At 35.7% G+C, this 144,179-nt stretch overlaps 1 protein-coding gene and 1 long non-coding RNA gene across 8 annotated transcripts; both read right to left on the reverse strand.

Moving 5' to 3' along the window:
- Positions 1–323: 323 nt before the first annotated feature.
- On the reverse strand, positions 324–101,774 carry SNX7 (sorting nexin 7). Of its 7 annotated transcripts, none has more exons than XM_082477673.1 (10): positions 98,184–98,267; positions 85,746–85,822; positions 73,825–74,007; positions 60,613–60,723; positions 60,105–60,269; positions 57,848–58,046; positions 53,127–53,326; positions 50,095–50,181; positions 20,880–21,032; positions 324–1,122 (listed from the first exon to the last, which is right to left on the reverse strand). In XM_082477673.1, exons 3-10 carry the CDS (start codon positions 73,993–73,995, stop codon positions 1,045–1,047), a joined length of 1,164 nt encoding a protein of 387 aa, XP_082333799.1. In that variant the 5' UTR covers positions 73,996–74,007; positions 85,746–85,822; positions 98,184–98,267; the 3' UTR covers positions 324–1,044. The 7 variants fall into 7 exon arrangements, with proteins under 7 accessions (XP_082333799.1, XP_082333794.1, XP_082333798.1 ...); XM_082477670.1 differs by lacking the exons at positions 324–1,122; positions 85,746–85,822 and adding exons at positions 1,129–6,762; positions 10,212–10,314 and having other exon boundaries at positions 98,184–101,774; XM_082477668.1 differs by lacking the exon at positions 85,746–85,822 and having other exon boundaries at positions 98,184–98,553.
- On the reverse strand, positions 89,578–97,693 carry LOC309636593. The gene is made up of 2 exons (XR_014250093.1): positions 93,117–97,693; positions 89,578–91,374 (listed from the first exon to the last, which is right to left on the reverse strand). It is a non-coding gene; the product is annotated as an uncharacterized lncRNA (long non-coding RNA).
- Positions 101,775–144,179: the final 42,405 nt, after the last annotated feature.

Consider the following 144,179-nt stretch of genomic DNA (forward strand, 5'->3'; position numbering starts at 1 on the left):
AACCAAATGGTAAAGTCATACATGTAAGGTAACAGGCATGACTAAATACCTCAAACTTTACTCAAAGTCTTGAGAAATATATGTCCAAAAATTGCCAAATATTAGGATAACCATAATATTCAATTCTTAAATATAGCCATGAAATGAATATAAAATTACTCTGTATGATAAATATCACTAGAATGTAAGCCTGGAGAAGGAAATGAGTGTAATGTGTCTTTATCATTATCATCATAAGCACCTGCAATTGTGCCTTATAAAGAGTAGACCCTTAACAAATAAATGGGAGAACAAATTTGATAAACACTGTGTACATTAAAAAATAAAGCTAGATGTGAATTGTGAAGAGTATGTAAAAAAAAATACCAAAAATAAAAGAATAAATTTACTAGTGGGAAAATGACTGTATAAGGAATTCTAAATAGTAACTCAAAAAATAATTTAAATTTATCTTGGTAATCTTTAAACAGTTACTTAACTTTTAATAAACCAACTTTTGAAGTTATCATTAATGTTTAATAATATTTAATCATTTTTTGCATATTTACTTTGAATTCCTAATATCAAAGTAAATAGCATTTCAGAGAAAATTATGATGAAATAAAGGTGAATACATAGTATACTTGTTAACATACACTGGATTCATATTAGAATCTGCTTCAGAGGCTTGAGCTACTAGTAGAAAAAGAACACACACAAGTCATTTCATATTAAACTTTTTATTAAAACTGAGTCTTTACAATATATTTAAAATGACATGTTCCACAGACAAATATTTAAGAAAAAAATTTTTAATGTATAATTATTGGCATACAAATTTAAGAACATAGTTAAAACTAAGCTAAATATTTATATGTATATATATGTATATATATATCCAAATTCATATGAATGCTCTGGAACACCTGAGTTTTAAGTTGTTGGTTTTCCAGATAGTGTGAAACACTTTTCGTCCACTTTAGAAAGGACCCAGCCCATCCAGAAAGAATAACTTTGGTTAACCTTGGTTATCTCCCAAAGATCACAGAGAAGTCTTCAATGCGATTACGATTTATCTTCAGAGGCTTCTTCCAAGTGGAGATCTGTCTGTGATGTAAGGAAGGATTCCCATGTAGCAAGGCACTAAATGATGGAAACACACCATGAGGAGGTCAACAGTAGTTCACTTTTACTGTTAGAAGGATTAATAAATCCTTACGTATCTGTTCCTATAGCAATCTGCCCTACTCCTCTCTCCCATAGGCTTGCCAGGATCCCTGTCATTTTCTACATATTTTAATTCTTAATGAGGGAAACTGTTGCTAAATAAGAGGAAAACATAAAAGGTTAAAAAATTAGCAAGGATTAGTTTGCTGAAATAATCCACTATTCCCCCATTGTCAGGATAGAAAACAGATCTATAATAAATTGTAGAGGGAAAGATGGACCATTTGGATCTGAGGGGGCAGGCATTAAGCATCTAGACAGAGGAGTAGTGATACAAGCATGGCTTAATCAGATTTGAATCCTACTATATCAAGTGTGAGTTTGTGCAAGTTGATTAATCTCTATTATAGTTTCTTCAGCTATAAATTAGGTTAATGGCAATACTTACCACTAAAGCAATCGTGAAAATTAAATTTACAAAACCTGTATAAATCTCTATGCAGAATGTCTGGCTCAAAGTAAGTATTCAAAAAATTAGCAATGATTATATTATGATGGTCTGCTGGGACTAGGTGGTGAGATAGTCATTAATGTGCCCAGGAAACAAATCAAGGTGACCTAATTGATATCTACAGAACAAAAGAGAATATGTATTTTTTTCCATGTGCATATAAAACATTTACCAAAACACACCATATTCCAGGTTATACAAGACATCTCAATAAATTTAAAAAGAATCAAGTCATATGAGGTTTGTTCTCTGAACATAATGAAATTAACTTAGAAATCAGCAACTGAAAGATATCTGAAAAATCCCCAAATATTTGAGATCTAAACAGGACACTTATAAATAAGCCCTGTGTCAAAGAAGAAATCAAAAGGTAATCTAGAAAGTATTTTATTTTAAACTGAATGAAAATGAAAATACAATGTATAAAAAATTTTGGAATGCCACTGAAGTAGTACATAAAGAGAAATCTATACCACTAAACACCTTCATTAGAAAAGAAGAAAGGGTTTTAAATGACTTCAGTTTCCATCTTAAAATCTAAAAAAGAACAAATTATAACCAAAGTAAGCAGCAGAAGAAAAAAAAACAGAAAAGATAGAAGTGTGAATCAATGAAAGAGAAAAACAATGAAACCAAACATTGAATCTTTGAGAAGATTAATAAAATTGATCAACTTTTAGCTGGACTGTTCATAAAAGAAGAAAGATGACACAAATTACCAACTGTTAGGAATGAGAGAGGTGGCATCCCTTTAAATTCTACTGCAGGAAAAAAAGAAAATATTATTGAAAACTTTATACCTATACATTTGAGAACTTAAATGAAACCAATGAAAAGATACAAACTACCAAAACTCACTCTAGAAAAAATAGATAATTCAAATGAATTTGAATTTGTTGTTAAATATCTTTCCACAAAGAACACTTCAGGCCCAAATGGCTTCACCAGTGAATTCTACCAAAAACTTAAGGAAGAATCATACTAATTCTACACAAACTCTTCCAGAGAACTGAAGAGAAAGGAATGCTTTCCAACTTACCAAAGACATTACAAAAGAACAAAACTACAGACCACTATCCCTCATAAACATAGATGCAAAAATTATAAGCAAAATTTTAGCAAATCAAATCCAGCAATCTATAGAAAGAATTACATTTCATGACCAAATGGAGTTTATCCCAGGAGTGTAAGATTGGATTAATGTTTAACTATCAATCAATGTAACTGACTGTATTAAAAGTAATTTATTATCATCTCAATAGACATGGAAAGACATTTGTCAAATTACAACGTCCATTTCTTACTTTAAAAAAAAAAATCTCAACAAATTAGGAACAGATGGGAATTTCCACAACTTGAGGAAGAACATCTACAAAATACCTACAATTAACATCATATGGAGAAATGCATTAAATATTAGCAGTTATTAGTATTTTATTTCTTTTCAATGCCAAGAAAAAAATTTTAATTCAGCTTTATAGATACTCAAAATCTCCTTCACCAACTTTTGAGTATAAAAAAGAAGGAAATACAAAAATACCTAAATACAGATAATGTTTAAAAATCTATCCACAACATTTACAAAACAATGAAAACTATGAACTGGGATTGAAGGGCTGATAGAGAACCATGGTTCACCTTTGGAAAGAGCCCTGTTTCCCTTGTGAACCTGATTTCTGGCCTCTTCTGCAAATCCATACGTTATCTACTATCTGGTAACCCTGCAGGGCAGCCCAAAGCAATTACTGCTTTCAGGAGATATCATATCTTTTTGATAACTCTGCCAAACTATCATTTAAAGAATCTTTGAACATATTCAAGGTAAAATTCAAAATAAAAATCTGAGCAGTCTGCTCTATTTAGAATTCCTGTCAAATAAGGGATCCAAATTGCACCAAAGATGGTATTAATCCTAATGTGATGAAACTTCTATCATTGTCATATTCTTCAACTCTCCTAGTTTAATGTCTAAGGAAGATCAGCCCTCCATGCTGATTAGTGTTGTGAAGTAACATTTTCATTTCTAAAGCAAATCCTAAAAATGACAGTGAGACACGGTAAAAGAAACAAATTAGCTACTTAACTATCTCCTTACCATCCACCATACGAAAGGTAGAAAAACAATTTATGTATTCTGAAATACAGATTATAGAACACTAGCACAGAAAATCAAGAGAAGTATCATGACAACGGCTGAATATCTATATGAATACTTGGTCAGGCATTATAATGGTTGTTTTATCACATATTACCTTCTTTAAACCTCACAATGACTACTATGAATCTTATTTTATAGATGAGAAAGCTGAGGATCAAATGGTTAAGTATGTCTGTGATATTACAAACCTGATAAGAGGTATAGCCATTCATCAGCAAATGGAAAATAACCAATCTCTTGAATGACCACCAGGATACATTTAATAAGTCACTGGCCCATCAAGATGAGACCCCTTTCTTTTACATAGTGGAAGAAGGACCATTTTGGAGGGCAGGTGAGTAAAAAAAATGCATAATTGCAGGGGGATCAACTTTTTTTTTTAAAATAAATTTACTTATTTATTTTGGTTGCATTGGGTCTTTGTTGCTGCGTGCGGGCTTTCTCTAGTTGCGGCGAGTGGGGGCTACTCTTCGTTGAGGTTCGCGGGCTTCTCATTGTGGTGGCTTCTCTTGTTGCGAAGCACGGGCTCTAGGTGCATGGGCTTCAGTAGTTGTGGTGTGTGGGGTCAGTGGCTGTAGCGCACGGGCTTAGTTGCTCTGCGGCATGTGGGATCTTCCTGGACCAGGGCTCGAACCCGTGTCCCCTGCACTGGCAGGCAGATTCTTAACCACTGCGCCACCAGGGAAGTCCCAGGGGAATCAACTTTTAGGAAGGAGTATATATGCAGGTTGAGTGTGTAGAAATTGATTCCTTACATACCTCTTGGAAATTTTTATGTATTTCCCGGAGTATGTATACCCTTTGAAGATGACTGAATTAATACACGCCAAGCATATAGTAAGTGCTCAGTAAATGCAGAGACCATAGAGAAGAAATGTACTTTACTACTGATGCAAATATGCTGCTCATCATAAACACTGCATTTTTCAAACTGAATATTAATCAATTGACATCCTGGCTTCTATTGACCTCTAAATTTGTTAATGTTAAGTTTTGCAATGAAAGCCTGATCCCCACTCAGGTTGCTGACCATCAGATTTCTGCTACAAAACTGAGGACATGCTCTGAACTGTGTAGCTCCTGAAACTACCAATCCTCTTTTGGAATTTTGATAGCAGATTTTCTTACTAACTAAATATGTTAACTGCCTCCTCCTGCCAATGTTTAATATTAACCTATTACCTGATATGTTGCTCATTTACCCAGTTAATGTACATAAATCTATTTTAAAATAATGAATGATAATCTCTACAACTCCTTAAATCTTTTTACTCTTTCTTGCTTTTCTTGGATTTTTGAGTATGAAAAACTAAATAAAAACTCAAGAAATGGATTGTTTATACCACATAAATAGTTTAGTTCAGTATTCACTGCATCCAGGACTGTGATAATTGGAGGATATAAAGAATCATCAAAACGACAACAAAAAGAAATCTCAAAATCTAGTGTGAAACTTCCTTATAATTGTAAATTATATTTTTAAAAAATGTATTTCTGCAGACTTCCTTGGTGGTGCAGTGGTTAAGAATCCGCCTGCCAATGCAGGTGACATGGGTTCAATCCTTGGTCTGGGAAGATCCTTCGTGCCATGGAGCAACTGAATCCAGGTGCCACAACTACTGAGCCTGTGCTCTAGAGCCTGCGAGACACAACTACTGAGCCCACTTGCCACAACTACTGAAGCCCGTGTGCCTAGAGCCCGCGCTCTGCAACAAGAGAAGCCACCCAATGAGAAGCCCACACACCGCAACGAAGAGTAGCCCTTGCTCACTGCAACTAGAGAAAGCCCGCGTGCAGCAATGAAGACCCAACGCAGCCAAAAATAAATAAATAAAATAAATAAATTTATTTAAAAAAAGAAGAAGAAAAAGATGTTAAAACAATTATTTGAAAAAAATGTATTTCTGTTATTTGGTTTCTCACTGTTTTCTATCAAGGAATTGACTTTTTCCCCACTTTTAAATCATTATAATTAGTAAAGCAAACTAATATCAAAATTAGAGTAACCATCAAAAATACCCAGTGTCACGGGTGGCCTGACCTTTAATCATACCCATCAGCTCATTCTAGTTTTAGATTTTCATATTGTCATAAGAAAATCAGCAACAATTCCACTTTTAGTTGAATAATGTGTCATAATTTTCCATACACATTATTTTATTTGATACAACAGTACTTTGACAAACTCAAGTAATTGCATCTTATAGTTAAGGGAACTGTGATCCATTGAGTCCAGCACTCTTTTCTAGTGCCCCACGCTTCCACTGCAGTAAAAGTTAAGTCCATAAGTATGTTGAACATATTTATTGGCAGGATGTTGGGCGACCAGAAAGCAAGTTGATCATGAATCCTCATAAACTGAGAATGCAGTGCACACTTTTTTCCAGGTGGCTCCAGTTTGTAGACAAAGACCAAAAACTGTAGCTTCTCTATGAAGGGCAGGACTGGGAAAGAGGCTGTACAGTTAGAAAAGTGAGCCAGAACTAGGGCAAACAGGGCTGACAGGTAAACAAAAGCCCTTTTGTCCCAAAACACATTCTTAAAAATTTCTCAAATACATGGACAGAATATTTAGAAAATAAGTTTTAATTCCAAAACTCTTCTTGAAAGTAAATCTCTTGCTACCCCAGTAAAGTAGTGATGACATTTTGCCATTAGAAAAGGTAAATGTCTCTTTAGTTCTCATAAGTAGGTAGTGATCCCACAAGCAGATGTGATCAAGTTTTCTAAAGAATGAATGATAACAAAAATGGTGTTTCTGTAGATATAGCTTCCAATGAAAACTTCCACATTTAAGAATCAATATTTTCTCAAGATGGTGGGATATGAGGAGGTTCTGTTCCACAGTCTGACTTCAGGCAAATCTTTTCATTTCTCTGGGCCTATTCGCCCATTCATAGAATAGGGGGGTTGGACCATGTGTGTCCATTAACTTTCATCCTAGAACCTAAAGTGGCCAACACAAAAATAAACAAATGCAACCTAATTATTAACTTAAAAGCTTTTGCACAGCAAAGGAAACCATAAACAAAACGAAAAGACAACCTACAGAATGGGAGAAAATATTTGCAAATGATGCAACCGACAAGGGAATAATCTCCAAAATATACAAACAGCTCATACAGCTCGGTATCAAAAAAACAAACAACCCAATCAAAAAAGGGGCAGACCGGAGATCTAAATAGACATTTCCCTAAAGAAGACATACAGATGGCCAAAAGGCACATGAAAAGATGCTCATTATCACTAATTATAATTAGAGAAACGCAAATCAAAACTACAGTGAGGTATCACCTCACACCAGTCAGAATGGCCATCATCAAAAAGTCTACAAATAATAAATGCTGGAGAGGGTGTGGAAAAAAGGGAACCCTCCTACCCTGTTGGTGGGAATGTAAATTGGTATAGCCACTATGAAGAACAGTATGGAGGTTCCTTAAAAAACTAAAAATAGAGCTACCATATGATCCTGCAATCCCACTCCTGGGCATATATTTGGAGAAAGCCATAATTCAAAAAGATACATGCACCCTAATGTTCACTGCAGCACTATTTACAAGAGCTAAGACATGGAAGCAACCTAAATGTCCACTGACAGACGAACAGATAAAGAAGATGTGGTATATATACACAATGGAATATTACTCAGCCATAAAAAAGAATGAAATAATGCCATGTGCAGTAACATGGATGGACCTAGAGACTATCATACTAAGTAAAATAAGCCAGACAGAGAAAGACAAATATCATATGATATTGCTTATATATGGAATCTTAAAAAAAAAAAAGATACAAATAAACTTATATACAAAACAGAAATAGACCCACAGACATAGAAGACCAACTTATGGTTACCAAAGGGGAAAGCGGTGGGGAGGTTGGATAAATTAGGAGTTTGGGAATAACATACACACATTACCATATATAAAATAGATAACCACCAAGGACCTACTGCATAGCACAGGGAACTATACTCAATATTTTGTAACAGCCTATAACGGAAGATAATCTGAAAAAAAATAGATATATACGTATGTATAACTGAATCACTTTGCTGTACACCTGAAACTAACACAACATTGTAAATCAACTATACTTAAATAAAAATTTAAAAAATGAAAAGAAAGTGTTGGCAAATGAGATCACATACAGTTTGTAAATATGCCTTGCTCTATTTGGCTTGACACAGTGTGGAAAGGCATCAAATATAACATTTTACCTCTCCCCTCTGTATTTGATATTTATAAGGTAATTGTCACTATAAATAATTTCCAAAGGTAAGATTCAGAAATACATGAGAAATATTTTCAATTAGTACTACTGCTATTATTACTACTAATAGTTTACATTTATCAAAACCTTATTATGTGCTAGGCACTGCATTCAGAACTTAACATATATTTTACTTATTTATTTACTTATCTATCCAGCAGCTTTCAAACATATTTTCTATATTGGCTATTTCGGGCTCAAGTAAAATAAGTAGTGGCTTAAGGGATAAACTAGTTGAGATTCCTGGAAAGGTATTTATGAGTATAAAAGCTTCAAAATGATTTACTTTTAGTGACTTACTGGGAATATTAAATTTTGCTTCTAAGACTTTCCTTTCATCTTTCTTTATTCCATTATATACACACATACATATGTGTACATATATATTTTAATACCAAATAAAACTGATGTATATACTATTATTTTTAGCACTTTATAGATAAGGATGCTGAGGTCCACTGAAATAACGAAAAGTCTTCAAGGTCTCTGAGCTTAAAGTCACAAGTTATGCCTGTCCAAAGCTCTTAGCCACCAGGTGGTAATGCCAACATAAAGTTTGATATCTCCATAGGTAATGCTACCACCCTGTTCATGGAACAGCTAATAGAAAACCTAGTCTCATCCAAATTATCACATAAGTCAAATTAATAAAATATTATCTATATATCTCTGCTAATAAAGTAAAATAACCATATATTTGCCTAAAACAATAACAATGATATCTATTATTGTAAAATGTAATAAAAGCCAAACCTTACCATGTACCCCTTTTTAAACCAGAAATTTCCATATTAAGTCAAAGTTGTTGTGCTTCTAGTTTTCCTACTAATCTAAAAGTATCTTTTAGACAGTGCCATAATAATTGCATCTCTCTTAATAAACTAAAACTGAGAAATATGACTGAGTGTCCTTTACGTACTTTAATGCTATCTCAAATGGTCTTGGGCACAGACGACATCATCTACATTTGAGGAAACACTGAAGCTCAAATACGTAAACATCTCCATACTAGGCCAATATCACTGCAAAATAAATTACATTATAAAAATTGTAGGCCATGCCTAAAATGAGGGCAACGGAGTGTGTAACATTTTAGTAGTTGTTTTTTTTTATCATCTAAACCTAAGATCCAAACAGTAATGAAAACTTTCAGGAGCTGCATATTTAAACATTTTTCTGAAATGTAATCAATCCAGAAAGAAATTAGAGATTATGTTACAAATGGAAAGCAACTTCTATTATTTTGCAATGGCTCAAAATTATTCATTAAATTTCATTTTTGAAAAAGTCTAAATTCAGAATAACCTGCCAACTTATAATTTGAGAAATGTCAATAACTTCAAAATAACAAGATTTGCATATTTTTTCTAAAATTACTTTTACATATCTCTCAAGAATATAAGTAATAAGTTTGGATTTGTAAATACTGCAAATACTTCAATGGCTGCAACAGAGTGAACGCAAAAAACTCATTAGCTACAAACGCCATCTTGTGGTCCATTTAAAAAATAATTTTGTAGTATTAATCTGTAGATCTCTAACTCAAGATCTGCTAAAGATAGAAAAAGCCTTAGATACGAATAACTCCATTCCTGTCATTTTTACATGTGGAAAAATTGGGGCTCCAAAAGATCTAATACATTGGAAATCTTTATAGAAAGAATTAATACGAGAGCCAAATTTTCATATATTTTCAACTCATACTTTTCTATACCATATCACCATTGTTTTTTAGCAATAACAAACCAATTACATGAAGTTTGTCCAGTTTAGTACCCCAGACACTTCAAACACCAAGCTTATCTGTGTTTGTTTATCATACATGGAAAGACAACAAGCTAAAAAGAAGAGCACATTTACTTTCGGATTACTGGAAAATTATCAAGGCACAGCTATGATGTTTAACTACATTATTTTAAAGCATTTCACACATGTTTTCTAATCTTATTCTTCTAAGGACCTGTGAGGGATGTGTGTAGATAGGGGGTGGAGGAAGATGAGGACCATCAGTACCACTTTTTGACAGATTAGAAAACTGGGTATAGAGAAGATATGATGAAGATTTTACAATTAGTGGCAGGCACTCTGATATCCAACTTTAATTTTTTTCATTAGTAAACCCACCTTCTTTTTTCAAGATGTTACATCATGCAGTGTGTGCATGTGTGTTTTAAATCATTTCTTCCTTTTCTTTACAGGAACTATATATTGGTCCATAGTATATAGTCTGTCATTTATGAAGAACAATAAGATGAAAATTCTTAACTCAGAATCTAGATAATTTTAGAAATTATTTCATTATCATATGTAATCACCTATTCAAGTATTTGATAAACTTAACTACAGAAAAAGTTATCTAATCCAAAGGGTGGGAAGAGGCACAGACTGTCTATGCTATGGCATAACTGTCTCTTTTACAATTAAGCTCAACTTCGCTTGTACAGATAATTGAGAAATAACTATCTCACAGAATATGAGAGACTGGTGAAAATGTTTTTAATAGAAGTTTTTAAGAAAGCAGAAACCTGCAAAACAACAAAAGCTTTAAAATTACATAAACTATAATAAAAGATGTACACAGTTATGTGGAAACATGACCTATAGCTATGGCTTTGGAATATGCAATTCAGAATAGAAATCATCACTTAATAAAACAACAAAATAGTTAATTACATAATACTTTAGAATTCTAAAAATGATAAACACTCGATTTTTAAGATTTCCTTAGAAGTAAATAAAAGTCAGACCTTGGTGCATTTAAACTGAATTCTATAATTAACTGTGCTTTATATACATTATAATACTTGAATATTAATCAGATTATAAATGTTTAAATGAGAAAAGACACTACCTACGTTAAGTGTAAGAGATGAACAGACTCTTAGAAAACAGAAGGAACTTTAGAGCAGCGCTTCTCAGACTATCTGCGATGATGAATAAGTCTTTTTCTTTCAATCTGCTGAGGACCATTAAGTGATCCTACTGAGCTGACTAGTTTGTACTTCATGCCACAAGAAATCACCACAAAAGCTGGATAATACTCTAATTGGCCTATACCTTATTCAACAAGAGTCTAATAATCACCTACTTGGATGCCATGACAATGTCTAATTGCTATAGAAGATTTCAGCTGATTACTTTTAGGTTCTGAATCTATCATGTTATAAATCTGTAATTAACAATTTATGAATTGGGCATTAGTCCATACTTTAAGTAGCATCACTTTAGAGATCAACATAATTACCCAAAATTTCCTAAACTGTGTTCCATGACAGGCTAATCCTATAAGAAGAAATGCTGATCTAGTCAAAGAAATTATGTCTTCAGATTCATAAACCATATAAGCACATAAAAGACTCTGAGAACTTTAGTAAAAACGCCTGTTTAACTTTAATTCAAACTTATTTGACTACAGAATCTATCTTTTCTTTCATGATTAACACCCATTAACATTACAAAAACTAATTTCCTATAAAATGCATTGAGAAATTCTAGTATAGACAGAATTGCTGATGTACATTATTCAACAATTGCTTAAAAACTCCCAGTGGCAGAGAACTTCTTTGCAATGCAATTTAATGTAATTTAGAGAATTTTAATACATAGGAAATAATTCCTTTTGTGAATTCAAATTATACAATTTCCAAAAGTTGGTGCTAGATATGTTTTCTGAAGCAACAATAAAACATGTACTCCTTCCACGACTGCCCTCCAAATACCTTTCTTCTTTTCCAATTCCTTCAATGAAGATGCATTTCTTAGACCACTATCACCATGATAACCTTATTCTGATTACATCTTAGTTTGCCAATATTACTATCAAAATGCATCATCAGGTCTGAATTCAGTATTTTGAATAGCTACTAAAGAATGGAGATCATTATTTTGTTCTAATGTTTTTTAAGTCAAAAGTATCTTCTAATATAAAAAGATCTCAATATGACTCTTATGAAACTTAAGTTTTGAAAAAAGCAAATTTCAATGTGGTCACCAAGATAAAGACCTAGTAAATTAAATGACTTAACCTCTGCAAAGTATACTATCATTCTACATGCTGAAGATAATCTTATTGCAAAGTAATTTTGGCTTGAGTATAAGGATTCCTTGGGGGGGGGGGTGGTAGAACTAATTAGAAGTAGATTTACTACTTGGAATATGAAAGCAGGACCTTATCATCAATGTAGAGGATAACAATTAACCTTATCTGCTATGAAAGAGGAGCATTCATTTGTATCACTGAAAAGCTGTATCAAATTATTGAGATGTAAGTTTAAAAGGCAGTTAGCTACAACAGAAGTTTTTTAAGCCAAGTGGAACTGAAATTTACTGTCAAGAGCTCATATTTACCTAAACTTCTTCAGATGGTTTTACAATAAAAGCTCTAATGAACATTTTTATCAGTTTCCTAAGTATTTTCTAGAGACTATTTCAGACATTAATTCCATAAATGACTTCGGTGAACAAATAAATCTGAGATCTTAAACAAAGGTGAACAGATGTTTTTCCTAGGGAGTTTCTTAGAAACTTAAATGTGCTAAGATGCATTGCCAAACTTCTCCATAAAGTGAAACAGTATAACCTAAAAGGAAGGCACTTGGCTATGAAGCTGTCATACCCAATGACAGCCAAAGTAAAATCAATGGAAGCAAATGATTGTGTGATCAAGTATGTCCTTAAATATACAACAATTAGAGACCCAAAAAACTATGCCCTGGGACTTCCTCTGCCACTTGTAATAGTTGATTTAAAAAATTTATAAAATGTCTTTAATGTAGAGTTCCCTCAGCTCAATTTATAATTCTCACCTCTTCACTCATCCAGGATTCCTGGTACAATCTATCAAACTGAGAAGGCAGCTCTGCAGCCTCTGTGATAGCTATTCTCCATAGATGCCTCCCTCGCAACCAATCAACCAATGATAGAGGACCATAATAGCCTCCCATGAGCAATCCAAGCAAGTGTTTTATTGATGATTTTGTTTCCATAATCGATGGTGAAGCTTCTTATCAGACAGTGAGAATAAAAAGTTTTAGCCTTAGGATGACACAAGGTTATTCCATCTCTGTTTCCCTTGTTCTAATCATTATGACTGTGTACCTTTAGATTCTATTTGAAATAGGAATTGACTGCTCACCAAAAAAATGATCTCCATAGGATAAATGGTAAAGAGGACAAGATTAATCATTAAATAATCAGTAGTGTTGGTCTCTTTACTTAAAATACACAGGGAAAATCTCCTAGGTATTCAATGGATTGTCATTTAACAGCATTAAGAAGATGAAAACTTGGTGTTTTTCTTTTGATGAAGATGACCATCCCTAAATGAATTGGATGGTGCATTGAGAAGAGTAGTGTAATGCAGCCTGAATTTGCTAATCCAGACATTCAGGCTTCTAATGAGTGCCTCCCATTGAGTAAAAAAGTAAATAATGTGGACACAAGAACGTAATGAATTGGAAAATTTAGCTGGCATAAAAATGGTCAGGTTGAGTAAATATCTAAGCATCTTAGCCTCTCAAGCTGGTGTTGTGTTTACTTTCCAGGAAATCTATCCTACCCATTAATGGAAACCTACTGAATCCCCTAGGGTATATAATGTAGTTCTGAAACATTCTTCAAATAGTTCCAAAGATAGACTGTTATTTTCTGAAGGGCTGTTTTAGCACCATCAGATCTGTCTTCCTGGGTCCTAGGGATTAGGTCAGGTACCAGCTTTAGTAAATGTTACGAGGCATGACTGTAAAAAGAAAAGTACCCTGATATGGATTCAAAAATCCCTGTCCTAGATAACTTTGAATTATTCCAGCTCTAGCTAAATTCTTTATTCTTATGATTTGGAAAGGGAATTGAGACACAATAACCTTAAAGAAAGTATCTATTTACTCTGTGTCATCCTAAGAGACTGTCAATATAAAAATATAATTTAAATGGTTCAACATAGACCAACTTTTATGCCTCTCTCCCAACATTTAAAAGGAAAACTCAAAAACTACAGGTCATTCCTTAGGACCAAAATTATACTAAGCAACTACAGCTGGTTAAATCCTTAATCACTTCCATCCTTCTCTTTACAAGAAAGGCTGTTACAAAGAGTTGAGCAGTAGGAGGTGATTCTGTATGGTTCGTAGAAATTACAGAGGTTAACTATTTTGGAAACAGGTGTCATTGTTTCAGTATTTCCCAAAACCTTCTCTGGAGCTAATCTGAGTATTCACCTAGGAAAGAAAAGTAGCCCGCATTTCTCCTGGGTGAGCAGAAGTCGGTCGATCTTTCTCTACGTAAATCAGTTTAGAATAAAAGGCTTCATCTAGGGCTTTGTAAGCACTGCTTTTGGGCTGATAAAGGAAAGGCTTTGCAAGGGTCATTGTAAAAAGAACATGACAGCCTTCTCTTTTTGTGGCAATGGATAGCTAATGTTTTATTATCTCTTCAAATATACTGAATTTTAGTTACCTTTTATTTGTATTTGCCTAAATCTTGCAACTTATATTTTCATTCTCCTTGATGGAGAAAACAGGAGTGAAATAGAAATGAAGTAGTTCTGTTTTCTCAGTTTCCATAACATGGTTTCCATTAGACATTCACTTTACTAATTTTATTAGAGTTTATTAATTCCTAATTTTCTTGCTTCCAAAAGAGGCTCCTCACACCCACTTCCATTTGACTTTGGTACTATTTGGAAGTCATTCCATTTTTTTCCAAAACCTCACTTCTTCCTGAAATGTGCCCTCCCTGACACTGTTTCTCTGTATTCATCTCTGACTGTATCTCTTTACATCTTTGTCTTTCATAGTCCATGGTCCACAGATGTAATCATATCTGATTCTTTAACTGCTTCACTCCTTTTATTACTTTTTAGAATTGTTCATTTCTCTTATGTCATATTCTCTTTTTGAGTCTGTGATGTTGAAATTATACTTTTCTGTATTTTTTTCAAATCACTTCACTAAATTCTAGGCAATATGACTGAGAATGGCCAGGGTTTCCTTCCTTTGCTTTCCTTTGACCTCCCAGATTTTGAAAATGGTACTTTCTCCCCAAGTTTCTGTCATGTTACATTACAGTTACTCTTTGTTGGATGGAATTAGATCTAGAGAAACTATTCCCTCTAACTGTTCCTTTTAATTCATGTAGATGAACAGAAAGTCCATAATTTATCTGAGTCCCTATTTTTTAAAAAAGAACGAAATTTCAGACAGAAATCTAAATGCCACTCATCAGAATCTTGCTTAGCTGGCAGTTTTATAATCATTACCAATATAGATTAACCTCTTAAAGTCACACTGCTTGGGAGGTATCTTTACTTGGACCAGGGTGTTTTAAATATTCACAAAAATTTTAACAATGTTCCAAAGTATGTAGTGCACCACTTAATTTAAAACAAGCAACTCTTTTGCTAGAGTTTCTTTTACCATTCCCCAACGTAATAAGGAATACATTTCTAAATAAGAACAACTATACTTGAAGAACTTCTAGGACATTCAATGCTTATCTATTACTTACTTTGTAGAAGAACTGCTATGATACCTATTTTTAAAAATTTCTCTACTTTTTAAATGGTCCATATATAGCTGGACTTGGAATTTAGGAAAGCATTAGTTGTACTATTGATTTGGCTTGATGGTGAATGCTTGTAATGATTTTTTTTCTTCATTTATCTTAGAGAAAATGTCCTATACTATAATTGCTTTTCTGCTTCCTAGATGTCCATGTAGATACATATATTTTTATTATTCAGTAATGATAGAACCCTTCTATTAAGTCAGTTCATTACCATTCACGTAAAAAAAAAACTAATTTAAACATTCTTCCATTAAAAAAAGTAATACATTGGAAAGCTGTATCAATCAAGTGAAAAATACATATACTTATTATTCTTCCCTAAGGACAAGATTTAATTTTGAATTTGAATGTTGCTTAGCATAAGGTTTTGATGTTAATTGAATCTTAAATGAATGATTCTACATGAGGTAATTGACATTCTTAAATAAGACTGATAGCATTTGAAATGAAGCGACCTCTAACCTGGTTATTTCTTGAAATTCTTATCAAAAAATATTTTAAGTCTAGTGTTCATAATTATTTTTAATGGTATTATTTATGAGAGCAAAAAATTTACATAAATGCTTAATTATTAGTAGTTCTCTTCACTAATAAAGGTATATTAACATGATGTACTAGAAGATTATGTCGTTACATAGAAAAGTGTTTAAACAAATAAAAAATACAGAACTCAAAATAATACATATCCACTGTAATCATCATGACACAACTAAGTAACCATATGTTTTTATGTTGACACATTCGAAAACAACCATCAGAAATTTTAAAATATTTTTATCTGCATATAGCAAATTATTTTTCTATAATTGCATTTAAGTGTAGCCTTCTCTAGGAGATAAGGTTATGGGCATTCTTTATTTCCTCTTTATACATTTGTGTACTTAGATCTTGTTGTGTTTTTGCTTTTCATGTGCATGTATTAATTTTAAAACCAGAAAATGAGGCTCTGAAACAACGACTTCCATACATTAACTAATAATTCTAAAATAAACTGTGCAAAGAAACAAATTTTATTACTTCAAGTATTATATTCACTTAACTACAAACAGTTTTACTTGGCAAAAACTAACATTATGTGATCTTTTCATGATTATGATATTAAAATTAAACTTTCAAAGGGTATATTCTTTTAGTTTATAATACCTACCAAGGATTACTTCCTTTCAAATCCCTTCACCATCATCATAATCATCAGCATCAGTATCATCAATAACAATAGAAACTTACACTCTTTTGTACCTACTAAAGAACAATTAGAAAATGTCCACGTACTTTATCCAGCATGTCATATTTTATGGTTTCAGCATCCCTTCACATTTTAGCAAGAAATAATTTTCTTTGGTTATTTGGATACCAAGATACTTTGAAATTATTCACCTATGTTCAATTGGATTTTTGTTTTATTGTTTCATTATTCTTGTTTTTATAAAAAGACTCAAATTTATTCTTAGTTATTGGTCATATAGAACAAAATTGGGAATAGCTTCATTTCACCTACTCAGAGTTTATTTGGAGATACCTGTTTTATATTTGGTGTCAACTGTCTCCAAGTAAATTCGCACATCTAAGTATAACACTTCAATATGACAATAATTGGTTTCTGATACAGACCTATACCTCATACTTACAAACTGATTTTCCTCTGTCATTTTAATATTTAAATTTTAAGTTGTAAACAAACTGTGACCATTTTACTTCATAAAAGTCCAAAGGCAAATGTTTATACCCCATTTCTTCTATCACACTAGGAACAAACCCCTTTGGTGATTTATTTTTACAACTGTTGATGAAAACAGAAGTATTTCCATAATAATATGATTAAATTAAAAAGGGACTGGAAAGATTCTGAAACATTTCACTTCCTTGTATATCTGAGATATTCTGAAGTTAACAGATAACAGCAGACTGTTGCTGTTTCAGGCCACACAGTTTGCGTGTTAGTTAGGAAACCTTGATTATATAAGGGCCCCAATTTCCTGATTATGCTTGGACTGATGTGACAAATCAGTTAAGAGTTATTCACTTAGGAAAAAAGCCAATAAATAACTGGAGCTGTAGGGGGTCTTGTGAAGTTATAATAAAGAAAACCAGCGATTCCTCCAAATATATACATCTAAGATGCAGTACACTTGATATAATTTTAGCAACATGTAGAAATATAATTCATTTGGAGGAAAGGGTGAAAAATATACTGATATAAACTGCTGTGAAGAACAAAATTTGCAATATGGCAATATGGCACAGTGATGTTAATTTAACTATTTCTAATAAAACTGTATTTTGTATAAACTGCGTGCAACCTATGAGCATGACAAAAATATGTATTTATGTGACAGGTATAGTCAAAACTCAAACATTTCACTTGGAGTTCAATGGAATTGCCGTGAACATTTTCTCTTAAAAAAATTAAAAAACAAACTTAGAAAAGTTTTGCAGATTTTATCATTGAAAGGAAAACATAGGAGGTGCATTTGTCACATGACTTTTATAACCTAATATACTTATGTTTTATAATCACAATCACTTATAGCATACTGTATATCCTAATTTTCAAGGCATTTTCTTAAAAATTATTTCAATTAATTGTCATAACACTCCTATAAGGTCAGTGTGGACCGGTTCCACTGTAAAGGAGAGAGAAAGTTATTCTTGTGGATTTAAAGAGTTAAGTGGTAAAAAAAAGCCTATGTTGATAAATGTGCTTTATCCAACAGAAATATTTTAAATCATTGCAAAATCTGAGATTTATGGGAAATTCCTTTTAGAGACTTGAATTTACTTAAGGTTGTTAGTAGAATAAAAAAATAGGAGAGGTAGAAAATGATCTTTCCAATCCCACCTGCTAAAAAGAAAATCACTTGAATCTGTCCACTAATCTCTAGCCCACTGCCATGAAACCTCTATGTCAGTTCACATCTCTGTCTTCGTTGCTACGTTTTCTAACTAGGCTCAACATGTTTAGTTTTGTTCCACTCTGACCCATATAGCCAGTATGATCTTTCTAAAAGGCAAGTGCAATAGATATTGTCTCTTCCCTGCTGAAAAGTCTTCAATGGCATTCCCCATTTCCCTTAGAATGAAAAATAAAAGACAAAGCTTATAAGGCCCTCTTCAGCCTAAGAGCGTTCAGGACATACTAATGCAAAATATGACATGTTGGCATATTAAGATGAATGAGTTTGAGAATATGGCAGAAGCAGAAAGGTCACTTTGACCTTCTTCCAACCCTTATCTCACGAAGCAGGTCATAAAACCCTCATACAAGAGGTGGCCTCCTTATGCCCAGAGGAAAAAAGAAGCATCTTTACTCCAAAGACAAAGGGACACCGAGAAGACTCCTAACAAAAAGGACTTGCTAAATTCCCTCCAGTTTATTTCCCTTAACTCATACTCCTTAACCTACCCTACTTCTACACGACAGCCCACTCTTTATCAAACCTAGCATAGAAATACTCAGATCTGTTTCTTCTGGTCTAGATTTGCTCATGAAGGCTCCTGTACCACAAAGAACTTACATTAAATCAACATATATACTTTTCTCCTGTTAATTTATCTTTGTCAGTTTCATTTTCAGACCCAGCCAGGGATCCTAAGAGGGTGGAGGAAAATTTTTCCTCCTCTACAAGCCTCCTTTCTCAACTCAACACTACCTCCACGCCACCATTCTTCAAAAAGAACCTCAGTAGTTTGAACATGTACTCTCTCACTTCTCGTCTTTTCTCTGCCTGGAACTCTCTTACTCACATCTTTATCTGGCTACCTCTCATTCATCATTCATTAAGGTCTCAGCTTGAACACATCGTCTGAGGAATCTGCCTTTTTCCCTGCAATGTCTTTCTATCCTGGAACTTATTATACTTTATTATTATAACGTTTTGTTTTAATTGACTGTTTCTCTCATTGACTGTAACTACATGAGAAAGGGACCGTGTTTGTCTTGCATACTGTGGTCTCTCCAGGGCCCAGAACAGTGTCTGGTGGTAGTAGGGGCTCAAGTAATTCTTGTTGAATGAAAATATCAGTATCAGTTAGATAATCTTGCAAAATATAAAATATTTTAGTTTAAAGTACCTTTAAACTAGCAAGCACTATAGACTACAAAGTATAAAATAATTCTCTTAATGTATCAATTTTATATAGTCATTAATTCAGTCAGAGATAAGGTTAAAGATGTATGTTTAAAATATACCTTCCAGGAAAAGTATGTTCAGAATACGCTAGATGAATGGGAACTTCCCTGGTGGTCCAGTGGGTAAGACTCCGCACTCTCAGTGCAGGGGGCCGGTGATCGACCCCTGGTCGGGGAACTAGATTCCGCATGTATGCTGCAACTGAGAGTCCGCATGCCGCAACCAAGACCCAGCGCAGCCAAAATAAATAAGTAAATATTAAAAAAAAGGAAAGAAAATAACAAGAATGAAGTTGTACCCCTACCTCATACTATATAAAAAAAAAATTAACTCAAAATGGGTCAAATATCTCAATGTACGAATTAAAACTATAAAACTCTCAGAATATGCTAGATGAAGAAAGTGATAGCATAAAATTCATTTAAAATAATAACTACTTTGCAGAATTATTAGTTGTTCAAAAAAGGTAATCATTTGAAAAGCAAAATGTTGATTAGGCTCTTTCCTGAACTAAAAAATAAACAAAAAAAACAACTGAACTATAAACTAAACTGAACTAATGCTCCTTTTTTGATTTTTTGAATAGCTACAGAAGGCATGGTAGGGATGGCAGGGACATAACGTATAAGCCCTGAACTAATTTTCTGCTCATTCAAACCTTTGGTCCTTTCCTCATTTTGCAAACCCTTTTTAATACAAGAAAAAGAGAGGAAAAGGAAATAAGATAGGAGAATCATTAGGAAGCATGATCAAGTGCTTTTGAATTCAAATCCTTCCAAAACAAGAGACTGAGGGGAAAACAGACACAACAAAATGGTAGCATAATTCTTTCTCACATCAAGCTCAGCTCAAATTAGGTACTTGGGTATGCTGTGTAGGAAGGAAAACTTATCACCCTTCCTCCACCTAAACACATTTGTGTCAGTGGGTGGGTTTAGCGTTACTATATTGACTTGGCAACTCCACTGGCACTGAGCCACCAAAGAGGCTTCTGAATGTGACACTTGGTTCCTGAACAGACTCTTTCAACACAAGACATAGAAAGTAAGAGAGAGGATAACTTTTTAAAAATGATGCAATACCACATATCACTAATTACCTGTTCATAATAGTGGATATTCTCCTCAGCCATATCTGTAAATGCTGACTTGATATCATTTTGCATGTTCTGTTTCCATCTTTCCCAATCTGCTTTCAAGGCATTATTAGCGCACTCCACTTTATCTTCCAGTTTTCCAATCTCTTCCGTAAGCTGAATTAGATCACAAAGAGAGATCAATTGATCTATGTATTCCCGCCACTAAGTGAATTCTTAAAATCTAAGCTGAATATTATAAAAAACAGTTTAAGAAGAATACTTTTTTTGAAAAGTCACCAGTATTTACCCTGTATACTAACTAGTTAAAGTAAAGAGAACACTGGATTCAGAGATGTCAAGTAGAGTTCTAACATCTGCCACCAATTAGCACTTGACTTTACCTAAATCTCTCTAATCTTGGGCTTCAGGTCCACTATATATAAAGCAAAGGAAATTGGACTACAAGTTATTTCAAAATTCGTATGCAATAACTCTCTCATTACCATTGTTTGTGGTGAAAATACTTATGTTAAAAGATATGGTTTCTCATCTTCAGCTTTCCCTTCCTACTCCTCATTCTTCAGCTGTTTTTAGCAGAATGCTCAATTAACTGACATGTTATAACATACGTATAGATTATGTAGTCCAACCTGGAGGCCCCGGGGATTAACTTGCCACATTCCACTCAGCTGGTAACAGAGGCAGGTTTATATCACAAGACACCTGACACCTAGCCCACGCTCCATTAGACAGGCTGAGTGTGACAGTCACACCTCCTCCCCAACTTACCCACCAACCTTTGGGAATGGAACCCATCCATTTATTGCTTTATATTTAGCACATTTATATTTATATAAATTTTTTTATATTTATGCATATTTTATACACACATATTTATTCATATAGTCAGCATACATTTATTTATTAAATTCCTTCTCCATACCAGGCATTATTCTAGGACTTGGAGATTCAACAGTGAAGACAATAGACAAAAATCCCTGTTTTTACCAGAGCTGATATTCAACTGGGGAGAGACAAACCATAAGCAAGATAAATGAAATATGAACTATCATTTGATAATAAGTGTCAAAAAGAAAAATGAAGCAGAAAGGTAGATAGGGAGTGTAAGAATGATGCAATTTTAGATAAGATGGCTGGGGAAAGCCTAAATAAGAAACTGTCATTTGAATAAATATCTGAAGTTGATGTGAGAGTGAACCATGGGGTTCTTAGTAAGAAAAGCATTCCTGGCAGAGGAAGAAACAGGACAATGGCCTACAGGTGGAAGCATGCCTGGATGGTCCAAGAAGAATAAGGAGACCAGCATGGCTGTAGCAGGTGGCAGAGTTAAAAAAGAGGGACGCTCTTAGGAGATGAGGTCAGAGAAGCAGTGGGTGACCAGATCTTACTGAGCCATGGAGTCCATGGTAAGGATCTTAGGTTTTATTGAGTGAGACCCAAAGCCAGGGAGATTCAAGCAGAAATGACACCACCTCTCCCATGTTTTAAAAGGGGCATTATACGTTACCACTATTCCTTGGCTCCGAGTATTTGAAGGAGGCTATCATTTAAGAAGGTCCCCATTATAGACATGCTAAAATGTGAAAATGTATGTCTTAGAATCAAAAAAATGTTATTTTACTTCCAATGCTTGTTTGAAATATTCTTTTTATTCATTTGTCAATATTTTGCTGTGAAATTTCACTGCTGACTTTATTTCATTGCAGCCATATCTGCTTTTGTTTCCCTAAGAATAGACATTTGGTATTATATAAATCTTTTATTACCTATGGGAGATCTATTTCAGTAGTAAGGTTGGTTTTCATGTTTTGTGTGTGGCGGGAAGATGTGCTTTCTTTTTTCACTTTCTTATTTTGTTTGTAAACGATCTCAGTGAGGCCATTTATTACTTTATGGGTATGTATGACTCTTTGGGGTAATTATTTTGCTTAATCACAGAGAATTTGTCTAAAAGGATGTTAATGGGATTTCTCATGGTGGGCTGTGGATGCTGGGGAATAAGCTAAGGTAAAATTTTACTGACAGGTCAAACTCAAACAGGATCCGGAGAAAGCTCAGGGGCCGGTTACAAAACCTCGCTCCTCTGGGTTGTTGGATGGAATCTTGCCATTTTCACAGCCAGATGGAGATGACTAGAAAAGTGTCTTTTTTTTATATCTAGGATCAAGAGGTACCTACACCAACTGTAACTGCACTGTTTTTCTCCTCTGCTTAGGTTTTGCAGTCTGAAACTGCCATGCACTGGAGTGGAGTGGGATTACTGGCAAAGTTCTTTACTGAAAGTGGCTTCAGGAAACACAGTATCTAAATCATATATTCTATCTTCCTTCCCCTCCTGATGGAGCTTAAAATGGTGTCACTGCCATAAGGGATTGAAACAAAGTCTTCCCCTTTTCAATCTGCAACTCCCTCTCCTAAAAGCCCTCGTTAGTGGTAGTCAGTCTGGTTGGTGCCTCTGCTCTGGCCCAGAGCTACTGCATTCCTAAAGAAGTCCTGCCCTGTTCTCTGACTTCACGCCCACCTACAGAAAGAAGCTTTGTAGCCTGATCAGCATGGCACTGGGATGAAGACGACTAATGATAGGTTAGACTGATCGCAGACCCCACGTCTGTCTTTCACAAGCTGTGTGACACTGGGTAAGAGTACTTTTTGAAGCCCTAGTTTCTTCATCTGTAAAATGAATATAAAAATGACAGTACCTATCTCAAAGGGATTTTTATTAAAAATTGCCTGAGATAATGAACACATTCACTGATGTGCACAGTGCCTGACAATTTTTCTACTAAACGATATCTATTACTATCATCATTAGCACCACCATTACCACCATTACCACCACCATTACCACCATCATCATCAGTTGGTGAAATGGAAACTGATTCCCTCTCCTCTTCCAGTATTTTGGTCTCTGGAAATATACCATTCCTTTGCCAGGGTCTAGGTCTTAATTTCTAGTGCTATTTCTTGATTTATTCTCACCCGTGTAGAAGAGGATACATATGTTCTAAATATACATGATCAATTCTTGTCATTTTTTTGGAGGCTATATATATATACATATATACATATATATATATATATATATGTATATATATACACACACACACACACACATATATGTATATACTGACCACTTTTTATTTCTTTGATGATTCCATCATTATTTTAGTTAGAAAAGGAAAAGAGAGACATTAGGTATTTCCTCACACTGAATCATCTTCCCCTAATTTTGACTTGAAGAAACTCTAATTGATAATAAGCACAAAACACTTAATTCAAATTAGGAATGACCTGGACTATATCTTTCCTACCAATTTACAAAGGCATATTATTAGATTTCCCTTCCCTTAGTTGACTGCACTTTTAGCAAGTTCTTTGGTACAAGGAGCTGTGCATTTAGATGGTGCAGTCCAGGCTCTGAACATAAACACTGAACAAAATTTCACCGAAGTGGGAGAGTAACGTGTTAGGCACCTGGCAGGCCAAAGAAGCCCCTCTAGTGCTTCCGCACCCCTCTAACCACAGAGCAGGTTTCAATTACTCTAAAAGTAGGGAATTATAGTTTCTACCGGAAAACAGCATACCAAAGACTGAGTTTAAAAGGATTAAATCTTGAATCATTCATTTCACAAATACTGGAAACGACTTGGCCCTCTGTTGGTGGAAAAACTGAAGAAGGAAGCAATCCTTTTTGCCAGGAAAATGTTGTAATATCAGAATAAGTAATAAAAGATTGTAATATAGTGAAAAATAAACATTTAGATTTAACTGCAAGGCTAATGGGTAATCTCTAGCTTCAGTTATATTCAGCTAGAAATGAGCCACACAATTAAATGAAAACCATTAATACTAAGAGCTCAGGCAAACAAAAAAAATATCCTTCTTCAATAGCGAGTACCTACTATAGCACCAGGAACAGCAGCAATAATAATGACCACTTATTGTATTTCTGCCATGGGCCACTGTATTAAGCTATATACTTTACATATATTATTTCATTTAATCTGCATAATAATATTGCAAATTTGGTAATATTATCTTCCTTTTACAAGCTGGGAAACTGGGAGAAAGGAAGAAAAGAGATCACACAGCTTTTTGTGGCATCATGGAGATTCAAGTGAAAACACATGCTCTTTCCATAGTGAGTGAATAGCCCCAAGCTAGCTTGCGTGTGGCTTTCAAGGTTAAACTGATTCAGCTCTTACCTTAAGGAGCTTGTTATCTATTAGAATGCAGATATGCAAAAATAAAACAAAAACCAAAGGCTATAATACAAAGCAGAATGTGATATATATCATAATGGAGGAAAAAAATTAAAGTAGTATATAGAAAGATACAGCATGGAGGATTAATTCCAACTTGGGCAGGGGACATTCCAAGTGTTAATTTGCTAGGCAGTGAGTGGGGAAGAAAACACCTGGATGAGGGTATGGCATAAATAAAACCACAGGGATGTTATGCTATAGAGTGTGACAAAAGAATGGATAAGAGATAGGTTTGGAGGCTGGAGGTGGGCAAGGAGAAACATGGGAAAGGCAGCTGGACAGGCTGATTGAAGATTGACCACTAGAGGGTGTAAATGATATTGAGCATGAAATGGATTCTGTAGGAAAAGGTAAGCTACGGAAAGTTTTTGACCAGGGCTGAAGTATACTTCAGATAGGTTCCTGAGTCAGAGATATGCAAGGATGCTTAAAAGAGAAAGGGAGGAGGCGGGGAAGAAAGGAAACCAATTAACCTGCACTGGGACTATGGAGACAGCAATAAAAATGCTGAGGATTTGGTTCATTCCCACTCACTCATCCTGCAGCATTCACTCAGCATCCATCTAGTCTCTGTTAGGAACTAAGATGAAGGGTAAAAAACAGACGTTGCCCTCAAGGACTCATGCCTAAGGGGAGAAATAAAAAAAAAAAAAACTGGATACAGAAAATGTGAAATGCAGTTCATGTGAAGCAAATAGGGTGTACAGTCCTAGAAGCATGTTTACTTTGAAGTTTCTAAAAATTGCAGGTGGTTTGTCAAGGTTGGTACCTAGAGTGTGAGTAGGGGAATAGCAAAAGAGGAAAGAGAGGCAGCTGCCAGGTACTAAAGGGATTTCCCTGGGGGGTGTTTGGATTTTCAATAAAAATCAAGTAGAATCACTGAGGGCGTTTAGGGAAGAGGACCAGGAAGGCAACAGTAACAATGAGATTCCTGATACAGGGGATACTGAGAGGAGGAGATCCTGAGACACAGAATCAGTAGAGGCTGGCAATTGACTAAGTGTGGGTGGGCACTGGAAGAAAAGATAAGATTATCTGATATTTTTAACTGGATAGCATTCACTGGAAGAACAGGTGGGGTAGGGTGAGATAGGAAATGAAGGCCTAAAGGCAACAGTAATAGTCTTGCAGGGTGAGGTATACATCAAACAACTTTTGGAGGTCAACCTTGTGACATGTTTCACTAAAAATTCTTACTATAATTCTTACAAAGTGAAAAAAAAAAGTACTCATCCCTGAGAAGGAACAGGGTCACGGAGAAAAAAAATAAAGGAAATAACAATGAAAAAAAAAGAAAAATATGATCATGCTAAAAACAGTCCACCACTAACAACAACATATTAAATGTTAAAGTAATATTTAATTACTATGCTTCATTATTTCTCATCCATGAAAAGTACAGTCTAGGAGGTGGGTGTCAGATCAAAGAATAAAAGATGCATGAGGTTCATGTCATATCCCATCAACTTGGATGTATCCTAGATTCAGCTGAAGGGTGCCCTTTCCTTTCCTTGTTAGATTGAGCTTGTTTTGTTTCTTTGATTCAGTTCAAGGTTATCTAGAGAATGGCCTGATGGCTAAAGGGCCAAGAACTGACATACTGGCTCCGTCCACGTCAGTTGTAGCTCTGAACCCTGGTTATATCATGTTATGAATGTTTGTCACAGGTCATGGGGGAAGGTGGGTAAAATAATTTGGATGAATCCACACAGATCATTCGTTACTGCTACGAAATAAAGCCTACATTCTAATGGAAGAGCCCTGTGGACCATTTCTACGATTATACACCATTACACTATTTTTAACAGTTACTCAATTTTTGAAGCACATGTCTGCTAAGACAACCACAGGTGCACTGAATCCCTCAAACCCATTTAATCACCTTGGAGGTTTTCCTCCTTATTCCCTCAAAGCTGACTTTAGAAAGCGAAACCAATCCAAAAACCCTATAACATTTTAATAATTTTTATTAAAACAGGCCTTTTATAGATTTTAATTTTCTATGACTTTTATACATTTAAATTTGTAAGAACATATCTTCCCATAAGTATAACCATCAGAAATAGATGGATTTGTATAGAAAAGTTAGATAAATCCATGCAAATACAGTTTATTTGCTACCTTTCTTTAAGCAAATGATTAACTAAAATATAAAATTTTTTCTCACAGAAAATTTGTATTTTATTAACAATAAAAAAGATATAAGTGATAGAACATTTTAGAATCCCATAATAAAGACAAGTTTTTTCCTTTGTGACAAAATGTTGTCCTGGAAATTATATCAGAAACATCTATTTATTTATAAATAAAATATTACAGATGTGAACTGTATAATCACAAAGTTAGGGTAGCAAACAAAATAGGGTAGCAAATAAAATATGAAAAATATTTTTAAAAAGAACATACTCCACAAATATACATCTCTAAAAATATTTTATAATAAATAAAGTTTGGAGACAAAAATGGGATTACCTGTATACTCATAAACTATGTAAGAGGTAAATACAATGTATCTAGAGTACGTATATTTGATCTAATACTAAACATTAAAAAATAATTGGGTTTTTCTTCTTAGAGATTAAAGAGTGCTTAAAGATGATTAGGTAGGCCTTTTGCTCTTAAGATTTAAGGTTGATCTTTTGATGCTATTTCTCTCAATATATTTTCAATAAAGAGGCAAGAACTTTTACATTTACTAATAGAGACAAGAATTATTCCACTGGATTTGCTTGGCTATACTATGTCCTTCTGCAAATGGACTCTGAGAGCTTATCTGGACTTTCTGGCAGAGAAGTGCAGGTATTTAGGAATTACTTTAGAATAGCTTTAGATTTGGCAAGGACCATGAAAGAGAGCAATTAACTGTTGGAGGGCTAGCACAAGATATGGGTAACTACCTAGCCAGTCAGATGAGTGAAATCACCTTTACTACTTAGGAGGAGATGACAAACAGCCCTGATGTCCTTCACATTCTTGCTGGATAGCCTTCTGATTATCTTTGTTTTCTTTGTCTCTAACGTTATCAAGAATGGTCTGATAGTAAGAAAAAGAGGTATTTACAAGAGGTGTCTTGAAGCTATGGTGAGGGATAGAGTTAGGAAAAGGAGCTGTGTCTGTGCATGTATGTTGCACATTCTTAACATCTGCCTGCTCACTTAACAATGCTGAGTCCCTACTATGATCAGGTCCTGAGCTGCATGTCACATGTGGCATCTCATTTAACTTTCTCTATAACTCTTAGAGGTAGCTTTCTTCCCCCCAGTCTAGCTGGTCCAAGTCTTACAAAGTAGACTTTGCACATGATGAATGTGGGTCCATGTAACAGTGCACTTTCAACATCCTTCCACCAGCTCTCAATTACGCTTTTCTTCTCCAGAATTATTTGGCAAACTCAATCTAAGTTGATTTTTTAAAAAAAATATTTCCTGCCCCCCCACTTTAATTTTATTTATTTGTGCTCCTTAAACCTCTATTCTCCTCCAAAATACAGTTCCTTATTACCTTCAAGAAGATGAAAGAATAAATTGAGAATAAAAGTAAACATTCATTCAACAAATCTTTAAGTGCTTACTATGTCCCAGGCATTGGCCCAGGAACATGACCAAGAGCACAGAGGTGAATACAAGAGGGAAGGTCCCTGTTGCTGGGAGCTTACAACCTAGTAGGGGTTTCAGATCCACACTGCATTGGGCATTCCCTTTATGTCACCTTACCAACTACCTTAGAGTCTATCAATGAGCTTGTTCTTTTTTCATAAAAAAAGGAAGTACCTCCCAAACTAAATTTTAAGAAATCCAGAACATCTAGATTCAAAAATTTCCCTAAAAAAGGAAATGTATCTTTATATCTAATAAATATCCTTACTGCATCTTCCTCAGTTGTCTTATGGTATTAATAAGTTGTATTTGTCTCCTCCTCTCTTTTTTCCCTGAATTTGAAAAATTTCATAATCACACACATTTATAGGTCAGTGATCTAGAGCCTGTGCTCTGAAGTCCACGGGTGAGAATCCTGACCGTGTGACCTTAGCTAACTAAATTCAGTTCCGTGATAGGTTGCAGTTTCCTCATCTGTAAAATGAGGAAAAAGAAAGTACCTACTTCATAGGATTGTTTTTGAATAACATGTTAGCAAAGTGCCTGGGACTTAAGCATTTAATACATGTTAGGGTTAGAGTGGCACTCTAAAGTGATTATGAAAGGACAATTGTTAGGGTCTCAGAAATGTCTTGACTGAATCTGCCAGCTCACTCACTTCTACTATGTTAGGGAATACTTACTGAGGACGTGCATATAAAAGGAACAGCCATAGGGGAAACAAAGAGACCTTAATAGCTCAGAAAGCTCCCCAAATGCTCCAATGTGCCTGAGAGTATTGGTGGCTGAATGGACAATGTGGCCATGCCAAAAGGTCTATGTAAGGCCATTCCATCAGGCCCTCCTCCAAATCAGATGAGCAAGGCCAAGAAGTCCAGAAATTACCTCCATTTTGAGGAACTAGGTTACCACATTATGTCAATAAATTATTCCACTCTAATACAAGAAATATTAGTATCTTGCTAATTTATGGAATGATAAAATCCTAAGACAAACAATGCAGATGGATCTTCCCCCACTGATTCTGAAAGTTCCTTAAAATATACTTCCTAGTAACTAAAAAAAACCTGTCCAGCAACTTAAGAAGACCCCCTATACTTCCAAACATTCTCTTACGCCTTTAGTTTTTCTTATTTACCAGAGATTAGTTTTAAGAAAACATATTAGTTCATTCAAGAACTATATGTTGAGCACCTACTATGTGCCAAGAGTACCACGCTAGACACAGTGCCCCTATGTGAAATATTTTCCTTCTTTTCTCACTCAATTTTTGGCATACTGATGTCACAGAGGTACATCTTTACTTAAATCAAAATGTCCTCCTAATTCTGATACAGTATCATGATGAGACCAGTACAGAATGACTTAATGTGTGTTTCTTAAATTGGGATTTCTATATCCACATCAATACTCAGTGATAACATAGAGGATTGCCAATGTCATAAATAAATGTGGCATAATCTTGTCATAGATATTTTATGGAGATCAGAGAAAAATATTTTAAAATTAACATAAACATAAATATATTATGGAGTAGTGATATTCATATGAAACTTTAAAACAGAAGACCTTAATGAAATTTTGATCTTGCACTGGCCACGAATGGGTCTCTCAGACTACTGAGGTATACATTCCAACTTTCTTATGCCAAAGAAAGTAAACTCTTTTCATAAAAATGTTTGAACTACACACTGCATTACAATGTGTTAGAAGGAAATCTGCTTGACTGCTGAACTACATATTTAATAAAGAATTAATACACTTTGGCATGATAATTCTAGGTGAGTTAATTGCCATGATTACCAGGTTTTATCAAAGTATCATTTATAAAAATTACAGATTGAGAAAGCAGCTTCCCCATAGTCTATTTCTCCAGGAATAGCTGCCAGGATGATAGAAGGAAAGTCAAACTTTTTTCAACCACTTTGATCTATCACTGCTAAACAGCAGTCTAGGGAAAATTTCACTTACCTCTCTAAGAAAGAACCACTGTCTCTGACTATTTAATCATCCCATCCTTCATCGCTTATCCCTGACATTATAATCTAGAACTAGTGGCAAGTAAGCACCCCTTTTCCTCACCCTATGACTGTCTCTATTTACAAGTACAGCAGTAAGTTCATGTGGGCAGCACGATTAAAATTTAGAGTCTCTCCGATATCATGACTGAGCTCCTAACATCTGAACAACTTACAAGGGTCTGCTCCTAAAGCATTATTGGAAGAGTTATTTTCCTAATGAATGATAGCAATCTCACACAAATTAGTCTAGCATGTAGAATTTATAAAGATAGCATGACCTGGATACAAAAACTGACATTTCTGGTACAAGCAATGGTAATTACAAATCATTCTCCCCCTGCCCCCAGCTTTATCGAGGTATAATTGACCAAAAAAAAAAAAAAATTGTATATGTTTGAAATATACAACACGATGACAAATCATTCTTATTCAGAAATATAAACACAAAAGTCCTAAAAGTTGAGGTAGCCAAATCCAGCAAGGGCCAAGTTGAATTTATCCCAGGGATCCAAGGATGGCTAAAATGAGAAAATCTCTTAGTGTAAATCACCACATTAAGTGAATGACGAAGAAAAATCATACACTTACATGAGTCGGTACAGGAAACCACACAATAAATTTCAACACCCACTTATGAATCAACTTCTCATCACATAGGAGTAAATAAAAACTGCCTTAACTTGATTAAAATATATATACTTTAAAACGTTTAGCAAACATCAATACTAATGGAAAAAATCCTGAAAGCATTTACTTTAGCGTCAGGGATAATACAAGGATGACCCATCACTAATAACTTTACAATGCATTTTTTTAGCCAGCTCAATAAGAAATGAAAAAATAAATACAAGGTATAAAGATTGAATAAATGAGACAAAACTATCAATATATACCCAAAAGGTTTTCTACATAGAAAATCCCAAAGAGTGTACAAAGAAATTATTAAAACTAAAAATAATTTAGAAGATTGCTGGATATAAGATAAATATGCAAAAGTGAATTACATTTCTATACTCTGGCCCAAAAAAAGTTATAAAATAAAAAATTTTAAATATATAATTTATGATAAATACAAACAAAACATAAGGTACTTAGGAATAAATTTATGAAAAGATATAGAAGACCGTTTTGGAAAAAAACATTTTAAAACTTATTGAGAGATATCAAAGAAGACAAATAAATGGTGAGGTTTCTAAAAATTATTCCGTTTTAAATCTTCTAGCTAGTTCTCTTTCTTTTAATTCCAGTTTAAGTACCAGTTCCTCAGTTAGTCCTTTTCAGAACAGCATTTATGTTCAAAGTAGGTACTTTTTCACTACTCTCTCCGTCTCAGTCCACTGTTCACCTCCTTAACATTCATTAGAACAATTTTTTTTTGTAAGTGTATGTACTTTCCTGTTAGAATATAAGTTCTAACATGGGCCATGTGTCTACCTTTTGGTCATTATATCCTCAGTACTTACTATGTAGAAATGTGATAAATATTTGTAGAATAAATGAATGATTTCAGAAAAGTAAAATATTAGTAATGAATCTAGGCTTGTTTTACTATTGCCTTTCCAAGGATTGTTTTACCACACTTTGAAATACCACAGAAACTTACAAGCTGCCTGTACCTAAACCTAAAGGTATATATCACCAAAATTTTTGAGCAAAACAATACAATTTGAGGATAACAGCTATTCTTACTTAAAAATATCTTCATTGTTTTCTTTTTAAAATGGCTTCTCTATTATTGCCTTTTATGGAAATAATTAACCATTCAATCTATTTATTCAAGTGCTAAAACTTTCTCTTCATAATCAGAAAAGCTGAGAAATTATCATTTTGAAAGTTCTTGAAAATAATATACCTAAATAAAAAGATTTAGATTGCCACTCCATCATAAGACAATAGAAAATTCAAAAATTCAGTTCTAATCTGACAGCTACTTCTTCTTAACAAGTATTAATTAAATTGCAGGGGAGAGAGAAGAGGGCTCTTAACAATAAAATTATATTATTTTCTGATTTGTGAGAGGGGTAAGATGTGTCTGAAAAATTAGATGCTTGATTATACAATGCTGCTCAGGCATCCATGTGATTACTACATGTGAGTGCCTTTTTTATATACTTTACAATACACACTTTTCTTAAAAAGTAGAAACCTCTCTTCCTGAAATTCACTGCCAATTTTGTTATCCAAATGTAGCTTGTTCAGTAAAGCACAATGTATTTTCTTAAAATGACAAATTAAGTCATAAAACACCCACAAATATAGCTGATGCATCACCTTTCAAGTCAGTACCTCCAACACCATTAACGTCCTTTGAATAAGGAATAATCATAATTTCCTGTGACACTGGAAGCAACAGAAAGCCAATTATTTAAACAGCCCCATTTTACGAAATGTAGTGATCTCTTTTGCATCCTCTGTACAACAGAGGCACAGTAAAAATATATAGGACAGAAGAGGATTCATTTTTTCCAGGTGCTTCCATGAGTCCAATTAATATAAACCTTTTAAAAAGGAATGATGTGGCTCCTAAGAAAAAAAATTTTTTAATCAAGGTCTTTTAACTCTTTTGATGTAATTTCCTATATTTGTTTCTGAAGAACATAATCCAAGCCTAGAAAAGCTATATGCTATACTATCATTAGGTTTTAATAAAGTTATAAAAATTATTTCAAAGCCAAATCTAAACATTTATTTTACAGACCTTCACAGGCCACACAATTTTCTGCCATTAAATATTTTTATTCACTATTTAACCAAACAATACCTCACGTATTATCTCATTTAATTCTCACTATACACCTATAACGTAAATATTGTTTTACTAACAAGAAAAAGGAATGCTTATTGAGGTTTAAGTTACTTTTTTGTAACTTTTTTCCAGAATCCAGGTTCTCTAATTTGTGATCCAACCCCACCATATTACACAATTCCATAATGTGGCCCATGAACCTCAAGACATATATAAGACAGCTCACAGGCTGCATGAAGGAACTCCCATTTATATTTAACTCTTTTTAATTGACATAAAACATTATACTAGTTTCAAGTGTACAACAAAGTTATTTGATATATGTATATATGGAGAAATGATCACCACAATATGTCTAGTTAACAGCCATCACCACACATAGTTACAAATTTTTTTTTCTTGTGATGAGAACTATCAAACTTTTCAGATCTACTCTCTTAGCAAGTCTCAAGTATACAATACAGTGTTATGAACTACAGTCACCACCCTATACATTACAATCCCGTCACTTATTTAATAACTGAAAGTTTGTACCCTTTGATCACCTTATATTTAACCCTCATGTAATGTTTTACATGCATAGTTTATAATACAGATAAAATATATGAGTAAAGTAGTACAAGTAGATAATTTGTAAATTTAAAATATACACATACTGGGAGGTGTGTTCAAAAATATTTAGGTGATAGAGTACGTTATCAAAAAGTCTGGTGACTGAAATGTTATCTTTGCTGAAGTACTGTGTACATTAGACTTTTAATCAAGTGATTTCTCTTGATGTTTTTTTCAGACATTCATCTCTTTTCTATCTGAATCCCTACCAAAGCTAAAACCTTCATTAGATATGGTCTTTCCTCTTTGACTCAATCAACCAAACTACCATACATAAAAAATACAGCTCTTAAAGTTGCAGCATATTCTAAAACAGAGCTAGCCAATAGAACTTTCTGGAATGAGAGAAATGTTCAACTTTGGAGTGCCCAAAATAGTAGCAATAGCCACATGTGCCTTTGAAATGTGCTAGTCCAACTGAAGAACTGAAGTTTTACTTGTATTTAATTTAAATTAATTCATATTTAAATGTAAATATCCCCATGTGGTTAGTGGGTACAATACTGCATAGCAAAGATCTAGAGAGCTGTGATCAATATAACTGGAATAGCATATGTACTCAAGTATATAAATTTTAGGGGCTCCCCCCCAAAAAAAATCCTTTAGTAAACCTGCTTTTACATGGTTTCCCAGAAATCCTCTAATATTAATGAATATTTTCTCAATTACTTCATTCTAAAGACATGACGGTATTTTAGAATATTAGCTTGAAACAAATTCAATTTTTGGTACTTTTGGATATATATAGTAGTTTACTAATAGAATTAGTTTAGTTTAGTATTTTTTTTAAGGGAGACAGCACACTAATTATTTTTAGGAAATAACTTCATAATTCAAGTGTTTATTATCATTACAAATAAGTATTTTAAAGTTTACTTTTAAAAGCACTGCAAATCGACAAATAAGAAGGACAAGTGGGGGTAGACAAGTTCCACCACATATAAAACATATTTTAAAACATCCATTACTGAAATAGTACAGTTCTGGTGCTTAATTAACAGGCCAATCAAGGGAACATATAGAAAGCCTTAAAACAGTTGCATGTGACAACAAAAACTGAGTATACTTCAAAGGTAGTGTTGCAAAGTACGGGGAAAACATGACTACTCAATAGATAGCTTTGGCACAGCAGGATAGTTACCTGAAAAAATATATAGTTGAATCCACACCTCACATTTATAAATAGAATTAATTCCAAATGGCTCAAAGATTCAAATGTGAAAAAGAAAACCCCAAAAGTTAATAAAAGAAGTGTGATACAATTCTTTTGTCATCTTAACTTGTACTTAAAAGTAAAATCCTTTAGAAAAAGATAGATTAATCTGACTTTATAAAAACTAAACTTTTCTGTACAGGAAAAATCACTATAAAGAAAATTAAAATACAGTACAAATGACAAAAAGGACTCATTTCTCTAACAAGAATTTCTTAAAAATCAGGAAAGATCAAGAATAGGTAAAATCTAATGAGCAAAAAACAGACAATTACAAAAAACGAAAGACAAATTTTACTTAAACATAAAAAATGCTTAACCTTGTTCATCATAAGAAAAATACAAATTAAAACTACGAAGGGATACTATCTTCACTTAACGGATGGCAACGATTCTACAGTTTGATAACACTGACAAGGCTGGGGTGGAGGGTACAGGAGTAAACAAGCAATCAAACATGTTGGTGAGGCTGTAAATAGCTCTCCCAGCGGAAAGTAATTTGGTGGTAGTTCTAATAACATCAGCAATAACATCAGCTAATTCTTTTAGCTTTTCCTTTGTACCAGGCACTATTCTAAGCACTTATGTGCGTTACACATTTAGCCCTATGAGCTAGGTACTGTATTTCTTCTATTCTACAAACTGTGAAACAAAGTTGACGAGAAGTTGGTAACTTGTCCAAGGCTGAACAATTAATAATGAGCTATCAAAACTGAATAGTCTCTGGTTCAGCAATTTCAATTCTAGGTATTTATTCTACAGATCTACTGGTACACTCACAAAATAATACATATACAAGGTTATCCACTGAAGCATTGTTTATAGTAGCAAAAGGTTAGAAATAACTGTTCACCAGTTGAAGTCAGATTAAATAAATTCTGGTACATCCATACATCAGAAGACCGTGTAGCTGTAAAAGACCAATAACTGGAAGGATAGCCAAGATATGTTATTATATTAATAAAGCAAACTATAGAAAACTTTATAGCATATTACTACATTCATAAAAAAGTAAAATCAGAATGTATATTTGAATTTGTGGTACATCCATAAAGAAACCTGGAAGGCTACAAAAGTAACTAACAACAGTACGTACTTGTAAAGTGGGTGGTGGGAATTGGGAAGATAGGATATGGGGATGGGAAGGAGTCTTTTCATTAAATGTGTGTTTTAAAATTTATGAATTTTGAATCATGTGAATATATTACATCTTTAAATAAATCATTTTGGTTGGTTTTTTTTTTAACCAACATGTTAATTGCTTACGTTAGAGATCAAGAAATATATTTTTGGGGACAAATGAAATGTTGACATTCCTAATGTTCTATACATGAGCACTGGTGGTTGGAGATAACATTTGAAGGGACATATCATATAGGGACTAAAAATGAGGCACAGACACAGAGACTCTGAACTCCTTTTTCCTGGTTGTTGAACTGTATGAGTATATAACCTCTTCCAATGAAAAGAGAATCAGATGACTCAAAAGAAATGCTGAAGATGCATGTGGGAGTGCAAAAGGTGATATTTCTACATTAATATATTATTTAATGTGTATATTAAAGAACCACACATTCATATATGTGTGTGATCTTAAATGTGCATGAGTAAGTTAATCTAAATATCATAACTAAAAATTTGACGCTGGACAAAAACCTTGTTTTTTGGTGTGGAATCTTCTTTGGGAAACTTGTGTCAGGGTGTCCTTACATTTGCATTTCTACATGTGACAGTGATGACCACATCTGGCATATGTGCATGCGCCATTCGTATCCTCGTTAATGGAATATGCAGAATGTGTCCAGCATTTTCCTGCTGTGAGGGTCTGTGATAGATCTTTTAATGCATTAAATATTTGTTCTGAATGCATTTCTTTGTCCTTTCTCTTATTCATTTTAGATTAAAAGCTTCTATATCAGAGGGTGCCAGCAGCAACAGAACCTGCCTCCTGGCAAGCACAGAACCTCTGCAAGTTTGTAGTTTATTTTGAAAATGCACCTGGTGATCACCAGGTTTTGGATCGCCAGGTGCATTTTCAAAAAATTCTTCCCCTCTTCCCCAGCCACACAGCTACTGAGAACTACCGACATACATCATGCCTCCTTAATTCATTTCACATTTTCTTTTTTACTGAGAGATAAGCAAGGCAGGTCAATTTACTCTAAAATTCATACTATTAAAACTGCCAGTTCACTGTCACAGAATATTTCAAATCACCAATAATGTTCTGTGGCAGGAATGGCAAAAAGATTTTATCATGCGTGCCAACTCTAACTGATCGGTATCAGTCATATGAAGCATGTTGATATGTATCTTTTCAGATGTTACCCTAGAATACAGTTTTTAAGTTACTGGCACAATTTCTGGAGTCCTGCTTCGAAAACCTCTACATGTGCAATATTGAGCCAGTAACTTTTATTTCTCTGTACCTAAGTTTTCACATTCGTAAAATGAAGAAAATTATAGTACCTACCTCATTGTATTGTGTGACACTTAAATGAGACAATACATGTAGAGCATTTAGTACGCTGCCTGGCACATGGTAAGTGGTTAAAGAATGTTAGCTGTTATTATTATCATCATCATCAGTTAGTTTTAGCATAACATACTGATCTGGTTAAAATAAAATTCTATATAGTAATTCCTTGAAAGAAGGCAAAAAGAATTTCAACTTTCCCAGATCACAACTCTACATGTTCTAAAGTGTTCCCAAATTGCTGTGAATTCTAAATATATATATTTTTGGAAGCGATTGAAAAAAAAAAGCACTAAATTCTAAAAATTCCTTTTTTGTTTTGATCTTAGTAGAATATAATTGTTATCTATCTTCGAAGTCTCACACCCTTCTAGACTTCAAACCCACCTATCAGGAAAAAACAAAAGGATAAGAGACCAGGGAGTATAGTGCCAGGTTAGAGTTCTGGTTCTACTATTTAACTAACTGTATAACTGTGGACAAATCACTTAACCTTTCTTATCAAAATCTCCACTACTACCACCTTACTGCACTGGACTCAACAGTCTTTTATTTCCCATGCAGGAAACAGAGTGAGCACTTGAAAGCAACTGTCAGTTCTTCCTTTTCCCTTTCTCTTCTTGAACAATTCAGTCCTAAAGCTTATTTGGTAATGCAGAGCAAGGCTGGTGTCCATTCTGGTGGAGGAAGGAAGGCAAAGTCATGGTGGCCCAGAGCAGGATATGAAGGCATTAGCAAGATGATGAGGTCTTCCCTGCAAAGAGTGGTCCAGAATGGGAAGTAACAGCACAAGCAGGGTGAGAAGGGTGTGTATTGCGTGTGGGCAGCATGGGGGGAGCTGAGACTAGCATGGAAAACAGACTCCTAGAGTGGTAAAGAGGGTGCTCTTGCATGGGTGTGGTCAAGCACAGGGTGTGGAAACTTGAGTGGGGTGAGGAGTACCTCCACTTAGGAAAGAAGATGACATGAGCTATGCAAGATTGTTTGCAAACAGGGAATCAATCAAATAAATAGATATGTAAAGGATAATGGGAGCCTGCTTCTCATTGGCAGAAAGAGAACCACAAATATTGAAAGAAAGAAAACTAGAAAGAACCCTGATGATATTGGATTTAAGTTGGAGGCGTTGGTATGAAATAGTTATTTTTAATATATATAAACAGACAAATCAATATAGATATAAAAATGTGTGGTTATACATTATATTCCTATCTATATATCCATAGATGTGTTTCCTATCTATGTCCACTCAGATCTTGGAATAATGATACCTAAATAGCAATGAACATCTCTAATGCCAAGATACTATATTCTAAACATAATTTTTTCCACTAAAACTAATGAGGGCTTGTTAGGAAAATGGCTGATTCCAGGGCTGGAGCAAGAGAAGTATAAGAAGAGCCTAGAAAGTCTTGTTGTACCAGAAAGAAGTAAAGAATGATGGGAACATGTTAAAAGGAGGGAAAAAAAGACAGCTTGAAGATGGTCCTACTAGCCAAATTGGAGGCAATTTATATATCAAAATACATAGTGATAGTAATGGACTAAAACGAACTGACTAAAATAGAAAAGCGCGCGCACACACACACACACACACACACACACACACACACACACACACAAATCAATTTAAAGTTTAAAGTAAGGTAAGGAATGATATAATTATACAGTCTCAAAGTAGCTCCCCACAAAATGCTTTTTAATTACAAAGGGAAAGGAGTGATTTTACAGTGGAGAAGCTTGGCAGACATCACCTCAATCGAGTGAGATCAAAGAGTATATCGTTAATGGGACAAATAAAAATCATGCGCTACCTAACAGGTAGATTGCAGCATCACTTGAGTAATATTCTTGTCAAAGATTGACAGTTTAAATCTAATCATAAGGAAGTATCAAACAAGTTAATATTGGAGGTATTCTACACAATACCTGGCCTGCAATCTTCAGTGTAATGGTCATAAAAGTAAAGGAAAGATGAAAAACTATTCTAGACTGAAGGAGACATCTAACTAACCATTGTCAAGAACATTACAGAACACTGGCAAAATCATTCAGGGGTCTGTGTGTTAGATAATAGTATTGTTTCAATGATAACTGATTGATACTGATAGTTGTATTATGGTTATATGGGAGAATGTCCTTGTTCGTAAGAAACATACACCTTTAAGGGGTCATGAGTATAAGGTTTGCAGTTTACTTTCCAATGATTCAAGGAAAAAAAAAAAAGATTTTTGAGCTGTACTTGCAATTTTTCTATAGCTTTGTCACTTCAAGATTAAAAAAAATTTTTTTAAGCCTATAATATACAAAATCAGAATTCTTCCCTGCTTGAACTCTTCAGTAGCTCCCCGCAGTAACTAGGATGGAACCCATCTATGGCCTACATGTTCTCATCTGCTTGCTCAGTCCTCGTGCCCCAGGTGCTAATGAAGGGGTACTTCATTCCCTATACTCTAGCTACACCAGATATAACTAAAGCTCCTGGAACACAGGAAGCTAATTCCCATTTCAGAGCTTTGCATGGATTCTTCTTAGAACACTTGTGCCAGATTTTGGAATCACTGCTCCTTATCAGCACTCAGCTCTCCTCTCAATGTCACCTCCTCAAAAAGGCCTTCTCTTCCCCTCCTGGTGTTCTCCATCACATTACCGTGTTTTACTTTCTTCATAGCACTAAGCACTATCTAAAATTATCAGAGTCATTTATTATTTTTTCCTTTATTTTCAGTATCACCCCCACACACACACACTAGACCATAATTTCCTTGGGGAGAGGGGCTATGTCAGTCTTGGTCACTGTAGTGTCCCCACCATGAAGTGCTTAGACGGGGAGGGAACTCATAACTCTTGGCTGACTGACAAGCTAGGCCTCAGTTTTCTCATCTACAAAAGTGGGAATAAAGTATGCTTACCGTGTTGTATTATTCATTGGATAGTATATGTAAATTATTAAAACAGTGTCTGGCATACAACAGGTACTATACAGATACTAACTATGCTTCAGAAAGGAAAGCACTAGTTTGGGTCTAGAACCTCTTTGAAAGTTGAACGGAGCTTTGATTGGGGCATTTTCCCTTAAGTCTGCTCCGCTATTGACTAAGCTTTAGTAGAGAGAAAAAGTTTACTCTCCAAAACCCAGAAATATAGTAAATCAAAATGCAGTTAATTTGGTGATATGGCACTATACTAGAAGAAAAACTACTGGTTCTGTTCTTTGTAGAAATATAATTTTTTATTTTTAGAAATACTATTTAAAAATGATTCATACTTTAAATAATGTTTTATGATACCATTACATGTTTTCTAATATATTAGTCTTTTACACTTTCTTCTTCTAACTTACCAAAATTTTTACTGGCACAAGCTCTAGATTTATAAACATTAATTCATCTTCAAAAAAAGTTTCTTCAAAGTAAGCATTATTTCTGCCTGTTCGTGGATAAAGAATACTTAATGTCTGATTAAGGCCACAAGTTAAGTAAAAGTGAATCAAAGCCCTCTCCAGGCTTCAGACTCCCAGCGTGTTCCTGCTCTAAGCATAATCATATATTTATTGAGTGCCCAGGCAGGGCCGGGAGTGAAAGAGATATGTAAGACAGACCCTGAGGACACATTTCTTATTAACGAAAAGTCTAAATTAAAAGGAAATTGAATCTATTTTGAGTTTCTATATGGGAAAGCTGTTTAAACTATTATATCTATGGTAGGCAGAACTCCACAAACCAAACCACAAATCCACAAGGACACTATAAGTAGAATTTCTTAAATCCTGAGAAGAAATGACTGGAAATTTAAACTACCCCTTTTACTTATCCATCTGTTACTTTTTCTGTTGCAGTCAAGACAGTGGGGAAAAAATGTTCCTCGAGAAAGACACAGAGCTTACAATCTTCCCTTAGAAAATCACCTACACCGATGTTACACTGCCTCTCTTCTTCAGTATTTCATTGTCTCCCCCCTGCCCCGTCCACCCTCAACCACCACAAACGTACACAGGCCTTATTCATCAAGACTGTAAGTTTATGTGTTCCTTTTTCAAATCAGTAAGCCTTAATATGCAGTAATTTCCCTAAGCAAATTTCATGGGTAAAAATTTTGGAAGTAGTACAATTTTTTTCACCTCACCCGCAAACATCTCCTGACTAATTTTCTGGGTAACAGTTAACACGAGTAATTTGGTGTTCAAGTTTGTGCTCACATCAGATATGCTGGCCTTGGAGGATTCCAAAAGAAATAACTAAAAACACATTTTTTGGGTCAAAAATAAATTATAAAAAAATGTGTTGATGTTTGAAATTATTTGGAATATTTTACCTCTAGTCCTTATTTATTAATTTGTTCCTTGTTTCATATTAGATTTAAGATGGCTTCCAAACTTATACTCTACAACTAGTTTAAAGGTATTAAATGGATAAAGACATTAGCACAAAGGAAAATAAGAATAGGGGAATAACAAGGTAAAGCCAGGGGTGAGTTTGACACATAAAAGACATTTGCCAGATAGAAGTGGATCAGAATTGGGGTTCTCAACAGTCGAGAAACTAATGTAAAGAGTGGTATAAACAGTGGGATAGGAACAGGTATAAAACCCAAGATGTGTGCACGGTGGAAACAAGCTAACGGCTCAGGAGAAATTAAATCCCATTGTTGGTGCTGAGACAAAAATGAAACTTTTCTCAGGGGTCCTCATAAAGGAAAACCAGAATGTAGTCTGTGCTATTGATGCTTATCATAAGGGGATTTATGGTTCTCTTCCTTAAAATGTCCCTTATTACAAATCAATGGTACAATACCAAGTGTTGTTTAGTTAAAATAATTGTTTAGAGTCCAAAAAATAAGTTTTTAATAGTCAGTATAAATTCATATACATTTTAAATTATCTATTCAATTGCCTAAAGTGACCAGGTGGGGCAAGTGGGAGTGGTCACTAGTCAACTCAAGATAATTGATGCCTCTTTTTTTTCTTTTAATGTGAAAGTCTAACAAGCAGGATTACAGTTACCATTTTCCAAACCTTAATCTAGAAAAATGAGACATCCAATATATACTTCAAATACAAAATATTTACAATCTAACACTGGTTAGGTACTGCACTAAGAGTTTTCATAGGCTGATTTAACAACACTCTAAGGAAGATATTACCCACAAATATTATAGTTGAGGAAACTAAAGCAAGGAGAATGTAAGTAACTTGTCCCAAACTACAAAGGCACACAATACTGTGGTTGAAATTACACGCAACTCTGCAATTGGGTTTAAGACCTTATATTAAATACTTTTCAGATACTGCTCTACTTGCAATGCCATGAGACAAATAACAAAGGGAAAAAGTAACCTGGTAAAATCCCAAATAAAGACCTCCCCCCCAAAAAATTAAATAAAAATAAACACCCCAGGCTCAACAGACTTATTCGTAAGGTAGACGTGATTTTTTGCTATTTAATCACAAATTATTATCCTTTACAAGTTTATATAAATAGCAGCACATGGATTTTTTTCCAACCACTTGAATGAATGATGGCCTGACTGACGGTACAGAGGGAGAGGAATTCTAGGCACTGCCTGGATCTTTGTTCTGGAACGAGAGGCTGCTGAGGGCTTTGTTGATTAAGCGTCACTCATTCACCCAGATCCTCACCCAGTGGTGCGTCTACAACTCCAATACACAGGTACACTGTGTATGTGAGGCACATATGTATTAGCTGTTTACCCAAAATCCATTCCCCACTCTCCTTCTTACTACATGAAAGAGCTCCAGTTTTTTTAGGTATTTGCATCAGAAGGCAGTTTGTAGCTGGTCCAAGTCAATTCTTATGGTCACATTCCCACTCCAAGCAACTGGCTTGATCATGGACTTTTCAGGACTCTGGCCAATGAGATGTGAGGAAAAGTCTGCTGATACCTTCTAAGATAAACTGATAAATGGAAACATACAAGAAGAAAGTCCTTTCTCCTTCCACTGGATAGCAGCATGTCCTTCACTGCTGTGTGAGTGTGTGTATATGTACATGTATGTATCTGTGTGTGTGAGAAACAAATATAGATGCAAACAGGCAAAAAAGAAGGAGAGAAATAAAAACAGATACTAGAAAATGAGGCACATAGAAAGGAATAAATTTGTTAAAAAGTCAGGGGAGAGGTGAGACAACAAATATCTGAGAAAAGGTAGAGCCAACCTCTGCTGCCACCACAAAAAAAAAAGCTATGTCAATATTATCATTTCTTTAAAGCTTAAAGAGAAGGCACTCTTGCTCTATACATCATTTAGTACACTATCAAGAACACTTGAAGATTAATAACGACAATTTGAGGATGGGAGTAAAAAACTGGTTCAAAAATAGCAACTCACACAGAGCAAGGACCAGATTAAATAAATTTGGTATCTGTTTGTATCTTCTGAATGTGGCTATATGCAAATCCAGACTATAATGATCTTATGAAAATGCATTTTTTATTTTTGTTCACATAAATATACTGTTAAACAGCTATGGCATTATATCCAGATCCAACTCTCAGATTCCATGCACATATTGCTAAATGTCAAATGTATTCATATTCATTTATATTTGAATGCTGCTTTGAGTGGCAAACTATAAATCATCCATTCAAAAATAAAAATACAAATAAAATGGATATGCAGCATTATTTAGCACCACAGATGAACTTTATTTATCTTACAGTTAAACAGTGAAGTGAATAAGCATTTTCAAACAGAAGCTCTGACTCTGAAAACTTATAACTAAACTGCAAAAACCACAAGTTCCTCCAAGTATCTGAGTTTTCCTCAAAATCTCAGTTATTGTTATACCTTCATCTCCACAGACAGAAATTTCCTTACTTTGATTGAATATCTACTTTATTGAATCTCTTCTTTATCAGAGCATCTAACACTCAATCTCTCTTAAAATGTTTTATTATCTACAGTTACCTTAATTATTCTGTATCAAGCTGTTTTTATAAATACCTCATAAATGGAGAAGTGGTTAAAAAAGTTGAATGACCCTAAATAAATCAGTTTAGTTCATCTTATTGGTCCAATTATTTACCACCAGCCGAAGCTATATAAATTCTCTTTCCTTCTCCTCACTAGCCATCCGTTCTTTGATTTCTATTGTTGGAATATGCCAAGGCTCAGTCCTATTAAGTCCTGGGACCTCTTTTTTTCATCCTTTAGTGACCTCAACAAATGTCATGGCTTTAAATACAACCTATCTGCTAACAACTCCCCCATATATATCTCCAGCTGGATCCCTCCCCTGACCTCTGGATTTTTATAGTCATTTTCATATGTGACTCCCTACTCAACACCTCACTTGGGTATCTGATAGGCACAGCAACTTTACACATTCAAATCTGATTTCTTCATCTTCTCCATGTTCTTCCCAAACCTGTTCTTCCCAAAGTCTTTGCCATCTCAATGCCAACACTTAACTTCCAGTTGCTCAGTTCAAAAACCTTGGTATAATCCTTGTTCACTCACAATTCATAGTCTACCAAATAGCAAACAGCTCTCTGTCTTCAAAATATCCTCAGAATCTGACCACTCCATACCACTTCCGCCCTGGTCCAAACTATGATGTCTCACTGGGATTGGAAGAGCTAGTCTCCAGCTCTGGCCTTCTCCCAGTCCATACTCACTCCACATAGACATTATCTTTTGTCCTTCCCAAGCAGAGTCATTGCTTTAGAACAATTCTGAACATGTCACTCCTCTGTTCAACTGTTATCTTCCTATCTCGCTGAGACCAAATCTTATAAGGCTCTACATGATCTGACCCCTGGCGACCCCTCCGACCTCATTTCCCACAACTCTTCTGCTTCCTCATTCCATTCCAGCAACACTGGTCTCCTTGCTTTTCATGAAACATGCAGGCATACTTCCACTTTGCAATTACTGTCCCCACTGCCTGAAATTTCTTCTGCCGGGTATTCATGTAGCTCAAGACCTCACCTCTTTTGGGTTTTACATAATCACCTTCTCGGTAAGACCTTTCCTAACCCCTAATTTTAAATTGCACTGCTCCCCAACACTACCTCTTCTCCACACTTATCACTATATGACAATACACTATAAATTTCAGTTGCTGCTTATTGTCTCTATCACTAGAATATAAGACTCATGAGGGCCTTTCTTGACCACTGTCTCCCTAGTGCTTAGAATAGCGTCTTTTATATGTTAGGTACCTAAAAACATTTGTTAAAAGGTTTTCGTTGAATACTTCTACCTTAAATGCCATCTTATCGTGACATAAAGTCACACATCTCCAATTTTCTTCTTCCTCTTATATGCTATAGTTCAATTTGTAAAGCCACAATCTGCTTTCCTTACAATCTAGAAATGTCAAGGGTCACTAAGAACTTGAAACAAAGGCCACCCTCATTCTTTAAGTGCTTTAGATTCTATCTTCCACCTACGTCTCTCTCAAATTTCTCTTCTCTGCAACTCCACTACCACCTCTTCAGTTCAGGCGCTCGCTGAATCCACACAGTCCAAAGGAAAAAGCCCATATTCCTCATCCTGACAAATAAGGCTCCTTTCCCATCTGACTGCGGCCCACCTTTAGAGCCACGTCCCTCAATTCTCCTGCACCCTGCTCTCTACACATCAACCAGGGCTCCTCAGTTTAGCACACTTTTTTTAGCCTTTACTACTTTTCATAATATCCACTCACTAGTCTTCAAGGAGCAATTCCTTACTCATTTTACAGGACTCATCTCAAGTATTACTTCTGTAAAGCCATCAAAATAACAACAGCTAACAACCACTGAATGCTTTCCATGATCCAAATAATTGACTTGCATTTATCATTTGATCCTTAAACAAGCCTATTAGAAAGGCACTAACAATGTCCCCCTTTATATATACATGATAAAATGAGGCTTAAAAATGTTAGGAAATGTGTCTTAAGACTTAATAAACAGATAAGCTAAGATTTGATCCTAGGTCTATCTAATTCCAAAGCCTAAATGACAAAACTCTAAATGAAAAGCTGAACTGACCTTCAAATGAGTATTCTACAAGTCTTTACTGAGTTTAGGTCACTTCGAAACAATTGATTTTATTGTTGTGAGATAAGAAGTACAAACCACAAACTCTAAGAAGCAGGCACTTTACAGCTACCCAGATAATAAATCAAGGAATTCACTATAAAACATTATTTTAGTTTGCAGGAAAACACATAATTTTTGTGGGCATATTTGTGTGATAAGAAAAAAGTAATAATAATGTCATAATTGCCAATTTACAGCATATACAAAGTTACAGGCACACAGGCACGGTAAAAGACAAGAGCCTTGTATTTGCATGCCATGTAGCCCACCTGATAAAGGTCACCTGATATGTCTAACATGACCTCTGGAATGTTACATCAGTGCTCTACTTCTACCCAATAATTATAACTACACTAGTGTTTGCCCTTCTTGGCAGAGCTTCATTTCACTGACCTTTGCATTATGAGTTGCTTTGCCCAGTTTGCATATAACTTCCCACCCAAAGGTGCCTTTGATGGAGCTTCTGAAGGCAGCCCCAGCAGGTCTCCATAGAAATGGCCCCAGGGTTGTCTCCAAAGTGCCCTGCTTGAGTTGCCATGGTAAACAACCAGGCCAGATTGCTCTATTCAGTTCTCTGCCAGGGTCTCCATGGTGACTGCAAAGGAGGGCTCCTTAGAAGGACCTCACAAGGGCATGTTTCCATGGTGACCCTAGCCTGCATATTTCTAAGCAACTTCCCTTCGGTTGTTCTGCAACCAATCAGAGCAGGTTCATTTTGAGAGTAACCCTGGAAGGTTGCTCCCAAAGATATCATTGTAACACACAGGTATTTGGAAGTGAGGTCTGTAAACAAACTGCTTGAAAATGTAAATGGTACCATTCACAAATCATTAAATTAGTTCCTATGCATTTTAGGATCTGTTTTTGATGGGTAACAAAAAAATACTTGTCTCTGTTTCAAACCTTAATAAAAATTATCTTGCAGAGTATAATGCAGATAATTAAAGTTTCAAATTTCTCCAATCTTACAACATAGCAGCTAACTAGGTAAAAAATACTTTATAGTGGACATGTCACACACACACACACACACACACACACACACACACAGAGACACAAAATGAAATCCAAAATACAGATGGATCATCAGGTTATAATGAGATATCAAGGAAATTTTTATAGAGCAAAAGACAAAATATTTGCAAGTCAAATGAAAAGAAAAAATGTGTTTTTTAGTTAAGTTGGGAAAGCCTAGCCATATTTGGGCCTAAGCTATTTTTTCCTGTGTTTTTGTGGTTGGAACAATCCCAACTACTCTTCCTTTCAATTTAAAATACGAATATAAGCCATTCTGAACAGATGCTTGGTTTTTAAGCCATTTTACTATTCTCCTAAAACTTTAAAATACTGTACTTTTCCTAGTATTTAGTCAAGGGCAATATTTTATCTAATCACAAATTTCAATATCCCACAAATTTAAATATCTTTAGAAATTATTTAACAAATAAAAATATGTTACAGTTCCAATGATACAATTATAATTGTTGTACATGTGCTCACCCATCTCCATTCATTCCAGTTGACTTTTTAAGTTAAAAATATATATATACGTACATATATGTGTGTGTATATATATTATATAAATATATAATATATAAATATAATATATATACATGTGTATATATATTTATCCCTTACTGTATTGAGAAGGTTAATCTTGGATTTCCTCTTTTTTCTCCTCATTTTGAGGTAAAAGCAAGAGCTCCCCCTCGACCACTAGTTCCATTTGTTCTACATTTTCTGTTAGTCTCTCTCACAGATTCCATTCTCCTACTCTGTCCACAGCAGCCCACCACTCCCCACTCACACTCCAAGCAGAATAAAGTTGAGTTTGAAAAATAAGCATAGTTAAGAAAGGTGAGGATAATTCATAATCACTTTTTAGTGAAATCTCAACATTTTACACAAAGTCTGATTTTGTAGAGACTTATTGCTTCAAACGTTCAATATGTTTTTACGAAGCCAAGCAATCACTTCAAGTTTCATTCATTCACAATATTTATTGAGTGACCACCATGTACCAGGTGCTGTTCTCTGGGCTGAGAACATTCAGGAAACAATTAAAAAATTCCTACCCTCAAGGTGTTTAGATTATGGACAGGGAGAGAAAGAGAAAGAAAGATAATACAAAGAAAACCAGTAAGAATATCATCTTTTGTGTTAGAAAATTATTAAAGCTAGAGAGAAAATTAAAGAAGGGAGGAGGGAGGTTAGCTCCCAAGCCAAGTTGGGATGGGCAGCAATAATACTATGGATTAACGGGGCGGGGCCCGGGAGGGGGCGTGTTTCAAGGACTCCCCCATTCACCTGACATAAGTGTACTCTAAACCCTTAAATTAAAAATAAAATTAGGAAAGTCTCTTTCATAGAAAATGTAATAAAAGTTAGCAAAGTAGTGAGTGATTTCTCCAACTTTTATACTTGCTCTCTGAGAGGCAGCATGGTCTGAGGAAGCCAAGTGATACTATTACCTCCAGTCCTACTTCTGTTTCAAGAACTATATAAATTTGGGCAAGTTACTCTACCTTTCAAGCCTCTTCCTCAGTTTTAAAATGATAACAATTCTGATCTGATAATATCATGTCAACATGCAAAGACAATAAAATGTAAATGCTAAACTATTGTGGGTGAAAATATAATGTCTTTAGAATACTTCAGAAAAAAAAAAGTGAGAAATAGCCAGGTGAAAAAAACTGGGCAAAATGCTGGGAATTAATGAAGCCCAGTGGTGGGTAAATGAGTTCATTATATTATTAGATCTTTTTTTATGTTTGAAAATTTCCATGAAAAAAGTATTTTAAGAAAAGGATTAAAGTTGAAAACAAAGATACTTCCTTTGTAAAGATTTTTCCAATAACTAGAAAAAAATGTATAGGAACACCAACTTACCTTGTACAAATTTCTTATAAAACTAGTAAAAAGTAGATTTATTTACTGAGTACTTACTAACCTTCTGGAACAATGTTAGGTACTTTTTTCCATACTTTCTGAATTCAAGCACTCTAATTAAAAAAAATTAACTTCATACTTTACTCATTGTAAGAAAAAATATAAGACAGAAAGGCAGAAAAGCATCGTAAGCTTACAGACTCACCTGGTACTCAATGTATAATCGATTTTTGGAAGAAATTCTAGTATCATTTATTGAATGCTTAAAAACAAGCATGTAATGGAGCTAATACAAATTTTAGACAATCAATTCTACGTGATTATAACAAGAAATTTAAAAACTTACCAGATCAGTATCTGCCTTTTTAGAGGTCAAAGCTTCAACTTTGGAATCCAGTTCTGCCTGTATTTGATCTCTTCTTTTCATGACACCCTTCATATTAAAACACAGGAATGAAATAGGTTGTACTTAGTTTTAATAATCTTTGCATAACAAAAATATACATTTGAGAATATAAATACCATCTCTTCCCCAAGCCATCAGTCATCTAGGGGTGTAATGACTTAAAAACATTTTTTAATCTCTAAAAGCTAAACTGATAGCAAGTAGTTAAAAGAAACTTTTTCATAATCTTTTATTAGTTTTCCCAATGTACATCTTACTGGTTTAAGTACTTTATGTACAAAATACATATGTTTTGATGGTGCACTCTAGGCATGTACAGTTCTTCAAAAAGAGCAAAGAACAAAACAAAGGAATAAAAAAGTCAATAGGAGCACTGAAAATACATGCTATGGTATAAACTGGCTGCAGTTGGGAGGGCACATGGGCTACACATCTGAAAGTATCTACAATCAGCCCTCTTATTGGACTCCAAAGGCATAGTTAATCAAAGTCAATTAGAGTGGGGAATCAATATTGAAGTGTGCATTCTCATCTCTGAGGAGAAAGCATGGCCTCTGCTCTGACTGAGAGGAGTTCCATCTTGTTTTCTTGAATAACCATGATTTCATGTTTCAATTAAAACACCCTGGTGAAGGAATTTGAGTGCAGAATTCATCTACATCTTTTGAAATGTTTTCTAGTCTTTTTCAATGTCTTTCCCTTGGTGACTCACTTTTCTTCCAAGACAGTCTTTGTAGACACCAAGATTCTTTTTATTTGTACTCATCTTTCACTGGTTTCCATAGTATTAATTAAATAATGAAATTGTAATAATGAACACAAGTGGCCTAAACAGTTCAAGGCAAAAATAAAACTAACTCTGGGTAAGCAAACAGTTCAACCAGGGAGAGCAGAGTTGCAGGACATACAAGAGAAGGGCCTTAGTGAGGTACAGGTCTTTTGGGTGTTTTCAGAGGAAGGGAAGAACCTTAACCACAAATCAGTTAAATGAAACCAGATAAGCTGGCTCTATAGTATTTGAGAGAGTATCGAGAGGAATTAAGGATAAAAATCATCCTGAAAATGACTCACCCTGGTTTTGTGCCTGGTGGAATCACTCTTAAAACGTTCAAAAGAGATGAACATTTCTTTTGTTTTCAAAGAAATGAATAGAAAATTGAACTAATTATCACAAATTCTTTTATATTTACTTCAATGTTTAATGGCCATTAATGTCAGGAACCCCTTCCTTTCTCTAACTCAAATGACACATACTATAATTTAGTCCCATTAATTTTAGGTATGTTTCCATAAATATGAAATATTGTGCTTCATATAGGTAGAAATATTTTAAGTAAGAGGTGGCTTCAGAAGACAACTAGTAAAAACTGCACAAATTTCATCATTTTGTCAAGGCATGTATTTTTCATTATTTTAGCTCACATTGAAGAAAATATTCCAATATAAAACAGAAGCACAACTTCAATACAAGTGCTATTGATTATACCCTAGAAACCTACAAAATAATACAATCAAATGAGGACCTATAAAATAATTCAATTCCGGTTGCTATTATAATTTTTCCACACCTTTAATAATACATGATTTAAATTGCATAATTTCCATCTTGACATAAAGAGCAAAACATCTAATTAAGGGAAAAAGAATATAATATTTTTAATGATAAAAATCAGATCTCTTTGAACAGCCACACAAGAGAGAGATCAATAATGAAGTAAACCAATGGAATGTAGCCAAGGAAATTGATGGAGGCAAGGAGGAAGCACCTCAGCAGTGAAACATTAGAGGACTCTTCCTCTAAGAGTGGGCCACTCTTCATCGCGATGCACGGGCCTCTCACTATCGCAGCCTCTCTTGTTGCAGAGCACAGGCTCCAGACGCGCAGGCTCAGTAATTGTGGCTCACGGGCCTAGTTGCTCCGCGGCATGTAGGATCTTCCCAGACCCTGGTCCCCTGCATTGGCAGGCAGATTCTCAACCACTGCGCCACCAGGGAAGCAGGGAGGGTGTGTTTATGGGAGGATCACAACAAAGTCAAGTAACAGCAGAAATTTGAAATACCTACAAAATATTTAATGATTCTGTGAAAGGAAAACCTAAACATGATAAACACGAAAGAGGCAGATATCATGCTGAAAGGCTAAGGGAGCTTTTCTTAACAAGACAAAGTAAAAAAAATTTTAAATCCTCCCAAATCAAGAGTACATGAAAACAGAAACCAGACATGGATTCAAGTCTAAATGGCAGAAAAAATGGACTATAATTGAATGCAAGCTGACTCCTTCCCCTACTGTCACCCTACAACACTGGAAAGCTGAGGGTATCAGTTCAACTGCGCAAGGTATTGTGAGCAGAGAATAATACTGGATGAAAAACATTAGCTTTGCAGATAGCATTGCTAAATCCCAAATATCTGGAAACCGTAACTTGAACTGAGGAGGTTAAATGCAAAATTCTGATATAAGAGGAATAAAAGCCTTTTCAAATAGTGAAAGAAACATGTTAATTTGAAGGATTTCTTTTCAGAAGCACCCAGAAGACAGAACAAACATCAAGATCCTACTCAAGTACTTTCTACATAATGATACTAAATATATTGCTAAGTCAAATGTACCTAGAAGCAAGAAAGCAACTCTTTCATGAAAAGAAATTTCTAAAGTGCTGAAAAATTTTAAAGTAAAATTTTAAAAGGCTGGAAAAGTAATCATACTCCCTATGTAAATCTTGACTGAGGATGCTTCAAATCTATCTTATAAACTGTTGTTGCTACTGTTGAAAATTCCTGCCTTTTATTAACATATTCTTCCACTCATCAATTCATTCAAGCAGTAAACAAATATTTATGAGCATCTACACGCAAAGCATCCCTCTAGGATGGGAAGATATTGGTGAACAAAAAGAAATAGAAACTGCCTTTATAAAGCGTATAATCAGGTCAGGAACTAAGGTAGAAGTAAAATTAGGTGTTCTTACCATTAACATTTCACTATAAAGCACATACTCATGTACGACAGGAAGCAGGGCCTCTGAGAGTCCAGACATCCGTTTTTCAGTGGCCTTACAGCATTTGTCAATGCAGCTGGCAACACCTTTTAGAGTATCAGCCAGATCTTCTTCTGATGCTGACCACAGAATATGAATTGGGCCATATTCTTTCATTTCATCAAAATATTCTAAAAAAATAATAAGTTCTTCAATTTACAGGAGTTTTCAAAATCCCTGTATTACAGACAATAAGAAAGGACCTTATTTTCTCATTGTGCACATGTTCTGTACATGAACATAAGAATATGGATATCATCTTTCATTAAATTGACCTGTCATCCCAAACTGCTTAACTGGTCCTTGAATGAAAACTTTCCAAGTGTAATCAATAATAACATGCTTTTTCATTCTCAAAAGTGCCCTGGCTTGGGAGATAAATTATATGATCACTGTATCTATCACAGACTTCTGCCTACCAAACAAACTATACCTGAATATCTCATAGGCAACATGACCTAAACAAAACATGTCTTCTTTTTCCTCTTATCCTGTTTACATATTCTCTTAATGGTAATTGCTTCCAGAGATCTAAGCCAAAAATGTGGGGTCATCCTAGACCCTAGACTCATACCTGCACAGAGCCAGTCAGCAATTCCAATATTTCTAAATCTCTATCTATCTATCTATCTATCTATCTATCTATCTATCTATCTATCTATCTAACCATCCATCCATTTACCTACCCACCAATCTACCCACCCACCCATCTTCCCACCTGCCTACCCACCCACCCACCTCTCCTCACTTCCACTGTCATCAGCATCTCTAACCTGCACTACTGCAAGGGACTTCTAACAATTCTCCCTCTTTCAATTTTTGTCACAGTATATGAACATTGAAGTTTCTTAGCTGAATTAGAAAGTCCTTTATGATCAGTCCCTACCTTGCCTCTCCAGGTCTAACTCCTCAGATTCTCCCCCAAAGATATTTTAATTCAAGCCAAAATAACTGCTCATTCATGAATATCTCATGATTTCTCCTAACTTAAACACTGCATGTATCTTTTAGTCTTGCCCTCTACCATTTCTATCATCTGACAAACTACTTCTAATCTTTTAAGTCCTAACACAAACAAATCTCTTCTGTTTCTGTTCCAAAGGCTTCTTAGATGCTTTGTCCTCAATGAGTCTATTATAATTTTATACTTCTATTAAAGCCTATCATAATTTAATACTTCTATTACCCCACTTTATTATAACTGCTTGCATAACTCACACACTCCTAGGCCATATGCTCCAAGACTCAACTGGGCAGTCTTATTATTTTTTTAATCTCAAAGCCTAATACATAATGTATTCAATAAATATTTTCATATCAATGAAAGAATGAATAACAAAAGACTATTCAATGCTTGATAAGCCAAAAATTTATCCAAAAATTTGGATTTCATTTTAAAATCTGAATATTTTTATATGTTTGCTTTCACACTATCAACTTTTAATGACAGATGGCTCTTTATGGTAGAGAATGCATGAGTAGTGAGTGTTTTTGGTCTAATATCCATATAAATACAATTAAATTCTCTATATTTAATCATCTTACTAGTCACTGGGGTTAGCTGAAATATGTCATATTGCTCTAAATTAAACTTTTTACTAAACTATTACAATTTCAAAAGTTTATATGATCAAGTAAACTAAAAAACACTTTAAAAATTTGAAAAAACAGAAATATTAGTTGTCACCTAAGGAAGATATTCCGTTTAATGACCACTAGAGCCCTTCCAAATTGCATCCTCCTGATCTAGGCCTATCTTTTATTTTAAATAATCGCCATACTAAACTAATATTTCTAGAAAATATTCTCCTTTATTTCTTTTCTCAATTTGTGTATATATCACAGTGTGTCATTAACCCTGCGTAGTATTTATTTTTATATAATAGAGCTTCCCTGAAATTCTAAAACTGTGCTTATACAGCACTCAAATCACATCTGTATGCAAACACTTAATGAGCTGCACTGTAATTTGTCCGTTAATATATCTGTTTCCCCAACTAAACTGTGAGCTCAAGGACAGGTACTATCTTAACCCTCCTTCAATCTTGAGCACAAAGCAGTAGCACAACATGTGGTCAATACAAATTTGCCTAATAAATTGGGGAACACAAATCAAAATCACAGAAAAAAACTGAATAAAAGTAAATCAAAAGAGAAATGACTCGTTATGATCATCAAATTCTTTATGATTTAAATATGAATGAAATGCCCGATATAGCCCTATATATTCACTCCTTGAAAATGAGAGCTCAAATTTATAAAGTCTACCACAAAACCCACTTTTCATTTTGAGCATTTCACAAATATTAGAGTATATCAAATATTTTAAAACTAGTCCCTTGCACTGGCAAATATAAAGCATATTGATATTCTACAGAAATCTTAAGTGTCAAGAGTTTCCAGGGGCCTCTATGAATTGCTATACCACTTAACTATGCATCAAGAATCTACTTAATAGACTTGGAATCACAGAACCTAGTTAGAACAACTGGCTTCTTGACATTAAAAGAAAAAATGACAAATGGTAAATACAAAGGCAGACCAAGAAGGCATAAAACAAATTACTAAACTATATTTAGTCACCACAATGACCTCACCAAGTCAATACATGGGAAAGGAAGTTAGAGAAAGGGCAATACACACTCAGATATAACAATTTTTTCTATATCTCTTTTAATAACCAATCAATTCTTGATAAAGCAGATTTTCCTACTACCAAATCTTATGTTATTCATTTATTTTTTTCAATCATTGAACAGATTTTAATTGAGCATCTACAATGTGTTAGGCACTATCTAGATACCAGAAATAAATCAATCCTTTTCCCTTTTTGTCCTGATGGAACTTACAGTTTAATGCGGGGCACAGACAATAAAGAAATAAACCATCAATGTAGGGACTTTAAGTAGTTCATCTCTAAAACCGATTTATATTAGGAAATATATTTTCTGAATTAGTCATCTATTTTTAATGTAGGTAAATGCAATCAGAAAACTAGCAAAAACTCATCATGGAATTAGAAAAAATCATCATGGAATAAATTCTTTTTTTTTAATATTTATTTATTTATTTGTTTGGCTGCATTGGGTCTTAGTTGCGGCATGCGGGATCTTTAGTTGCGGAATCTTGAGTTGCGGCATGTGGGATCTGATTCCTGACCAGGGATTGAACCCAGGACCCCTGCATTGGGAGCGTGGAGTCTTAGCCACTAGACCACCAGGGAAGTCCCATCATGGAATAAATTCTAACTTGAAAATAGGAAACAGGACCTATTTTCCCATTTATAAATCTCTGACATTGCTTGGACAGGCCTAATGAGTACTTGTCCCCCCATATAAAAATCACTAGAAACTGTGAAAACCCTATTTCCTGAAACATCACTTCTTTGATTAAAACTATAGTCCATGTTGAACATTTGAGACCAACTACATCCAAAATATTAAGCTCTTTATCACTATTATCTGTAAATGGGAACAAGACAGCTAGTGATCAATTAAAGCAAATGGAAACCGGCCATGACTACATTCAGAATCATTTACGAATCAGAAATTTTCACAATAGATCTGGGAAGAAACCACACTTTGAAGGTGAAATTCTAACTTAATGTTGTGTGATTCCTCTGTAAGGAGCTTGGAAGTTGCCACTTGGTCTTAACAAGAAAAATGCCAAGCAGATTGAAAAGCCAACTTTTTTTTGAATCTGTGAGAGAGGGGAGGACACAGGACAAACCATTGCCTGCAAGACTGGAAAGAAAGACACAAGGAATCTTGGCTTCCTGGAGCAGAGACACAAGAGGGGAAATCACTTCTGCAACCAGTGCCGGGCGGTAGGGAGACTGAAACTGTCAATGATGAATTGCTGGAGGCTCAGTATGGATAATTCAAAGAGTTGAAAACTCCAGAGGAACCCAGTCACCAGGGGACCCCCACAATATTGTGAGATTTACCCCCAAAAGCTTACACAGTAAATATCAGATAAAAACTACTTCTGCTTCCTGCAGGGGGTGGGAAAATGAACCATTTTGAAATAGTCTTCTTAACAAGGCCTGCCCTCGTGGGAAACTAGTTAACCAGAGCATAACCTGCTGGGGTATTGTCAGAGCCTAACTGACCTGGAAGGGAAAGACCCAACTTGAGCCCACTCTGGCCATCCTTACCCAACTAAGAGCGGGGAGGAAAAAAAACTGAACTTTTGTGAAGCTCACGGTCCAGAGGCACAGACTCACTAAAGGACTGAGCCCTAATCACAGGCCTCTAGAACACTTCCTCTCCCCAACACCTCACCACCACATTACTAAAGGCCTGTTTACTTTTATGAGTACATCATGTCCGGCTACCAAGAAAAAAATTACAAGACATACTAAAAGGCAAAAAAACACAATTTGAAGAGAGAGCAAGCATCAGAAACAGATGTGGTAGAGATGTTGGAATTATCAGACCTGGATTTTAAAACAACTCTGATTAATATGCTAAGGGCTCTAATAGATAAAGTAAACAGCATGCAATAACAGACAGACACGGTAAGCAGAGACAGAAATCCTAAGAATGACCAAAAAGAAATGCTAAGTTGATGTTGCCTTACCACACCAGCAAATGTAAAGATCCATCAGAAATCAAACAACTTCGAAATCACATTTCAGTGATTCTACATACCCCTTTCCTCCTTGTAAATTCTCTGAGATATTTTATCTATCAAATTTATTTTCTGGCTAAATATTTCAATAAAGTTATTCATTTCCATGAACTCCTCGGGGCGGCTTTTAACTCCTCTCATTGATAATGCAACCGCTCTGACCGTCTGCCCCATCCTGCTGAGTAATCCAGGCCCTTGCTTCTTGTGAGAAGAGAGTTCCTACAAACAAAAAAATAAAATATTCGTGATGAAGCAGACAATGATATTCCAAGCCCCAACAACAAAAAAGAAATCTAATTAGAAGAATAAAATAAAGATAATAAAAATGTTTCATATACGTCTTTTTTTTTTCATGTTAATTTGAAGCAGATGAGTTTAGGGTACAGTTCTTTCTCTAAATCTCAGTCTCCTTGATAACATTCCTTTTCAAAGTGCTCATGTAAAACATGTTTCCTCAGAGCATGGATCTTTCAAAGAACAAGGTTTAACAGAGGGAATCACACTTAAGGAGATTACTGGAGAAGATAAGAAGGATGATATGAGATGAAATCCATATTTTAAAACAGGAATTTAATAGAAAAATGATTGAGAAAAAGATTTCTTAGGGTCTAAGTATAACTACTCCCTGGAAAAAAAAACTGGAAAACTTCATTAATTCTTTAGTTATAATAATAGCTAGCATTTATTAAGAGCTTAATGTTGCAGGCACTATACTTGCATTCTTATATACATAACTCACAATAACACTATGAAGTAGGTTCTATTATTATCCTCACTGTACAAAAGAAAATAGAAGCTAAGGAAGGTGTGCTCAAGTTCCAAGAGCAATGAATTAGTGGATAAGGATTGGAATCCTTAGGGGCTTCACTGCTAAGCACTAACCTGCTTTGTCTACTTAAAGTCACTAGAATAATTGGTAAACAGATACTCCCTGACCATAGCTCTGCAACTAACTTAACTGGATAAACTGTGACACTATCTCCACTGGCTGACTGTCTTTGGAGAAAGGTTTTTAATAAGATATATAACTAGCTGTTTCTAGTTCTAGTTAACTTAGGAGGGTCAGCTACAGACTTGCAAAGTAGAAATGCTATAAAAGGATACACTAAAGTATTCCTTCAGAAGTATGGTATACTAAAAAAGAACACCAAGAAGGAGGACAAGGGATTCTGAGGATGGTTGTAGCACTTACTGAAACATAGGTTTGAGATCAAATAAAAGATGAAGAGTAGCATACACACACACAAAAATCTATAACAATGCTGACTACCAAATCCACAGATAAAAATATTATTATGTATTATTTACCCAAATATTAAATAACATATTATCTTTCTCCAGATCTTCTTTCCTAAAGGTCTTACACAAAATAATATATAAACTTGTTTATTTCCATGTCAATATGATTTTGTGTGCAAATAATAACAGATGCTATTCTTGACCAGGCAACACGTCTATCGAGGAGTGCTACCACATCATTCGATAGAGTAAACATGATCAGAAACGGCACAAGTCACAACTGGCAAGCTGTTACTGCAACTGCTGACTGCAGATAATGTTTCTAACAGCTTCTAAGGGTCTGGAGTCAGGCCACAAATTCATCTCACATAAGTCACATAGGGCTTCCAGACAGCAAGTACCGTCAAGATTGAGATGAATCACTTTTTAGCTTCGATCCCTTTAGCAACAACCGAGAGATAGAAAACTCAACACTGGTCAGTAAGTATTTAATATTGACCATTGTTCTACCTATCATCTTTCTTGGTGAGTTATATCTTCATAGAAGAAAAGAAAAGGAACATATAAGGTTTCTGTATTAGAAATTAGACCCCCTTCAATTAGGTAATTGAAGGGAAAGTAAGGAAATTGTATTATTTACCTATCTCTCCATCCATCCATCCATTTAATAAAATCTTTTATCCTAACTTGAAAAGCCCTGACCAATTACTACTCAAAACAGTGTCAATTTTTAAATGTTTATATATTTTCAGTATTGGCAATATATGCAAGGAGTACCCAGGCATTAAAAAAAATAAAAAATCAGCTACCAAGAGAAATATGAGGATGTATACGTGAGAAAGGTACAAGATTTTCATAATGTTTATATGTAGACCTGACACAGGGTTGTATCTGAAGGATCTCTCTCCAATGTTTAAAAACACATATTAATTCAAGGCCACTGCTACCTGATTTATAAAGGTAAATAAGAGGAAGCATACAACCTACTATACGTATAGATACTAAAGGATTATATGAGTATAAATTAAAATCCTTTACCCAAGCTTGTGCAGTAAGAAAAACTTTAAAGTCTTCATTAAATGTTAGAGTTGGATGATCAGCAATTCGGTTCAAAAATTTATGCAATGCCTTCCTGCGTGTCTCAATGAAGTCATCGTTAAAGCGTTCCACCATTCCTTTCACTATAAACTTTTCTGGCAACGGCTAGGGCAAAAAAATTTAAAAAGGTATCTGAGCATTATGTGGCACAGGATTATAAGGAATTCTACACTTTTTCTTTTTGGAAGATTATTTGAACGTGTGATCATTTCTTATAAAAATAATTTTTCAAAATTCACAACGCTAGAGCGAAACACTGTAAAATCTTAACACATTACAATAGTTTAAAAAAACAAATCTGTACATAGATTGAAAAGTTTAAAAACAAATGTTCCTAAGATAAATGAATTATACTGAATTAAAAGGTCTGAAATTGGGTGTTAGGCATTCTAACGATTCACAAGACAAAATGGCAGTTATTCTGTGAAAAAAAAAAATGTAAACTTACTGGAATAATCAGAGTGGGGTGTGCTTCTTCAAGTCTTTCTTTCAACCAAAGGAAATCTTGATAACGTCTCCTAACTTCAAATTCACTGGAGTCAAATTCCCCACGAGACGTCTGAAGAAAGTAGGAGAAAATAACAGCACATGCAATATAAGACAGAAGACATTTGCCTAATGTTATTTTAGACATTCTGAAATAAATGGGTCTCTAAGAAAAACTAACAAATTCTAATTATTCAGTGTTTGTCAGCCTGTCTTTTTTTTTTTTTGCAGACATCAATTCATGTAGCAGATGAAACAAAGCAAACTTTCCAGTATTCCCAGAAAGAAAGCAAACATCATGCTCAAATTTAAAATCCAAACTGAAAAAATCTGTCTTAGAGCAACCATCTGTCTTCCACAAGATTTTAACTACTATTATCTTTGGCATGACTTTCTTGCTAACAAGAAAGTGTGTTCTGAATTTAGGTTTCAAATATATTTCATTTTTCAAGATGATCAGAATTCAGAATTTGAGGAAAGTCCTATTTTTGCAACTTGGAAAATAACCTGAACATAACTGAGAAAAAAATGTTTTCCTGGAATTTGCTCAAATGAATTGCTTTGCTAAAATTTGCTTTTAGTATTTGAAAATTGTAACATTATACAGAGTGATTTTACCGCTTTTTAAAAATGTCATTAATGGAAATTTAATGTGAAAAGAAAATCTTCCTATCATTTCTCAAGGAATTCTGAGCTATATGCCTAAACTCCTAAAAACTAAGCAAATATATTAAAATATCTGTTCTTAACAAACTAAAAATCTATTCCAACACACATGACAAGAAGAACATGGGTAAAATATCAACCTCACTTCTATTACCTGAATCCCAAGCCAGATACAAAAATAGCTGAGATAATGCGCCCTCACCTATCATAAGACGAAAAGTCATTTATATATATATTTTTTTAAATTATACACAGTAATATTAAGTTTGAGATTTTCCTGGAGAAGTAAACATGGAATAAATAACACATTACATATTTCACATTCACCAGAAATATCAATCACCCACACAGACGAACACAATTGTAAAATTAAGCAGTTCAAGTCAAAATAAGATGCAATCTTAATTGTCATAAAATAAGGCTCACAAAAGCTATACTTGACAAAGTTTATTCTTTTAAAATGAATGTTTAGAATATCATAAAATATATCTTAGCAAAACATTCCCTTTTTAGCGGGAAAAAGTGGAGGTAAATGAGATGCAGAAGTCTAAGGAACTACATGTTCAAAAAACACTACAAAATCTAACTATTATGCCAAATGGTACAAGTTGTGGAAATGGTAAAAATAGGCAAACTAAATCTAGTAGAAACACAGTTTAACAAATATATATACAAGTTGGTATGTGTATATATATATATGCAAATACATAAACATGCATACATACATATGCACACAAAACATGTTTAGAGTCACTCATTAAACAACACTTACTGACACCTCCTCATACCTGGCACATACGTATAGGTTCACTACCCATTTCCAAGAAAATAAAATGGCATAACTAACAATAAAAACACTCAAACACTGGGAAGTTAAAGTAAGATTGAGCTTTACATGTCTTCAAGAATTCCCAAAACTTCAAGTAAACACAAAAGAAACTTGTATAAATTCCAGCAACAGAAAGATATAAAATCAAGTCAAATAATTGGTTGATTCAGTCCTCATCACTCTGCCACTGACTTAAAAGAGTTCCCTAACATACTACAATAACAGAAGAAAACAGAGGATAAGTACAAACCTTAAGGATAGTGCATTCTTTCTTCCTACTCTAAGACTTCATTGGACTTCTAAAGGGTTATGAGTTATATATTATCTGTGCTCCAAAATAACTTTTTAGAACACAAGTTCTTTCTAAGTTGGAAATTTGTCATCAAACCCTGTTATTCCTACTGTTTGGAAGCTTTATCTCTATCTTCTAATCTAGAATACAGTTTCCCATGGAAAGTAAATTGTGAATGGTGTTTCATGTCTGACCATAAGAGCTTGCATACTTGAAGTTTAGGACTAATGGACTCATGTGATCTATACCTCAAAATGCATTTATTTAACAAATACTGACCTTTGGTCAAGGGCAAACAGTTACTCTAAATTGGAGGATTTAGAAAACTGTTTTTGAGGGAAAATGAATCTCAGAATAAAGAATATACTTTAACCCCCGACTACATACAGGCAGGCATTTATGAGTTTGTCTTCATGATGAGGATGTAAGAGGACAGACCTTTATTAAACCTCTGAGTTCTTACTCCTACATGTCCTAAGTCAAGGCACATCTCTAATCTCTGAAACAGAAAGTACTTCTTTAGATCAGTCACCTCAGATATTCTAACCTGGAGAATAAAGGGTAATTTCCCATAAGGGGAACAGATGCCAGGAATGTGGGCTTCCTGATATAATTATTTACAATCAGGTCACCCTTAAGTGTTTCTAAGTAGGAGATTGCCAGTGTACATGTAGGTATATGAGCATGTGCATTTATCCTTTTTTTTCTTTTTATGAATGTGTATCTTTATTTTTGATTTTATTATTATTATTTTTAACATCTTTATTGGAGTGTAATTGCTTTACAATGGTGTGTTAGTTTCTGCTTTATAACAAAGTGAATCAGTTATACATATACATATATCCCCATATCTCTTCCCTCTTGCATCTCCCTCCCTCTCACCCTCCCTAACCCACCCCTCTAGGTGGTCACAAAGCACCTAGCTGATCTCCCTGTGCTATGCGGCTGCTTCCCACTAGCTATCTACTTTACATTTCGTACTGTATATATGTCCACGCCACTCTCTCACTTTGTGGCAGCTTACCCTTCCCCCTCCCCATATCCTCAAGTTCATTCTCTAGTAGGTCTGCGTCTTTATTCATGTCTTGCCCCTAGTTTCTTCATGACCATTTTTTTTGTTTGTTTTTTAGATTCCATATATATGTGTTAGCATATGGTAATTGTTTTTCTCTTTCTGACTTACTTCACTCTGTATGACAGAGTCTAGGTCCATCCACCTCACTACAAATAACTCAAATTCGTTTCTTTTTATGGCTGAGTAATATTCCACTGTATATATGTGCCATATCTTCTTTATCCATTCATCTGTCGATGGACACTTAGGTTGCTTCCATGTCCTGGCTACTGTAAATAGAGCTGCAATGAACATTGTGGTACACGACTCTTTTTGAATTATGGTTTTCTCAGGGTATATGCCCAGTAGTGTGATTGCTGGGTCGTATGGTAGTTCTATTTTTAGTTTTTGAAGGAATCTCCATACTGTTCTCCATAGTGGCTGTATCAATTTACATTCCCACCAACAGTGAAAGAGGGTTCCCTTTTCTCCACACCCTCTCCAGCATTCATTGTTTCTAGATTTTTTGTTTTGTTTTGTTTTTTATTTATGGCTGTGTTGGGTCTTCATTTCTGTGCGAGGGCTTTCTCTCTAGTTGTAGCAATCGGGTGCCACTCTTCATCGCGGTGAGTGGGCCTCTCACTATCGCGGCCTCTCTTGTTGCAGAGCACAGGCTCCAGACACGCAGGCTCAGTAATTGTGGCTCACGGGCCTAGTTGCTCCGCGGCAATTGGGATATTCCCAGACCAGGGCTCGAACCCGTATCCCCTGCATTGGCAGGCAGATTCTCAACAACTGCACCACCAGGGAAGCCCTGTTTCTAGATTTTTTGATGATGGCCATTCTGACCGGTGTGAGATGATATCACATTGTAGTTTTGATTTGCATTTCTCTAATGATTAATGATGTTGAGCATTCTTTCATGTGTTTGTTGGCAATCTGTGTGTCTTCTTTGGAGAAATGTCTATTTAGCTGTTCTGCCCATTTTTGGATTGGGTTGTTTGTTTTTCTGATATTGAGCTGCATGAGTTGCTTGTAAATTTTGGAGATCAATCCTTTGTCAGTTGCTTCATTTGCAAATATTTTCTTCCATTCTGAGGGCTGTCTTTTCGTCTTGTTTATGGTTTACTTTGCTGTGAAAACCTTTTAAGTTTCATTAGGTTCCATTTGTTTATTTTTGTTTTTATTTCCATTTCTCTAGGAGGTGGGTCAAAAAGGATCTTGCTGTGATTTATGTCATAGAGTGTTCTGCCTATGTTTTCCTCTCAGAGTTTTATAGTGTCTGGCCTTACAGTTAGGTCTTTAATCCATTTTGAATTTATTTTTGTGTATGGTGTTAGTGAGTGTTCTAATTTCATTCTTTTACATGTAGCTGTCCAGTTTTCCCAGCACCACTTATTGAAGAGGCTGTCATTTCTCCATTGTATATTCTTGCCTCCTTTATCAAAGATAAGGTGACCATACGTGCATGGGTTTATCTCTGGGCTTTCTATCCTGTTCCATTGATCTATATTTCTGTTTTTGTGCCAGTACCAAACTGCCCTGATTACTGAAGCTTTGTAATATAGTCTGAAGTCAGGGAGCCTGATTCCCCCAGCTCCATTTTTCGTTCTCAAGATTGCTTTGGCTATTCGAGGTCTTTTGTGTTTCCATACAAATTGTGAAATTTTTTGTTCTAGTTCTGTGAAAAATGCCAGTGGTAGTTTGATAGGGATTGCATTGAATCTGTAGATTGCTTTGGGTAGTAGAGTCATTTTCACAATGTTGATTCTTCCAATCCAGGAACATGGTATATCTCTCCATCTATTTGTATCATCTTCAATTTCTTTCATCAGTGTCTTATAATTTTCTGCATACAGGTCTTTTGTCTCCTTAGGTAGGTTTATTCCTAGATATTTTATTCTTTTTGTTGCAATGGTAAATGGGAGTGTTTTCTTAATTTCACTTTCAGATTTTTCGTCATTAGTGTATAGAAATGCAAGAGATTTCTGTGCATTAATTTTGTATCCTGCTACTTTACCAAATTCATTGATTAGCTCTAGTAGTTTTCTGGTAGCATCTTTAGGAATCTCTATGTATAGTACCATGTCATCTGCAAACAGTGACAGCTTTACTTCTTTTACAATTTGGATTCCTTTTATTTCTTTTTCTTCTCTGATTGCTGTGGCTAAGATTTCCAAAACTATGTTGAATAATAGTGGTGAGAGTGGGCAACCTTGTCTTGTTCCTGACAGTGGAAATGGTTTCAGGTTTTCACCATTGAGGATGATGTTGGCTGTGGGTTTGTCATATATGGCCTTTATTATGTTGAGGTAAGTTCCTTCTATGCCTACTTTCTGGAGAGTTTTTATCATAAATGGGTGTTGAATTTTGTCAAAAGCTTTCTCTGCATCTATTGATAGGATCATATGGTTTTTCTCCTTCAATTTGTTAATATGGTGTATCACATTGATTGATTTGCGTATACTGAAGAATCCTTGCATTCCTGGGATAAACCCCACTTGATCATGGTGTATGATCCTTTTAATGTGCTGTTGGATTCTGTTTGCTAGTATTTTGTTAAGGATTTTTGCATCTACGTTCATCAGTGATATTAGCCTATAGTTTTCTTTCTTTGTGACATCTTTGTCTGGTTTTGGTATCAGGGTGATGGTGGCCTCGTAGAATGAGTTTGGGAGTGTTCCTCCCTCTGCTATATTTTGGAAGAGTTTGAGAAGGATAGGTGTTAGCTCTTCTCTAAATGTCTGATAGAATTCACCTGTGAAGCCATCTGGTCCTGGGCTTTTGTTTGTTGGAAGGTTTTAAATCACAGTTTCTATTTCAGTGCTTGTGATTGGTCTGTTCATATTTTCTATTTCTTCCTGGTTCAGCCTCAGAAGGTTGTGCATTTCTAAGAATTTTTCCATTTCTTCCAGGTTGTCCATTTTACTGGCATACAGTTGCTTGTAGTAATCTCTCATGATCCTTTGTATTTCTGCAGTGTCAGTTGTTACTTCTCCTTTTTCATTTCTAATTCTATTGATTTGAGTCTTCTTTTTTTTCTTAATGAGTCTGGCTAATGGTTTATCAATTTTGTTTATCTTCTCAAAGAACCAGTTTTTAGTTTTATTGATCTTTGCTATCAATTCTTTCATTTCTTTTTCATTTATTTCTGACCTGATCTTTATGATTTCTTTCCTTCTGGTAACGTTGGGGTTTTTTTATTCTTCTTTTCTAATTGCTTTAGGTGTAAGGTTGTTTATTTGAGATGTTTCTTGTTTCTTAAGGTAGGATATTATTGCTATAAACATCCCTCTTAGAACTGCTTTTGCTGCACCCCATAGGTTTTGGGTCATCGTGTTTTCATTGTCATTTGTTTCTAGGTATTTTTTGATTTCCTCTTTGATTTCTTCAGTGATCTCTGAGTTATTAAGAGGTGTATTGTGTAGCCTCCATGTGTTTGTATTTTTACAGATTGTTTCCTGTAATTGATATCTAGTCTCATAGCATTGTGGTCAGAAAAGATACTTGATATGATTTCCATTGTCTTAAATTTACCAAGGCTTTATTTGTGATACAAGATATGATCTATCCTGGAGAATGTTCCATGAGCACTCGAGAAGAAATATTCTGTTGTGTTTGGATGGAATGTCCTATAAATATCAATTAAGTCCATCTTGTTTAATGTATCATTTAAAGCTTGTGTTTCCTTCTTTATTTTCATTTCGGATGACCTGTCCATTGGTGAAAGTGGGGTGTTAAAGTCTCCTACTATGATTGTGTTACTGTCGATTTCCCCTTTTATGGCTGTTAGTATTTGCCTTATGTATTGAGGTGCTCCTATGTTGGGTGCATAAATATTTACAATTGTTATTTCTTCTTGGATTGATCCCTTGATCATTATGTAGTGTCCTTCTTTGTCTCTTGTAATAGTCTTTGTTTTAAAGTCTATTTTGTCTGATATGAGAGTTGCTACTCCAGCTTTCTTCTGATTTCCATTTGCATGGAATATCTTTTTTCATCACCTCACTTTCAGTCTGTATGTGTCCCTAGGTCTGAAGTGGGTCTCTTGTAGACAGCGTATATACGGGTCTTGTTTTTGCATCCATTCAGCCAGTCTATGCGTTTTGGTTAGAGAATTTAATCCATTTACATCTAAGGTAGTTATTGATATGTATGTTCCTATTACCATTTTCTTAATTGCTTTGGGTTTGTTATGGTAGGTCTTTTCCTTCTCTTGTGTTTCCTGCCTAGAGAAGTTTCTTTAGCATTTGTTGTAAAGCTGGTTTGGTGGTGCTGAACTCTCTTAACTTTTGCTTCACTGTAAACGTTAATTTCTCCGTCAAATCTGAATGAGATACTTGCTGGGTAGAGTAATCTTGGTTGTAGGTTTTTCTCTTTCATCACTTTAAATATGTCCTGCCTCTCCCTTCTGGCTTGCAGAGTTTCTGCTGAAAGATCAGCTGTTAACCTTAAGGGGATTCCCTTGTGTGTTATTTGTTGTTTTTCCCTTGCTGCTTTTAGTATTTTTTCTTTGTATTTAATTTTTGATAGTTTGATTAATATGTGTTTTGGCATGTTTCTCCTTGGATTTATCCTCTATGGGATTTTCTGTGCTTCCTGGACTTGATTAACTATTTCCTTTACCATATTAGGGAAGTTTTCAACTATAATCTCTTCAAATATTTTCTCAGTCCCCTTCTTTTTCTCTTCTTATTCTGGGACCCCTATAATTCAAATGTTGGTGTGTTTAATGTTGTCCCAGAGGTCTCTGAGACTGTCCTCAATACTTTTCATTCTTTTTTCTTTATTCTGCTCTGCAGTAGTTATTTCCACTATTTTATCTTCCAGGTCACTTATCCTTTCCTCTGCCTCAGTTATTCTGCTATTGATCCCTTCTAGAGAATTTTTAATTTCATTTATTGTGTTGTTCATACTGTTTGTTTGCTCTTTAGTTCTTCTAGGTCCTTGTTAAACGTTTCTTGTATTTTCTCCATTCTATTTCCAAGATTTTGGATCATCTTTACTATCATTATTCTGAATTCTTTTTCAGGTAAACTGCCTATTTCCTGTTCATTTGTTAGGTCTGCTGCGTTTTTGCCTTGCTCCTTCATCTGCTGTGTGTTTCTCTGTCTTCTCATTTTGCTTAACTTACTGTGTTTGGGATCTCCTTTTCACAGGCTGCAGGTTCGCAGTTCCCGTTGTTTTTGGTGTCTGCCCCTAGTGGCTAAGGTTGGTTCAGTGGGTTGTGTAGGCTTCCTGGTGGCGGGGACTAGTGCCTGTGTTCTGGTGGATGAGGCTGGATCTTGTCTTTCTGGTGGGCAGGTCCACATCTGGTGGTGTGTTTTGGGGTGTCTGTGGCCTTATGATTTTAGGCAGACTCTCTGCTAATGGGTGGGGTTGTGTTCCTGTCTTGCTAGTTGTTTGGCATAGGGTGCCCAGCACTGTAGCCTGCTGGTCGTTGAGAGGAGCTGGGTCTTGATGTTGAGATGGAGATCTCTGGGAGATTTTCACCATTTGATATTACGTGGAGCTGGGAGGTCTCTTGTGGACCAATGTCCTGAACTTGTCTCTCCCACCTCAGAGTCAGAGCCCTGACGCCTGGCTGGAGCACCAAGAGCCTGTCATCCACACGGCTCAGAATAAAAGGGAGAAAAAAAAGAAAGAAAGAAAAAAGAAGATAAAATGAAATAAAATAAAATAAAGTTATTAAAATAAAGAATAATTAAAAAAAATTTTTTTAATAAAAAAAAGAAAGACGAGAGCAACCAAACCAAAAAAAAAAATCTACCAATGATAACAGGCGCTAAAAACTATACTAAAAAAAACAAACAAAAAAAAAACGGACAGACAGAATCCTAGGACAAATGGTAAAAGCAAAGCTATACAGACAAAATCACATACAAAAACATATACATACACACTCACAAAAAGAGAAGAAGGTAAAAAAATATATATATATCGTTGATCCGAAAGTCCACCTCCTCAATTTGGGATGATTCATTGTCTATTCAGGTATTCCACAGATGCAGGGTACATCAAGTTGATTGTGGAGATTTAATCCACTGATTCTGAGGCTGCTGGGAGAGATTTCCCTTTCTCTTCTTTGTTCGCACAGCTCCTGGGGTTCAGCTTTGGATTTGGCCCCGCCTCTGTGTGTAGGTCGCCTGAGGGCATCTGTTCTTCGCTCAGACAGGACAGGTTTAAAGAAGCAGCTGATTCGGGGGCTCTGGCTCACTCAGGCCAGGGGGAGGGAGGGGTACGGAGTGCGGGGCGAGCCTGCAGCGGCAGAGGCCAGTGTGACATTACAACAGCCTGAGGTGTCATGTGTTCTCCCGGGGAAGTTGTCCCTGGGTCATGGGACCCTGGCAGTGGCGGGCTGCACAGGCTCCCGGGAGGGGAGTTGTGGATAGTGACCTGTGCTTGCACACAGGCTTCTTGGTGGCTGCAGCAGCAGCCTTAGGGTCTCTTGCCTGTCTCTGGGGTCCACGCTGATAGCCGCAGCTCGCGCCCGTCTCTGGGGCTCGTTTAGGCGGTGCTCTTAATTCCCTCTCCTCGTGCAGCAGGAAACAAAGAGGCAAGAAAAAGTCTCTTGCCTCTTCAGCAGCTCCAGACTTTTTCCCGGACTCCCTCCCGGCTAGCTGTGGCGCAGTAGCTCCCTTCAGGCTGTGTTCACGCAGCCAATCCCAGTCCTCTCCCTGGGATCTGACTTCAGAAGCCCAAGCCTCAGCTCCCAGCCCCCATCTGTCCCGGTGGGTGAGCAGACAAGCCTCTGAGGCTAGTGAGTGCTGGTTAGCACCGATCCTCTGTGTGGGAATCTCTCCGCTTTGCCCTCTGCCTCCCTGCTGCTGCGCTGTCCTCCGTGGCTCCGAAGCTTCCCCCCTCTGCCACCCCCCGTCTCTGCCCACGAAGGGCCTTCCTAGTGTGTGGAAAGCTTTCCTCCTTCACAGCTCCCTCCCACTGGTGCAGGTCCTGTCCCTATTCTTTTGTCTCTGTTTTTTCTTTTTACTTTTGCCCTACCCAGGTACGTGGGGAGTTTCTTGCCTTTTGGGAGGTCTGAGGTCTTCTGCCAGCGTTCAGTAGGTGTTCTGTAGGAGTTGTTCCACATGTAGATGTATTTCTGATGTATTTGTGGGGAGGAAGGTGATCTGCACGTTTTACTCTTCCACCATCTTGAAGCTCCTCCTGCATTTATCCTTATAATCTTGGTGTCCATGAATGTAAATTTTTTAAAAAATATTTATTTATTTATGTTTGGCTGCATTGGATCTTCATTGTTGCGCACGGGCTTTCTCTAGTTGCGGCGAGCGGGGGCTACTCTTTGCTGCAGTGCGCAGGTTTCTCATTACCGTGGCTTCTCTTGTGGAGCATGGCCTCTAGGTGCACGGGCCTCAGTACTCATGGCACACGGGCTCCGTAGTTGTGGCCCGCGGGCTCTAGAGCACAGGCTTAGTAGTTGTGGCTCATGGACTTAGCTGCTCTGCAGCATGTGGGATCTTCCTGGACCAGGGCTCGAACCCATGTCCCCTGTATTGGCAGGCAGATTCTTAACCACTGCACCACAAGCGAAGTCCATAAATTTTTATAAAACTAAAACTTTCCCAGGGTAGCCATCTTTGAACCCCCTAATTTGATGGAGTACCCACGCTCATAAAATTCTGTATTTTTCTGTCACAGTATTTATAACTATAATTAATTAATTAAATATATAATTATTTAAGATCCATCACCCCCCTATACTGAAAACTCCAGGAAGGCAGGGGGTATGTCTGTCTTGATTGCTGGTGTAGTCTCAACATACCAGTCTGGTGCTTGGGACATAAGTGGCACTCAACAGAAATTTATTGAATATATGAGTAAATGAATAAGTGATAATAAGTGAATAACAAAGAAAATATTATGTTTGATAACACAATATACATCTACTAAATGTTTATAAATTTGTTCTGCAATGCATATTTTAGTATATATAGGTATAGTCTATATACTAGGATGGAGTAAAAGTAATCAGATGTAGAATAAAGGGACTTAGTTTATAAAAGTTAAGCCAAAAGATAGTTTGCCATAATCATATACAGATGCACAAAAGTATAATGAAAATCTATATAGTAAGGAAGTAAAGCAAACTGTCTAGATTTAAATCTTAGCTCAGCTAATGACTGTGTTGTATAACCTTTGGCAAGTTTTGAGTTTCAGTGGGCTCATTCACAAAATGAGGGTAAATCATAAGATCCAGGATTGTTGTGAGCTTCAGATGAGTTAAAACCTATAAAGTGGTTACAATATTGCCTGGCACAAATTAGTCCCACAATAAAAGTTAGTTTAACACACTATAATATTATCACTATCACTATTACTACTACTACTACAAGAGCAGTACATTTAAAATATGATGTAATATGGATAACTCATAAGAACTGTATGTCTGTGATTAGAATGAAGTCCATAGGGTGGCGTATAAAGTGTCTTTCTGAAAGAAACAAATGAGGGGAAAATAATTCAGTTCCACAAAATCTTTGCTAGAAAGGGTAATGAAAATGGATGATTAATTATAACAGTAGTAGCAGGAGAAATCTGGCTCTATTCTTAGCAGTGTGTGTGTATTAACACACTAAATATTCACAAAGACCGTACGAGGTTAGTACTGTTATCTTATTTACAAATGAGGAAACTAAGCATAGAGAGGTTAATTAAATAGCAAGGAAGGGGGGCGATCAAGATTCAACTCCATGCTCTCTTGCTCTACAGTCTCTTGATATGACTATGATACTATAAATTTCTTTACTCACTGACTCACCGAAAAGGTTAAATTGCTAACTTGCTATATCCCAAGGATTTTGTTTAGAATTATGGATAACTTAAGATACAATTACCTTCCTTGAGAAGCTCACAGACTCATTGGGAATAAATACAAATAAACACACAGCTAATGACCTACACACAGGTAGGTGACAATTACTGAATACTTATTATATGTTAGGCACCTTGCTAAGTGTTTTACATTGATTAGTTACCCTAACTTAATTCTTACAGCAACTCTACAGAACCAGGTTCTATTATCATTTCAGTCTTATAAATTAAAAAACAAAAAAACCCTGAGGCTTAGAAGGACTAAATATAGGCTTTTGATTTCTTTGCTACACTGACTGTGGTATCTTATATTCTTTAAGAGTTCAGTTAGAACACTGTGAACAAACAGAAGAAAGAGGACTCAGCTTGTGGGGCAGAGGTGGTGGGCATCATTTTGAATTGTATCTTGAAAAACAAACAGTAACTCTTCTGTCTGAAAGCGGGAAGGGCATACCAGACAGAAGAAAAAGCATATGCAAAGTCATGAGAGCAAGAAATAGCCTAGAATATTCAGATAAAAGAGGTAGTTCTCTGCAAGTGGAGAGCAGGGCTATTAAAAGTCGGGAGTAAGAGGTGAGTCATATATGGTATGCTGGCCCCAGACTGAGAAGTTGTCTATATATCATACAAAGGAGTCTGCACTTTGTTCTGTAGGAAGTGAGGAGCCAAGGAAGGATCTTAAGAATTTGAGTAAAGAGATCAGATATATACATCTTTATGCAACATAAATAGCAGCAGTGTGGAGGCTGCACTGGAAGAAGTGATTATATGCACAGGGTCCAAAAGCTTTGCAGCTACAAAAGAGATGCACTACAAGAGATGTAGAGTGAGGCTTCATAAACAAAATATTATAACTTATAAATAGAATTCTTGAAGGCTGCTATTACACAAAGGACTTTAAAAAAAGATTATACTATTTGGATTTTTTACTTTTTCAGAGTAAACTGTCTTTTTGCAGAGCCTTGTCCTAGGAGTCAGGAGACTCGGATTCTAGATCTGTCCTTGCATCATTAAACAACTAACAGTATCTCATATATTGATATAAGATAAAGTGGTCATTTGCTCTTATTTGGAAAACAAATGAAATTATTTTTTTGGAATCTTCAGAAGAAATGTGAACACAAATTACTGTATCATGCTTTTAATTAATTGTTTTCTTTATTAGCAAACTGAGGCTCTTCTTTTCCAAATATATTTCTTTATAATTTTTAAACTAAAAACCTAAAATATTCCTATTTTAAGAAGCACAACTGCTAAAATACAAGTGACTGGTACTCAGGTTAAATTGAATTCATACAGAACAAGTGAAGGATAGATAAGATGCAATGTCTTACTCAAAATGGCTGAAAAACTAGAAGTCAATTCAGTTAAGATTCTCTAAATTGAGTGTCAAAGTGAACAATTCAGTTAAGATTCTCTAAGTTGAGTGTCAAAGTGAACAAGAAGCAGTTCCAAAAGTTCAAAGAAGCAACTATATTCAAGAAAATGTTCATTGAATACTTACCTTAGTAATAATCCTATAAGTAATGAACGTTTCAATTGTAGTAACATGGCTTTCAGGTTCATCAACTGTAATGAAAAGATCTTTCAAATCTGGCTCATCTTCAAACTTGACTTGGTTTATCATTGATAAAGGAGATGTTGGCATCATAGGGCTGAAGGAATTCATGTCCATCAATGAGGCATCCTAGGAATAAAACAATCAAAAATTAATATCTATAGGGAAAAAAAAGTTAAAATCCTCTTTTTCTTAGGCATGACAAATACTAATCAAATATGTCAAGAACTAAAAGGATAACTGGACTCCTGCTTAAATAAGGTATGTGGAACATGTATTTTTATCTCTGCTTCATCTCAAAATACCACTTTAAAAATGACAGTAAAGAAACAAAGACAAAACAAGACAAAAAGTCATAAAAAGCGATAAACCCTCAAGGTAAAAAGAAGAGACTAAGCAAACAAAGTTAACTACTTTTTTGGAAACTGGAAATCTGATGGTTGAGTGGTAACTGAAAAGCAGTGCAGAAAGAGCTAAAGTAAACGTAGGAGAGAATGGTAGACCAGGAAAAAGAAGGCACATTTATGACACAGGATCACAGAGACACTCAAGAATTAGAGGTGCCAGAAACCTGTGGACATAGAATGCTGGAAGAGTTAAACCGGAGGACTGGTTAAAAAGCTCATAAAACAAAAAAGGAGTTAGTACCTCAGATTCCCTCACCTACCCCATGCAATCAGGTGACTTTTCTTCCTCAATTTTGCAAAAAACCTGGAAATTTGCTTTCTGGAGTGTCTCTGAACTCAAGGGCACCAGGCTGGATGGAGGGAGAGAGAGGCCCTATGAAAATACAGTTATCAAGGGAAAGTCCTACATACTAGATGAAAAGATATCCAGCCCTTTCCCCTCATTTGGCCCCAAGAACGTGGGCAGCAAGATGTTGAATGTCTACTCAGCTTGTCAGTACCTGGTGCGGGAACTACCGAACATCTCAACATGTGGAAAGCCTCTGATGTGAAAGATTCACAAATAAACAAACAAAGAGAATACAGGAAGCAGACAGAATAGAGAATATAACGCTTTAAAAATAGATGAAATCATTAGTGATAAGAATGATATCAAATTCATGAATAAAACAGGTGTTATTTTTCAAAAAAATTCAGAGAACAACAGGAAAACCAATGAAAAAGGAGGCTCATGAAAGTTGAAGTATGATGGAAGGATAAAAACTCAACAGGAAGTTCAAAAGATTTAACTTGAGAACTAAGCTGAACCAAAAGAACATGGGATGGAAAAGGAGAGAGAAGTATTTTTAAAAATTTAAGGATCCAGGTAGATAGTACCTGAATGAACAGAATTCCAGAAAATGAAGAAGGAAAATGTCCTCTGAATTGAAGTATTTCCAGGTTGACAGGGCCTAGCAGGCCTCCTCAAAATGAACAGGACAGTAGTGGGGTGGGTAGTACCCCTACAAGCATCTATCACCGTGCCATTTCATAACAGTAGGGATTTTAAATTCCTAAAAGCTTCCAGAGAGACTATAAACAGGTAAAATACAGTAGGAATGGCTTCAGATTTCTCAGTGGTAACACTGGAAACTAGATGATAATAAAATATTATCTTCAAAATTTTTAGAGGAAAATATTTCCTACCTAGAATTATACATAGCCAAACTGTCATTCAAGTATACAGGTAGAATGAAGCCATTTCAGATAGGAAAGATTTCAAAAACTGACTTTCCATGTACCCATTCTTACACATTCTTTGGAAGACGCTTCATTTTTCCAAAATAAGGGCATATACCAAGAAAGAAGAAATATGATCTGAAAGTAAGAGATTCAACATAGCAGAGAACTAAAGGAAATTCCTTGGATGACAGTGGAAGAATGTTCCAGGTTGACAGCTTTGCAACAGACTTAGAGAACAACCTATACAGACTAGAGCAGAAAGACTCTGGGGGGGCAAGGAGATGAAGAAGGAAAGAATAAAGGAAGAGAGGGAGGAAGGAAAGAGAAAGAGCAAAGGAAAAAGGGAAAGAGAATGAGGGAAGGAGGGAGGGAGGGAGAAAGGAAGGAAGGGAGGAGGGAAGTGGGGAGGGAGGGAGGCTGACAGAATACCTGATACATTTAAGCATAATGAAAGGAAGCATGCTATGTTAGATTTGGTAGATGAATTGGTGCAAAAAAGCCAAGAGGCAGAGAAAACAAGAGAGGGAGAAAGGGAGGGCCTAAAGTAAAGGAATGAATGAATGATGAACTCTAAAGAAAACAAAAGGTACAAGAATGAAAAATGTAGTTCATTACATGGCTTGACTGTGAATAAAAATAAATTGTTCTTAATACTGAATTTAACTAAAAAGGGTGATATAGTTATATTAAGATAATGGGGGGAAAAACATATGTATATGTTTGAGGGGAGGAGACATTGCCTATAAAACAGTTTCAAAAATGCCAATACCATGATGGAAAAGGAAGATAAGGAACTGTTCCAGACTGATGAAGACCAAAGAGACACAAGAGCCAAAGCAACATATGATCTTGCATTGAATCCTGTTCCAAAGGAGAAAACCTTTGTTTTTTCTCTCTAAATGATATTCTTGGGATAACCGAAAATTTTGAAAGGGTCTGTGGATTAGAAAGAATATAGTATTATGTCAATGTTAATTTCCTGATTTGCATACTTATACTGTGATTACGTAGGACAGTGTCCTTGTTTTCAAAAAATATACACAGATTTAATTAGGAGTAATAAAACATGTCTCTAATTTACTCAACTTGCACACACACAGAGAAAACAAATGTTGTGAAATGGTAATAACTGGGAAATCTAGATTCTTTGTGGTATTCTTTCAACTCTTCTCCAAGTTTGCAATTATTTCAAAATAAAAAGTATATTTATAGTTTTCAAAAGTCAAATCATCCAACAAGGTTTAAAATAAAATGAAACAAATTAAAAATAAAAAAGCAGCATCACGTGCTCCACTATTGCTATTACCAGTTCATGCTCCTCAGAAGCAAATTCAGGACTCTATTAGCTATTTTTGTTCCTTGTTACCTTCCTTATTTCAAAATAACATATATATTCTTTCTTTTTTTAATTTTTCAATTTTCATATTATCAGTAGGTTTCCTACTAAGGAGGATGAAGAGTATTTATTTAAGCCAATTAATTATATGAGTATAGACTCAGAGTCCTATTTTACTCAATGGGTTATAATCCATTAATATAATTTATTTTGATGTTCTAAGCGTCCAAAATTTGCCTAGTAGGAGCTCCTTAAAGCTGGCATCTGTGTGTTTTTGTGTTTTTGATATGTCTTCATTATTCCTTGAGCACTTTATTTTCTGGCATAGCAAGATGTTTCAGATTTACGTTATATTTTCCCTGCCCCAGTCATGGAATCAGACATTTCTCCAAGGAGCTCTGGTTTCTTTTAGAGGAGACTGGTATTTAGAAAACAAGATATAAATGCTAGAAAATATATGTATATTAGGCATGATTTAGACCAAGGAATAGAGGACAAATTACAGTTGAGTTGATCAGACACACAGAAACATGGAGACAATAAATGTCTTGCAACAAAAGTTTAGTGAAACAAATTATGGTATATACCTACAATAGGATACAATAAAGTCTATCCATATACTAGAATACAATAAAGTGATTAATATATTAGAAGAATATATAGTAACTTGGAAAAAGATTCACAGTATGGTATTAAGAGAAAATATTAGCTTATAAAATTTGTATTCAACTAGATTCTAATGCATGTACATGTATTTATGTGTGTGTATGACAGAGGGGGGCCAGAGGGTAGGAGAGAAAAAGTAAGAAATAGCGCACTCACGATATGTGTGCACTCATGAACTTAGAAGCTATACCAATAAGTTAACAGAAGTTATTCCAGGTGTTGGGATTGCTGTTGAGTTTAATATTTTCCTATCTGAGTTGCTGTATTTCCAAATATTCTAAAATAAACGTGTATCATTTTGAAAAAAGATTTTTAATTGTTTAGAGTCAACACTGTATCTAACGTGTTCAGAAACAGTAAGAACTACTGTAAAAAAAAAAAAAAACAGTAAAAACTACTGAAAAAACTACTGTAAAAAAAACCCAGTAAGTTAAAAGAGCTGTCTAGGGCCATTTTGGCAGAAGACCTTGGATTACATATTTGATTATTTGTTTTTTTTTCTTAATTCAAAGTTGTATAGTTAAATAGGAAATTTAAAAATATGTCCGGAATCACATGAAAATGGGATTGTCAAAATAAATTATGGGATGCTAACACAATGGAATACTAAGCAGCCATTAAAAACAGAATTTAGAGGTTTCAAATAAATGTGCAATCAGCATGTACAAAAATCTCTCTCAATTATCGTTTCATATAAACAGTAGTTTTTTAAGTTGATGGGCAAATGTGCTTTAAATTTCACTGACAGTGCATACAGCCATGTGCTTTGGCGTTCTTTGTAGTCACCCTCTTAACCCACCACAACCCACTTCCTTTACCTACTACATAATTTAGCATTCTATTTCTTCTGCTTAAAATGCATCCTTTTGTAGAGTGGAAAAGATCTGCCTGAATTTATAAAGGCTCACAATTCCAATGAGTGTAGTGTGGTGTCATAAAAATATGCTTCAATATCTAGCAAAGGAAGAAAATTACAGGCTGAAATTTAGCAACATCCAAGATTTCAGTAGAAGGATGTAAATTACTATGAATCACTCAAAAACATTCTTAAAACCTCAATAAAAGTGACTATCCAAAGAGTTTTATATTCGCTTCAAAAAAAGGAAAGAAAATATACTGATAATACTTAAAAGATTTACATTTGGACACGAATAAGTAAAGAAAATAAGTGTTTGAGAAGATCCAAAGAAGTAACTGACCAAAAAGAACTTCATTTAACTTTTTGTGGTTGATACTTTTCAGGAGAAATGGATCGTTAAAATTTGTTCTTTCCAAACAAAGTTCTTACCTCCACAATAACGCATGCCTCTTTCTCCTGCTAGTTCTCTCTGTCTTTCTCCCCGTCCTCAACCTTATTTTTACATTCATTCATTCTTAGCATTTGGCTATACATCCATTATCCTATGATATTTCACACAATGGAAATACATCTTTTCATTTTTTTTCTTCAAGAGATTAAAGCAGAAGGGAAATTATTTGCATGGTAAATCTCCACTTCTTAAATAACATTGAATACCTCTCTTATAGCTAGCATAGTGAAAACACACACTCACACAGGCACGCACCAAAAAATCTTGGGATGGTTTCAGGCTGAGATTTGAATATGTATAATAGAGAAGTAAGTCAAATTGTTGCAGGAAGTCATTGTCTTTTATGCTTACTCCAAACCAACACATTCACTGTAAGAGAAACCATTTAAGTGACTCTCCTGAAATGAATGGACATTAGCACTGTGCTAGCATAATACTGAAATTTATTGACAAAGTCACTTACAAATTAAGGGTAAGTTTTCCTTGTTCTTATTTTTGGTTTATTATAAGCATCTGTTGTGGGTTGAACCATGTCCTCCCAAAAGTCATATGCTGAGGTCCCAACCCCAGTACCTCAGAATGCGACCTTATTTGGTGACAGGGTCTTTACAGAGGTAACCAAGTTCAAATGAGGTCACTGGAATGGGTCCTGATGCAATATGACTGGCATCTGTATAAAAAAGGGGAAATTTGGACATAGACGTTCATAGAGGGAAAACATGAGACATAGGGAGAAGACAGCCATCTACAAGCCAAGTGGAGAGACTGGGAACAGATCCTTCCCTCACTGCCCTCAGAAGGAACCAATCCTGCTGACACCTTAATTTCAGATTCTAGCTTCCAGAACTGTGAGAAAATAAATTTCTGGCTGTTTGAGACACCTAGTCTGTGGTACTTCACTACGGTAGCCCTAGCAATGAACAGCATTTCTGTGTATAGAGTGGTACACAATAAATATTTAAGGAAGGAAACAAGGATAGAAAGGAAGGAAGGAATTATAATTAAAATATTTCATCCTTGCTCCATAAATTTTTTTACAGGTTAACAATCAACTTCAGTAATTTCTAAGAAATGTTTTTTGCCTCCCACTTTTAATGCTATTAGATGGTTCCAAAGTTCTACAATTGAAATAAATAAAATACAGAGCTGAAATTTAAAACAAACAATGACTTGCCAATATTTGAGTGCTCAGGAGATAAACTCCAAAAGAAACAGGTTAAAAGGTGAGATATGACCTCTCTAAGAGGTGTCCTTCCTTAACATAGGAAGCACTAAGATGCTACTCGGGAACATCTCATGAATATAACATGAATTACTCTGATAATGCTAAATTGCAACCACCATCTGTGCACAAACAGCTATTTTCTTTTTACAAGTAGAGGGAAAAAAATCAATGTGAGAAGTGTGATAAATCAGAATACTGGCATGAAAAGGCCATGCAAATAAAATTGCTGATGTACAAGAAATACGTACACCAAGAGACATCTGGTAAAAAGCAACTTAAAGTGGAAGGAGTTTGAGAAACCATGTTGTTATGAGGGACACTCATCTTGATGGGCCTAAATTTAGACTTACCAGCTGTGTTTTGGTTTACAGCTCCTTCCAATCTGCCTGCTTATAATAATAATAAAAAATTAGAAAGGCCTTCTGTGGAACACTGTTGAAAATGTGATTGGGGGAAGGGCCAGCCTATGTCGTGTTCTATCAAGGGGCATACAACACTCAATAATCTTGTTTGACATAATTTCCAGTGCTATGTAGTATATATACCCTTGTATGCATATATCATAATCTATTTATTCATTTTTCTGTTTCTATTTTCTAACAGTGTTGCTTTGAATATACTTGGACTTGTTCAGGTTTTGTGCACTATGAAGTTATATACTGACCACAGAAATGTTTCACATAATTTTATTTGACATAATTTTCCACTCTGACCAAAAAAAAAAAAAAAAAACCTGGTATATTAAAAGAAAAAGTCTCTGTAGTTAGGCAGAGCTAAACTTAATTCAAGTTTACATATATATACAGCTGTGTGAACCTGGTCAAGTCACGTTACTTTTCTGAGATTCAGTAACATCAGAGAGGGCGTATCTCACCTTGGATCACAGAGGATAAAAACAGATGAATAAATGTGAGGTATACATTGTCTCCTTGAAACCTTGATGTGAATTATATAAACCTTACCACAACCCCATAGAGTATGTTCTATTTCTTTCCCTTTTTTAAACAAGCTAGCAATACTATTGAGTAGGTACTCTTTTACCTCTTGTTTTCAAATGAGGAAATAGGTTAAATCACTTGTTCAAACTCTTAACTGCTATTAAGTAGAGGAACCAGCATTTGATCACCACCTAACTGCCAGTAAGTCAAACGTATTGGGAGTTGTCACTGAATTCAATTTTCAGTTTCCCACAAAATTAAATAGAAATCTAAAGCAAGAATAAATCAATTTCTATGGTTAAAATATAGTCATGTAGTGGACAAAACCTAAGGAAGTACAAAAGCATTGAAGGCAGCCCATAAGAATGGATAGATAAATTGTGGTATATGCACACAAGGCTTTATATATATATATATATATATATATATATATATATAAAACACAGCAATGAAAATCAATTACAACTTCATGTAAGGCCACTGATAAATATCACAAACTAAATATTAGAAGAAAAAAGATCAAATCAGAGAAGAATTCACAAAGGACAACATCATTTTTTAAAGTCCTAAAACATACAAGGTCCAAATTCACATAAATCCTTAACAAATAGTGCTTCAAGATACATACACAGATCTCCCTTGACTTAACAATGGGTTTACATCCCAATAAACCCATTGTAAATTGAAACTATAGTAAGTCAAAAATTTATTTAATACACCTAACCTACCAAACATCATAGCTTAGTCTAGACTATCTTAAATGTGATCAGAACACTTACATTAGCCTACAGTTGGACAAAATTATCTAACATAAAGCCAATTTTACAATATAGTGTTGAATATCTCATGTACTTTATTGAATGTTGTCTGAAAGTGAGAAACAAATGGTTGTATGGGTACAGAACGGTGGCAAGCGTATCGGTTGCTTCCCCTTGTGATCGCGTGGCTGACTGGGAGCTGTGGCTCACTGCTGCTGCCCAGCACCAGGAAAGCTTATCTACCACTGCTCGAGAACAGATCAAAATTCACAATTCAAAGTATGGTTTCTACTGAATGTGTATTGCTTTTGCACCATAAAGTCTAAATATCATAAGTCAAACCATTTTAAGTTCAGGACCATCACTTTTATGAAAACCAAATGAATGATAAAAACAAAATTCAAATTATTATCTTCTTTTAAGCAGGAGAGAGAGAGAATCTTGGAGAGGGCCACACAGGGAATGCAGGCATACCTCATTTTATCATGCTTCACTTTATTGCACTTCACAGATACCATGTTTTTTACAAGGTTTGTGGCAACTTGGCATCGAACACGTCTATAGGTGCCATTTTTCCAACAGCATTTACTCACTTCATGTCTCTGTGTCACATTTTGGTAATTTTTGCAATACGACTTCAAACTTTTTCATTATTACTATATTTGTTATGGTGATCTGTGATCAGAGATCTTTGATGTTACACTGTGATTGTTTTGGGACACCACAAACCACGCCCATAGAAGATGGTGAACTTGATAAATGTTTGTGTTCTGACAGCTCCACCTACTGGTTGTTCCCCCATCTCTCTCCCTCTTCTTGAGCCTCGCTATTCCCTGAGATACAACAATACTGAAATTAGGCCAAGTAATAACCCTACCATGGCCACTAAGTGTTCAAGTGAAAGGAAGAGTCTCAAGACTCTCACTTTAAATCAAAAGCTAGGAATGATTAAGCTTAATGAGGAAGGCATGCTAAAAGTCAAGATAGGCTGAAAGCTAGGTCTTGTGTGCCAAACAGTTAGCCAAGCTGTGAATGCAAACAAAAAGCTCTTGAAGGGAATTTAAAGTGCTACTCCAGTGAACACACAAATGATAGGAATGTGAAACAGCCTTATTGCTGATATGGAGAAAGTGTTAGTGGTCTGGATAGAAGATCAAACCAGTCACAACATTCCCTTAAGCCAAAAACTAATGCAGAGCAAGGCTCTAACTCTCTTCAATTCTATGAAGTCTGAGAGAGGTGAGGAAGCTGTAGAAGAACAGTCTGAAGTTAGCAGAGGCTGGTTTATGAGATTTAAGGAAAAAAGCCATATCTATAACATAAAAGTACAAGGTGAAGCAGCAACTGCTCATGTAGAAGCTGCAGCAAACTATCCAGAAGCTCCAGCTAAGATCATTAATGACGGTTGCTACACTAAACAACAGATTTTCAGTGAAGATGAAATAGCCTTATATTGGAAGAAGATGCCATCTAAGACTTTCATAGCTAGAGAGGAGAAGTCAATATCTGGCTTCAAAGCTCTTCTTAGTGGCTAATGCTACTGGTGACTTTGAGGTCAATGCTTATTTACTATTCTGAAAATCTTAGGGCCCTTAATAATTATGCTAAATTGACCCTGCCTGTGCTCTATAAATGGAACCACAAAGCCTGGATGACAGCACATCTGTCTACAATATGGTTTACTGAATATTTTAAGCCCACTGTTGAGACCTACTGCTCAGAAAAAAAAAATTCCTTTCAAAATACTACTGCTCTTTGACAATGCACCTGGTTACCCAAGAGCTCTGATGGAGATATACAGTGAGATTGATGTTTTCATGCTTACTAATACAACATCCATTCTGAAGCCCATGGATTAAGGACTTTCAAGACTTTCAAGACTTATTATTGAAGAAATACATTTCACAAGGCTATGGCTGCCATAGACAGTGATTTCTCTGATGGATCCGGGCAAAGGAAATTGAAAATCTTCTGGAAGGATTTCACCAGTCTAGATGTCACTGAGAACATTTGTGATTCATGGGAAGAGGTGAAAATATCAACATTCACAGGAATTTGGAAGAAGCTGATTCTAACCCTCATGGATGACTTTGAGGGGTTCAAGACTTCAGTGGAGGAAGTAAATGCAAATGTGGTGGAAATAGCAAGAAAACTGGAATTAGAAGTGTGAAGATGAAGTGAATTGCTGCAATCTCATGATAAAACTTGAATGGATGAGAAGCAAAGAAGTGGTTTCCTGAGATGGAATCTACTCCTGGTGAAAATGCTGTGAAGATTGTTGAAATGACAACAAAGGATTTAGAATATTACATAAACTGATACACTTAGTTGATGAACCAGCGGGAGGGTTTGAAAGGACTCACTCCAACTTTGAAAGAAGTTCTACTGTGGGTAAAATGCTATCAAACAGCATTACACGCTACAGAGAAATCATTTGTGAAAGGAAAAGTCAACTGATGCAGAAAACCTCATTTTGTTGCCTTATTTTAAGAAACTGCCACAGCCGCTCCAACCTTCGGCAAAGCAACCACCTCCCTGATCAGTTAACAGCCACCAACATTTCTAAGTGCCAGGGACTGCACCTTAGCACCATACACTTGCATTATTTCATTTAATCCTCTCAACAATCTGATGAAAGAAAGCTCAATGATCATCACCTGAATTTTACAGATAAATAAGCTTGTACCATAGGGATAATAATAATTCTCCCCAAATCACTTATTTCTTAATTGGAAGAGCCAAGACTCATCCACCACTACCATCACCACCACCCATGCACACACACAGAAAGCACCTAGTATAGCACCTTTATTTCATTTAACAAAAGTTCATTGAATGTCAACTATGTATCAAGCACTAGGCTGGGATACAACAGTGGCCAAGACTGGCTGGCATGGTGCCTTCTCTCATGAAGCTTACACAATAGTTAGGGGGGAGGGTAACAGACGATAAACAGATAAAAGTATAGAAAAACAAGGTAAGTCCAGATATAAATGAGTGTTGATAAACAGGGGAGTAAATTCCAGATAAAGTGGAGTGAATTGCTGGAGTAAGTGGTTAAGGCAGGAAGTGAGAGGAATGCTTTTGAGAGAGCTGTCAGGGAAGGTGTCTTTAAGGAGATGATGTGGGAAGGAGCCAGCCACGAAAAACACTGATGGAAGAGCATTCCAGTCAGGGGAACCAATAATGCCTAAGGCAGGAAAGGACTTAGGACGTTGGGAGACCAGAAAGGAGGCAAATGGGTAGAACACAGGCTTTGATGAAGATATAACCAATGAAACTCATTTTGACGTTTACTGTGGCAGAATTTTAAGTATTCACATTTTTACCTTATAGGTCTTGAAAAATGGGAAGGGAGAACTCCACGATAAATGAACGTTGCACCTGAAATCCGAAGTAAGATATCTGCTGCACAGCTAGAGGTTTTTAAGGACCTGTATGATCCTACTCAGACTATTCACGAGCATTAACCAATAAGAGGTTATTAATCATGACTAATGCCTTTCCATTTATCTCAATTATGCTTGGGTAATTTCTTATCTGGTGGAAATTTTTCTTTTTTGTATTTAACACTGTATAGAAAAAAAATTAGTTTTCCTTATTCAGAAAGGTTCAACATGCCATTTGCATATGATTTTGCCACAAAACCACTGTGGGAGCCGGTATGATTGTTCCCAATGACCCCTTGTCTTTCTATGAAAGGAATACACCTCCTGGTCAGTTACCAGGTAACTTTCAGTGCCTCCTTATGGAAGGAAAATAAGTTTCCCACCCCAGTTAATTTGACCAGTGACTTGCTTTGGATGGTGTCATGTGTCTGGGCAGAAGATTTGGAAGCCATTGCCTGTGTCCACCAGTGTTCATATTCTTTTCCCTCTGCCACAGGAATGACACGTCCCAATTAGCATCACTCCTTTAATCTTGATCCCAAAATGAAGAAAACACAAGAAGCAGACTCAAAGCCTGGACCAGACTCTCAGTTCAGTCACAGTTGACAGGTACATACCTGAGAAAGAAGTCTTTATTGCAGGTAAGCCACTAAGATCTTGAGGCTGTTTGTACTACCACATTATCTAGTGAAACCTAACAAAAAAATACCATTCAACTTTCAACCAGGTTAAATACATATAAGTATATATGTACATATGTATTATGTATGCATGCACCCAGATACACACACATAACCTTCTCAGAGTTAATACAAAAGAACAAAATAGGAATTATTCCCCCCAATTCTGAAAACTCACAAACCAAGAGTTTGCCTTTTGTTTTTGGTCACACATAATAAGGTTTCCATTTTAACTGTAAACAGAGTTTCTATTCCTAATGTTTCATTGTAAATGAGTAATCTCTGTTTTTCATTTTAAAATGAAATTTTTATTTCTTATATCAAAAATTTTTAAACAATGATTTAAAAAAATAAAATATTATGCTAAATGAAAGAAGCTAGACACACAAAAAGTGCGATTCCATTTATATGAAGTGTCCTAAAAAGGCAAATTTATAAAGACAGAAAATAGTAGATTAGTAGTTGTCTAAGGCTGGGAGTAAAAATGGATATTAACTGGAAATGGCATGATGGATTTGGGGTGGAAGATGAAAATGTTCTAAAACTGGTTAACAGTGATGGTTGTACAACTCAGTAAATTTACTTACAAAAAATCATCTACCCAAAATGGGTGAATTTTGTGGTATATAATTACACCTCAATAAAGTTAGTTACAAACAGTTAAAAAGGGGTATGTTATACCAAAGCATTTCTCAAGGTCAAAAAAAATTATTTCAGTTTCAATTTTAGAAACTACTGATTTAACCTTCTGTTCTGTTTTATCACAGATGTGTTTTACTGATTTTTATATCAGTATTTGCTAATAATTTTGATTGTCTAACTACATCCTTTTTTATTAATACTATAAGTAGCACTGCATTATCCAGCGTGATTGGATATATGAAGTGTCAGAGTTAATCAAATATTCTGTTTAAAATAGACAAAACTTTCAAGCACATAACTCTTCATTTGTTTATTGAGACAACTTTAAAGTATATTCTTAAAGTGAGTAAAAATGTTTATTTTAACTTTTAGTCTAATATTCTCTTTGAAAAGTGTGGGATACAATTAAAAAATACATGAATAAAATAAATTTGAACACTACAACTGCATAACTGTTGAATCTGTTTCCTTTTGATCACACTAGCCACTTGAAAAACTAGCAGGCTCTCAGAGTTATACTAGAGCATCCTATCAGAACCCCCAAAATGCGAAAATAAAACTCCACCTTCAAAACCCAATAGAATATATTTTATTAAGTTCAAATCTGAAGTCTTTTAACATTATTTTCCCTAAATACTTGTAATAATTTTCCCCATTGCCACTGACCAACAAATAAATAAAATACTGCCATCTGCACAAAAGAACTGTATAGTTCTTCTTCCTATAGGTTCTCATGGATTTTTTCTTCTTTTGGCTATACAACATCCAATCTTGTTTCCAACCATAACGCTGGGTATAGTTTCTGCTAGTGCCTGCCCCTTTCTGCATCTGCATTTCCAGCCTTCAAATCTACTTTGTGAGCTACTATTTCGCTCCTTTCCTGCCAGAGTTGATTTCCATTGCTCGCAACCAAGCCCCCTGATTGAGACAGGTGCAATTGGCTTCAAAGGATTTATTTTTCCCAAGTAAGAAGGTTTCTAAATGATTCCCTTGGGTTTTCTTATGCTTTGTGTTTATTTCTTCTAATGAAATCTAACTAGGAGCTTTTGTCCAGAATTGACGCTTAACATAGCTCTGTGTCATCCATCAATAATATTTACTCACCATTTGTCAAGACAAATTTGTTTTAAATTCTATTTGGTCTAGTAACCTGATTGGAAAGACCAATACAATACAAACTGAATTTACTGAAAACAGATGATTGGAAAATTACTGCAATAACTGTGTCCATATATATGAAAAAAGGCACAGGCCATATCATTCATTAATGTTTTTATTCCATTAACATTTAGAGTTCCTACTCTTCTACCTTCAAGGAGTTTAATTTATTGGAGATAAACAAGCAATTAAGATTTTAGAGACGAGAAACAAATACCTCTTTATAAGGCAAATTGTATTAAGTATTATGAGATTCAAAACAGTATTATGGGGAGCACAGAGTGGGAAGAAATTAATTCTAGCTGGAGAATGAAGAAGCTCTTAGGGGAGAAGTCGCTTTACAACGGGCCGTAAATAACAGAAAGGATTTTGTTTTGTTGACCCAACAGTATATTGTAAGGTGCAAATAAATCATTGAGGAATCCTGTTAAAATACAGATTCTGATTCATTGGTTCTGGAGTGGATTCTGAAACTGCATTTTTAACAAGCTCCCAGGTGATCCAATAGATTCATGGAACATACTTTGAGTACTAAGGCACGTGCACCAGAGAGAGGTGAGGGGAGCCACGGTGTAGCCTAATCACCAAGATCCTTCCATGACACAATGTGACAATATGTTCTTTATGTTCAGAGCTGGGTGCTCTGGAAACATCAGTTTTCTGTGAGCACACAGGACAGACTACAGGCAAAACATCACAAGAAAGAAGACCTTGTGTGGCTATTTTAATGGTTCTCAAATGTAAACACATTTGGGGTTTGGGGTTGGAGCAGTGGGAACGAGAAGAAGGTACTAATTCTAGAGATACCAAGAAGATAAAAACAACTGGGACATTTCAGATATGCAGGGGGCAGGGAAAGTGAGTGAAAGGGATAAACAGAAGGTAAGACCTAGTATTTTATCCTAGATATCTAAGAAATCATCACATCATTAGCAGAGAATCAGATGGAAAAGATAACAGGTGTGGGAAGAGAAATATAAGAATTAGGGAATGGAGAAACATAGTTCAGTTTGGGAATGAAACTGTAGGGATGAGTTGAGGGGATGAGTAGGACCACCTAATTAAGGCTTTCCATTGCTCCTGTGGTTAAGTTTAGCATGCTAAAATTTCATTTCCCTCTTAATAGCGGGAAGGGACAGTGCAACTGTCACACCCTCTTCTCCTCTGGGACAGTTAGTCATCCAGCTTGTGCCAGAGCATTTTTAGTGACAAAATTTATGGCCTTGCTGAGTAATCCCTTTCATTTTGGAACCTTCAATTAGAAAACTATTCCATAAATTGACCTAAAACTGATCTCCACATACTCTTAACCTAGTGGTTCTACTTTTGCCCTTCAAAACTATAAACATTTAATCCACCTAGATCATAACAACTCTTCATAAAGGTTGTTAAAAGAATCAGCCCAAGTCTTTTCCAAGCTAAACTACATTTTGTTCTTCCCAGCCTTCCTTCACAGTTGCCAGGACATATCATCAGTGAATCCCTTAGTTTATTCTCCTTCATGATAGCAAATGCATGGCAAGACTGTTACTATTGCAGCCCTCCCCACTCCTTGTGCCAATGGAAGATAGTGCTGATGGATCCAAGCCCTCTTTCTGCTAAGCCCAGACTAGATCTAAGGCTCTATCTCAAAACAGCATTCCAAGGATCAGGGCACTTGTATCCATAGATGATATAATATCCCTTTGCCATTTTCTGACACAGACTATCAACTCCCCCTTTAAAATACAGAGGGTGGAATGGAACTTAAGTTGCACGAACAGTTCAAATTATAGTACAATTAATACTCCATATGACCTTGAAAATATGTTGTTTGTTCAGATTCAATAGGTACCTTGTCATTTGGGTATATTGATCATTCAGTCACTGAAAATCACTAGGAATGTTTGTACATAAAATGGTCTTATACAAGGTCTCTCCAAACTTATCCTGCAAGTTCCTTGTTGGTTTTTTTTTTTTTTTTTAATAAATTTATTTTTATTTATTTATTTTTGGCTGCACTGGGTCTTCGTTGTTGTGTGCAGGCTTTCTCTAGCTGTGGCGACTGGGGGTTGCTCAGCAGTTGTGGCGCAGGGGCTCAGACGCTCCGCAGCATGTGGGATCCTCCCAGGCCAGGGCCCGAACCCGCGTCCCCTGCACTGGCAGGCAGATTCCCAACCAATGCGCCACCAGGGAAGTCCCTTCTTGTTGGTTTTAATTCTATTGTTGACCATATATGCTCATTCATCAGGAGAACTTGAGGATTTTTCATCTTCTTTCTACTTCACTCACCTACTCTTCCTCCTCTGGGAGGAATATAAGAATACTTAACATCTAAGAGGGCTGTGATGGTAGTGGAGCTTCTAGTGGGAGGAATCCTGGATCAGCCCTATTTTCCTTTACTTTATCGGTTCCTCTTTTCTTTAACCATCGAAATGGTAAAACCCACTGAGGTAGGATCAGTATGAAGGTCAGAGAAAGGGGAACACATGACTTGCCTGCTTTAATCCTGTATTCTAGGTTTTAAGTGAGACAACTGAGAATGCATACACACATACACTACATATATACATACACAGAAACATTCACTATGCTTACACACTCTACATGCACACACATACATATGTGTGTGTATACATACACATTCATATATGCCCACACTACACACATGCGTACATATGTAAATACTGTGTGTGTGTTTTATATATTTCTGTACAGATTACCAAGGTAGGAAACCACTCATTGATTCAAGGATATTTCTTGAGTAATCATAATCCAAGCTAGTAATAAAATATTAATTTGGTTAGAACTGTACTCCTCAAACTGGTAGCCACTAGCCACAGGTGGCTACTTAAATTTAAATGTAAATTAATTCAAATTAAACACAATTAAATGTTCAGTTCCTCAGATGTACTAGTTTACAATTCAAGTGTGCAAACGGCACATGTGGCCAGTGGCTGCCACATTAAGCAGACAGAGCTGGAACATGTCCATCACTGTCGTTCTTTTTGTACAGCAGGATCCTACAAGGGCTGTGCATAACTGATCAACATTCAAGAGGGTTTACTAAGGGCCAAGCACTATTTATAAGCTCTTTACATTTAGTAAGTCATTTAATCCTCATATTTATTATTTGCCCTCACTTTATGGATGAAAAGTCTGAGGCATTGAGAGGTTAAGTAACTTGCCAAAGGAAATAAAGCTAGTAAGCAGTGGAGACAGGATTTCACACACAGGCAGTGTAGCTACAGAGTCTCTGCTCCTAAATACTAAGCCTTTGTCTTGCTATATTTTAATTCACAATAATGAGTAGAGCTTCCCTCAAGACTTTACATTTATCCCAATTAAATTTCATAGTCTGCTTTTAAACCCAGTATTCCAATTTATCAAAACTCTGGAAGACTGATTATGTTATACAGACTAGTAGCTTTTGGTACAGTTTCCACTGTTGTATAACAAACCATCCCAGGACAATTTGTTTTTATATTTTATTATGAACATTGGTTTACTGCGTCAAGAATTCTGACAGGATACAGCAGAAATGGGTTGTTTCTCCTCCATTATATGTGTGGCCTCAGCTGAGATCTGATGCCTCAATGCTGGGGGCTGACATCATGTTAGACATCTTCACTCACAAGTTAGTCATTTAATGCTGGTGGTGCCTGAGACTTCAGCTGAGGCTGCTGATTGGAATATTTACGTGTAGTCTCTCAATGTAGCCTGGGCTTCCTCACAATATGGAGGCCTTAGGTTGCATGTCTTACATGGCAAAAAGCACACTGTCCCACTGAAAAAAATCAGAGCCTGAATTTCCTTTTATGATTTGGCACTGGAAGTTGCACAGCACCATTTCTACCATACCCTACTGGTCAAAGCAGTCACAATCCTAGCCAGATTCAATGAGTGTGGCATAGATCCCACCTCTTGATAGGAAGGTGGCAGGTCACATTATAGAAGAGCATATAGGATGGGAGGTGGTGATGTGGCTGTCTTTAACCAGTTATTCTCCACACTTTTGTAGTATTATGTATTATGCTGGTTATTCTCTCTTTTCACCCCCACCCTTCCAGCTCTCATCCATCTATTCTCTGTCCCTTATGAGACTGACCCCTATGGATGCCATCACCTGAGCAGCTTGCTTAGTGGGGGCCAGAAGCAGAGATCCAAGAACAGGAGAAGACGAGCTCAGGGAATATACCCCCATTTCCTCCCTGCTTTGGCGCCACACTTCAGGCAGTGACACATTTCTAGCTACATCTCTGTGTAAACACAGCTCATGTGGAAATGGCCCCTTCTCCACAGCTCCAACTCTCACTGGGTTCCAGCAACACTATTTCCATCTCTCTTCCCTTTAGAACTAGGGGTGCTAAAGGCTTTTTGCTACTGCAAGTCTCTAAGTGCTTCAGTATCCTTTCTTTGTTCCTGAACCTTGCCCAAAATGCTATAAATAAATAGTCCTTGCATTAAACTCTCTTCATTTAAATCATGGAAGATAATTCTGATTCTTATCATGGCCATGAATAATAGATGCAAACAATAGGAACTAAATAAAGATGGTTCAGACAACAAATGTGAAAAATTAATAACCAGACTTCCAATATCTTCTTCTAAGTATTTGAGAGAATTGTTGAATAGTATAATTGTCCCTCCATCACTACACTGAATTGCCAGATTGATAGAGATTATATATATATATATATATATATATATATATATCTACATATTGATATACATATGAGCTGGTTGTCTCCACAACCATAGCTCATTATTCTTTCAAAAATATCCTTTTCCACAAAAATATAAGTGATTCCTTCAAAAGCTTGTTCAAATAAACATATACATTGTTATATTTCTGATTTACCCTAAAAACAATCTTAGTTTTCCACCATTCTTATTAAAAATGATCACCTCCTTCTTTTCAAAGTGTTTATACTAAATATACTAAGTAGTTCTGTTGCTTTGATAGCTTTACCAGAGCTTGAAATTAAGCCTACTTGTCTATACCTTCCAGAACTTCCTTTCTTCCCCATTATTTTTGAAAAGAATTTTTACCTATTTCTAGCTTTTGAGCACCAAGCCTGCATACCATGACTTCTCGAAGTCGACTAGTGGTGATGAGGATAATTACATCTGTAAATTCCCTGATTATCCTAAATGATATAGATCTCACTTTATGGTCCTGAATACCATTTAAAAGACCAATAATAAGAGCTATACTTTACTGAGTAACAAATAAGCATCTCAGTGTTTCACTATGACCTGTTTACCTACGCTCTGTTTCAATGGCTGTTTCTTCTACACATTACAGTATTTAATTTTAAAAAAGGCAATTTATTTTAATATATTATTTTTCCCCAAAAAGAAGAACTTTTTCTTTTAAATGTAGACAAGTTTGCTCCTTTTCTCTAGGTAAATTTTTTGCAAGCCTCATCTCATTTTGGCCCAGTTCTAAAACAATTATTACACTATTGTTACAGTTTTTATCCTTTTTCTTTTCCTTTTTTCAAATTATCACTTATGTTCTCCTACCTTCCACATCTGTTCTTGTTCTTTTAAGTCAATATCCTCTGCATTCCCTGTGCTCTATTGAGAGTTGGCATCATTTTCTCTTAACTGGATTATCTGAAAACTCAGAACAATACTTTGTTTTACTTTCCATCTCTCTTGATTTATACTGTCATTTAGAGTTTCTGTCACATCTTCCAACCGGACTCCAAGACTGTGATAACAACAACTGAATCTTGCATTTCTTTTTTCCAAAGAATCCTTAGCACAGAATCATACACAAAAATACTTAACATGTATTTACCAGGTACTTGTAAAGTACTGTGAGAAAAAAAGGAATAATTATAAGCCAAGGAGCCTACTCTTTAAAAAGCTTCTGACCTGCAAATGTATACTGATAAACCACATTAACAAAATGAAGGATGAAGATCATATGATCATCTCAAAAGATACAGAAAAAGCATGTGATAAAATTTAACATCCATTTATGATAAAAACTCTCAACAAAGTGGGTAGAACATAGAGGGAACATACCTCAACATAATAAAGGCCATAACAAAGCCATAGCTAACATATACAGTGGTGAAAAACTGAAGACTTTTCCTCTAAAATCAAGAACAACACAAGGTTGCCCTTATTCAACACAGTATTGAGAGTCTTAGCCATAGCAATCAGACAAAAAGAGGTAAAAGTCATCCAAATTGAAAAGGAAGGAGTAAAACTATCACTGTTTGCAGATGACAGGATACTATATATAGAGAACCCTAAAGATGTCCAAAAAAAAACTATTAGAACTAATAAATGAACTCATTAAAGTTGCAGGATACAAAAATCAACATACAGAAATCTGTTGTGTTTCTATACACTAATAATGAACTATCAGAGAAATTAAGAAGATAATTCCACTTACAATTACTACAAAAAAAAAAAATACCTAGGAATAAATTTAACCGAAGAGATGAAAGAACTATACTTTGAAAAGTATATGACACTGATTAAAGAAATTGAAGACAATACCATGCTCATGGGTTGGAAGAATTAATATTGTTAAAATTTCCATACTATCCAAAGCAATCTACAGGTTCAGGGCAAGCCCTATCAAAATACCAATGGCATTCTCCTCAGAACTGGAACAAATAATCCTAAAATTTGTATGGAACCACAAAAGACCTTGAATAGGCAATTCAATCTTAAGAAAGAAGAACAGAGCTGGAGGTATCATGCTCCATGGTTTCAAACTATGCTACAAAGCTACAGTAATAAAAATAGTATGGTACTGGCACAAAAACAGACATATATATCAATGGAAAAGAACAGAAAGCCCAGGAATAAACCCATGCTTATATGGTCAATTAATTTATGAAAAGGGGGCCAAGAATATATAGTGGGGAAAAGAGAGTCTGTTCAATAGATGGTGATGGGAAAACTGGACAGCTACATGCAAAAGAATGAAACTGGACCACTTTCTTATACCAAAAAAAGAAGTAAACTCAAAATGGATTAAAGACTTAAATGTAAGACCTGAAACCATAAACTCCTAAAAGAAAACAAAAGCAGTTGCTCTTTGACATCGGTCTTAGCAATATTTTGGGGGATCCGTCTCCTCAGGCAAGGGCAACAAAAGCAAAACTAAACAAATGGGACTACATCAAACTAAGAAGCTTCTGCACAGCAAAGAAATCCATCAACAAAATGAAAAGGCAACCTACTGAATGGGACAAGTTATTTGCAAGTGATACATGTGATAAGGGTGTTAATATCAAAAATATATAAAGAACTCATACAACTCAATAAAAAATTAACAATCACAGAAAAGAAAATAAACAAAACAAAAAAGAACAAACAATCCAATTAAAAAATGGGTAGAAGAACTGAATAGACAATTTTCCAAGGAAGACATACAGATGGCCAGAAGACAAATGAAAAGAACGCTCAACATCACTAATCACTAGGGAAATGCAAATCAAAACCATAATATGATATCACCTCAAACCTATCCAAATGGCTATTATTAAATGAACAACAAAAAACAAGTGTTGGTGAAAATGTGGAGAAAAGGGAACCCTTGTGCACTGCTGATGGGAATGTAAATTGGTGCAGTCACTATGGAAAACAGTATGAAAGTTTCTCAAAAAATTAAGAATAGAACTGCCATATGATCCAGCAATCCCTCTTCTGAGTATTTATCTGAAGAAGTGAAAACACTAATTTGAAAAGATGTATGCACCCTATGTTCACTGCAGCTTTATTTACAACAGCCAAGATATGGAAGCAACCTAAGTGTCCATTGATAGATGAATAGACAAAGAGATGTTGTGTATATGTACACAATTGAGTATTACTCGGCCATAAAAAAGAATAAAATCTTGCCACCTGCAACAACATGGATGGACCCAAAGGATATTGTGCTAAGTGAAATAAGTCAGACAGAAAAAGACAAATACTTTATGATTTCATTTATATGTAGAATCTAAAAAAAACAGAACAAATGAACAAACAAAACAAAACAGAAGCAAAACTCACAGATACAAACTGGTAGTTTGGGGGAGGGAGGAGGAAATAGGTTGGGGGGATTAAGAAGTGCAAACTTCCAGTTATAAAACAACTAAGTCACAGGTATGTAATGTACAGTGTAGAGAATATAGTCAATAATATTGCAGTAACTTTATATTGGTGACAGATGGTTACTAGACTTATCATGGTGATCAATTCATAATGTATATAAATGTCAAATCACTATGCCATACACCTGAAACTAATATAATATTGTATATCAAATATATTTCCATCAAGAAAAGAGAAAAAGAAAGAGCTTCTGGACGGGGGCACGGTATATATATATTCATAAATAATCTAAGGAAATAAGAAACTACAATTGTAAATATAAACTGAATATGAAAATGGTCAATCTCAAAGTACTAAAGGGTAAAGTTAGTACACTTTGGTAGTAATGGTTGATACCATCTTAGGGTAGGCTGGACAGTGGCAGGGTTCTACAGAGGAGCAGACTAAAAAGGGAGTAGTAGAGAGAGTAGGCCAAATGAAGACAACTTTCTTAAATTTGCTTGTCTACCTGTGGTTAATGGTTGAAAAATTCAACTTACTGAAATAGAAGCAGGCAGGGCCCATACACTTGGATCCACCCTGCTTGCTAGTGCTGTATAACTACATGTGTTGGACACTTAGAAAAAGTTAAGACCCTCTTCTATAGAAACCAGCCATACAGATTAAGGTAAAGATACAATATTGCACATTATTATATGCCCTGCTTAATAAAGCAGAGGTTAAGTATGGCGCTGCAGCTTACATCCTTTTAAAACAGGACACAAAATTACAAACACAAAATTTAGGTGGAAAAACAATTTTTTTATTTAGAATGAGAAAAGAAATCTCAACAACTGATTGGAGCCATAGAGTTCTAGATTCCTTTCTTCTGAGATAGCTTTAGGCAATTCACCAGAAACGCCTACTTAGAAATGCTTCTGGCTACAACCTGTCATTCCCTTTCCACCTAGAACCTGTACAACTCCCAGTAACTTACAACATTTTACAGAGGCCTAAGCCAACAAACAGCCCAAGCTTAAATTTCATTAACTTCACCTAAAATCCACCTCTGACTACAGAGGCTCATTAAAACAGTGATTCTCAGTAGAGGCTGGGACACTGAGAATCTGCGGAAAGAGAAACCACATGACAAATTTAAACCATCCCAGATGATTCTGATATGCAATTGCCACTCCCTACATTCTCCCCGTACCCCCCGGCCCGAAGATTCACAGTGCAGGGTCCCATACACTAATACCATAGCCTAATGGTATCTTAGAAGGCAATATAAACAAGAACTGGCCAATTGTCCTTGATCTGAACATAAAATATGTGTGGAACATAAAAGTGTAAACTTTTTACAAGTGAACATAAAATAATTCCATTGTTTTACAATTTAAACACATTGAAAGGTCAAGTGACTTCATCAAGGGTACAAAACTGATACTCTCTCTGAACCTCCCAAATACAACTGTTCCTACCATTTCATTTAATCCTGAAGGAAAAAAAAGGGGGAGTTTTACATATTCCTCTTTGGGGTCAGAGTATGCTTGTTCACTTTCCAACTTCTTTCCCAGAATAAAGCAGTGGTGAAGTTTGTTGGCTTTACTTAACAGCTCAAGATAACATTTACCTACTGTACAGGCTTCTTAGTAATTGATACAATGTTCCCATCTCAACTCAAGTCTTCTGCCAACAGCAACGAGAGAAAATGCAGTGGCATTGAACGGCCCCGCAAGAATGGTATTTTTCTTTTCCAAAAAAAAAAAAAAAAAAAAAATGACAACCACCAGCCTACACGCACAAGTCTGCCAGTAACACTTGTCAATTTCTCTCCAACTATCCTACAAGTTCAGAGGGCCCTTTGGTCCTCGATTTCCCCAGGTAACGTTTAAAAACGAAAGCGCTGTCTGTGGGTTGGGTAGCAGGAGCTGACTATCTGAAAAACCCTGAGCTCCGCAGCGCAGGAGCTTCCCCGTTGGACACACGAACCGTTTTCTCCTGAAGAGGGATTCCCTCACGCCTCTTCCCACTAGACTTTGAGACTCACCTCCGGCGCCACCCAAGTCTCCAATCCACAACCAGCAACAACACTAAATCAAGAATAATTTCTCTAGACTCGGGTGATTTCGCTCCCAGAGTTCAGGGCTGGCTGCGCCTGAAAAGAAGCTGCCAGGGGCGGGGGCACTTTTGGGCCACTGCCTCCCGGGTTCGGGCACTGTCACTGGAAATGTCCGCGTCAAAGAAGGGAAGAGGAGAAAAGGGGGAAATAGCACAACTTTGCGGACTCCACGAAGCCACGGCCCTGCCAAACATAAGGTCAAAGTGCAGATGAGGGAGCGGCTGCTATTCTGGACCCGCCGGGACGCAGTCCCGGAGCCGGCGAGCCGCCAGGCGGGGTCGGGCAGCTGGGGGAGACCCACCCTGCCCCGGCTCCGAATCTCCAGCGGGGCCGAGCGAGCGCGCTGGGGCGGCCGCCGCACGGCGGGGCCATCTCCGGGAGTTGACTTGGAACTTTCCCGGGACGCGCCGCCGCGCCGCCCTCACCTTACTGAACACCTCCAGGTCGTCCTCGTCTTCGTCCAGATCCAGCACCTCGGCCTGCAGGAGGGCGGAGGAGCCGCTGCTGCCGGAGAGGGGGGCGTCGCCCCCCGGACTCTCCCCGCCGGCGCCCCCAGCCGGGAGGCCCGAGGAGCGCGCCTGAGGTGCCCGGCACTCGCCCTCCATCCCGAGAGTGCGCGCCCCGCCGGCCGCCGCAGCCAGCCCGGCTCCCCCGAGCGTGCCCATTGGCTCCCGCGCATCCTGCGCCTCCCCGGCCAGCCCCGCTCCAGCCCCACGTCCGCTGCGCAGACGCGGAACTGCCAGGGCGAACGCGGGACCCGGGCTCATCCCCACTTGGCTTGGGGCCTGCCGGAGGCGGAGGGGTGGGACTCTCGGACTCTGGCTAGGGTGGGGCCAGGGACGCTGTCCCCTGAAGGTAGGAAGGGGGCGTCCTTGTGCGGACCTGGCTGCGGGGCTACCCTGCGAGCGCTTCCAGGGGGGCGGGGGGTCTGGGCAGAAGCGACGGAGCGAACCATGAACTTCAGAGCATCCACAGCGGGGCTGGAAAGCAGCCGACCCATCTCGCCAAGAGAAAAAGCCAATACTGTATTTCCTGTATTTTAATGGTTGCCTTTTTTTCTTGGTTGTGGATTTCGAGTCCGTCTTTTACTAAGGCCAATGCAAAACCTCCTCTGTTTTGTAATTGATTTTTGACCCAGTGACCGGACTGTGTGGTCATTTCACTGTCAAGCCAGGGAAGTTGGATTTAAAAACTATTTTCAGCCACTTTCAAATGTATCTTTATTCCTGGAGGTCATCCTGAAGTTAATGAGCAAGAATGTTACTAAGAGTCGAGGACAGCGAGCAGGCCTGGACATTGACACCAAGAAATAATCTTCAGCCCTTACGCTGCCAATGCAAAACTAATTATTTAGTTGTTCACTGCTTATTATTTTTAAAAAAAAACTAAATTCCAAAAATAATGGATAGTTGAATGCAAATTGATATATTTGGAACTATCTTCAGGTTTTATTACTTACTCGCCTCAGCCCCAGCTCTTTTCTCCCATCAGCCAGGAAAGAACATCTAAGAACTTTGCACATAGAGAAGAGGCTAATTCAGACTTGATTTCCAAAACCTCTCCTGGCAAAATGTTTAGCCTGATGTTTAAAGCTATTACCTTTGGGGAAAAAAGACTTATGTAAGAGAATTTCTCTTTCCAATTAGAGGACAAGGCCTTAATAATATGTTCCCTCTTAACTGTTCATACTGGTTTCAGTTCCTGAACGCACTTATTCAGTCAAGCTGGTCTCTCTGCGGGGTGAATATCCAGGCTCCTTCCTATGCTTTATAGTTCCTGTACCCAAAATGCCATCTCCTGCCTGTCCTTCAGGAATTAACTATAATCCCATGTCTTTCAGGAAGACTTTCTGATTGACACAGTCTGTTCCCAATTTAGCATTTAATTTTATTCCATGCTATATATTGTATTTATTTCATGTAAATGCCTTACATTCCTTAGTAAATTATAACATTTTAAGCTTAGGGATCACATTATTTATTAATAAACCACAGTAGTAGATGTACTCACTTAAAAAGGCTCTCTGCTAGGGTATACAAAAAATACAAGTTATTAAAAGGCTATTTTTTTCTCTCTAAGCTCATTCTGCCTAGTGAGGAAGATTCAAGTTTTTCGAATTGCAGTCTGAACCAGGAAATTCTTAAGGATACTGTGACTCACAGAATTGCCAGAAAGCATAGAGACAGGCTCAGAAAATGGGCAGAACAAACCAAGACTATAGAGCTTGTATCACAGCCACACCCATGCCACAGAACTAATAGCACAGACATTGCTGCCACCGTTACTGAGCACCAGATGCCACACCCCTTCCACATACTGCCATTGACAGTGATGTCACTGGACTCCAGGTGCTGACACCAACATCAGTACCACAGCTGCCTCTGAGAACTGCCTTTGCTATCACTACCACAAAAGTACCCACAGTCCTGTTTCTCTGTTTTAATTATTCTAGTTTCAAAACCCTGAAGGGTAGATCTGCTTGACCCACCTGGCTAAGTCCCACAGAGATTTCGAAGGCAAATTAGATTTCTAAGCATAGAATGGCCATATTGATACTGGTCAGCCAAAAAAAAAGGAAAAAAAAAACCCTTACTATTATTCATTCCTTTGGCCACCCAACATTAAAATCACATTTGTTCACATACTTTTTTTTTTTTTCCCATTCCTGCTAAATATAGTTCAGCTATGCCTCAAACACCTGGGAATATAGTCCTCAGCTCCCCAAAGGAAGAAAATCCAAAAGTAATCATTATTTGTGCAGCTCCAAGTCTAATATGTCTATTCCTCCTGTAGTTCTGCTGTAATTCTGTTGATATTTTATAATCGATGGACTAAATTTTTGAATTTAACATCCAACTTGCCATGCCTACTTATTCAGTCGTATGAAAAATACTAAATTGCCACATAACAGTCCCAGGTTCCCATTAAATGGGATCATCACTGGCTTCTTTAATGGAAGAGTTCTTATTTGGGTGCTAAATTCTCTCAATCGTCATAGTCCAAAACTTTAAGTACAGGTATAATATTAAGAGAAGCCCTACCCAGTCCTGTCCCTTGGTTTTTGGACTCTTATTCTGATTTATATCATATATTAATTTTTGGTTCTGAGCATACACATCTTGTCAAAAAGCTCCCTCTCTCCCACACTTTCCAGATAGGATCTCCTGAGACCATAACTGAGTGTTTAATATGCCAGTCAACCATCCATAAAGTCAGCTGTTTCTGGTAATGGGACTCATGATAAGACAAGTCACCCCATGGGCATTGCCCAATGGCTTTATTTCCTTTGCTGGAGGTGATTTAATTGATAAGAAAAAAAATGTTATGTGCGAAATCTGATGGGAAATAAACCAGTCAGTAAGTTCATGGATGATCGTGTTGGCAGAAACTTGTTGAGCAGGAAAAGCAAACCCAGTGTATCTTTTCCATTAAGGACAAATCATGACATCCTCCAGATTATGTGGCTGCAGGAGGACCAGGAGTAGTTGTGGCAAGTTGAGGTTTAATAACTTACCCAAGGTAAGTAATAAGGGGTAAGTAATTTAAGGCTCGCTGAAAGGAAGTGTTACAGATGTTGCCTTAAAAAAATAGAAGAGAGGATTTATAAGGATACTTGGGGATTCTTGGTTCTTAGAATTTAGCAGAATAGATAATTCTACAATCCTGCCACTAAATATACTGACAAACTATAACAAGAATCTTTTAAATGCATGGATGAGCTTTCAAGGAAGTTAATTGACTTCCAGGGGCAAGAAACAAAGTAAGCTTAAGTGAGAGAATGACACTAAACATTTGAGCTGATACTCTGCCGGCCCCCAGGGTGGGATGGTAGGATTGGCCTAAATAATCTAAAAGTGTGAGTTTGAATTATCATGAAAGAATAATGGAAATGGAAATTTGTAAAATATTCAGTTAATAATAAAACTCTTCTGGATCAGCCTAGGCTCAAAGTGGGAGAGATCTCTCCCCTCAAAATCCTAACCATGGTTCAGGAAGTCACAATTCAAAAAACTACAAGTGACAAAAAAAAAAAAAAGAACCAAAAATCCAAAAATGAAAAAACACAATCATTGTGCTGATGGTTGATTTTTTTGCCTTTTCACTTCAAATTGGCTCTTGTTACCTGCTCTGTAATAATTGTGCTGGGTCTTATAAATATTTCTCCTCTGCTACCCAGCATGATGTTAAGCCTTGTCAGGAGAAGGCCTGGAAGAACACTGGAGGAGGAAGGGTTTTCCTGTTTCAGGTGTGCTCTCTTACTAGTGTCCTGCAGAAAGCTCTTTTTTTCTCCTTTGTTCAGCCCTTGCATAGTTTCTCTAGTGTAAGCTTCCCGCAGGGCACAACTTTTTATGATGTTTGAGCAAACTCATGCAGCTACGGAGGCATAGTCTAGAGACCCAGATATTGTGGGCCTTTCCCCGGTCCAGGTTGCTGCACCCCATATCCTCTCCTCAGTCCAGGACATGGACACACACCAGGGACACTGGAGGTCAGCCATCCCCTAACCTTTGTCCTGAACAGCCAGCCCAGAGCTGACCCAATCTGAGCTGTTCATGGAAGTGCACTAACCTCCTGGAGAGGGGGACCTCTCAAGCTCCTGGTTCCAACAGTGTCCAGTAGATTCTCCTGGTACCTAACAAGTTCTGAGGCTCAGCACTTCCCAGAGGGTAGATTTCCAGCAGGTCCCACTACTGAGCTACTTCATTGACTTCAACATTCAGGAAGCCTAGGTGGTATTCTTTCCAATGGCATCTGCATCTCAGCCATAAAGGAAGGCTTTTCCTTGGGTACTTATCTCAGCCCTAGGGGTAGTGACCACATCTTATATCTGCTATTCCTGGATTCTTTAGAATTCCTTTTAACTCTCACTAGCCAATTCCTCCTTACTCCAAGCCCCTGTTAATAAAGCTTTATATTAAACTTTCCCTGTTCAAATGACTATGTGGTCCTATCTCCTGACTGGACCCCAAACAATACAGAATTGGTACCAGGAATGGTCCCAGGAAAAAAAAGCGTGCAAAAATGGCATTCTGGAACTGTCCTTAGAACCAGTTGACTGAGGAAGAAAACTCCTGAGCCTGGTTTACCGAGTGGTCTTCATGATATGTTAGTATTGCTTGAAAGTAACAGCTGCAGCACTATAGCCCCCCTCACTCAAGGGTAAACCTGAGGACAGTGGTAAAAGAAAATCCTCCTAGTGATCAGAACTTCAAGTGTGACATTTAGTCATCTACTATCTCTGGAGTGAGAAATGTCCAAAAATATAGGTCTATATTAATTTATGGGTAGTTGCAAATGGTTTGGTTGGAATAGTGAAGGATTTGAAAGGAACCATATTCAAAAATTGATGAAAAGGGAGCTTAAGGAAGAAGAAGTATGTGGATGGACTTTTCAGAATGGGCACAGACTGTGGAGATATTAGTGAATGCTAAATGTCTACCAGAGGACCATTTCTGCAGAGGAGGTTCGTAATGATCAGGTAAATAAAATTACCAACTCTGGGGATGTCAGTCGTCCTTTCTTCCTAGCCATCACATTCCTTGCTTAATGGGCCCATAAACTAAGTGACTGTGGTAGCAGAGATGGAATCCATACATGGGCTCAATAGTTTCACTAGGAAGCAGTTCTATGGAGCTCCTCATACAACCATTCTGGAAGTTGTCTCTAATGCTCACTTTCTATAAATAACAAAACATCTAGAAAATTGCTCAGAGCTAGAGTAGCTTTTACTCCTTTTCGTTATGATGCAGAATTTGGGAGATACGATTTTTGTAATGCAGTGTGATCCCAGGGAAAACTTTTATTTCTTTAATTTTTCTTAATTAAAATTGCATTTTTGTTTCAAAAAGAAACTTGTCACACAATTTCCTTAGGACTGGAACTTAGTATCAACACTTTGGCCTGGAGAAATATTTTAAATGATCTATGTTAGATACAGTTTACGGAAATTAAACAGTTCTTGTTTAAAAAATTAACTCTTTAAAATACCCCGGCTATAAATAACAATGATGCCAAATAAATATATAGAAGAGGGATAAATAAATAAGTGCATTAAAACTCCCACATTTAATATCTTTAGGAAAAAAAGAAAAATTTGCAGTGAATTATTAATATACTTTGAGAATAGAGGCAACAGTGTTGAATATTTATAAGTATTAAACAGCAATTTTAACCTTGACCTTATCCTTTTGAAAAAATTGCAGTTATTATTATGAGACTGAATATTGCTCCAAACATGTTATGTAAATGTTTGATCTTATACAGTAGAACTTTTTTTTTTTTTAAAGATAAGAAGACTTTAATATGTAGAAGTCTCAGATAAAAATGTTTCTCTCTCTTTTGAATGGTTATATCACTCTTTGAAGGTAGAAACCTTGGCATATCATCTTTCATAAGAATCTAGAGAGTATTTGTTAGCTGTTGAACTATTGTTAGTATTGTTGTATTGTTACTATTAGTATTGTTAGTATTAGTATTGTACTATTAGTATTGTTAGTATTGTTACTACTTTAGTATTGTTAGCTGCTGAAATGTTGAACTTGCATATCAAATGCCATTGATGCATATGGCACTGGGATAGTAGCATACTTCTCCCATTCTTGGTAATGCCATCTACTTACTTTTCTATCACTCCCCTAAATACATAACCTTTTTGGCTTTAGGTCCACAGTCTTTCCTTATATTCAAAATCCTATAGTCATCCTGATTGAATCTGTTCTTCATAATGACTCCCAAGTTCTTTATCTTCTTCAACACTGAAGGTTTTCTTGGCCATTTCAACTCAGTCACTCATTTCTGTCAGAAAAAAAGTTATATAAATGGATTTTAAGTATATAAAAAACACTCAAACACAATAATAAAAAATATAGATAAAATTCTCAAGTTCCAATTTCTATCTATGTAATTGTCTAAGATCTCAGTTTTTAAAATTTTTCAAACTTTGTTTCTTAGAGAATTTGATATATTTAGTTCAATTTGATAGTAATTAGAACAAAGCAATTCATAAGTAATTAGCAAATAAAAATTTTTCATACTTAATATGGGCTGAATTGTGTCCCCCCCAAATCCATACATTGAATAAGGAAATGACAAAATTAAGTATGATATATTCATGAAATGAAATGATGTGTGCTAGTTAAAGGAATGAACAACGGCTCCATGTATCAACAAAGTCAAATATGATTGTTAGATAACATATCAAATGAAAAAAGAAAGTAGCAGACTATGGGTAAAGAACAAATGTATACCTATATCTATATACACGTACACAAACCAATAATGTGTTTCCTGTGGTTCGTATGTTTGTACATGAAATAGACATCAAACTATTATCATGGTTTACCTTTGCAGAGAGGGAGAGAGAATATGGGTGGCCAAAAGCAACTTTAGCTTTTACTCAAGTGCATCTAAGAATTTTGGCTTTTCTCTAAAATTTAAAGGAGAATGCATTCATGTTTTCATGCTTTATAAGGAATTAATTTTTTTCAAAACAAAACATTTTATTGAAGTATGTTTGACTTACAATGTTGTGTTAGTTTCAGGTATACAGCAAAGTGATTTGGTTATACATATATATGAGTATATGTATATATATGTGTGTATATATATATATATACACACATATATATGTGTGTATGTATATATATGTGTGTGTATGTGTACAGATATATATATATATATATATATACACACACACATATTCTTTTTCAGATTCTTTTCCATTATAGGTTATTACAAGATATTGACTGTAGCTCCCTGTGCTATACAGTAGGTCCTTGTTGGTTATCTATTTTGTATATAGTAGTGTGTATCTGTTAATCCCAAACTCCTAATTTTCACTCCCCCACTTCCCCCTTAAAGAATTAATTTTTTAAAAAGCTGCTCTGCCACCAAAACACTAGTTAAAACATTGTGCTTCCTGAGCACAATCTTCTATTATTCTAGCTTATTCTTTCAACTATTCCGTGACCATTCTTGTGTCTCACTCAGCCATCAGGTTAGTGCTCTCTTTACTTCTCTCTAATACAGCACCATTCAGCTTAGATTTCCTGGTCCTTCATTTCAGTCATTCTAGTAATCAGTCCTCTCGCCCCTTTTTTCTTCTTTTGCATGTGCCTCTAATGCCCTCAATGTGGACAATTACAACTGTTTATTTTCTCAGTATTCACACCTGAGTACTGATTGCTGTTGGAAGACAGAATTACTGAACATGACAAATTGTTCTCAGTAACTTCATAATCACTCACCTCAACTTGGTCCTCACCTTACAGTTATTCTACTGTGTTTCTTTATTTTTTTAATTTATTTTTTAAATTTTTATTTTATATTGGAGTATAGTTGATTAACAATGTTGTGTTAGTTTCAGGTGTACAGCAAAGTGATTCAGTTATACATATACAAGTATCTATTCTTTTTCAAATTCTTTTCCCATTTAGTTTATTACAGAGTATTGAGCAGAGTTCCCTGTGCTATACAGTAGGTCCTTGTTGGTTATGTATTTTAGATATAGCAGTTTGTACATGTCAATCCCAAACTCCCAATCTATACCTCCCCTGCACCCTTCCCCCCTGGTAACCATAAGTTTGTTCTCTAAGTCTGTGAGTCTGTTTCTGTTTTGTAAATAAGTTTGTATCATTTTTTTTAGATTCCGCATATAAGTTATATCATATGATGTTTGTCTTTCTCTGTCTGACTTACTTCACGTAGTATGATAATCTCCAGGTCCATCCACGTTGCTGCAAATGGCATTATTTCATTCTTTTTAGTGGCTGAGTAATATTCCATTGTATATATGTACCACATCTTTTTTATCCATTCTTCTGTCAATGGACATTTAGGTTGCATTCATATCTTGGCTATAGTCTACAGTGCTGCAGTGAACATTGGGGTGCATGTATCCTTTCGAACCATGTTTTTATCCGGATATATGCCTGGGAGTGGGATTACTGGATCATATGGTAGTTCTATTTTTAGTTTCTTAAGGAACCTCCATACTGTTCTCCATAGTGGCCCACCAACAGTTTTACTGTGTTTCTTTATTCAGCTTTATTCCTACTCACTGCAATGGCTATTTCAAAAGTCAGATGTAACTCAAAAGTTCAGAGAAGACTCTGAACCTAGCTGGCATAAACTCCCTCCTCAGGTTCAGCAGGTGACTTAATCTCCTATTTTACAAAGCAAATGGAAGCTTTCAGGTGTCAGATATATAGACCCACACTTCTGCCTCCATGCAATTCTCCTTCCATTTGTAATGGAATACTTATCCCACTTCTGAAGACAGGGAAGTTGTCAATTCTGAATATGAACTCTGGAAATGTTGGGCCCATTTTGGGACTGCAGGAGGATTAATCCTGAAAACAAAACCAACACTCGGAAGTCAACAGACAGAAATGGGAAAATACTTAGATCCTCATTGACAGTATTAAGTATTTTACAAGCAAATTTCAAAGTGTCCTTATGAGAGATTCCATGGTTGTACATGCAGATTGAAATGATAAATATCTTCATCATTTAAGTTACTTGATTCATCCTTTTTTTTTTCTTGCTATTTACGTTTCAAAACCCTCTATATTCTGAAAAAATGCTTAGTTCAGGAAGACTTGAAAATGGCTACATGGGGATTCTACTCAGTATATCCTTTCACTCTGATATGCAGCCCTTTGGGAATCCAGTTTATTGTGGAAGGTGGGATGCGTGCTCCTGTTAGACCCCCATATTATGTAGGGCATGGGATTTCGTATCTACTCCTCTACGACTGGAAAGACTAAAATTCTGTTTTTCTGGATTGCTAAATGCCTTCAGGACAAAAGCTCATTTCATATGTTTTGAGTACTTAATTTGGTATTTTTTTTCTGATAGAGAGGTTAATCGTAAATACCTAATATACCCTTACTGCATATAGATGCTACCATAGCTTTTAAAACTTGAATCAGCTTTTCTGAGGTATAATTTACATTCAAGAAATTTCACCAAATTTGAATATACAATTTGTTGAGTTTTGACAATATATACAATTGTATAACCACAACCAAAATTATGATACAGAGTATTCCTATCAGAATAGTTCATTGGTAGCCATTTGTCATATGTAAAACCTGGATTCACAAAATTTGACTTAAAACCATAATACATTTTTCATATTTACATATTCTTTAAATTTATTATATTTGTGAATAATTTTAAACAAACGTTACTTCTTTTTTCCCTCTTCTGTGTACTTTAAAAAGTTGTAGTAATTTTGTGATTGTTTAAGTGAGGGAATGAAAAGGGATTGTGTACGGAGGAGCACGTTGAATTCACTATAAAGTTGAGTCCTTTAAATGAATGCACGAGCAGATGGTTGGTGTTAACTGGAAGAGAAGCTGCATCTTAAGAGAGGAAGAGGACTAACATTATTGAAAGTCTACTATGGTAGACACTGCATATGTCATCCCTTTCTGTACTCACAAATAACCCATAAGATAGATAGTTTTAAATCAGTATACTAATTAATATAGAGGGGTTCCCCCAAGCCTTAGGATTATAAGTGGTAAAACTGAAGTATGAATCCAGCTATAATTACACAATGTCTTCCCTTTATTATTTCACGTGATCTTCCAGTGTATTTGAAATTAAAAAGACAGTAAGTTCTTTAAAGATAGAAACTCTGCCCAAGGCACCATTTGTTGTTTGCATGTGTGTATGTGCGTATGTATGTATGCTTATATATTTCCATTCATTCATTCCATAAGCATGTGTTCAGTGTATACTATGAGCCATACAATATACTTGATTTTTGGGATACAAAGGTGAACAAAACTGACAGGAAGCCTGCCCTTGAGGAGTTTGCAGTCTAGACAGGGTTACAGAAAAGTAAGCAGACAATGGCAATATAATGTGATCAGGATTGTGGAGCATAGGTAGAGGGTACTCGGGGAACACGTAGAGGAGGTGCCCATCTCACATATGGTAGTTCTGAGAAGGCTTCTTGGAGAAAGTAACGTCTAAGCTAAAACTTATGTAGAAGACAGAGGTTATCTAGGTGAGGTAAGTGAAGTGTAGAGGTGAGGAGTGAGTTCTAGGAAGAGGAGATTGAATTTGTAAGGGCATGGAAATAAAGAGCAGCATTCTCCAGGAATCTGGGGGGGGAGAGATGATGAGAGAAAAAGCTAAAAAAGCAGGTTAGTCAAGTTGGGATTATGACAACAGATGCCACTTCCGTGAGTGTGTCTTTGGATATTTTGAGTCTGTTAAATTGTGTTTGGGTGCATATTGTCTGTAGTGGTTGCATAGTGTCTAGAGTAGCTTTAACAAGTAAGGAGTTACTGTTATTAATAATAATATTTTTAGACAATAAGTCCAAAGAAACACTCCAAATTTTAGGTCGCTGGTCATGGTCAGATGATTCTTCTAGCTATCTGCTTGGCAGTCCTTAGCATGTTGCTTCTGCTTTCATGGTTTCGTAATGGCAACTTTATTTCTATGTATTGAGTCTACATTCCAGTTAGGAAGAAGTGGGAAAGACAAAGGGTAAAATGTGAATATTGTCAGTCTATATTTTTTTATTTTAATCAGGAGAAGACATAGTGTTTTGGAAGCCCCAATGAGCAGCCATCAACTTACATCTCATTGGCTAGATCTGTGTCACAGGGTCATCCCTAGCTGCAGAGTAGTCCGGAAATTTGAGGTTTTTAATCAGGAAAAATCTGGATTGGTTGGCAAGATAGTGAATGAACGACTAGGGGTGTTCCCCATACTCACCATATGAACTCTTGAGTAAACGATTGTTGAAAATTTCTTCAGAGATCACTGCAAAAATGTTAGTTTTAGGAAAATATGGGAAATGTGATATCCAGAGAAAGGATGGAGTAGATCTTACTCATGGTTACTGTTGGGTATTTGGGGGCTCCCTTGGCATAGACTATGGGGATGAGGTGTCATAACAAACTAACCCCAAGATCACTTGTATTACTGGATGGTAAGAAATAATCACCCATAAAAAGCAATTCAACCCAAAAGATGGATTTTCTAGTTGACTCAAGTTTCAAATTCCTGGTAGAGCATGTCTGGTCCATCATGTGCCACATTTTACAGGTAGCATAGGGAACCTATACTAGTACTAGGGTGACAGGGAATAAGGATGGGGACAGCTCATTCATTAATTCATTAAATGTTTACTAAGTGGATGACAGGATCATGGCTGGTAGGCAGGATCATGGCTGCGGGCAGGAATGGACTGTTCTCTATGGTCATTCTTCCCTTTGGTTGTACTCCTAACCATTGCAGTGTTTTGTTTGTTTTGCTTTAAAAAAAAATGGTTCATTTTGTTAGTGTCTGTGATCTCTACTGCAATTTTATTCAACTTTTTTATCCTACAAGTTCCCATCTCTGTTTCTTTTTTTTTTTTTAATTTTTATTTATTTATTTTTTTACTTATGGCTGTGTTGGGTCTTCGTTTCTGTGCGAGGGCTTTCTCTAGTTGCGGCAAGTGCGGGACACTCTTCATCGTGGTGCGCGGACCTCTCATTATCGCGGCCTCTCTTGTTGCGGAGCAGAGGCTCCAGACGTGCAGGCTCAGTAGTTGTGGCTCACGGGCCCGGTTGCTCCGCGGCATGTGGGATCTTCCCAGACCAGGGCTCGAACCCGTGTCCCTTGCATTGGCAGGCAGATTCTCAACAACTGCGCCACCAGGGAAGCCCCTCTGTTTCTTTCTTGAAAGGTCCTTTTTGCTTGGATTTTGTGGAGTGTGCTCCTGATTTTCCCTTGGCCCTCTGGGTGATCCTTTCTACTGTCTGTAAGGCACTTCTTCCTCAGCTCGTTCTTAAGTGTCAGTGCTCCTCAGAATTTTGTCTTTTACTCTCTTCTCTCTTTACATACTCTTCCTAGGTCACATTATGCATTCAAAGTGCTTCAGTTGCTTCTTCTATATGCCAGGAATTGTTAAACTTTATACTTTCAGATTTCTTTCTTTTAAGCTTCAGATTAATAAATCTAATTGCCTGTAGGACACCTTGTTGTTTTTAAACCTTGGAAACTTCCTGGGTGAAATCTGAAACGGACCCCAAATGCAGAGGTTAAGGAGAGACCCAAGAAAGAGGCAGACCACTCCAGTTTGGTAGGTGGCAGGTTTAATAAGCAAGGGAACTTACATAGGAGGTTTGTCTTGGGTGGCTGCAAGATGAGTAGATCTCTGCACCCACCCACCACAATCTTAAAAGTGTATATAGAGGCCTTAACTGGATTCAGTCACATGTACTGTCCAGATGGTCTCAACAGCATGGTGCTCTCTCAAGGCTACATCCTTACAAACAACTCCCACTTGGTAATGGTGGGCAGAATGTACATTCCAAGGACAGGAGAAGGGGAGAGGAGTTTCTGATTGTCCAGGTCCATTTCTGGGGTCAGCGGGAAGTCACGACCTCTTGATGACCTCCTCCAATACACCTCCTGTTTCAGAATCCTCAAAGTTAACATTTCTAAAGTTGAATTCAGAGATACTTGCAGATCTGTGGTCAAAGCATTCTCCCTATTGCAAAAGCCCCCTTCCCTTTATTGTAATAGTCATTTCCCGCTCCTTGTAATAATCCTTTTGAATAAAATCTCTCTTTACTAAATCCAGATTTGTTTCTCATTTGACAATTAATGGTGCTGTGCTTCAGATGGAGTGCTGACTGCCCCTCGGGCCCCACTGTCTTCACCTAGGTATTCATAGTGCCTTCTCAGACCCTCTGTGTCCTTTTCTAGTTGGAAAAATCAGGATCCATGGTGATGAATCACAACTCCTAATCTAATCCAGTGCTCAGGATATCTGTCTGCTGTAGCATGGTAGCAAAGAGTTACTTTTACGTATTTTTTCTGGCAAAGAGATTTTTCTTCACCCCTTTTTTGGGGCGTCTTCTATTTTCCCTTGGATTCTCTAAACTGGGATTGGATGTGGGAATTTCCTCAGTTCTCAGAACCATGGAGATTTTGTGTGTGTGTGTGTGTGTGTGTGTGTTGTGGGGGGGAGGTGTTCCCTCAAACTCTGGTCCTGGCTTAACTGTCTGTTAATCCCATGTGTAACTCTCATTCTATAAGGCTCATTCTTTCCTCTTATTCTCTGTTGACAACATGAGACTCCATGCTTTCCATTCTGGCACGGAGCCAGTTTAATATCTTCAGAAGTAGCTAAATTTCTCAAAAGGCAATTTAGAACTTCAATTGCCTTTGGGGGGAACTTGGCAACTTCTCAAACTGGCTTATCTAAGCCATCATCCCTGTTCCTCATTCCTCCTTTTTACCACCTTAGACTTTGAATATTCCTGATTTTCCCAGAAATTAATGAAACTGAACTTATTCTGAAAATACTTTATTTCAACAGTAATTATTTTTTATATGTAGTGTGTCAACTTGAAGGTAGTTTCTAACATCTTTTGGTAACTTAAAACCCTAGATTTATGCTAAATTAATTATGCAAAATATTGTGGTTGTGTTTCTGTTAAGGAGAAAGAAGAGTAATTTTGTCCTAAAGTAAAATGATTGGTTGTTTCAGAATGAGAAATAAGAAAGTGTAGGACAAAGTCTGAATGAATGTGGAAAGTTGTAGAAGGTTTATGGTAAAGGAATTTTATTTCTTGTGGTAAAAACCTGGCTAAGATTTATGGGCTTATTTATAAGATTTTAAAAAGAAACTTTAGTATCAGTTATTAAACTGATATAAAACTAGATTTGGTTTTCTCTCTGTTAAAATGACAAAATTTTCTTAGATGATTGTTCTGCTCTTAATAAGAGGTTATAAATGTCTTTTCTTTACCTTCTAAGTATCTGCCCAGAAATATTGTGTCTTAATAAAATAATTTCCTGTGCTTTATGTTAACTTTAAATTTTAGTTCACTATTTTTCCCTACTATATTTTTCTCCAGTTTCCTTATCACAGCCAATGGCCTGACCATCAAACTAGTTACCCAAGTCAGAAATCCAGATGCAATGCCCTTTCTTTCCTCCCATCCCCACCATCTGATATATCAAAAGATTCAGTTGATTCTACCCTTAAATATATTTGGAGACTGTCCCAAAATACACATTTTAGCATGGTCAGCACATTCTCTCCCTGCAGTGAAGCAACAGAAGATTCCAAATTATAATAAGATGCAACTGTATTGACTTGCCATAAGATATCACTCTCACAGCAATGAAAGACTATTCAATATGCAGTCTGTCTATGTTGGCAGAACAATATGGGTATCAGAAAGTGAGTTCTGAAGTTGAAATTGGATTAAAGGAAGTTAGAGATAATTTGTTTAATGGCATTAGGCTAAGTAAGACACTCTCACTCACGTAACCAGCTAATGATAGGGTGATCTTTCCCATGCAACTGAAAGATTTGCAGTCATTGACTATAATTTCACACATTCATCTCAACAAGGTTAGCTCACCATTGAAATTTAACCTACTTGAAGTTCAGTGGCTGAGACTCTCTATTCCCTAGAAAGTACTTGGGTAGTCATAGCCAATACTTGATTCTCTCGCTCAGATTTTTTTTTAATATAGTTGACCCATCTCTTCTGACCAACATGTAGCATTGCTGGCAAGGAGAATGTTTATAATGATTTCAACTGAGCATGAATTGTGAAACGAACGGTTGAATTCTTAAAGAAAAATCTGTTTTCCTCATTTCCAAGAGATTAGAATTTTATAGTTTTTTCATTTGTAAAAGTTTTTTTTAAAAAGTCCTTTTTAATCCTGACATTATGTTATCTAGATACTAACACCTAATAAACTGTGGCTACTTGTGACAGATTTGGGTTTTTTCTTTTTTCCTATTTTTTAAATTAAAAATTCAAAAAGTTATATATTATGTAAGAACTAAAGTGAGACATTTTTATTTTCCAAAAATAAGTATTCAGCTAAATTGTCAGGTAATGACCGTTCTTGCTTTCCCATTCATCGAAGCAATTATTTCATGCCTTCCCTTTTCTTCTTAAATTTCTGATGCTGACAGCCCATCCTCTCCCTCAACAACAACAACAAAAAATGTACCTAGTAATTGGTATCATATTTCATTAAAAAAATTGAAACTATCTGATGGGAACTTAACCATCTTCCACTAGCAGATGCGTTGATGCTATACCTTGTGAAGAAGGGGCCTTCCTCTCATGAAAGGCCAGTTCTTCCCACATGCTTCTGTCTCCAAGCCTTCTCATTGTCTCACTGGCTTTGATTTATCATTATATTAGTTTGCAAGGGCTGCCATAACAAATACCACAGACTGGGTGGCTTAAACAATAGAAATTTATTTTCTCACAGTTCTGGAGGCTAAATGTCTGAGATAGGATGTGAGCAGGGTTGACTTCATCCCCGAGACCTCTCTCTTTCTTTTATAGATGGTCATCTTCTCCCTTTGTCTTTACATGGTCTTTCCTCTGTGCCTATCTGTGTCCTAATCTCTTCTTCTTATAAGGACATCAGTCATATTAGATTAGGGCCCATCCTAAAGATGTCATTATAACTTAATTACCTCTTTAAAGACCTTATCTCCAAATATGGTTACAGTCTGAAGTTCTGGGGGTTAGGACTTCAACATATGAATTTGGAACATAACAATCAGTTATGGTCTTTTCTTTCAGCTTTATCAAGTTTTTTTTTTCTTGTTCTCTCACAACTACATCATTCCCCAAAGCATAAAATGTACTGTAAGGGCTCCTATTTTAAAAAATCATCCTTTGACCCCCCTGTCCTACTGCAATTACTGCTGCATTGCTGTCCTCCCATCCAAGCCACGTTAGTACAATCACCTATACACTCTGTCCCCATTTCTGTATCACACATTCACACCTCTGCCCTCTCCAACATGGCTTCTGCCAATTCAATTCCATAAAATTAAATATAGTTGATAACTCCTTCATTCTTGGTACGGTTACCTACCCTGACACCCATAACATCTGCAAAAGACATTTTGCTTGTACAGTATCCATGCCATCCCTCTCCCATTAGATAGCAGAGGTGAAGTTTGGGTTGGATTGAACCAACCCAGTTTTAGGGGTGGGTATTTATTGGTCACCTTACTCTTGCCACGGTAATTTATTCAATACTGGTTATGGATCTGAGATCTATGCCCATCATGACATCCACATGGTCACACTAATGAGTTTTTTTCCCATGATCTCTGTGAGTGGTCTTCTCTCTCCCTCAGAAGTAAATGGAGAAGCATGTAACCTGTGTTCTGCTTAACTCCATTTTGTCATAAAAGTGACACAATCCTGTGGAAACAATACCACGTGGAAGAAGGCAATGATGAGAGAATTTCTGAGAAACAGAACCAGAGTCCTGATAGAACCATGCCTGAGGCTTTCTGTATTTCTGGACTTTTAATTCAAGAGGGTCAATAAATCCTTCATTGTTGGTTAGTTTGAGCTAAGTTTTCCCTTCTAACTGAAAGCATAACTGAAGCAACACCATTCTTGCCTGGTCGTCTCATCCATCGCTTTCTTCATTTCTCATTCTCTGTCTCAGTCTTCTCCTCAAGTTGGTCATGAAATATGTTAGTGTTAGTTCTCAAGGACATGGTTCTGGGCCTTGTTTCCTTCTTTACAAACACTCATGCAGAAGAGTGCAGACTGAGAAAGAGATTATGTGTGTAGTGGGCTCCAGTGGCAGTCTGGTGGGATGACAGGACAAAATGAAAAGAAGGGCTGTAGGGATCTCTCAGTGATAGGCTGTCTCTCAGGAATCAATATAACTTTTGCTTGTGTGTGTTGAGGGAATAAAAAATGGAAAAATAGCTAAAGAACAAATGATTGAGTGTAGTTAATTATTTAAAAGAATTTCCTTACTGTAATTATATTGTTTATTGTATTGAATCAAAAGCAATTTCTATTCAAGTTCTGAATTCCAAATCTGGAGTTGAATCACCAAGGTGTTTTAGATTTTTGCCTGTGCTTAATCTGTTTTCATGTGCACTTATGAGAAGTCTTAGAATTACTTAATTTAATTACTGATAATTAACAATTCTGAACAGAATTCTAATGTTCTAATATCAAAATTTTATCAAATTCAAATCTGGAAAGTTATTCAAGCATTGATTTTTTTCCCTTGGTAAGAAGGCAAATTTAAGACATAGAAATATTATTTTAGGCTTTGTTCAAGGTGATAACAAGGAAAAAGAACATTTCAAAATATCTCCATGGTAGCACTTGGTATGTTTTCAGTTGAAAATAAGAGAAAACCCAATAAATATTGATGAACAACAGAGGGGATTTATTAGCTCTCTTAACTGAAAAGTGTAGTAATTCTTACTGTAAATGAAAGTTAACAATTCTTGCTTAATTAGTTTGATGGCCATGAAATACAGTGAGTCAAATATATGCCAATTTGTTAACTGTAAAAGGTGAACCATATTAAAATATTTCTGAGGAAGGCCCCAAAAATCTGGAGCCACAATGGCTATTTACCTTAAGTTAGCACTGTCTGCTGTGTTCCATAGAGCACTAGTTTCTTGCCAAGTCTTGAGGAAAAGAAATCCACAGTCAAATGCATCTTGGGATTGTGGAGTGGTTAACCACATGGGCTTCAGAGGCAGAAAGCTTGGTTTGGAATGCTGGCTCAGTCAGAGACATATTGCTCACCATCTCTAAGCTTCATTTTCCTCCTACACAAATAGAATGGATGTCGTGGAGATGTAAGTATTACATGAGATAGTATACCACAGTATCTAGTACTTATGGAATGCAGACTCTGTACCAGGTGCTTCTCTGAGAACTTCATGCATATTCACTTGTTTAATTCTAGCAACAGCCCTAAGAGGTAGGTAATATTATTGCCTCTATTTTACAGATGAAGAAGTTGAGGAACATAAAGATTAAATAACTGCCCAAGATCACCTAGCTAGTAAGCAGCAGAGTCAGGATTCATTCCAGGGCAGTATGTATCTAAAACCCCTGCTTTTAACAAACATGTTATACTTCTCATTTGATGGTAAAGAAATGTATTTTATTATATTAAACCTAGAATTTTCCTCAACACATTTGGTCACTAAACAGTTTATTTGTAATGCTTGTTAACATACTTACTTTAGAAAATATTGCTGTTATAAATGCACTTGGAGAGGTGAATAAGCAAAGGAAAGTATCTCAGCAGTCAGGTCCCAGTGCTTTCAGCACAGAAAGCAGAGCCAGCCTCAGGGAAAGCTGTATCAGGGGTCCATAACCATCCAGGAGAGAACAGGAGTTTTATTAGCTCAATAGCTCTGACCACTAATCTCTTCTAGACTCTTTGAAGTTGTATGTTTGTTACCTATTTTTCACTCAAAGTGAATCTCAATTTCAGAATTTCCAAAAGAGATCTGTTTGGGATGATTTGCAAGTTTCTAGTATCAAGACATAGTTTCTTGATAAGTAAACCATAGGAGGATGACCTTCTTAATGTCAACTCTGTTTTTCCTTTATTCACTGTTTACCTTCAGCAGAATCCCTGGCCCAATCAGTTGTGGCCTGGGAGAGAAAATCACGTGACCCAAGACTTGACACTTTTGTTTGGAAGGAGTGGCTTGTGGTTGTTTCCTTCAGAAGAAAACTCTAGGCATGGCAGACACTTATGATTCATGAAATATTTAGTACTAAGCCTAAGAATAACTTCTTGCTAGTACTAAAATTATCATATATATGTTTTGAAGTTTTAATCACTGATAACATTCATTATATTAACATAGATGAAAAATAAAATCAATATTGCTTACTTTTAAATCATTACTTGGTGAGCATCTATAACTTGACAGACTAATTTTATGTCTAAGGTAGAGACATAAAATCCCTACCTTTTTGCAACTTCCATTTCAGTAGATGGAATCAGACAACTAAAAAGAATAAATACAAAGTATATTATATGGTTAAATGCACAAGAAGAAAAATGAAGCCGAGTGAGGGAATTAGTGTGGGAGAAGTTATTGTTTTATAGGATGGTCATGGAAGGCCTTTCTGATAAAGTAATATTTGAGCAGAGACCCAAAAGAAGGGAGGAAATGGTACACTTGGAGAATAGCATTCCCGGTGGAAGGAACAGTAAGTACAAAGACCCTGTGGCAGTTTAATTCTAGGCGAGGTCATGGAGGTAAGTAAGGGGAAGAGTGATAAATATGAGATTAGGGAAGTGGCCAGGGACCAGATCATCTAGACCTCTGGCTTTTAATCTGGGGAGGATGGAAAAACGTTGAGAAACTCATCTGAGCAAAAGAATCTCGCTTACGTTTTTGAAGAATCACTCTGACTATTGTGTGAAGAGCAGACTTTAGGAGGGCAAAGGTGGAAGCTGAAACACCAGGAAGAAGACTACTACAACAATCCAGGAAACAGATGATGGTGGCTCAGAACAGCAAGGAAGTGGTGGACTGCTGGATAAATCCTGAAGATTGAACCAACTGGATTTCCCATCCAGTTAGGTGTTAGGACTTGGGTCATGTGGTCCTGCTTCTCAGACCACAATCAATTGGGCCAGGGATTCATACCTAAGAAAAAGGTGGCTATAAAAAAAAACAGGATTGCCATAAGAAAGGCCAGTCTCCTTTAATTTAGTTTCCAGGAGATGAGGAGTCAAGGATGACTCGAAGGTTTTTGGCATAAGCAATACGAGGAATGACATTTCTATTTAATGAGAAAAGAAAAATTGTGTGATGAGTAGGTCTGAGGAAGGGTGGCAATCATGAGTTCCAATTCGGGTATGTTAAATTTGAGAGGACTATTAGCTATCCTAGTGGGAATGTTGAGTAGGCAGTTAGATATTATGACTGGAGTTTCAGGGAAAGTCTAGTCAGGAGATAAAAAATGTGAGTCATGAGTATATAGATGGCATTTAAAGCTCTAAGATTTAATGAGCGCATGTGTAAAACAGAAGAAATCTGTTTTAATGTGTAAAACAGAAGAAATATGAAGATTGAGTCTGTGGTACTCCCGTGTTTAGAGTTTGAGAAGATGAAGGGGAACCAGCAAAAAGAGAAAGAGCAACCAGTGAGTTAAGAGATAATAGTTTTAAAAGGTTTACAATTTTCAAACACAGATATACACTGCGAGGATAACTAATCTCTATGCTGAAATTATGCAATATTCAATATTAGAATCAGTAGAATAACAAGTATTTTAGTTTCATAAAAGGAAACATCTATTCTATATCTGTAACTTTGCTTCTGTAAAAGCAAAAAACAAGCTGATTGTTTTGGATAAGTTAATTAAATATGCTAAGTAGTTTTAAGGTAAATTTGAATAAGTCTTTCAAACTGACCTTAAAATAAGTCTCAAAGTCTAAAATAAAATAAATGTAAAAGTCAGATAACCTAGTATTAAACTAAAGATTAACAGGGGCTTCCACATTTCCGTCTCTTGAGGGAAACTTGAGTTTCTCTAACTTTTCTGCTCAGTATATTCACTGAGGAAACATGTGTGACCAGTTCCAGGTTCTCAGGTTTTTCAATTCTGATTTTACCTAGAAGTATTATCAGAATGATAGTGGAAACAGCAAAGAAACCATAATTGCAATCTTGTACAAAACCAATTTGGTTTGGATTGTCACTTACAAAGATGTCTTTTATTTAAAGATAAAACATTAGAAACATTTCATCCCAGAAAATGAAAGTAGAATTGGGGTGTTTTGATGTTAGAGCTAGAAAAAGGTTTTTATGAGTGATGGGCAGAATTCTCATATTCTCTTAAGTTTTAGAGTTAATGTAATATACATCCAGATGTGAATACACTGCCATCCACTCTATTCATGTTCTTTCAATGTGTCATTCTCTTTTTTTTTTTCAGTTTCAGAGTTAATACTCATAACCAAATATGTACATACCAGACTGGAATATTCTAAATGTCCCAAGATACTTATTGAACTGTATAAGCCTGTATTTGCCTTTGACAAAAATGTGTTTCATTTATTATCTATTGTGTGAATGCATTCTGTAATAGAGTAGACATAAAAATAAATAAATTGTGGAATGTCAAAGAAATCACTATTATTGAGAAAGACATGTGGATTTATAGCATGATGTAAACATGTGATATTAGTAATAAAATTATAGCACTTGTAACTTCTATGCGTGCAGCAACTTTGCTGATTTTCTCGTCTCCCGTGCTCTACCTGGCAATCAGTACATTTTTGTTGAATGCTTTAAGAAAGTATTGCCTGGTGACAATGGAGAAAGTTTTAGTGGAGATATCAGCTAGTTCTTAAACTTAAAGGACTTTTCTAAGTGGAGAAGTGGGGGCTATGGCATCTGAGCAGAGACAACATGTTCATAGAGAGGTTTGAAAGTGCAGAGCCCTCCTGAGAGCTGTGGGTCTGACATAGGGTTCTTCTCCAAAGATATAAAGAGATGCTAGGGAGAAATGGGGGGCTAGGATGAATGCCAGTGCTTTAGGGTATTATTGCACCACCCTGCCCCCTTTTCTAGCATGTCTATCCACTTTTCCTGACCTGAAGGCCAGATCCCAACCTACTCATCATAATGTGAATGTTAACAGCACAGCTTACAAACACAGAGCTCCGAAGTAAACCTATTCACAAGAGAGAATGTGTAGTAAAGAGTTCACTTAGAAGGCCTGGGACTGTTATCATTAGAAAAGCCTGTCTGCAGGGGTGGCCCTTGGCTGGCATCTGGGAAGTTGGCTCTCAGAGTGTTCTCAGTCAATAGTTACCTGATAAGGGTGGTTCATTGTGCCTAGACTTTATGAACAATATGGTTTATGCTAAACGTCTGATATTCTTCTGAGAGTTTGGAATTGTGGCACAAGCAAGGCAGAGTATGCTATGTGACCAGACTCCAATAAAAATCTTAGGTGCTAAGTTTCTATTGAGCTTCCCTGCGAGACTTTGAAAATGTTGTCCCAACTCATTTTTGGAAAAATTCAATGTGTTCTGTGAGTCTCCTCTTGGAAATTTGTGCCTGGTTTCCTCTAGACTTCTCCCTGGTGCCTTTTCCCTTTTCTGATTTTGCTTTGTATCCTTTTACTGTAGTAAACTGTACCTGTGTGTATGGCTATATGCTGAATTCTGTGAATAAGTCTATTGAATCACCAAACCTGAGTGTAGTTTTAGGGACCCTCAACACAGGGACCTAAGAGAAAAAAACAAGCCTACAAATATAATCCACATCAGCTATGCAGAAAAGCCAACTGAGTTTTGCCATATATACAAATGCTGAATTACTATGTTATACACCTGAAACTAATATAATGTTATATGTCAATTATACCTCAAAAAAAGAAAATAAAACCAAGTCCTTCACTTTAAAAAATACATTCAGTTGAAGTGAATGAAGTAATATTGATACAATAGCTTAAAAGAGAAGTAGAAGACATACTAACAAAGCAAATCACTCAAGAAAAATATCCAGGTAATCCAGAGAAAAATAAGAAAGAATATAAAAGTAAAAACAAAACAGCTACTCTAATTAACTTGTGAAATAGTTGAGAAGATATTTTATCAAAAAAAATTCAAAATAGGCAAATCAGAGAAAAAGAAAAAAGCTCTTGGAAATTAAACATGTAATTGAATCATTTAAAATTGCTTTTAAGGCATTATTCTTTAAAATAGAAAAAACAACAGAGAAAGTTCGAGGAAGTAATCAGATATAGATAATAAATGTGGGTGGTTCTAAATCCTGAAAGTTCCAGAATGAGAGAGAGAGGAAAAATATAGAGGAATAAATTTTCAGAGAAAATGGAAGTAAAGTTCCCAGGGTTGAAAAGAGACATGGATCTTCAAATTAAAATATTCACTGTGAGCAGAATAAATGAAGAAAGATCCAGAGATAGACATATCATCATGAAATTTCAAAATGCCAAGGATGAAGAAATAGTGTTAAAATCTAACATAGATAGGAAAAAAAAGTCAGCTATACAAGAATGTGATTTAGACTGGTATCTGATACGTCATCAGCAAAATTAAATTCTAGAAAGCAAAAAAGCAAATCTTCCAAACTTTTAATTAAAATTATTTTTAACCTTGAATTCTATACACAAACTGTTAATAAAATAGGTGGACAAATTATGTGTCTCCTGAAATGCAAGCTCAATTACCTACTTGGGGATTACTCTGAACAAAAGGAGGAAGAAAAATAAGAAAAGGAAAATATTTACCAATAGAAATGATGAAACTAACACAAGAATCCAGTGAAAAGGATCCCAGGGATGGCAGTTGTACAAGAGTACCGGCCCTAATTAGATTAAAAAATCATTGGATTCCAAGAAAAACGTGTGATCAGGAAGAACAATTAAGTAGATGGCAAGAAACATACAGCATAAGTAAAACATTAGGTACAGGTGTTATAAGTAGTAAGGCATATGTTTCGTCTCCAAAGTAAAACTGTATAAGGTATTTATGGTACAGAAAAGAAGAAAAGTAAAATATAGTGAAGTGTTTGAAGATTAACAATATATAAGGAAAGAAAATCCTTTTGGTCTGTAGTGTCTTCTTTTATTGGAATTTTGATGGTTTCAGCATGCTAGCTTGCTTTGAGGTGAATCACATTTACATGGCCCTCATAAGTGAATATTATTTATTGTTCTTCAAATTTTGGAATCAATGTAGAAAGCAAAGCATGGGAGATTTCAAAATGATTATAAGATATAACCATAGTGGGATTGCATAGCGAATCTGTTCACTGATGAATTTTGGGCATCACAATTCATTCTGGGCATATAGTAGCTACACAATAAGTATTTTTGATTGAATGAATAAAACTAAATATAAACACAAAAGGAGTATACAAAAACCATAATTGCTTAGAAATTAGAAATACACTCTACAACATTTTGATAAAAGAAATTCAAAAGAAAACAGCAAACTATCTAGGAAACAATTGCTATGAATTGAATGTTTGTGTACTCCCAAAATTCATATGTTGAAATTCTAACCCTCAATTTGGTGGTAATAAGAGATGGGGCCTTTGGGAGGTGATTAGGTCGTGGAGGTGGAACCTTCGTAAATGCGATTTGTGCCTTCATAAGAAGAGACATGAAAGAGCTTGCTTGCTCTCTGTCTGCTCTCCACCAGGTTAGAATACAATGAATAGGCACCCCTCCGTAAATCAGGAAGAAAACTCTCACCAGATACCTTGATCTTCAACTTCCCAGCATCCAGAACTGTGAGAATAAATGTTTGTTGTTTAAGCCTCCCAGTCTATGGTATATTTGTCATAGCCTCCCAAACTGACTAAAACAACAATAAAAGAAGACATCACACCAAAGTCTACAGACCCAGGGAAATCTGTATTCATGAGGGAATGTTTGGCTTTGTTTACCTTTATCACTAAAGAAGAGAGATGAACTACAGAACAAAACAAAATAATTGAACACAAATATTAAGAAATTAGGTACACAATAAAAAGATAATAATATTAAGAAATTATATAATAAAATCTGAAATAGATAAAAGCAAAACAATAGGATAAAGTCAAAGTAAATACAAAGGCTACTTTTGTAAAAGACCAAGGAAAATAGATGCACTCCCCATCGGAACGGTAAAAGAGAAGAGAGAGGACCAAATCTACAAGATTAAGAGTGAGAGTAATAGCCAGAAATACAAAGGAGATTAAAATAATTATAAAAGAATGTTGCATAAACTCTATGGCCAGACATTTGAAAAAACTGCAGAAAATAGATAGTTCCTGGCAAAATATAAATGATCAATGTTTACAAGAGAATGCCAAAGAAAACCAAAGACCAAAAAAACTAGAGTAGTCAATACGATCTGAAAGTTGACTAAATAGCTACCAGTGAAAAAGCCCACAGGAAAAACATACTCCTTAACTCTGCTCATCCCTGAAACCCCAAGAAAATTAGAATAAAAGAATTTTTTAAAAGGCATAAACCTGCAAGGACAGAGAATGGATGAGCATACAATCAAAAATTTGACAGGAAGCCAGATGGCACTGAAAAAATGGGCCAGCAGCACCTGACTTAACATACCAAAGAAAGCAAGTCTTCAGGAGTTGGGGGGAAAGCGGGAAAAGTTACCTAATTTCCACTTCATAAACATTCAGGAATTGGAGGCCTCAAGTACCATTGGCTGCAAATGTGTGGGCTGAGGAATAGCTAGATGTGCAGATGACTCTCCTTGCCATGGAGCCTGGGGACTACTCTCCTCTACCCAGAAGAAGCCTGGAAATGAATCAGTCCTACTGCTGTCGCAGATGCACGTAGAAACTACTCTCCTAAATACCAATGGGCAGGTAAATTACTACCCCACTTTGGGAAAGCAATCACATGATATATACTAAAATATAAAGAATATCTATTAAAATATCTGTTAAAATTTAAAAACTGACTTCTATCCCTTAAAAGTAAGAGAACCAGTCTTTAACAATTTTTAATTATAGCAGTGTATATAGTGGCTAAAACTGGAAAGGTTTTGAATGCCTATCTATAGTTGATTGGGTGAATAAATTATGAAATATTCATGCTCTGGAATATTATGCAGGTAGCACAAGTAATGAATTCCAGCCATACATGTTCACTTGACTGAGTTTTCTGAAGTATTTCTATGTCTATAGGTAAAAATATGCCTATAGACAAAAATATAATTTACTTTATATAACAATGTTAATAAAAACCTGTATTTATATATACTTTATATTTAACCTTGTAAATGTTTAGAAAACGATCATCTGATCATGACATGTTTAAAACTCAATTTGGGGGTTTCCCTGGTGGTGCAGTGGTTAAGAATCGCCTGCCAATGCAGGGGACACGGGTTCGAGCCCTGGTCCGGGAAGATCCCACATGCAGCAGAGCAACTAAGCCCGTGAGCCACAACTACTGAGCCTGCACTGTAGAGCCCACAAGCCACAACTACTGAAGTCCACGTGCCCAGAGCCCATACTCCGCAACAAGAGAAGCCACCGCAATGAGAAGCCCATGCACCGCAATGAAAAGTAGCCCCTGCTCACCACAACTAGAGAAAGCCTGCGCGCAGCAACGAAGACCCAACGCGGCCAAAAATAAAATAAATTAAATAAATTAAAAACAACAACAATGAAAGAGAGTACATAAAAATATTTTTTTAAAAAAAAGAATAATTAAAAAAAAATACAAAACTGAATTTGGGGAACTAAAGGGCCAGAGTGATCTGCGGAGAATTGATTGGGAGTTGGTGAAAACACAGCTTTGCAATTGCTGAATACAGACTGTAAGTGTGTCAGATACAGAACTGGGGATGTCATTCTAGAAATTCTGTCCTGATAGAAGACTAAGGAAAGAAGAAGCAAGACTTAGCATGCAGAAAATGAAGCCAGAGAACTGGAGGCTGAGGCAGGGCCTCTCCTGTAGTCCTGGGAAAGATGGCAAAATGAGACATCTAAGAAACCCGGGCAGAAGAATCCGAGGCAACCCAGCTGTCCTGTAGGAATTTGGGAAGGAACTGCCTGATTTAGCTGCTTGAGCTTTAGACTGTAGCTCAGGAACAGTGATGACAGTTTCCAAAACCTGCTGGTTTGTGGGGCTAACACTACTAGGCTGAGAGCTGCACTGCCACTGGGCTTAGAAGAAGAAAAGATAGTTGATAGCAATAAATATGGTTTGGTCTAAAAGTCAGCATACTGGACGGATAAAATGAACACATTTTATTCTCATGCTCTATAAGACCAATTTTTAAAGTTTTTCACATCAACATATGACAAATATGACAATTTCCATTGTGACTATTAAAAAACTTTTATCAAAAACATTTCCATGACTTACATTGTTATTTGCTGCAATTACTAGGCATTCATTTGTATTTCAAAAAGAAATTTTCTATAAAGGTTTTCTTTATTAGTGTTTTAAAAAATCAATTTAGACTACAAAAGCAGTGACTCATATTTTACCTTGATTTTATTTGTCAGTTCAGTTGACAATTGAGTAGCTTTTAAAAAGTAATTGATGTTAGTGCTTTAGGAATTGAAATATTATGGACAGATCATATGAGAGAAAGTGAGTGGCATTTGCCTTTTATTAGTATCTATAAATGGAAAAAAGCAGAATAGGAAGGTGGTACAAACTCTAGTTTATAAATATATAATAAAATCAAAGTCTTTTGGAAAAATAATAGCAGTCTTTTCAACAAAATTAACTTTTTCACATGGTATCACATTTTAAATTCACAAAAGAAAAATAATCATTCAGAAAAATTATGAACATTTGTGCATTCACTTCAGTAATTAATATATAGGTAATTTCAGTTTTCCAGCGTTAGTAAATTTTGGTAACACATCAGTAAAAAGCAAGCAATTTCAGTTTAGTGTGAGAATTCAATTGTTTCTTCCAACTTTAAAATGTTCTGTTATACTAAATTTGTTCTGTTTCAAACTTACGGTGACATACAAATGACTATATTAATTCATTTTAACCTATAATGTAAAAACATTTTTATTCATTTGGACATTTAGGATGAAAATACCCATCCCCACAATATTTACAAATACCTCGTTATAGGGGATATTAGAGTGTAGTGTTTAAGCATGTGGGCTCTGGATTCAGAATGCCTGCTATAAAATTCTGACTTTGTCCCTTCCCAACTATGTGATAGTTCCTTAGCACCTCCAAGCCCTAGTTTTCTCATCTCTAAAGTAGAGATAATTATAGTTGTGAGAATTGAATGAAATAACCTATGGGAAACACTCAGCAAAATGCCTTGCAAATAGTAAGTACCAAATGAGCACTAGTTATTACAATGGAAAGAATGCCATGCCTATGTTCAGAGGGCCCCGCTGGGAACACGCTATGATCTGACAGGGCTACAGAACCTCTCTGCATCCAAACAGCTTTTGTCTGTAATTAAAGGCCACGTGGTAGAGTGAACAATACATTGGATTTTATATTACATTGGAATCTGTCTCTTACAAACCGTATTACTTTGGAAAACCTATTTAAAATAGCTACACAGGTTACTTTACAGTATTATTGGAAAGATCAAAGTGGATCATATACATGAACCACATAGGATTTTATCATCAATAGGACTGAATATAATTGTTTGCAGTCAGGTTTATCTTTGGATTAGGGCATTATTTCTCAAACTTTATTTTTTTTTTTTAAGCTGAGGAATTCCCTATTCAAATGAAATCTTGTAAAACTCCAGCTAGACTTAGATCACTCTAAGTTTTTAGTAATTTGATTAAAGTGGGCTGATTTAGCTCATTTTTGCTTTTTGAGGTCCACAGAGTTTTCTCTAGCTTTCTTGCATATCCTTTAAAAATTAGCTCCAATACCATATTTTCTGTAAGAAGAATGTATCTAGGCAAAATATATTAGTCTCAGGGGCCAGTGGATAAAAACAAAAAACAAAACAAAAAAACACCCAACCAAAATATTTCATAGAGGGAATTTAACAGCAAGAACTAGTTACATAGGTGTTAGAAGGCCAACAAATGAAAACACAGAACATGAGTTAGCAAGAAATAATACTTGCAGGAAGCAGCTACCACACAAAGGCTGGGGAAACAAAGAAAAAAGGTTGGGGTTATCAGAACCTAAAAGCCCAGAGGTAGAATCCTATGGAGCTGAGTTTCAGTCCTCTATGGATAGAGCCACTCCGGACTGCTGATGGCTTTTATAAAGGACCAAGATGAAGATGGTTTGGGAGTCTTGAAAGTAGCTGAAGCTGAAACCAACTCCTGCCCCTGTGGCAACACACTCCATTGCTAAGAAACACTGTCAAGATCAGCAAGGAGAACACAAAAGGAGGAAGCCCCTTGTCTCCTCCTCTTGCCTCTCAATCTCCTTTTATTTTCTTCTTTTGACAATATAGAGTCCCAGGCTGAGTCACAGAGAAATTATAAAAGAGTGAATCTGCATTTCTCTAATGATTAGTGATGTTGAGCATCCTATCATGTGTTTGTTGGCCATCTGTATATCTTCTTTGGAGAAATGTCTATTTAGGTCTTCTGCCCATTTTTGAATTGGGTTGTTTGTTTTTTTGATATTGAGCTGCATGAGCTGCTTGTAAATTTTGGAGATTAATCCTTTGTCATTTGCTTCATTTGTAAATATTTTCTCCTATTCTGAGGGTTGTCTTTTCATCTTGTTTATGTTTTCCTTTGCTGTGCAAAAGCTTTTAAGTTTCATTAGGTCCCATTTGTTTATTTGTGTTTTTATTTCCATTTCCCTAGGAGGTGGGCCAAAAAGGATCTTGCTGTGATTTATGTCATAGAGTGTTCTGCCTATGTTTTCCTCTACGAGTTTGATAGCGTCTGGCCTTACATTTAGGTCTTTAATTCATTTTGAGTTTATTTTTATGTATGGTGTTAGGGAGTGTTCTAATTTCATTCTTTCAGAATGGCGATAATCAAAAAATCTACAAACAATAAATGCTGGAGAGAGTGTGGAAAAAAGGGAACCCTCTTGTACTGTTGGTGGGAATGTAAATTGATACAGCCACTATGGAGAACAGTATAGAGGTTCCTTAAAACACTAAAAATGGAACTAGCATATGACCCAGCAATCCCACTACTGGGCATATACCCTGAGAAAACCATAATTCAAAAAGAGTCATGTACCACAATGTTCATTGCAGCTCTATTTACAGTAGCCAGGACATGGAAGCAACCTAAGTGTCCGTCGACAGATGAATGGATAAAGAAGATATGGCACATATATACAATGGAATATTACTCAGCCATAAGACGAAATGAAACTGAACTATTTGTAGTGAGGTGGATGGACCTAGATTCTGTCATACAGAGTGAAGCAAGTCAGAAAGAGAAAAACAAATACTGTATGCTAACACATATATATGGAATCTAAAAAAAAAAAAAGGTTCTGAAGAACCTAGGGACAGGACAGGAATAAAGACGCAGACGTAGAGAATGGGCTTGAGGACACGGGGAAGGGGAAGGGGAAGCTGGGACGAAGTGAGAGAGTGGCATGGACTTATATGTACTACCAAATGTAAAATAGATAGCTAGTGGGAAGCAGCCTCACAGCACAAGGAGATCAGCTGTGTTTGTTGTGACCACCTAGAGGGGTGGGAGGGAGATGCAAGAGGGAGGAGATATGGGGATGTATGTATATGTATAGCTGATTCACTTTGTTATAAAGCAGCAACTAACATACCATTGTAAAGCAATTATACTCCAATAAAGTTGTTAAAAAAAAAAGTGAATCTGGAGCTGAGAGATAATAGCTAAAAAACTTGCACACAGAATTAGTTACTTTTTCCTTCTTTACATTCTAGTTCTGCAATACTTTTTTCTTACCTTGTTTATATTTGCTGCTTTGCCAGATTATATCTCTATTTGGAGATGTCATTCACCCACTAGACTCGGTTAAGTATAGCTGAGACGAGTTCAATGAACACTTATAGAGTGGCTGTTATTTCTAACCAGTTAGATGACGATGATATAAAGATGAAAATGATGCAATTTTGTTCTTACAATCTTGGCTTATAACCTGATATTTTCAATGCAATGAAGCAAACACAATGATAACCTGGCTACTAAGAGACCTGGAAGAGGAGCAATTAGTCAAGCCTCTGGCAGGAAGGAATAATAAAAAGGCATGAGAAAAGGATGCTTGAATGCTTGAATGCTTAATCTTGAAAGATGAGGAAAGGTGCAGAGGTGAACAGCCTGGGCAGTGTGTTTTTTTGTTTCTTGTTTTTTTTGGGTTTTTTTTAGAGCATAAAGCGTGACCTAAGGAATGAGAAGAGATGAGACTAGAGATATAGGCAAGGGATTGTGCCTTATTTCTACACATAACTCCAATCATTTGTGTAATGTCAGGCATACAGTGAACATGCAATAAATACTTGGTGAACAGTGGAATCAATGAGGTATGATTCAGAACATAGTATAATATATAGATGGTGATAAGCAGTGAGAGGTTACAGGATTATAGCTTACCATTAAACACCTAGGATATCAGACAGCTAAAGATGTAGTAGTGGAACCCCAAACATAAACTTTACGATCTCAAATAACAGGTGTTCTTCTCATAATGAAATCGCATGAGAGATGGCTATGACCAATTTCTAGACAGACAGTTAACTAACATTCCTGGATGGTGATTTGAAATTAAATTGAAGTGCCCAGGATAGGAAGAATAAACATGAGAGCAAACTGTAAGAGAATGTAAGAAAATGTTCTTTTGATATTGGCTCCGAGTTTCTTTGAGGTTGCAGGTAGAGGCAGGAGACAATGCTTTTGGACTGACAGCCCACCACAGGGTGTTATACCTAAAGAGATGAGAGAACAGAGATGTTAAATTGGCCTACTGCCTCTTGAAACCCTGATAGAGAGACCTACCTGTATTGGCTATTTCATATGTAAATTCCATGAAAATAAGAATGAAAATAATTTTAGGAATGTCTCTTTGAAAAATTAAGTGTATTTTAATTCTCTGGCCAACCGTTTGTAATAGTTAAATAAATGAAGCAGACAAAGACTGAAAAAAAATGAGAAGGTAGTAAATGTCTCATACCTCATAAGTAGTCAGCTGATATTTTTATCATGAATGAAAAAATATGGATAACATTTTGAATTCAATTTGTTTTAGCAACTTTTACTTTTAGTTCCAAAGCATTTCCTTGTTAATTAAAATTTTGTCTCCTGATGAAACTGTTTAACCTGGTTAGCTGATCAAAGGGAATTAAATTTCTTCAGTGACTAAAGTCAGAATCTCCTGAAATACATAATTAGGATATATTCAGGCTAAGAATGAAATCAATATATGAAAGTGAGAAATTTTAATTGCTTGTTTTGAAGAGTAAAAAAAAAATGCTAATGTGATAGTGTCTTACTATAATCCCATGAATATTTTTAAAGTAGTTGTAAGTCAAAGTGGAATGAATTATCAAAGATAATGCATTTTCATAGAAGTTAAGTATGGAGTAATTTTTATGAAGAATTTCTCTAATGCTTATTCTTTCTCCCTTTCCAGAAAAGGCAATAAGCTTAAGAAAGGAGAGAAATCTATAATTGTTATCAAGGAGAAAATGGTTATAACATCTAAAGTAAAATTGTGAGTTGATGGCTCTTTTAAAAAATATATTAAATTAAAAAAATACTTTCTGACTTTATATTAATGATAATAACCCATTTTCTATCAGATGAGTTGCAAGTATTTTTCCCAGAATGCACTGACCTTTCACTTTTGTTTTTAGTATTTTCTGGGGTGAGATTTTTATTGTTTATGAAGCAAATCTCTTTTATACCCACAATGAATGGGAATGCCTCTACTATTTCAGTATAATAGTTGAGTCTTTCTATCCTAGTTTCTCCACTTACTATCTGTATAAAATAAAAGGTTCTTTAAAATCAGGACAGTAACTTACCTTCTAGTATTGTTGAAATGATTAATTTAAATAAATGCCCAATAAATGGCAGAAACTATTAAAATTATTCTTAAACATAATTTTACCATTGGTGCAAGATTTTCCTTATGTTAAGACTGTGTTTAGTACTTTTTTAAAAAATTTATTTATTTTTGGCTGTGTTGGGTCTTTGTTGCTGCGCGCTGGCTTTCTCTAGTTGCGGCGAGCAGGGGCTACTCTTCGTTGTGGTGGGCGGGCTTCTCATTGTGGTGGCTTCTCTCGTTGCGGAGCACGTGCTGTAGGCGCGTGGGCTTCAATAGTTGTGGCACGTGGGCTCAGTAGTTGTGGCTCACAGGCTTTAGAGCACAGGCTCAGTAGTTGTGGCACACGGGCTTAGTTGCTCCGTGGCATATGGGATCTTCCCGGACCAGGGCTCGAACCCGTGTCCCCTGCATTGGCAGGCGGATTCTTAACCACTGTGCCACCAGGGAAGCCCAACGTTTAGTACTTCTTAAAACCATTTTAAAAATAAGAAATGGCTTTTGAATGGTATTGCATACCTGTTTAAGCAAAAGCTATTGATTATAGAAAATTATTTTAAAAATAAATTGCTGAACTTGTTTTAAAAACGATTTATTTAAGATGTCTGAATCTTTATGCAAATAAAATTGTCTACATAATCTTTTCTGCATCCTTTATTGATTTCAGTTTAGAATTATCCTAGACACATCAAATTAATTGGACAGCTCTTTTTCATTTTTCTTGGCCTGGAATAAATTATGCCAGGATCAGAAATAGCTATTCTTTAAAATCTTGAAAGCCCACATCCACAAACCTTTGTGGCCCAGAATCTTTCGAGCAGTGATAATTATAATTATGTGATATTTTCTCCAAAATTATCTTATATAAATAGTCTGTTTAGTAGATATATTCCAGTGTCAGTGTCAGTTATGGCACTTTTAATATTTCTACAAAAAACATCTATTCCATTGACATATATTAGTTTAGATTTGTATATAGCATTCTTTTAAATTAAAACAACCAATTATTTTTAACTTACTTGCTTTTTCATATTATTTTTAATTTTTCTCACTTTTTGTAATTAGATTTATCTATTTAAGTCTTTTTCAATATACTGGTTTTCTAGAATTAGTAATTCCAATATTTTCCTGATTTCTAGTTTTAATGTGTATATTATAAATGATTTATTTTTTAAGTTATTTTCCCTAAAGTTTAAAAAATTTTTTAAATAATATTTTCCTAAATATGTATTTATGAATTTTTTTCTTTGTTAAATAAGAAAATAATTGAAGCCTATTTATCTCTGTATCCATATGATATTTTGTATGGTTTCTGTCTTTGATCTATCTGCAATTCTTTTTGATATACGGTGTGAATTAGGATCTAACTTTTTTTTTTCTAAGAGTACTGAGGGGTTGTAATGTTATTTATTTAATCAATCTTCCTTTCTTCACTGACTCAAAACACTACATTTACGACAAAATAATTACATTCATAGATAATGTAGTTCTTGTATCTGTCTATGAGCTTTTTATTTTACTCAACTGATATATCTGACACCTGTACCACACTTGTAATATTTGTGACCTAATGGTTAATATCAATACCTGAAATAAACATTGCTATCCTTACCCATTTCCCTTTTTCTTTATCTTAACCTCACAGTATCATCCAATAAGTTAGTCTTTTCTACAGTTTTGAATAATCTTCTCGACTTTCATTATTCCACATTCTCTTGGTTTTACTTCTGTCCATCCATCTATTCCTTTTTAGTCACCTGCAAGTGTATTTCCTCCATATCTAACTTTAAATGCATCTTCTATAATAGACATACATGAAATAAGCTGAATTTATTGGTTTGTGTGTGTGTGTGTGTGATTATAACAGAAATAAAAAGTTGCTCAAAATTTTAGTACTGCAGAAACACCTAATTCAGACTTCTACTTTTGGCTATTAAGAGTCTACTTGTATCAGATTAATATTCTCACAGTGAATGAAAAAGCTTTATAGATAAAAAATTTAAACTGTTCATAAACATTAGAGAATGACCAGAACCTGAGAGACCAGGATCCCTGAGAGAAGAAAAATGCATTGAGCTTGGTCTAACATTTGGTGTCACTATTCCCCTTGAAGTGTTTATTGTTTGTAAATTGTAGCTAAGAGTCTGAGAAGTCAAGCAGAAAGCAGCAACTAAAAAGCTGAGAAGCCTAGAAGAATTTTCAACACTCTCATGGTGTGAGGAAGACAAAATTCAGTTCAGGACCTGCCAAGGGTGAGGCCTCTGGAAGTTATAGTTGGTGTTCCTGAAAGATCACATCCAAGGAATAAGGATAAAAGGAAATTGATTATCCCGCACAAAGATTGAAACCCAATTTCTCAACAATTCAGTCCACACTGGATTAAGGTGATCCACTCCCATAGCAGGCTGACAGCCAGAAACAAATGTAAATCTTCTCTGAAGAAAGAAGATGTCATCCAGAACCTCATGTAAGCTTCAATGTGTGTGTACACATTGGCATTAAAAACAAAACAAAACAAAATTCCTGTAAGATAGGATACAGTATTAAATAATTGAAAGCAAGAGAAAATAGGCAATATAAAAAGAACCACAGGTGGTACATAGTTTGAAGTAATTTGACTTAGACTTAAAATAACTTTGATTAATATATTTTTAAATAGATGACAAAATAGATACTTTTAGTAGAACTGAAATCCATAAAAGGAGCAAAATGGATACCCTAGAATGCACAAATAAAATAATTAAATTAAGAAATCAATAGACTGATTTAACAGTAGATTAAAGACAGGTGAAGATAACATTAGTGAACTGGGAGAAAGGTCAATAGAAAATATCTGGACTGAAACATGGAGAGGACAAACAAGATGGTAAATTCAGAAAAGAGCCTAAAAGACATATGGAAATGATTAAAAAAAAAAAAACTAAAATATTTGTACTTAAAATATCAGGATAGAGGAAAGAATGAGAAAGGAGCAATATTGAAAGAGATTATGGCTAAGAATTTTAGAAATTGAAAACTGGAGTCATCACTGATAGATTCAAATTGCTACAAACCCCAAGCAAGTCAAATACAAAGGAAACTACACCAAGGCTCATAAGACAAAGAGTATATCACAAACTGTTAAAAAGAAACAGACACATTACTTTAAAATAGAAAAATAAGAGCTTCAGCTTCTTTTTAAAACAAACATTATAAGCCAAACCCAGAAACAGAGTATTAGAGTGCCGAAATAAACCCACTGCTAACCAATGAAATTATTTTTCAAAAATGAAGGTGAAAATGTAAAATAGATAGCTAGTGGGAAGCAGCCACATAGCACAGGGAGATCAGGTAGGTGCTCTGTGACCACCTAGAGGGGTGGGATAAGGAGGGTGGGAGGGAGACGCAAGAGGGAGGAGATATGGGGATATATGTATACATATAGCTGATTCACTTTGTTATAAAGCAGAAACTAACACACCGTTGTAAAGCAATTATACTCCAATAAAGTTATTAAAAAATTTTCTTTAATTTTAATTTTTTTTAATAAATAAAAACCAATAACAAAAGAAAAAAATGAAGGTGAATTTAAGATATTTTTGAACAAACAAAAACTGAGAGAATTTGTTTCTCATAAACTGACTAAAAACTGATACTAAAGTGAGTTCTGTAAGTCAAGGAAAATGCTGAATAAAAATGTTGAAAGAAATTTTGAATTACTACAAACCATGTCATCGTATGGGTGAACCATAATTTATTTAACCATTGTTATGGATTGAATGTTTGTGCCCCCTCCACCAATTCATAGATTGAAGCCTTAATCCCCAATGTGCTGGTGTTTGGAGGTAGAGCCTTTGGGAGGTAATTAAATTTGGGTGAGGTCATGAAGGTAGAGGTAGAGCCCCCATGATGGGACTGGTGCTCTTGTAAGGGGATGAAGAGACCTGAGCTCTGGAGCTCTCTTTGCCAAGCAAGGAAACCAGGAAGAGAGCCCCAGAACCCGACCATGCTGGCACCCTGATCTCAGACTTCCCAGCCTCCAGAACAGTGAGAAATAAATGTTTGTTGTTTAAGCCACCCAGTCTATGGCATTCCAGTTATAGAAGCCTGAACTAAGAAATCATTAATGGTTTTGCTATTAAAAACAACGCTTCAATAAATAAACTTATACATATGTCATTTGGCAATTTTGCCAGTATACCTGCAGGTATCACTCAGTTGAACTACCTCATAAAAGAGTGTGTGCATTTGTAATTTTGATAGACGTTGCCAAATCAGTCTCTACAAAGTTTATGTAATTTATGCTCCCACTGGTAGTGTCTGAGGATGCCTTTTCTTCCATATCGTCTCTGAAAGTGTGAGTTTTCAAATATTTTTTCATTTCTTAAAGTAATAGGTTAAGTGATATCCTCATTTTTATTTAGGATGTCTTTATAATCAAGATAAAGCAACTTTTTAAAAATATTTAAACACCGAATATTTTTCATTTGCTGAGAACTGTCATCTGCCTCTTTTTAAATTGCCAGTGTTTTTCTTATTAATTTGAAATACCTCTACAAAGATGAAAGAAATTAGCCATTTGTCAAATATGTTGCACTGTTTCCAACTTATTGTCTTTTGACTTTATGTTTTTATGTGGATATTTTAATTTTCAAATAGTCAAATTTATTAATTTCTCTCATGGTTTTTGAGTTTTATATCTTTAAAGCATTCCTAATTCTAAGATTATGGGGGAAAAATATTCCTATATTTAATTTTAGAACTTTTTTGGGTTTATTATTTATTAAATCAATGTTATTTCAAAACACTGATATTTCAAAGTTGGCTGACTATTCTCACTAATTTATTTTTTCCATATATACTTTAGAATTACCTTGCATAATTTTGAAATTTAAAAAAATGCCATATTTACAATATTGACTTCTCTTATCCAAGAATATAACAAATCTTGGCATTTATTCAAATCCTTTTGATATCTCTTAGTAACATTAAAATTTTTTCATTATATAAATGTACTGCTTTTCTCATTGTTTTTCCTTTAGTGTCTCATATAGAAGGTTTTTTTTTTTTAAATTTGACTTTTATTTCCATTGTATTTCATAACAGGCTGCTGTTTATATAGAGATGTAATAAATTTCTACGTAAATCCAGCATACTTACTGAATTCTCTCTCTGTGTCTAGTAGTTGGACAAATTATTCCCTTGAATTTTTTTAGGTGCATAATAATAGTTAGCTGCCTTAATGAAAATATTGCATTCTCCTTTTAATGTGTATACCTTATATTTCTTTCTCTTGCTATTTATCTTGGCTAGGTCTGCCAGACTAATTAATGATAGTAGCAATAATGAGCATTTTTCTTCTTTCTGGTTTTAATGTGAATGTTTCTATTGTTGAAACATTCAGTCTGAGGTTAGCTTTTGGATTCATGCATATACACACACACATTCATGTTAATGCTTTACATTATGTGTACAAATACTTATGTACACTTATTCACCATAATAAGGAGGTATCTCTCTGTTCCTATTTTTATGGGAATCTTTTAAATAAATGTTTTGAATTTTATCTAATACCTTTTAGTCTTATGAAGATAATCATTTCTCTCCCCCTTGGACATACCAAACAGTAGGTCATAATAATAGATTGCTTTATATTAAATCATCTACTTCTAGCAAGAACTTTTTATCACGGAAAATACATACTTTGAATGCTATTTAGAATTTTTTGCATTGATATACAACAGTACTGTTGGTCCTTAAATTTACTGTATTAGCTGGGTTTGGACAGTAACAAAAGGAAGCGTTTTCCCTTCCTATTTGATGGAGCTCTAGCTCACAGGTAAATCTGGTGTAACAGTTTTTGTGTAAGGCAACTTGGTCCTGAGCCTTTGTTTCTTTTAAGAAGACGAGGGTAGGCAGCGAGAGCCATCTTGCTACACATGATTTCACCTCCTCCTACCCATTCTGCTAGCCTGTTTCTGGTGAACATGGTACTTCCTTGCATTTTCTCAATTATCTGGGTCTCTCTCACCTCCCCCACTATCAATTATTTATTTTTATAGTGTGTCTGTTCTTTTCCTTTTTAAAGTGCAGACCTAGTTCTATTAACCCATTCTCATTTCCTTGCATTATTTTCTCATTCAGTCATATTCCTTTTCATTTCTGCCATTATCTTCAACTGTCCCTTGCTTGTGGTACATTGTGGAGATGCCTATTTGAGTTTACAGAAGATATGAAGCATGTTTCTAAAATTTTCTTCTGTTTCCTATGTTAAGTCACTTTCAAAGTTGGGGTGTTTTCTCTTCAGTGATTCTTCCTTTCTCTTGGCATCAAAATGTTTTTCAAGGACTCCATATTGTTATTGTTTTTCTATTGTTTCCTCATTACTCATTTTCAAATAGAAGAGATCTATGCAGGTCTTTAATTTGCTGTCAGACAAGGTAGATACAGTTTTCTTATAGTTCCTTACATTCTGCTTGTTCATTCTCATACTTCACCTTAGATTTAGTCCCAGAAATTAGGTGGATATTCATATTCAGTCCTTGGCTAAATTTCCAATGCCAAAAATGTAGGACAGGGACTATTTAAGCAGCAGACTGGGAGATCTATAACACTCTCCTTGACTTTCCATAGGAATGTTCTTAATGATGGACACACACACAGAAAGAGAGAGAAACCCTGCCTGTGTGCTTGAAAAGAAAGAGTAAAAGTAGGACTTCCTGGGAAATTTTTTTACTAGCAGCATTTTCATTGGGGATTTTGTTTTTGTAAGAATAAACTAGTAGTATATATGCTTTATATTCTGAACTAGAAAAGTATTAGTGGCCAAAAGAAGATATAAAGACTTTGAATGACTTCTAGAGACAGCATTTAACATTTGGTGGCAGAGGTCATTCTGATCAGAACATCAGATGACACTTCATGCATAAATGTCAGTGTCCTTCCCTAGCCTTTACCCCTTTGCCACATCAACATCTAATATCTTCCCTTTACTCCCTTACTGCACTAGCATCCACTACATTTGTTCACATATTAGGAGAGTACGATTTCCAGGAAGCAAATGCTGAAAATAGTAGATGAGGGGTTGTACATTACATTCTGTGTTGTGTTCTGGAACATGCAGTCATATTAGAATAGTGCTATTGATGGGGCAATAAGAGGAAGAGTCCTTGGGAATGGATGGTTGATGTAACACACACGCACACAAACATACACATGCACAAATATAAAACTTTAAAGGCATAATTTGGCCTTCACTTATTAACATTTCCTCCTAAAATGCATTTTTTTCTTGAGACCATGCTGTGCCAGCGTTAGAAACACTCAAACTTTAGTAGAAAGAGAACATTATACTTCAGTAAATTATAATTCAGTGAAGGAAGTTCTTAGCCTAGCCTAAGAAATCTAAAAATAATAAACTTATCACATCTTCTAATTTTGTGTGAGAAGTACTTCATTTAATCTCCAACCTCACATTTTCTTCCTATTAAAAGGAGATGAAAATATTGAGCTAGATTATTGGCAAGTGATGAGCCAAAATTTAGAAATAATTGCATAGTTCCTTAAATATATAACATTATATAAGTGCTATGAGAAGCTCAAAACAATAAATAATCCATAAAGAGTATTGACTTTATAGTTTCATTATAAAGCTATGTTCCCTCAAGGCTTGAATATTCCATGAAGAATTCCATTAATCTTTTATATATAGCAGACACAATGAAAAACACTGATATGTTGCATATAAAGCACTTCTTAAAATAAGATTTTTTAAAATTACCTAAATTATATCTAAGCTCATCTTTTCTTATTCAAAAAGTGATGGTAAGTGCAAAAGATCAATTATTTTTTCTCATAGTATAATCTAGTTTTAGTTTAATGTATTTTAGTGACAGATGAACTCACCCTGATCTATTATATATCATACTTTTATATTGTCATCCAAAAGTAAAATAGGTAAGTATAAGCTTTTAGTAAGTGGGTTTTATAAAGCACACTGGTCATGTCAGCAATTTCACTTACTCTCTTTTACCTCCTCTTCATCATTCCCAGTTCTTCACAATTTTCAATTATAACTTAATGGATGCATTTACTCATTGGTTTCCTTTGTTGGGATTCTTTTAGCCATGTGGAAAAAAATTTCTGTGGTCTGGTTTATATGATGAATTTGAGGATGGAGATTATTGTGTGGCTTGTAGGCAGTAAAACTGAAACAAATTTTCCTGCATCAGGTATTGATATGTTTCTGTTTCTATATTATAAATATTATTATCCATTTATTTACTTATGTGAATATACATTGAGACAATGATGCCCTAGACAATCAGGAGTGGACAGCTGCCAATATGTTTTAATTTAACTTTTAAATGATGGCCTTAAAATAAAGAAAATGCAAACATCAGAAGAAACATTATTTTAATTCTACAGAGATTTATTTGTCTTCTGTAGAAAAAGTAAATACTATGTACTGAGGGAGTTTTAGCATTCCATGTTAAAAGAGAATTCTACATCATACCATACAAAAGCAAATTTTTCTTAGCTGAAAAATTAAAAACTGAAAGATGAAATTTTAAAAACATTTTAAAATATAGAAGATTTTTTGTAACGTTTTGGAAAAGGAAAGCAGTATTAAAATAAATGTCATACAATCAAAGAACAGTTCTAAAGCTAGATTATATTTAAATCTCATCTATTGCTATAAACTTGGGTAGTTAAGTTTTTTTTTTTTTGCTTCAACTTCCTAATCTGTAAAATAGAGGCAACAATCTTATCTACCTCAAAGTGTTGTTATGAGGATAAAATTTGCTTAACTCATGTAAAGCAATTAGAACAATACCTGCAACATAGCAGGACTGTGCGTCAATTGGCACCCAGATTGAGGACAGCAGTTGGTCACAGTGATGTTCTTATTATGGTCAAGGATGGAAGTACTCCAAAGCATACACAGACACAAGGGTTATGCCTCTTAAGCCCTAGATATATCACCTCTTCCATTTGCCGAAACAAGTCACATGGCCAAGCACAACTTCAACATGTTGGGGAAATATACACTTCCCATGTAATGATTGGGATAAAGAATGAATATTTTGGAAATATTATCAAATATACTATACTCATTAAAGTCACCACTTGCAAGATTGGTTCTTTGAGGTTTGGTCATATAGAACTGTGATGTGGTGCAGCTGTTTGAGTAAAAAATGAAGATTTTTACACATAGGCTTGTTTTGGAAGAATTTAAAAGACAGAAGCATGGAATCACCTGCATTTGAGGAAATGGAGCATAAGGGGTTTTAAGGAGTGTAACTTTGATCTATGTGTATACCCTTCACAGTTTTCAAGAAAGGCAAATAAGGTAAAGAGTTATTTTGAAAGTATTTTTTGCTTGCTGTTTTTTTGATTATGCCATCAATCTGGGCCGGGAGTTTGTGAACAGTAGCGTACTACACACAAAGTGCGACCAAGTCACCACAATCCCAATAAGCTTTTAAAAAGAATTTACAAAGTAACAGTTTAAATACCTCACCCATTTTGCCATGCAGATTCATCGTGCATTCATAAAGTTGAGCATCTCTGTTTTCTCCCCATAAGACTGGGCTGGAATTCTGAGAATTATCTTTTCCACGATCCCTTGCCAGAGGCATCTATTTAAAATTCTGTCATGCAGAAGTTTTTTTCTGTCAATGGTAGGCAAACGCAGGAGCTTTAACCAAAGTGCAAATCTCCCACCTCTGCCTGTGGCAGCTGTGATTACCAGGGGCATAGGTTACCATGGTTCCTGGCCTTGCTGACAGTAGCAGCTTCCTAGTTTTCTGAAGCCTAGTGGTGAACCTCAGAGCCAGAGTAGCCTTTCCTGACTTTTTCCTCCAGCTATTTCAACGAGTACGTAAGCACTTAATTTCCTGTAATAAATCTCTTCCTGTTAGAAATACTTTCAGGGTTTTCTGTTTTCCTTCTCTGAACACGAACTGATAGAGCATTTTTCATGTTGATTGGCCATTTATATTTCCTTGTTTACCAAATGCCTGTTCGTAATCATTGCCCATTTTTTATCCTATTGTGCTTTAAAATTAATTTTAGAAATAGTAACGTTTCATCCCTTTTGTGCTACTCCTTTTTCCTGGCTTTTTTTTTAACTTTGGTAACGATTTCTTGTCACACTGAAATTTTCATTTTTATGTATTCAAACCAGGTATTGTTTTTCTCTATGGCTCCTGATTTCCTCTAAATGCTTAGAAAAATCTTCCTCACTCCCCATTATAACTATACTTACCTGTGTTATTTTTCATACTTAGCTACTTTATTCTTTGTTTTTTATCTTTACTAAATTTGGAATTTATTTTTATGTGTATAATAAAATAGGGTTATACATTTATTTTCTTCTAATTTGAGAGCCAATTGTCCTACAAAAATAATTTTAAAATACTTTCTTTCCCCTTTCTCATATGAATTTTTAAAATTTGTGCTTGAATTTCTTAAACATGTAAACATTATTAGGACTTCTCTTTCACTGATATTTCTGTGTACTATTTGTTCACTACTATATTTTTTTGATCATCATTGCTTTCTAATAAGATTTATTCTCTGATAAGGCAATTTCCTTGAAAATTCTCACATCTATGCTTTCCTATGAACTTTAGAATAATTTTTTTCCAGTTTGTCAAGCATTACATCTAATGTAATTTAATTTCATTAAATATACATATATAGACAAATACACATAAGTTTGGAAAGGATTGATGTTTTAAGGCTCTTAGATCAAATACTGGAACATAGACTGCTTCTGCATTTATTCAGATTATATTGTATATCTTTCAATAAAATTATAGTTTTCTTCAATAACTTGTATTTTTATTGCTGAAATACCTGTATATGGTACACCATATTCCATTCAATCAGATCTTGCTAATCACTAAAATATTGAAATGACTTATTTACTTATCCATATATTTCATTGTCTTCTCATATAATAATTAAGGAATCCAATGATTCATTACTTGAGAAGTTGCCATATACTTGTCTGTGAATGTATCCATTTTTTTCAGAAGCCATAAGCCAATTTATCAAGCATCTGAACCAAGAGATTCTTATGTGCCTGAAACTTTTTTTTTTTAATCTTTTTTATTTTGGGCTGTGTTGGGTGTTCATTGCTGCACACAGGTCTTCTCTCGTTGCGGCAAGTGGGGGCTACTCCTTGTTTCGGTGCGTGAGCTTCTCATTGTGGTGTCTTCTCGTTGCAAAGCACAGGCTCTAGGCACGCTGGCTTCAGTAGTTGTGGCTTGCGGGCTCTAGAGCACAGGCTCAGTAGTTGTGGCACATGGGCTTAGTTGCTCCGTGGCATGTGGGATCTTGCCAGACCAGGGATCGAACCCGTGTCCCCTGCATTGGCAGGTGGATTCTTAACCACTGCGCCACCAGGGAAGGCCCATGCCTGCAACTTGTATAAACATTTTATCCAGTATATTAAGATGCAAAATAGTTGTCATGTTAAGTGTTATACAATGTAGAAATTTGAATACTGAATTATAAAGATCATATTTATATGTGCTCAGAAGCAGTGATCACCTGTTATGAATATTAGCATATAAAATGATTTGTATACTATAAATCATCTATATGTGATTTTTTTCCCACAAGATTACTAGATGCTAGTGCAATTATTGCTTAGCATCATCAAAACCTCTGCTGAAGATTGGCAAAACAGACCTAAAATTGAAAAAAGTTTTTTCAAAATAGAAGAGAGCTTACTAAGGGCATTAAGAGACCTTAGTTTGTTCTCTTCTACCTGGATGTCTCCAGTTATAGGCAGAGAGAGACCATCTTTTTTCATCTATAGGGAAAGAGAATAGTTTTCCCAGAAGTGAAATATTCTTCTATGAAAATCAGCTTCAGGACAAACAACAACATATGAGAGCAATACTTCTTCTTTGTGTGTTGGAGTTTATAGCATGTAGAAGGAAATGTTGAACAACAACACAAAGGCTGGAAGGGGAAAATGAAGTGATATTATTGTAAGGAGTATATGCCCAAGGTAAAATGGAATGTTACTTAGAAGCAGATCAGTTAAAGATGTACTCCATAAATGCTGATGCAACCACTAAACTAACAAAACACAATGTTATAACTAATAAGTAACAAAGAAGATGAAATAAAAAATACTCAATCCAAAAGAAGGAAAAAGGAGAGCCACCCAGTCTATGGTGTTTTGTTATGGCAGCCTGAGCAGATTAAGATAGGTATCTTCAAAAAACCTACAGATAACATCATACTTAATGGTTAAAGAGTGAGTTATTTTCCCCTTGGACATGTAATGAAGCAAGAATTTCTGCTCTCATCATCCCTGCTAAGCATTGTTCTGGAAGTTCTAGCCTATGAAATAGGCAATAAAAGAAATAAAAGGCATCCAGATTGTAACAAAAGAAGTAAATCAGTCTTTATACACAGACAACATGATCACGTATGCAGAAGATTCTATGGAATCTACAAAAAAATTAACTAGAACTAATACATCAGTTTAGCAAGATTGCAGGATACCAGGTCAATATATAAAAATTAGTTGTATGATGGTAATTTTCAATTTCCCTCATATCTTCTACATTTATTAATTAAAATTTCTCTGAAAAGAACAGTTGTCTCTTCTCACTCATTTATTCAGTCAATAGTTTATTTATTTTAGTATGAACTCATGAATATTTATTTTATAATTTGGGTTGTAATCCAATACTATGTTATTTTTTGTTGTTATGGCTCAAATTGTTCCAGCTTTGGACACTGAGGGGCTCTTCTTGGTTGGCGTGTCTCCATTCCTCCCTCCCTCCCTCCTCCATCCTTTCTTTTCCTTTCTCTGTCTTTCTTTTTCTTCCTCCCTCCCTCCCTTCTTTCCTTGCTTCCTTTTTTACTTATTTTTTTTCATTTTTGGAATTCTTCTTTCCTTTTTGACACCACACAATGCTCCAGGCTCACCTTTTTTTTTCCCAGCTCAAGGCCAATATTCAACCACTTCACAAGAAGCCCTAATACTTTTTATTAAAAAATGGTACTTAGAAATCAAAATCTTAAAATTAAAATGCTCCCTTCTCCAAAGACTCTAATGCAACATTACATTAGAGTAATATATTTAGTATACATAAGGAACATTAAGGGGTTCCTTGTAGCCTGCCACCTTGATTATTTGTTACTTCT

This window comes from Balaenoptera physalus (genome assembly GCF_965194825.1).
Source record: "Balaenoptera physalus genome assembly, chromosome: 1".
NCBI lineage: Eukaryota > Metazoa > Chordata > Mammalia > Artiodactyla > Balaenopteridae > Balaenoptera > Balaenoptera physalus.

Coding starts and splice junctions, on each gene's coding strand:
- SNX7 (XM_082477674.1), bottom strand. CDS start 98,525: ATGAGCCCGGGTCCCGCGTTCGCCCTGGCAGTTCCGCGTCTGCGCAGC. Junction 60,724..73,824: donor CTTATAGGATTATTACTAAG/GTAAGTATTCAA, acceptor TACTTTCTTCAG/ACGTCTCGTGGGGAATTTGA. Junction 58,047..60,104: donor TTCTTACTGCACAAGCTTGG/GTAAAGGATTTT, acceptor TTTTGTTTGTAG/GAACTCTCTTCTCACAAGAA.